The sequence below is a fragment of the Limanda limanda genome, chromosome 13 (assembly GCF_963576545.1).
Source record: "Limanda limanda chromosome 13, fLimLim1.1, whole genome shotgun sequence".
In the NCBI taxonomy this organism is placed as follows: domain Eukaryota; kingdom Metazoa; phylum Chordata; class Actinopteri; order Pleuronectiformes; family Pleuronectidae; genus Limanda; species Limanda limanda.
Window position 1 is genome coordinate 19,779,974 of NC_083648.1, and position 114,311 is coordinate 19,894,284.

The 114,311-nt window shown below is 41.0% G+C and overlaps 3 protein-coding genes across 4 annotated transcripts; all 3 read right to left on the reverse strand.

The window, feature by feature from the left end:
* Positions 1-27,355: 27,355 nt before the first annotated feature.
* Positions 27,356-34,347, reverse strand: LOC133018163 (annexin A13-like). Of its 2 annotated transcripts, XM_061084480.1 has the most exons (12): positions 34,255-34,347; positions 33,495-33,570; positions 32,630-32,724; positions 32,372-32,542; positions 31,715-31,748; positions 31,133-31,212; positions 30,564-30,632; positions 29,198-29,299; positions 29,028-29,103; positions 28,818-28,930; positions 28,266-28,404; positions 27,356-28,120 (listed from the first exon to the last, which is right to left on the reverse strand). In XM_061084480.1, exons 1-11 carry the CDS (start codon positions 34,267-34,269, stop codon positions 28,285-28,287), a joined length of 951 nt encoding a protein of 316 aa, XP_060940463.1. In that variant the 5' UTR covers positions 34,270-34,347; the 3' UTR covers positions 27,356-28,120; positions 28,266-28,284. The 2 variants fall into 2 exon arrangements, with proteins under 2 accessions (XP_060940463.1, XP_060940462.1); XM_061084479.1 differs by having other exon boundaries at positions 27,356-28,404.
* Positions 34,348-39,422: 5,075 nt separating this feature from the next.
* Positions 39,423-104,125, reverse strand: gpr158b (G protein-coupled receptor 158b). Its single transcript, XM_061083654.1, has 13 exons — positions 103,275-104,125; positions 95,129-95,234; positions 75,109-75,211; positions 71,026-71,237; positions 69,660-69,728; positions 57,539-57,648; positions 55,687-55,925; positions 50,655-50,793; positions 45,948-46,053; positions 43,158-43,304; positions 42,626-42,869; positions 41,531-42,087; positions 39,423-40,394 (listed from the first exon to the last, which is right to left on the reverse strand). The coding sequence occupies exons 1-13, from the start codon at positions 104,123-104,125 to the stop codon at positions 39,423-39,425; spliced, it is 3,855 nt and encodes a 1,284-aa protein (XP_060939637.1).
* Positions 104,126-110,257: 6,132 nt separating this feature from the next.
* LOC133018047 (UDP-glucuronosyltransferase 2A2-like) lies at positions 110,258-111,815 on the reverse strand. Its single transcript, XM_061084330.1, is given in 2 exon segments — positions 110,258-110,810; positions 110,812-111,815. Coding segments are annotated over 2 exon segments (1,557 nt in total).
* Between the last annotated feature and the right edge of the window lie 2,496 nt (positions 111,816-114,311).

A 114,311-nucleotide genomic window follows, 5' to 3' on the forward strand; every position in this document is an offset into this window, starting at 1 on the left:
CACAGCCGCTCTACATGGAAATGTAACGGAGGGTTTCAGTGTCCTTATTTTGTTCCAGAAGGTGAACATACTGATCCCCAATCACTTCTACACTGAATGTAGATGACTCAGCAGCAATGGACTACAGCTATAATCAGTCTGCTACTAATGTTCTCATGTCCAGAGTCTGTACTTCACGTGAATGACGCCTGTTATCGGCGGTAAAGGAACGAAAAGCGAATCCTGAGGGCTTAAAAACAGTGCTGATGTGATGACCTGTTTTCTTTTCTTTTCTTCTGCTTTTGCAAAATAAGATTCCTGCTCTTACAAAGTGATTGTCGGTGCAAGTAAAACTCGCTGTCAAATATCATCAAAGCTAACGCTCCTCTCAGAATACTGTACATGTTTCTAACAGCTGAACATAATCATGTGTACTTAATGAGCCTTGGACATGAACTTGTCTTCTGAAATGGATTCCGAGGAAACCTTTTCAGGTTTCTGCACACGAGAAAAGACGACAGCTCAAATCCACAGTATTTCATTGAGCCTCCGTGCATGAAAGTATCTTAACGTCATTACAGTGAGTGATCTGCCACTACATCCCATCGTTGATTGTATTCTTTCCATCATGAGGTCAATTTGTTTGTGAGGAAAACAACATTTTTCTACTTACTGTCTTTCTAGCTTTGCATTCAACTTGTTCTTATGTCTGAGACTGCTGAGGGAGGTCCGTTAGCAGTTTGTATGTAAAGGATTTATTTATACTTTTTTCATAGAGATTTCATGAGACAACCACTGATGTGCAGAACTTTGTAATGTTTACCACTTAACGTCTTGCATTTCAGGGCATCACAGGTCAAGGCGCCTTTCTTTGATATGTGTTTTCTTATGATCAAAAGTGTGTGTGTGTGTGTGGGGGGGGAGGAGGGGGGGGATCCACAAGTTCAATGTTCATGGGAACATAATTCAATATTTGTCTTCTCAGTTTGTACATAGAATGTGTTCATCGAAATTTATGTACAGTCTTTTTGTAATAAACAGCTCATTGAAACAATGGACACAACCGCTATTGTTGTTTCTTTAAAGCTGTAGTAAAATATGCAATTAACTGTCATGTATGTTAATATATTTGTCCAAAACAAAACACAAATAAAAGTTGTTATAGATTTGGAAGCAAATAACTTTATAAACTTATTTTTTTTGCATCAGGCGTGTTAGAACTTATACCTCAAGTCTCATTCTCACACTACTTAGAAGCCATGGGTGAAATGCTGGATAAGGTGTGTGAATTGAATATGGAAATTGTTTTCACTGGAGATATAAATATTGACTGGCTATCGTCCAACTGTTCCTTAAAGAACCAACTGGCCACCATAACTGATGCATGCTCTCTGAAACAAGTGGTTACACAACCAACACGACTAAGCACAAACAACAAGGGCATCAACACAGCATCTTGTATTGATCACATTTATCTGAGTGCAGATGACTTGTATACCAAGGCTGTATCAGTCCCAATAGGATGTAGTGACCACAATATTGTAGTGGTAGCTAGGAAAATTAAGGTTCCCAAAGCCAGACCTAGGGTTATCTATAAGAGGTCCTACAGAGGTTTTTCTGAGGAAGCCTTCCTGGAAGAGGTCAGAAATATATGTTGGTCTAAGGTCTACAATTCAAAAGAACCAGATGAAGCACTTGATCTTTTTATTGCGAAATTTTTACCAGTCATTGATAAACATGCACCTGTTAGAAAAGTGACAGTGAGGACTTGTAGGGCGCCATGGGTTGATGTGGAACAAAAAAACTATATGTCTCAGCGTAATAAGGCCAAGGAAAAGGCACAGAATAGTGGTTGTACTAAGGACAGAGAAAACTACTGTAAACTGAGAAATCAAGTTACAAAACTCAATCAAAGGAAAAAGAAACAATATTATGCGCTGCAATTAATCAGGACAAAGAATGACCCCAAAAAGCTTTGGAGTGTGCTTAATGGTATAATGGGAAGAAACACCTCTCCACAACCTACATTCATTGAAAGTGGGGGTACCTTTATCACAAAACCCAAAGAAATTGCAGATCACTTGAATAATTTTTTCAGAAGCAAGGTAAATACATTAAGGAAAGAATCATCACAGAGGGTTGACAACAGTTCAACCATTATCAACATCCAAGACTATATGAAGGACAAACTTTGCCAGTTTGAGTTTAGTGAACTAACAGCGGAAACAGTGACTCGGCTGGTGAAAGTGGCATGTGGTGACAAACAACCAGGGATGGATGGGATAGATGGTAAACTGATTGGAATAGCTGTAGATTATGTTGCACAGCCAATCTGTCATATACTAAACACCAGTCTGAAACTATCAATCTTTCCTCAAGCCTGGAAAGAAGCTAAAATTATTCCCCTGCCCAAAGATAAGAAAACATCATTTAGTGGCCCGAATTGTCGTCCAATAAGCCTGTTACCAGCACTGAGTAAGATTCTGGAGAAGGCTGTATTTGATCAAATACAGGAATACTTCTCAGTAAATAATCTGTTAACAAAGTACCAGCATGCTTACAGAAAGGGACGCTCCACATGCACAGCACTGACGCAAATGTCAGATGACTGGTACAGAGATCTAGACAACAAAATGCTATGTGGAGCAGTCCTTCTGGATTTTACAGCAGCATTTGATCTCCTTGAACATAACCTTCTACTGGAAAAACTGGTGTGCTATGGCTTTAAACCATCTGCAGCTACCTGGATGGGAAGTTATCTATTAAATAGATCTCAGAGAGTTTTCTTTAATGGAAGTCACTCGGACAGTGTGCTGGTGGAAAGTGGAATTCCACAGGGAAGCTGTATAGGCCCACTAATGTACTCTATCTTCACTAATGATCTACCTCAAGTTTTAAGAAGTGCAAATCTAAGTATGTACGCAGACGACACTACTGTATATGCATCAGCAAAAACAGCAGAAGAACTGACACTCATCCTAAACAGGGAGCTAAGTTACATTGGAAAGTGGGTCCTTCAAAACAAGATGGTTCTCAACTTAACTAAAACAAAAAGTATCATCTTCGGGTCAAATCATTCACTTAGAGCAGAGCCAGAGCTTAAACTGTGCATAGATGGAACATCCATCAATCAAGTAAAGGTATCCAAGCTACTGGGAGTCACCCTAGATAACAAACTGTCCTGGTCAAAGCATATTGACACTATTGTCAATAAAATGGGCAAAGCACTGGCTGTAGTCAGACGATGCAGAAACCATCTGACACCTGATCTAAGAACACTGGTAGTAAGATCCCTCGTTCTGTCACAGCTGGATTATTGCCAAATAGTATGGGCAAATGCCACCATGAAAGACCTGAATAGATTACAGCTAGTACAGAACAAGGCTGCACGCTTTGCTCTACAGTGTCCTTACAGAACCAGCATACAGAGCATGCATGCCAGTCTCCAGTGGCTAAAAGTTGAAGACAGGATGGCTGCTGCACTTCTCTTATCAACATGGCGCCTCTTGCAGTCTAAAACACCAGCAGATCAGTATAGGCAACTAAATAAAAATTTAGCCTCTCATAACTATGGCACTAGACGAGCAATAGAGGGAAGGTTTTCTCTCTCCAGAGCTAATACAAATTTTCTTAAACGTACTGTGGGTTACAGAGCCATGAAGTCATGGAACCTACTACCAACAGAAATTATAAACGTGACACGTAAATGTATGTTCAAAAAGCAAATAATGAAACGCTTGGGTACAACATACTTGTGACACTAGATGGTGCTGGACTGTACATAAATGTGTAGGACTCCATTACATGGTTTGAAGTTTTCACTTCTATGGAATTACCTATCAGTATTTTATATCATGACAAAGGTAAAACTGCATAACCACTAACTTATTTTTGATATTTGTAACATATAATTGTATGATCATTATTCAATGTATTTTAACTTTTGATATTTGTAATTTAACGTATGTTTTAAATATTTGATATAGGTATTGTAATGTATGTTTTAAATGTTTGATATCTGTATGTATGTCTTCTATGTGGACCCCACTAAAAGTAGCTCTGTCTTAGGGTAGAGCTAATGGGGATCCTTCTAAATAAACAAATAAACAAAAATTCTTTCACACTCTCCCTGCCTCTTCTCATCACATGACTGTTGATTGTTTACAGTAATCCAATCAGATTGTACCATGATCTCAAACAGCCAATCATGTTTTCTTCCATGTTTGAAATAATGAAATCGGTGACATTTTTTGCAGTTTTGACTTCTGTTTCCTTAAGATGATTTCATACTCAGAGGAGACACGACACACTTTTTAGTGTCCTTTATACCAAAAAAAGAATAAGCCTGAAATTGATAATCTGGGACAGGTCACTTAGTTTGTAATGTAGGACTCTTGAATTAGGCGGATTTCAGTCACATGATGTCCATGTTAAACAGTAATATAAATCCTGTTGACTGTTTTGTGAGAAAAGGGAAATAAACCCACTTAGTACATTACCCAATGTCCCAAATTACCTGATTTCACCCTATTTGGAAGCAGTTAGCGACTGAAAAACCTAATTCCCCTAATCCTCTGTTATAACAACTTCTTATATACAGCCTTCTCCATGACATGTCTGCTCTATAAGCTGCCGCAGACACCTACAAACAATCCACATGAATGTCAATCAGAATGTAGAAACCTTTAAAGGTCCCAGTAGATTTTGCAGAGTCGATGCTGTCTTCACTGCAGCCTGGTATTTCCCATACAGAACAGTTCCATACTGAACTAGGACACAAAGAATGCAGCTGTTACACTTTGTCGGTGATGCATTTGAATTGTCTGTTATTAGGGCCCGAGCACAGACATCAAAGGTGTCTGGTGAGACCCTATTGAAATTGTAAGGATTATTATTATTATTATTATTATTATTATTATTATTATTATTATTATTATTATTATTATTATTATTATTATTATTATTATTATTATTATTATTATTATTATTATTATTCAGGCAAATGAATTGGCTTTTTGAGGGCTTTAACATGCTCAACTTCTTACCAAAATTTGCAGAAAGTTAGAAAGTGGTGAAAATTGTCGCAAAATGGCTCAACGGTGCCCCCCGAGACAGCCCGAGACCCCCGGAAGGTGTTCCCATTGACCGATCTTCACAAAAATCGATACACAGGTGTATTTGACTATGTTGTCACTATGCTCTGTAGCCATGTGAGCAGAAGCTGAACTGCAATTACATTTAAATAACTTAGTTCACTGCTGACAGTACAGACATGTGGGTTAATGACTGAGTGTGAAATCAGACCTTGGCTTTTCTGATGAAGTTGACTCACAGCAACAGTGTGTCTTCAAGGTCACAACACAGAAACTTGATGTAAGGAGACTCTTCCTGGATGCAGGGATGCTGGGTAAATGGTACATGCAGGGGTTAGGGTTATACTGCAGGGACATTGAAGTGATTTAGTCAATGCACTTGCATAAAAGCAAAGGAATCATGAGAGATTTTAAAAAGGATCAATCCAAACCACTGCAAAAGATGTATTCTGCTATTGTCAACGTTTCTGACCTTATATGAAGCTCCAGAAACATTGCTTCGAACATTTCCCATGATGCAAAGTCTAATTTAAGTCCCAGCCTTCAAACTCCATAATATTTTTTAACAGGCTTCTTATAGAGCTCCACAGTGTGGTTACAGAAATATAAATCATTCATTTTGTGAATAATGATCTCGATTATCAGCCTTAATATTTTAACCATCCAAGGTAGACTTACCACAAACACTACAAAAACTGTGAACTCAATTAAATGCTCCTGTAGCAGCCTCATGTCAGTCTCATATCTTGTTCACTCTTTATAAGGATTTTCTGAACATCAAAGGAGAAAATGAATTCAAAAAATGTACTTTATAAAAGTGGGTCATCACTGTCACGCTCTCCTGTAAGTGTATTGTCAAAATGATATGACCCTGATTGGTGTACTAAAACATCATTATGGTTATATTCACAGATTGATGAGGTCATTCAGAGCTACTTTGCACATCAAACACATGTGTCCAGGAGCTGGGTAGTCCTCCCCCCCTCACAGCTAAACCAAACATGTGTAAAACTGACTTCCCCTTTAAATACAGATGCTGAATCTCTGCCTTTAGTTTATGTGAACAAACGAGCCAGCAGGGGGCGCACTGTACCAAACTGTAACTGCACCCCAAGAAGCATTGATAACACTGGTTTCACTGTTAAAACACTCACTGCAAATTTGGCGTCCTCTAGATTCATTCAGGTTAATAGACAAAAACAAATCTCTGATGTGTCTGTCGTTTTGTAAGAAAATAAATCTTTGCACTTCTCGAAAAGGTGACTATTTATTTGTACTCTCCAGGATTCTCACAGCTAAGGAGCACTTTTAATTCACATAACTCACCTCCTGACAACAGGACTTATTACTGTTCGTGGCAATTTCAGCTAACAGTTGTTTCTCCTGACAACTTCATCTTTATTTAACATGTGCGCGCAGTGTCACGAATATTTGCTGAATGTCACACTCTTACACAGAAAACCACCATACAAGTAAAGATAATGTCATTTAACAATGCAGATGAGTATTAGTTTTGTTAATTTGCTATATAACCTGCATTAACATTTCAAAACATAGATACTACAGATTAAATGCAGTACAAACCCTGAGGACCCCAACATACAAGCCTGCATGTCCTTCAAATGATGGATACACGTACACAGGTTTGTGTAGCGATCCATATTAGGACTTCCCTTCTTCGTGGACACTCTTACCAAAACCTTAACTATGATACATTTGATCAATTCTAACATTACATTCACATCTAACCAATAACCTGAACCACATTCTCAGAAATTACATTTAGCCTCGCTTTGGACTACTGGTCCTGACAAGGTCTATGTTTACAATGGAAAAGGTCAGAGAAGGGCATCACACACACACACACACACAAACACACACCCACACACACACACACACACACACATGAAACACAGACACACATTCTCAAGCGGTGGAGAAACTTTGATTCCATCAGTTGAGATCACATTTAGCGTGAAGCAGAAGTTGGCAGGAGCCAACTTCTGTGGTGGTGTCGACGTCGTGGTGACCTTTTAAAAACAAAGGCGTGATGACATGAAGCCTGGAACAGAGCAGAACACCGTAACCTGATGTTATCAAACTGTGACAGAATCAAATGTGGAACATATAGTACGTCGCTGAGAACTTGTTTGGAACAACCATAATTGCTGTCATACGCTCATACAGTAATAAGTCTCAGGTTATTCTGCACATGTGTTGTCCACATATCGGCATCACAGCTAAATCAAAACGTTTGTGCATATATGTAATGTATACGGGCCATAGCCCTCTTCCCCGAGATCCTAAAATGATACGGGTGTAGTTTTGATAATGGAATGATTTTATGCCTTTCAATTATCAAGCCATTTCTTTTCAAGAGCGAGGCAGCTCGTCCGCTATTTTTGTCCTGAGGCTTTGTTTTTAGCATGTTGTCTGGAGAAGTTAATTTCTCTCGGGCTCCTTGTTTGGGAGGTTCTAAACATGAAGATACTTAAAAGACAAAAGTCAAAGAAAGGCCATTTGTCTTCATTTAATTTTCAAAGAAAGTCCATTGATCAAGCTCCGTAGGGTTAGGGTTAGGGGAGTTTGTTTTTCTCTCTAAAGCATCTTGACATTCCTTCCATTTTTTATTTTAAGCAGAGGCACATTGTGTTCACACATTCAACAGCACTCACAACAATGCTGGTGTTCACTGGAGAATACAGACTGAAGATTCCAGGAAACAGAAGTGACTCAAGGAGGATGAGTGCGGTTCTCTCTTTGTTTAATTTCCTGGTTGATGACCGCAGCTCCGTTAGTCAGATTTCTTCATGTATGGCACTAAGTTACATGTGGGTGGATGTCAGGATGCTATAACACAAACTCAGCTAAGAGGTTTTTTTTTCTTTCTGATTTTAGGTATTTCTCTTTTCCCGGCCTAATGAACTACCCTCTCCAGATCCCCTGCAGCGTCATGTCCTTGGCCTCAGATGATTCCCGCAACTCCCTCATGTTTGCGATTTGCACATCTGCCTTGCACTACTCCCCCCTCCCTCCATCCATTTCTCCTGCTCTGATGGTTTTTCTTTTTTGAGATTTTCTGCTTTGTCGCAGCGACAGCATGACATGTTTCTCTTTAACAGAGGGGAGGCCTCAATTCACACTGTCCATCTTCATTTCTGCAGTTCTCCCTCTTGCATTAAACATCATAGGGTTTGCAGAAATACAACACTAACCAGGTTTTCCACTAGATGCTGATATAATCTGTGTGAAAACCTGATACTTTATGCTCATTTTATTTTTTTGAAATTGCTGTGTGCTCTACTGACTTCCATTCTAGTTACAGGAGGCTTTGCCACTTCCATCCAGCTTTTGGAGAAGGAGGATGTTTTCCGGATTTCTAGAGGTTGGCTCGACCGTCTGGCACCAGAAAAAAACAGTCACTCCCCAACTTCAAATAGAAATCTTATCTCTTAAAAGACAGCGCATCTTCCCCTGCATGGTTCCTACATCACTCATTCTCAGAGCAAAAACTCTCTGCTGGTCTTGCTCTACATGTTTTGGATGAGAGCCTCATCATGTGAAGGAGAAGTCACCACTCAGGCCTTCGAGGCCGTTGGAGAAGTTGCTCTCTGACTGGAGGAGAAAAACTCCAATGTAATGACATGTAATGTTTTGAAATACATTTCAGACTGACATAATGCAGGTGTATATCACATATGCTGCAACTTTTAAAGATAGTCAGCATGAGATCATGGAAAGAGTTAAGTATCTACTTAAAATATCAAAGGAACAATCTAAAACACCAACTGCAGTGGGCCTTCACAGAATAATCTCGTTTCAATAGAAGGGCAAAAGGCCACATGACAGGATAGTTCAAAAGTTTAGTTTATTATTTCATATAAAACTTTACAGAAATGGAGTGGAGGTGATCTTATTCTAAAAAGGTAAAAGGAACAGTAAATATCCTACTTGGAGAGGAGAGGAGAGGAAGAACAGTCTGAGGTTGAAGGTCAGCTCCACTGTAGTTGGTTGCTTCTTATTCACTGAGTCTTTTGAACGTTTCTTGATGGTGACCACTGAGCCATCGACACCAAATAGGCTGGCAACACACTTCAGCCATTGAAGCCCAACTTGTTCTTCAGACAGCAACTTCTGGAGTGACCTCGTTCAGCACAGAGAGAAACACACAGGAGAACGAGAGCAGTGTTTGCTGCATGTGGCTCAAGTGGAGCAGAGGAGACACACTCAGACACACCTGCAATCACTCAACACCTGAAACACCGCCATTGGCTCACAGCAAATGTGAAATCCCCCCATGAACAGACACACACTGTTTAACCCTGGTAGAGGCATGCACCATTCGAATGTGGAAATGTCTATAAGATAAAGAATTAAAAATCTATTCTGGGTTGTCACTGCCCAGCTAAGGGACAAGGTAGAGGGCAAACTCCTCCCACCATGCTCATGCAGGGAGAGGCCCCTCCTCTTGAAAGAGTGGTTCTGCCACAGCCCCCAGAAATTAAACCACGTTAGTTTACTTTTAAAACAGGCATTCCACAATGAACTATTCATTTTTTGTAGCCAAACATATTAAAATGTTATCCATCCTCTCATCACTGCCTGAAACTAACAAAATAAGAAAACACTGGTTGTCCACCCCTATGTCCACAGCTCTGGTACCAAAGGAAGCATAGTTAATACTGAAAGGAGACAATCCAGAGTATATAGTGGCTGTAAACAGAGGTTAAAAAAAAACAATAAGACAATACATAAAACAAGTGTTACCCCCAGAAGCCCATGAATTTGATCCGAGCATATAGCTGTACCAGCTCTACCCACTTCCACTGCCACAAGTCTGAAAGACTTCACTTAGATAACCAACAAAACCTGGAGAAGAGAAAACCCATTTTGGTTGAACACCTTCAACCAAAATGCACAATGGCATAACACCAACCATGTGTTTTACAGAAGCCCAAATGGGAAAAACTTAACAGCTTTTGATTTTTTATAATAACTGAAGGCTACCACAGGTTATCTCTTATGTTTGGAAGGGGAGGGTGAGGAGACGGGGTACTCAGCTGCAACATGCAACTTCACCAATAGATGTCACTCAATTCTACACACTGAACCTATAAAGAATTTCAATGCCATGATGGAAAAATTATTTATATCTTAATATCTTAATCATTAACCCAAGACTCCACTGGCTCAGTCATAGTCTGTAAACGAGCTGGGCTCACAGCCATCCTGTAGATGAAATGATGCCTGCAGGCCATGTACTTGAAACCCTGATGAAAGCCGCTGAAAACTGGCGCTGCTGCTCAGATGACACCTGCAAGCTCCTGAGGTCATCAACATAAAAACACTGGTCCGTGTCTTCTGGATCCAAGACAGCGAACAGACCCAGTCGAGACAATAAGAAGAATTACATTTAATCCTTTTGTTTCTCAGAATCTCAGAGGATCACAGCGTTAATCAGATGCTTTTCTCTCCAGCTTCGGTAACAGTCTGTGGAGTGGTGTTTGTCACTGTGATGGCTTTCCAAGAGGACGCATGCCAAAGTGACATATAGAGTATTTTTCTTCTGGTATGTCTGATGTAATGTTCCCGGTTGATCCCGTTCGTAGGGCTGCGCTCGTTCAGATTACATGGAGAGATTTGAAATGGACAATGCTGATCTGTGCCTCAGGCCGAGTTTGCATCCGTTTGAGATGTGTAATGTTTTGCTTTCTGAGCTGCAGTTATATGATGAGCAGCTTATGTGTGCTTTCAGTATAGCTCACAGTCTGATCCAGATGTGGTGACTTCACATTTAAGTGTCGCTTGGCATATTTCTGTCTGATGCTCAGTTTCAAAACAAAGACTGCCATGGGTAACCAGATAATGTCCGGATTAGCGAGGTAAACATTAAGTGATTGGTCTGATTCGTTTTTTTGTAAAAGCTCCAAACTTCAAAAGCACTGAGGGGAACGTTGAGATTCTCATCTGGTCACGTTTTTAAGAAAGAATGCGTCTGATGATGTTTGACATCACATTTACAGATTAAAGTCACTGATCCATGTTATCCAATCCATGTTTAGGTGTGGCTCTAGTGAAGGCAGTGCTGGTCCGTCCACATACTGTCCTCCATACTAACACACATGAAAAAATATTGCCGATGTTTAAATGGTCAAATAATAGCTTGTCTCCTTTACGTATGTAAGCAGAAAGACTTTAACTGCAGAACAGCTGTTAGTAAACACAACAAAGATGGAGTTCCCTTATGTTTGTCACAGAGAGTCATCATCAACGAAGAATCCTAATGACTTTGGTGATCCCCTGAATTTTTGTTTGGCACCAGAAGCTCAACAGTTTGGGTTTTGCCTAAAATAAAAAATAGAAAATATATCGACATCATCTTCCTATTCAGGTTAAATTGCTGGATAAATTCATTTTCCTCTGACTTTTCATTGCAGGTTCATCAGGTAAACAATGTATTTTATCCGGTTCACATTTAACTAGAAACATTCCCATCATCCTTAGCTGCACTGTCTTTTGTACTAATTACCAAATGTCACCATGTTAACTGGTAAATGTGCCTCCTTCTACATCTTTTGCACGGTGGCCATGCATGTTGACATAAGCATTTAGCACACAGCACAGTTAGCATGTTGTTGTTGTTTTTAAAGAAAGAAACATGAGCCGACTCACATATTCTACTGCTGACAATAACTTATTTAATTTGTCATTGCAGCTTCCTTTATCTTCATCAGACATTTTCCGATCTACAAATGCTTGATACATTTTCCATTATGTTAAAAACTGTGTCTTCTAATCAGTGTTGTAAATATTGTTTTTTTTTGTTGATTCGTTCAGTTCCCTGAGCATCTGTTGCACTTCTGTTCGTCCTGGGAGAGGGATCCCTCACATGTGGCTCTCTCTGAGGATGCATTTTTTCCCACTGTTAATAGGTTTTTTTCCTCACTCTAGTTGAGGGTTAACAGCAGAGGATGTCACACCTTGTTAAGCCCTATGAGAAAAAATTTGATTTGTGAATAAGGGCTATAGAATAAACTGTGATTGATTGAAATCCAACTCACCTGAGTGAGAAATACATTTTCCTGAGAAGTTCACTGAACATATATGTCCTCCATCTGAGAATAGTAAAACAACAGATTTAGATTTCTGCAACGATTCAGGGAATGAAGAAAATGTAAAGAGACAAACACAGCAGGGGTATCAGGAAACAAAGCTATTAGATAATCTTAGTTCTGTTTAAATGGAGTTCAGTTTTAGTTTATACCATTTAAAGTAATTTCCAGAGCAGCTCATCACGCAGCAAGTGATAATAAACTGCACTGACGGCTCGACATAACAATCAGCAGTCCTTTGGTACGGAGACACAAGCCCTCTTGGACTCATGCGTGCACGTACACAGCAGCATGCAGTGTCTGTCATAGCTGTAAATAAAACACAGAATTCAAAGGTTCAGCCAAAGAACAAGAAATGTGTTCTGTGTTTTTTCGAAAAATGTTCAAAGTTGCAAACCCCCTGGAAAACAATGTCATAGCCACGATTGTGTGACATGTTCAAATGGCTTCCACGTGGCTCTGGCTGTGAAGTCAAACGACTTGTTTTTATTGCCCTCCAGCAAACCTCATCTGCAATCAACTGATTCAAGTGGTCATCTGGGATCTGCTCTGGATTTTGGGGTCCCTGTTTTATCACACAGCACGTCCAATCTACCACGCAGACACTTTTTCACATGAGCTGCAGTAAAAAGGGACTTATTGGTAAATCCTTGTACTTTGCTGACAGTCCCCACTCGAGATGATGGAGCGCAGAGTTAAGTCTCCTCAAAATATCATAAAACTACTCAGTATAAATGTGTTTGTTAAGAACTGGTGATGATGGGTTTTATTTTTGAATTCTATAGTTTTATCACTGCATATACGCACAAGAAAACTTACCCCAGCTAACAGTCTTTGGATGAGTGATTAATAAATGATTTCAAAAAAAGACTGAAGCCCAAACATTTTCATCGAGCGTAATTTTGCATCTGGGTTTGTCCATATGGAGACGGCATCTCGCCAGCTCTATGGTCCAAAATACATGGTGCATGTGGAGCAGCTTAAAAAAGCCAAGTGAAGAATGAGCTCTCGGTTTCTTGCCAACTCTTTGAGTCTGCTGCTTTGTGCAGTTATCAATTACAACTCTGCACATCTATATTCAGCGTGCATGGAAACTGGGAACAGTATATCCAAACACAGGAAACAATAAAAGGAGGTGTTATTTTAAGTTGTTTTTTTTCTGTGATTTGCTACTTGTTTGACTGCATGTTATTTGATCTCTTCATATTTGAAGTTGCACTTTTTTTGTGGTATGAGAGGCAGTGTAGTGTTTATAAAACCACGGACATGGTGGAGAAGTCCTGGGACATGAAGAATACCTGGGGACACGCATATATGACTGTAGACACAACACACTACAAAACCACTGAGACACAATCAGCCACTGACATGTAAATCAATCAGTGTATATTTGCAGTTTTCTGATCTGTACACATAAACACACAAACATTTCCATGTACAATATGTTTTGTATTTACACTGTACAACCATCCCCAGCTAAACTGTTGATTCTTTGCCCGTCACGCATGCTGTGTCTCTTTGTGCACCAACAACTTCTCGTCTCTGCTGTTCATTTTTTTTCATGAAATCACATTTTGTATTGTGCTCTCTTTGATTCTTCTCTGTAGGCAATTAAGTTTTTCTATTGGTATGGTGCGAAGCTGAATGCTGTAAATCTTTAACCATGTTCCACTTCACATATTGAGTTTTTATTTTTGTCTTCTGCTCAGTGGATGATAGGAGAAACCCTGTGACCTTAAATACAAATTAATCTCTTTGAGGCGTCAAATCAAGATCGAAACAGAACACTGATGTTTTATATGGTTTTAAAGTCCCACTCCAGCAGCTTATTACACCCAAAAAAATCGGTCAAAATGAACTATTCAAAAGGTTTATCATGGCCTCACAATGTAACCCTCCATCATCTGTCCTCAGTTCGTGACTGGGATCTCTGAATATGCTATTTGGCCCCACCCACAGAACACGATTGGTTTTATTTGATTTGTGACATCACAAACACTGGCTCTTTGACAGCACAGTCACACATAGGCAAATGTGAAGTTAATATCACAGGTCAAAGTTCACCCAAGTTCAACTCTACACGAAGCCACGCTGCAAAGTGTTTTATTTGCCTCCTCACTAATGGCATTCCTGCTTATTTATGAATAAGCAACAAAAGACTGCTGCTCTTCTGGATATATAATGACTTATCATCTGAGATACTCTGTATTAATATCTCAGAGATGAAACACACAGTCAGTGTTAATATCTGAAGAGTACAGCAAGCATCCATTTGAATATATTTGTCTATAAACTGAAATACTTTATACGGTAAAACTGCAGTTGGAGGTACAGTCACTCATACATGGTGTTAGAAATATTCATATAAGTACAGTGTCTAGGTTTCATTGCTCTGCACCACTTCTTCTTCAACCACGCTCAGCCTACTGTGAAAACACACAAACGGTAAGAGGCCTGCCTCTGCTGTGCTGTCCGGCCTCATTCTGTGTTTATACTGAACAGTAAACAGGGCATCCATTAAACTGTAATGAGCTAAGGGGGGAGCAGTGAAGAGGATGGTAAAGGTCCAACTATTGTTCCCTTATGAAAGTGAAATTTGTGGATCCAGAACGTGAACGTTACCTCTGCGGCCTCTCAGACCTTCTGCCTCCCACATGTGAAAGTCAATCCTGACTTCTGTTGCTCGTATTTAAAGAAAGTCGTACACATCTACTCTCAATAGCGAATCTATTCTCAATAGTAATCACTGGAACTTGTCAGTGATACTTTATTTCCGAGCATGTTCTGATCAGGGCACGCATTACAAAACAACATTTGTTTATGGATTTCCATGCTCTCATCAGGCATGTCAGAGCGGTGCTGCCGTCTCCCACTGTGGTCTCACACATCAACAGGACGAGGGACATTGAGGGGGGGGGAGGGGGGGGGCGTCCAGGCGGGCGGACGAGCCGGAGCCCGAGCACATATAAAGTAATTTAATGAGACTTAAATGCATGAAAGGCACCAGAGAGCATTGGCTGCTGACAGTAAACCAACATGCTTTCTCTTTTCTTGTGGTCGAGAGCTTCTTGCTGTTTTCTAATTAGTTGCACGACAGTCCACTGGCGGCTGCGAGAGGACATGTGTTTGTCCTAAACAAAGCTGACGTGACGGCTCAAGTATTTAACTCTTTAACGGGCTGAACAGAGAAATGCATCTTTCATTTATTCAATACACAGTTGCAGCAATTGCTCTTAAATCACAATTTTTTTTACTTTTTTAGTCTGTAACTACTGTGCCTGAACTGCCTCTGCAGATAGTAACTGAACTTCCTGTGGAATCTGGAACTACATCTAACTGTATCTCTTGTTAACCAGAGGTTTTTTTTAAATTTTCTAGTTATGCTACGTTCATGTGGTTCTCTGCTGCAGCCACCGTCCACAATGCACTTCACACAGCCCTGCTCCTCATGGTGCCGTCACACAGGTGTCTTCACTTATCTTCAGCACTTGTGTGCACGAACGCAACATAACTGATTTACATTAGGTTCCTACTCGTCCTCTTAGTTCAGTTGCGAGTAGGCTGAGAGCTGTTCATTCTTTCTGTGTCATTTTCAGACTCAACTTCAACCCTTAACTTTTAAAAAGTCTATCACTGAGAACAAGAAAGTGATACACAACTTTCAGGTCTTTACATTGTCTGTCAGAATGGATTTAAATAAACATCTCTATTGTTGTTTACCAAGCACTATATGGCCAGATACATCTCTGATCTGCTACTACTTTATAAACAGTCCTGACCTCTGAAATCATCTGGGACACGTCTCTGCACTGATCCCAGAGTCAAAACAAAACATTGCGGAGAAGCATTTAGTTTTCATGCACAGCCTGGGCCTACAGTATCTGGAAAAAAAATCCCAAAAAAATGTTGTTATTAAATTTGCAGCAATGCATTCATAAGTTGCACTCCACTCTAACCGCACTCACCCCCCCCCCCCCGTACAATCCTGTATAATTCAATTGTATCAGATTTTTATCTTCCATTTTGTCAGTTGCTTTGGTCCTAAGTGTACAAACAATCCAAGCCACAGTGGATCAGTGAGGAAAAAGTGTCTCAGAACTCAGTTCAACAGTCCTGACAAGAGAACCACAGCTTCACAAGTGGAGGAAATCAAATATAGGGTTAGACAGGGTTATATATTTGTCTTTCTGTCTGTCTGTAATAATTAATAAATAGTTAAATAATTCTGAAGTAGCTCCACTGCACTAGTCTTGTCTAATAAGTAGAGCATTTAATTGTCATGTTGTTGAAAGGCACAGATACTGCAGCTGGCTGGAGTCCCCACTGCCTCAAAACAAACAGTTGGCTTCAGGTAATGGAGCATATGGAGCGAGTGAGTAAATAACAGAGTGTGTGGGAAAAGAAGGAAGGTATAATGTGTATTCTTCATGTGATAAACTTCATGGTGGCCGAGAAGCAAAGTCTCAACAACAGACAGGAGAAGTTCACAAAGTTAGGGTTGAAATAAGATACACATAATAGTCCTTTGTTGCAGCAGACATTTAATGGAAAGCTAATTCATGATTTGAAATATGACATTATTTCATTTTTGCTATTGTTCGCCATTACTATTCAAAATGTCTACTGTCAAAAAATTAGCAAATAAGTAACAATGGTTATTCTACTATTAACCTTCTTTAACTTTCAGTGCTGTATGTTTTTTTTCAGAGATGAACCAACAGCATGTAAATCAAAAGTGTTTGTACATGGCTGTGGTGAGGTCAACACACTCAGACACATGTTGTGGCTTTGCCCTGATGTCAGAGGGCTCGAGATGGATGTGACTGATTACCTGTCAGGACTCCAGCCACATGAGTTTACTTCAAGCACAACAGCATGTGAAGCAAAAGCAAACTCAGACTAATCCAGGACGCAGACAAAGGACTGTTGTACTGCAAACATATGCGTTTACATACAGTGCTCGCACACACACACTCAGTGAGAGAGAGAGAGAGGGAGAGAGAAGGAGGGAGAGAGAGAGAGAGAGAGAGAGAGAGAGAGAGAGAGAGAGAGAGAGAGAGAGAGAGAGAGAGAGGGAGAGAAATAAAAACAAACCTAAAATATACCTCACTTTGACCTTAACCTAACCCTTTTCCTCTAATAAACCTAACCTTAACTTAACACAACCTTAAGATGTACGGTTATCATTCACATTATGGGAATTTGATTTTTGTCTGTGTAAACAGATTTAAGTCATACGTGTAGAAAATGCATTCGAAAAGCAACAATAAGAATTCAGTGGGGACAGAGATTTCCTTTGTAACAACAGTGGTAAGTAAATAGAATATATATTTGTAAAAAAACGTATAAAATATGTTCAAAAAAACATAATTAAATCAATGTGGTCGAAGCTACTGATGATAACCATCACTATGCAAAGTAGAGATTGACATTGATGGCTCCATGAAGTCCTGACTTTAGACTTTGTGCCTCTGGACTGTTCGTCTTACTTTCTAAGCACACAGTTAATAACAGTAACTACACGTGTGTGCATGTGTGTGTACATCGCTGGTTCAGCCTTTCAACTGTTGCTTGAGAAAATCCCAAATTTGCCAATCAACCACTCGGACTGTTTGTAAGCGTTTCTGAGTGATTTATAACAAACTACTGCCAGAGGCCGGATGATTTATGCTGCATATATTTAGTGTGTGTGAGGTAGAGTTTGCCATGAGAAGGGGGGGGGGGGGGGGGGGGGGGGGGCAAACATTGTAAATGCTTCTAATGTGGGGTGCAGCTTTAATTAGAGCCATGTGGGATCAGAGAGGGGAAATGAGAGTGGTAATAAACTGTTAAAAAGTTTACGTTTTTACAGGGGAAGGCAATTTTGGCTCCATCTTTACGAATATTACAGAGTTTGTGTTTTAAGAGTCCTATACCACTGTAATTCAGAACTACTGAGGGGCCCAAGCTTTGATGCCATTTAAAGACGAGATTTCGATTCTGCAGAACTTGATAAAAAGCCTAAGGGCTGATCCTGTCAACCAAATGGATGGCAAAAGAAAAGAAAGTTGGAAATAAAGCGACCTTTACCCCTTTAAACTAAACCTCTAGAATTCCATTTTGACATGTGGAGCAAGTCATGCGTTTGTGTGTGACCTGTTGGAGTGTGAGAATGAAAATAACGGTAAAGGTCCAAATATCCATCACGAGCGCAACTTCAGTAGGAATGGAGTGACTGCACAGAGTGGTATGTCCGGCCGGGAAAGCTACGGGTTAATTTAAGACTAGGAGGAAAACCTGTTGCCAATTAGGAACAGTGAGCGCCATATGTGGGCTATAGACGGAGCTATCTCCAGAAGGGGCAAAGGGGGCAGAAACCACGGAGCGCGCAATGGAGACAAGCTGAACGTCTGTGCATCCACTTCTTCAGGTTCACAGATTCACGCGTATGGACAAATCGTTTGAGGATATTATTTATCTTGAAGAGATGATCCAACAAAGTCTACAGGGCTGATGCGCAACAGTGCCATCATCTACTCTGTTTCCAGTATTACCTCTCGGCATCGCATCATGGCACGTATCTCGACCATATTTGTACTCTTTGTCACGGCCGTGGTGGGCCCAGGGAGTGTGGCTGAGATCTGCAGAGGCGCGCACTGCTTCCCGGGGCAGGACTGGAGCAGACCGTGCGTCGGAGCGCACTGCCAGGGGCGCGCGGAGGCTTCTGCGCCCCGACGGCAGTTCCATCACTCTGCGCAATCCACACCAAGACAAGTCTACCCGAGTCTCCAGCGGGACGCGCATTTCAGCCACCACCAGGCCCAGAGCGCGCCCCTGGCCCCGTACATCATCCACCCGCAGCAGGGAGGCTTTGCGCAGCAGACGGGCACGGATGGCACCCGGAGGACGAACCCGAGGACCGTCACAGCCGAGGTGTTCCACCCTGGCTGCGCCGGCGGGTCCTGTCCCACCAGTGGCTCCCATCGTCAAACCAGCGACGACAGCACAACGCGGGAGTGCAAAGGGATCGGATGTAAGCTGCCGCTCCGGATGCGCCAGAAACCCAGGGCTTGCGCCGGAGAGGGATGCAGTTCCTTCGGGGGAGACGACGGGAGAGGAGGCTCCTCTCCGGTTCATGTGACGGACAGAGCTGCACAGTATCTGGATGAGCTTCCAGACCTTGGGTCGGAGCGTGGAGCGTGGATACAGCTGTCATGCGACATGAAACCAGGTCAGAGTCATTCCCCACAAAATACAAAGAGAGACGCTCTTCTTATTCAAAGCACAGCATTTACTGTGAGGACTTTATAATCAGTTGAAATGCTATGTAACAGTTTTCTTTCTTTGCTGAAGGAGCGAACGAGGTTCCCTCAGAGGACGCTCTTGTGCTGCAGCTGCAGTTGTCGAAGAGCCAGGATAAGCTGGTTGAGGCTCTCAGGGGCCAGCAGGACGAGGTCAGGGAGCTGCAGAGGCTCATGAGTGAGCAGCAGGGGGCGCTGGTCAGCCAGCAGAGAGAGATACTGGATCAACAGAGGAGGATGTACGAGCAGATGGAACAAGTAAGGCTGTTCTGACTGATGACCAGAGAGATGTTCATTTTGATGTTTGTGGTTTCCTTGTTGGACGGTGGTGAGAGAAACAAGTTTAATTGAGACAAATGCAAAACAGTATTATGTCAGATGAAACACATACTTCCCTGTGGAGTTAGTGAATGTTCTGTGCTATGATGAAGTTGAAATGAGAACACAAGGAGCATTGGCTACTTTAGTTTGTACATTCCTGGGTTACGGATTCTATTCGTCCATTTTCAATTCTCTACTTCCAGGTGAAAGCCCAGTACAACATATTGATGGACGGCATCAAACAAACGTCTTTCCAGAACCTGCAAGAGGACTTGGACAATCCCACGGAGACGTTGAATGGGCCGGCTGGAGCCCACCAAGCACAGCAGGCTCTCTCTTTTCATAAGGTGGACATGGAGGCCAGCGTGATGGAGGTGAGCTGCACGTTGAAGCAGGGGAAAAAACAATAACAATCGATAGAGCTAAATATGATACTTGACTTAAAAACACAGTGTTTACACTCAATCTACATACAGATATACTGCAAATGCAGATAACATTTTCTGACCTGTTTAATCACAGTTTAACTAAATCTAATCCAATTTATTGTAAACTCTGTCTCATCTTGCGTATACTGTATGGATGCTACCAGTAAATCAGATCTAAATGTAACATTTGGTTAACTTCGACTTAACCTTTATTTATATGATGTACGGACATGACTGTTGATGTTCAGTGTATCTCTGATCATCACATGGACGTGAACACATGTTTGATGCCATCAGGTTGGTCGTTCTACGTTGGGCTGTGGCAGATGCGGCCCTGAGGAGTACTGCGGGTTCAGCAGCGGTCAGCCTCGCTGTGAGAGGTGCACCATCTGTCCTGCCGGCTTCTTCCTGGTCGCTCAGTGTTCAGTCCACGCAGACAGAATCTGTCAGGTTAGCACTATACAGTCTTTTCGAGGGCCAGAAAACCAAAACAAAGAGCTGAAAGACGCTGTAGTCTCATAGACCTAACAAAACTCTGCTTTTCAAGTGACTCCTTTCATACTCAATAAATACATAATTTATTAATCATTACAGGACAGAGACGAATGCCTTGAAATATCCAACCTGTGTGGAGATCAACAGAAGTGTCTCAACACACCAGGTAACTGTAAAATACCAAAGCCACGGCCACTTGTTGATGATTCATAAGAGGTAATGCTAAACATTGGAGGAAGCTTTAACCAACATGTCGTTTTTCTCTGCTGTTGAATCACCAGGTGGATTCAGGTGCCATGGCATGACAGAGCGAGAAGCCAACTCCGGAATGTGTGGCCACGGCTACTTCTTCAACTCGGACATGGATGAATGTCAAGCCTGTAACGAGTGTGATGGCGAACCTGTAACAACACCCTGTACCTTCGTCACAGACGCAACCTGCACTGGTCCCGCCGTCAGTGACAGTGCCCTCTCCATGTCCTGGAACGGAGAGGTGAGCCTGCAGGGGCCGAAGGGCCGCATCCTGGCTCATGCCCTCCACGGTGTGCAGCTCCACATTCAAGGACGAGGTGACGCAGGTCTGGTGTCAGCGGAGGACGGGCGTCTGGTGCTCAGGCAGCACGGTCTGGTCTGGCTGGATGAGAATCTCTCTGTGAGCCACGGCTGCCGCAGCTTCATTCAGGTGTGCTTGCGTTTGAATAACACTGATGGCTCTGAGAGTAAGGACCTCAGTGGCATCAGGCTGGAGCAGCGGGACACCAGGTCACTGCAAAGCGTAAGCATCAGTGGGGTAGCAGAGGTCGCCCCGGGTCACATCATCTCCCTCTTCCTCCGGAGTGCCAGCGAGCACTGCAACCAGAGCCGAGAGGGTTTGCAGCTCTACGACTCCTCAGCCGCTCCACTCAGCCTCCTGTGGCTCTCCCACGACACCGGGGCAGTTGCTATGACAGCACGGGCAGTGGTGGCCGCACACTATCACACAAACTATCGCCCAGTCTTCCGCACTTCCTCCACATCCGATGCCTATGTCGTGGGGCTGACACATGACGGCCGCGGGATCCGTTTTACTGAAGGTGGCACAGTGCGATTTGTCTTCCAGCAGGCTTTGTACTCCATGGGTCAGGCCTGTGTGAGCGAAGGCTTCCAGCTGTTGGCGTACCTCAGCCGTAATGGAACCGGTTCAGAGCTGTGCCGTACCTTCAAACCAGGTGTCCACTACCGGGATACGTCTATATCTATGTCTGGAGCGGCCATTGTCGGTCCCGGGGACACACTGGGCTTTGAGATCCTCTCTCCCGCTCAGTGTAACGTCCGTTTCTTTGGCGACGAGACGGGCATCAGCACCCTCAGTTTGGTTTGGATCCCTGCGGCCATTTCCTCCTCTCTGTCTGCCTCTGTGGCTCAAACCGGCCTTCCCTCTGGAGCTGTCCGAAACAAGCCGCTGTTCTTCCGTCAGACCAGTGCTCAGGTGTCCCAGATGGGGCTGCTAGGGAAGGGTTCCACAGAACAGAAACGAGATTTTGTCTTCAGGGAAAGCGGCACGGCCAGCATAGCTCTGGATCTCAAACTCATTCACTCCTGCAACTTGGTTAAAGTAACTCTGCTCAGGCGAAGTGTTCCGGAGGGGTCAGGAGGAGGCAGGGAGGCCGAGGCAGCACGGCCTGTCACTCTGGCCCAGCAGGTGGAGGGCCAGATGGCAGAGGGAAGCCAGTGGGCCGGTGTGAGCCTGCGGGCGTCCTTCCAGGTCTATAACGGCACAGCGGTGTTCTTCACTCTGGACTGTGTGCGTGGACGGGTCAACCAGATCAGTCACCAGACAGGAAGTGGAGTATCAGTCCTTTGGGTGAAAGCATGATGAAAGAAAGACAACGCTCTGCTGTGTTGTTTATGTTATATGATTTCTGTCTAATACAGTTATTTGTTTTCTTGCTAAGAGTAAGAGAAGATTGACACCACTCCTATTTCCCTCTATAAATACAAAGCTACAAGGAACAGGCAGTTACATTACATTACATGTCATTTTGCTGATGCTTACTTTTATCGAAGGCGACTTCCAATCTTCCAGGTTAGGCTAACTGATGATTAATGATCCACTCATTGTTCTAAGCTAAGTTAAGATAAGCTAAGCTAATTGTCTGCTTAAAGGACAATTTAAGTTACATATACTTATCTAACTTTGCAAACTCTTCATAAGAGTATTCCCCAAACTTCGTACTCCTCCATGAGCTTTATTAATTTGTAGTAGTAGACAGCAGCTAAATTGACAGTTTTTTTAAAATAGGTGTTTAAAAAACTCCATTGCAGACGTTTATTTAAAAAATGTTGCATTAGGCATAATTCTTTGTATATATATAACGTGAGCATAGTACTGTGTAATGATCTCTACAGAGGTATAAATAATGGCTTTAAGCACAAATATCATGTAGGACACAGCTCTGGAACCTCTCATGCAGCTCCCGGATATTTTTTTCATGTTCAGGAATTCCACGTGTTGTATTGTCTGTCTTTTATTTATGTAATTCAGTTAGCCTGTTGACGCCAGAGGACCTTCAGATCCTTGTCACTGTGACTGCCACATTTTGTGCTGTCACCAATAGTGGTCGGCTGGTGCTGGTTTCAGTCAGGACTGTTCTTTAAGTGCATGTGTTTCATGTTAGCTGCCATTTTCTGATGTGAATATCCACTGCATGCCTTGTTTAATGACCTCTCTCTGCATATTATGGACTTAAAGAGAGTCATGTGTATCATTGAGGCCATTGCTGACATTAAACTGTCCTGCAGAGACAACAGGATATTTCAGCTATTAATACATTAGGGTATAGTTACTGTTTACTGGCGGGATTCATTTAAACTGCAACAAAGTGTATATTTTATGTTTTAGAGTGAAGCCAATAAAAATGCATTTGTTTTACCATTTTTTTTATTAATTTTTTACTGTATCTGAGGACTCATAATCAATGTGGTCAGTTAAATCCCAACTTCTTACAAATAAATAGAACTGCTCAGTAACAAAACAAACCAATAATTATTTTACTACTATCAGGGTTTTTACCTTCTAGAGCTTTCCTGGGTCTGGTTGTAGTTTATTGCTTGGCGCCTATTGTTAGTAACAGTAATAACTGTTTGAGATTGCTGTTGAAGTGACATTCCTGAGATACTTGAGTGTCTTTAATATTTTTTATGAGTCTTCGGTCACGAAAACACATGCTTTCAACTACGGATTTGCCTTCACATACCGGCTGCCTTGAGTGTCTTTTGTCCATTTGGAGTGTTCGTTGTGCACATCCTCAGAAATCAGTACCATCCGAGATGTAATATGCTGAAGACCAGAAGGGGCAGTGTAGAGGCAGTATGGAGAGATTACAGAGTAGACAGAGGTGTGTCAGCAGCGTGGACTGTAAATAAAGATGGACAACATGTGCCCACTCGCTCCCACTATTCAGAAATGAAGCAAAAATATTAAATATGAATCCCACCATCTTGTGCATTAGGAGTCTGAGCACTATAGCGATTGGGTGATGTGGTGTGGTGTGTTAGTGGTGTGTTAGCGAAGTCCTGCTGATACACAAGTTAGTCTCAGCTGTCAATCATATCTTTATAACTTTTTAGAAAGTTAATGTTTTTATAGCATCAAATAACTCCTGGAGTTACGCTATGTTTATATTGTAGTTTTAGTTTTTTCTATGGTTTGAGCCCCCTGGAGCGCGCTCCAGAGGAATCCCACAGTAATGTATATATAGGAAACGTTACATTTCCCACACCATGGGATGTCTAGGCAAGCCCGTAGTTTAAAAGTGAGTATATGTACAACCCCAGGTAGCTAAGCAACTGCTATTATCACGTTTTAATATCATTCACCAGCACTAGCCTTTAAAATAGTTATAGGACGAAGCTAGTACTCACATGTGTGTTTTTGTAGTGGCAGCCATTAACATGTTTCAACTGAAAGTCTGAGGAAACTGGTAATCTTGTGTGCAATAATCCTTTAATGAGCTTTTCCCTACATGCGTCACTCAGATGTGGATCCTCAACTGATGTTTGCTCTTGGCAGAAGCTGCCAGGTGTTTCCCATTACATGGAAAAGAACAGAGGTCCTTTATCATGAATTTAAACAGTCAAAATTATATTAGCTGGGTAGTTAACCTCCTGATGGCCTTCCTACGCACTTCCACCACAAACCCTCTCATTCTGAGTGCTGGCACAAGATCAAAAAGCAAACTGCGAGTTTCGGCATATGTTCTATGAAAACCAGTAGACCAGCTAATGTTATTATTTCAGCCTTTGAAGTCATGACCTCCAGGTTAGTGTGTGCGATATATTATTAAATAAATCCTGATTTTTAGCAGATAAGTGCCATTAATATGCAGGTTCGTGTCCTGAAGGCGCTTGCATGGAGTGTCAGGGATCGAAAGAGTGCCGACATGACAGTTTCCCACTCCAGTCAACTAACTCCCTCAAGTTCAGACCGTTGCTATGAATAAAGAACTTGCAGCAGAATTTATGTCTTAAGCCTTAATCTTCTGTACGATCTGTATCAAAAACTAGACAGAACTACACAGAAGACCAAAGACGAAACCCTACCTGACTTGACAGGAGAGAACAGAGAGAAATCTTATCTTGAGACAAACTGAAACCACCTCCAGGTTGACGGCTGTGTGGCTGGATGAGTTATGGTGGATGATAAATGCTTGAGGAAAAGGTCCAAGCCCCACAGTGTAGAAAGAGGAGCTCCATCTGTCTGGCCCACCACATCTACATGTGGGTAATAGAGTACAGATGGATGGGTAGACAAGCACACTGGATGGATATGCCGAGTTGGTATGTATGAGTGTTTGTATGTATGGAGACGTGTATGTATGGAGACCTTTGATTAGAGACATCATCTTGTGGCTTTCAGAATTTCATTAAGTATTCACTGTCAATTTCCACAGCCTCTAAAGTAAAACAGAAGCAGGGTCCAGGCCCCCCCCTGGCCCGGGCCCTGGATCCACACGTGAAATAACCGAAATTGAATGCAGTAAAAATTTAAAAAAAAACTCCTGTGCTGTCTTTTAAATGAGGAATGACCATTTAATTCACAAGTCAGTGAAGTCATGTTGATTTGGGGACCCAGCAACACTTTTCAGTGAGGGAGGAGGGTTAGAAAAGGGGAAAGGTTATAGGTAGTCTGAATTCTTTGGGAGGGCAGGGAGTGTTTTCTTTTCCAAAAGCTACAATATGTTCAGACAAATGTTTCTCAGATGTGTCTCTCACGCCTCACATGTGTGTGTTCAAACACTGAATGAAGCCTGAACATCCACCTTTGTCTTATATAGTTCACCGATAAGCCACAACATTAAAACAGGTAGGTTAACTGGTTGAAAAATACTAATACTACTAATACTAAAATCATAGTAGAGTGCAAACCTCTGCTAAGGCCCAACAGTGGACTAGAGAAATCACATTCAAATTCACTAGATCTGGATTTGTATTTGGATGTGAACCAAATTTAACACACTTGTAATCTTTACAGTAATCTAAATATATATATATACAATACAGCCCCCTAAACAATGTCTTATTTATTAGATTAAAATCCATGAATTATTATTCACTGAGAATCAACAGAAATTAAAAAAAACGCTCTGTTTCATAACATATTAAAGAAAGTGAAAAACAAGTTCCTTGATTTGCTTCCTGCACCAGATCTAGACCAAAATAGCATTGGTTCTTGCCTGACCCATACCACATCCTCCATCAAGTTTCATGGTAATCCATCCAGGAGTTTTTACGTAACATAACGTCCTTGTCAGAGGTATTTGAAGCACTAAAATACGTTTTAAATAACACTTTGAATGGTGCGGGGTAGTATCTTTCAAAACAGGCCACAGATGTACACTGATCATCCACAGGACTTAAAAAAATCATCATGTTGCAGCTTATAGGTGTATTAACAGGCATGACAGAGAGGCAGACATGTTGCCAGAGTCTGAGTGGATCGTGAGGTGGATGGTGAGCTGGGCTACACATGGTGCACAGACTGCATATACAGGTAGCAGGAATGTGCAGGAGGCCATTGGCCTTGTTCATGGAGCCGGGCTACCTCTCAGTCAGCGCCGCAGAAAGAGAGAAAGATGTAGATGGAGGATGGAGAGGAAGAAAGGAAGGAGAGTAGGGAGCTAGAAGGAAAGTGAGAAAGTGTCTGCTTGAGCATCTGGAAGCAGTTCTCACTTGTTTTGAACTTTTCTTTCCCTCTGTCTGTCTTCAAGTCACCCAGAGGCATCGCTCGCTTTCTGTGCGCAGTAGAAAGTTCAAAATGTTTTGAGGCAGATTTAATAACCAATTTCTGAGTTTTAAGTCACAAGATATGATATATCTATATATACAATTTTACTGTAGCCGACCTTTGATTTCACTATGACTCTGATCAAATACCGTTTTTCCCCCCTAAAAGGCAGCAAACAATATTACAGGTGGTTCAACACTGCCCCCTACAAGAAATAAAGAGAACACAGTAACATATGGTAAAGCTTAAATGTATTATCACTACACACATATTTTCTTGCCATTAAAACAGGTTAATAATTGATACCTTCTCATACGTCAATGAATTAATTTATTAATATGATAACACAACAGTATATCATAGTCTTTTTATATTACAGCAAATTACATTTATTCAGATAGACTACATGGATACAGACAGCGCGAGTACTGTGAGAAACTTAAAGGGTTAATTCATATCTTGTTGAATAATTTTAAAGCACAATGAGTTTACTGGTATTTGACAGAAACTTATAGTGAATTTAATGACAACAGGAAAAAGCCAACAATTTAATAATGAGTATAATTGTGAGAAGAAGGCAGTTTGTGAGCTGTGATAAAAACTAAGACTACAAATGGTTAAAACCCCACAAAGCCTTTGGGGATGTGACTACAAAATACTCACTATATATTTAAAGCATTCAGGCTTCGGGTAACGTCCTCATGTATTATCGTCTTGTGTTTTCAGATGTCAGAGATGAAATTTGATAATTCGGCACTTGAGTGTTGAGTGTTGCAGCAGAAAGGAAATTGCATGACTATAAAAGGCATCTTTGAGGCAAATAGAAGTGAAGTGGACAATAAGGATGGCAGAGATGGGTAAAGTTACAAATATAAATTAAGAGGCAGCAGCACCGGCCTCTATGTTTGGTGCTTTGGCGCTGACATACAAAGAGCGTAAAGCTGCTAAATTTGAATAAATGACTTCGATTTTAATAAATACAATTATGTGATTTCGGCTGCACAAGTTATATATAAATTACACAAACATTCATTGCACTTCTCTTGTATACTGGATTATATCAGTAAGGAATTTCACAGAGTGTGTCCAACACTGTATGATATGATGATGAGTTGGTTTTGGGCCCATGCTGCCAAGACAGCTGACTCTAAGAGTGAAGAGAGAGAAGAAAACAGCCGTGAGATGATAGATAGAAAGAAAGATTTCCACAAAGTGATTGAGTGAATCAAGTGGAAGAAAGATGAGTGAGGAGAAAAGTGGAAGTAGACACAGAGGTTAAACAAGGCCTGTACGGGGGTCGGTGAGAGGAGTCTAGTGCAGGATCTCAATGAGGAGGCGTTTGAAGTCTCCACCACACTCGGAATCCAGGGCGTCTTTCAGGGTCTCGTCATACTTCTCCAGGTACATGTCCTTTACTGTCTCCAGGTCGATCTGTGGGTTAACAACACAACACTGCTGTCACCACAAACACCCTGTCTTCGTCCATTTATGTCTTTAGACTGGATTCTTTATGGTCCACCATTACTTTCAGTTTCAGAGCACATATTCTTTTAAAATGAATGGCAGGAAACAATAAATCATAACATAAACTGTCAACATTTAAGCAACTGTTGACTGATAAAACTCCCTCAACATGTTTTCCATTCCCTATCTGCCCATGTTTAGTAACATAAACTAGAAGATTCAGTTTTTTGGAACTCCATCAGTGGGACACGTACAATCTGTGACTACCAGCTAGTTTACTTTCATGCTGTAACATTCATTAATCATTTGGAAACCTCATGAATACTGAGCAGTTCCTCAGTTCGATTAGACATTCAGCGACACAGCAGTACAACACTTGCCTCAGAACGGCCGACAATGAGGCGAATGAGCGTGTCCTCATCAGTGCCGAGTCCCTTCATGGCAGCATTAAGGCGTCGGGCAAAATACAGCTGTGGGTTCTTGGCGCACCTCACTGTCAACCACACACACACACACACAGAGGCAGATTGTGTTACGACAAGAATTAATAACTGGTTTTGCTATGGCTTGTGATTCAGTCCAAAACATACCCAATGTGATGTAGCATTCCTTGAGGGTCCCTGTGGCCTCGGATTCAATGGTGTCCAAAATGTCTGTCCCCGAAAGCTGAAACAATGAAAATATATCCCATTAAAAACATTATAAAAAAATTAAAAGATAGTGCAAAAGCAGCCTTTTCTTGATAGAGGTCAATACTCACAGACTCATAGAACTTAAAGGTGGCCTGAAGCTGAATGTAGTTCCTGTGTGTCAGGATGAAGGTAAAAGTAGACTCGTCTGTGCCAAACCTTCCTTCTCCAGCCTGTCATGAACACAAACAGGAATATGAATGAATGTATATATATATATATATGTGTGTTCTTAATGTTAGATGTGTCACTTAAATTGAAATCATTACCAGTTAAACCTATAATAATTTAACTTCCTCGATAAGCTAAGGGGCATGAAGAATTATTCGTTAAATGAATAATTCACTCATTATTATTAAAATTTGTTCATACGTTTAGTCATTATTCCAGTCAGTAATAATACGATGCCAAAGCACAGTGAGTAGTTATCACAGCAAAACTAACAAGTACACTATAGAACCTAACTAATGACTTCAAAGTCGTGTTAGCACCCCCTTGAGGCTGGAGCTACAAACAGTGTTTCTTTGAGCTAAATTGATTGATTTAATTTATTCAGTTATTATCCCACACTGTACATCAAGTATAAACACCATAGACAATAAATGTTTAAAACTATAAAAAATATTCAAATTAAGCTTCCCCCCAGATATACAAAAAAAAAATCATTCACCTATGTTTCCCTCGAAAATTGTTTTGAAAATCACTCTTTTAAATATTAAAAGAGCAAAGAAAAAAAGATACACATTTTTAAATTCATAACGGTCTTGAAGTTCGGAAGTCAAATTTAATCCTGCAAGTGTTCAACACTCCAGTTCAGAAGCTGGTGGTAATGCACCTAAAAGTTTTTTTTGGCCAACCACCATAAAAGAACGCCTGTAGACATTTTTCAGTGAAGCCATTTTGACAGAGGTAAACACAGGTGTCAGTGATGACAGTAATCAGGGTTCCATGTGATTAGTAACACCTGTGTTTAGTTCATCTCAAAATGGCTGCTGTGAAAAACCTCTCCAGCTATTAAACATTCTGTTAAAGTTCTTCAAGAGGCAGGTGGGCTGATCAGAAAAAACACTTATAACTGTTGCGGATGAAAATATTTGTTAATCACGTCAGTTTAACAGAGTGAATGATCCACTTAGAGAGAAGCACATCATGAAGTATTATCTCTGCACGTATTTTTATATTAGTCCTGCCCTACATTTCCACAGAGCGTTCACAGCCCTGTGCAGTAATATAAGCCACATTACTACAAGAACAAGCTTGGATTCATTCACGCCTCCACAAGAGATTTACAAGAGATTTACAAGTCACCCTGGGCTCACAGGCTCTGACATTTAAATCCAGGATCGCATTACCTTGCCAACGCCGATGTGATTTAAAAAGGCAAACGGTGAACCAGGGCTTTAATTTGTCAGCACAGATTGAATGTGGGAACTTTACCTCGATCAGAGATGTGGCGTCCTGTTCGGCTAAATCCTCGTCCACCTCATAGCCTTCATCCCTGCTCGCCTGCGCATACAAACAGGGGCATGGAGAAGATGGGGAGACATTGGGAGGGAGGGAGGAAGAGCATGGAGGGGCACGTGGAGAGAATGTGAAGAAAAACCTTCAGTGAGTGAAGTCAAGGTCAAAGAGATGGATTACAAAAATAATGGCAGGCATTAAATGGGATCACAATCATCTGCTCCACATTAATGGGAAGTATTCGAAGGTCGTTAAAGCGGCAGCTCTTTGGATAGACGTCGCTGTACAACATGAGTCACGCTGTGTTTGTCTTCTCTTCCAGCAGGAAGGAAAAGAGAGGGGAAGCAGAGGAGGGTGGGAGCGCTGGATAGCACATTGGCCAAAAGAACGCCAAACAATGATGTGATGTGTATTGAATGTCCCAGTGGGCGAATCCCAGCATGAAAACCACGAGAAGTACTGAAGAGCTACAACTGTTCTCTTATAACAAGCCATAGAAATGCTATGAGTATGTTTGTTGTTTAAATTAAAAAGGAGCTGCTTACCTGCAGCAGTGACATCAACAGGTTCCTCACATCTCCACTGGTATCATCCTCGATGTCTGCCTCCAGGTCCCGCTCTTGCACTGTGAAGTACCACCAGAAATACGGTTAAAGTCATTTGTAACGATTTGTACCAAGTGAATATTATTTGTGGCCAGAATAGGAAAACACAAACTCAAAGTTTGAATCTTAAACAATTGATAGGTCAAGCTAAACATTATATATACCATGTTCTGTATTTGTTCATCAGATAGGCCGCACAGAATATACAGTACACTGAATGTTCGAAAACGACATTAAAATATAAAAAAATGGTCAGATTTTAGGCGGACTATCCTACTCTACAAAATGATTCCAGATTTTTTTTTTATTGATTAATTCAGTAAACCTTTTTTGCTTTGCAGTTAAAACATCTTGCCACAAGGGAGTGCTGCAGCCTTTCAGCAGTATTTCCAAAAGGGATACGCCCAAACATAAAACAAAAATTGTCCAAGTTCCATGGATTCCATGACCACAGTTTCCAATGTGAGAGGAACAACTAAATAATACTCATTACAGCATGCGTCAGTGTGGATTATGACTCACCCTGGGCATACGCCTCCTTGTAGCTCACAATGTCCTGTGGGGAAAAGGAAGATGAGATCAGCTCCTCGCAGTAAAGTTACTTATATTTTTGATTTTAGAAATGGATCACGTGACCATGTGTAGTTTGAGAACGTTCAGCTTGCAGTAACAAATCCACAGAGAATTCTAACACCTTTTTGCTCAATGTCTGGTTTCGAGGGCCAAATATTGTCGTTTTTGTTCAGTCTCACTGATCTTATCTATTATCTTCATTTTCTGTAATTAAACCTCTTATAATCAACTGTGACAGACAAAGCTGGTGAAAATACTGAAGCAGCTCAGGGTCTAAATGCTGCTTCTCCTCCTTTATGCTGCCCCTGAGCAGCCAGTAAAACATTAATGCAGGATTAACATCTGTTTAACATCAGAAACATGAACAAAAGTGTATTAAAAGACGTGCGAGAGGGGAAGTCATCACACAGGAATGAAAACAGGCTCTATAATAAGGAAGTGGTGTATCTGATATTTGCACGTCCCTCAGCTGGTGGAGGCAACAGAAGAGAGACCACCTGAGTGGGAGGCCTTTGGGTGTGTTGGGGGCTCGGATGAGTTTATCACAGTTAAACTGATGAAAATAGCAACACATTGTTTAGCCAACAGTACCACATACTGACAAACCTCATTGGTGGCCGTGCACAGGATCTCTACCAGCACATCTTCATCCGTACCCGCCCCCTTCATGGCCCTCCTCAGCTCCCTGGCGAAGTAAATGTGAGGAGGCTCCAACATGGCGACGATGGCCTTCTCAAGACTGCCTGTCAGCTCCTTCTTCAGCACCTCCTCCAGCTCCTGAGCCAACACACAGGTGGACACTAAGACAACAGGCCGCACGCTGCCACATGTGCAGGGAGGAGAGAGAGAGAGGTAGCTACTTACGTCATCATACTTTTCAAAGTAGGCCTGTTTGATCTCCACACGCTGAGCTGCAGAGCGATAGGCCAGGATTTGGATGATGGCTTCTTCATCAGTGCCTGGAGAGGAGACACCATGAGGGTGGACATCAGAATCATTCAAACACAATAAGAATGCTCAACTATTATATTAATATCACACTAGTACCAGACACCTAAAGAGCATTCTACAAATCCTGTGACTAAACCTACACAGGACTTTTATTAAATTGGATGACAAGATTGGCAGAAATATATTTGATTACATTTTTATTTTATGTATTGATTTTTTTAAAAGCCTACATTTACAATAAAACATCATCCATTATCTATTCCACTTATTCTCTTTAGAATTGACCACCTATATGGTCAATTTAGACTCTTCAGTTACCCAAACCTGAATCTACATGGTCTTTGGACTGAGGGGGGAAGCCCACACAGACACGGGGAGAACTCCACACAGAAAGAACCCGGCCGTACCGGGATTCAAACCAAGATTCAAACCTGGGGAATGTTCTTGATGTGAGGGGACAGTGCTAACCATCGCCCAACAATAAAACCACTTGATGGAGAATGAGCGTGTTACAGGCAAAAATATGATAAAGCCTTAACCTTTAAATCTGGAGGATAACTCAGTCTGTGAGCTGCTCCGGAGAATCAAGATTTATCAGTGAGATGCTTCTTTATTAAGAAAATATAAACGACTGCATTAATTGTCACCACTTATTGTGATCAGGGGGCAACTGGTTGCCTTTAAGAGAAATAGAAAAAGAGGAGAAAGATGATGTGACTGAAGAAAAACGGCGTTTTTCACAACGACTGACGGAGGAATGAGTCGAACATGCACCTACCTAAACCTTTACAAGCTTGTCTGATCGCCTTGATATCAGCTGTGACATCAAAGTCCTCAAAGGGGACGATGGTGGGCTGGGGGAATAAAAAGGGAAAGAAACATTCATATAATGTGACCAAATATGTATAATTCAAAGCAGCAAAATCTAAAATACTCTAATAGTGCAGAATAAAAGTGTTTGCTACTGGGGACTGGAAGGGTTTTTGTTTATATATTATCCTGTATAGGAAAAGGGTGCAGCCTGAGTGTCTGCTGAGTCATGGGGCAGCAGCAGCAGCAGCAGCAGCAGCAGCACCAGCCTCCTCCTCCTCTCCTCACCCACCCTACATTTAACACAATGCGGCCTTATTGATCAGCACTTCTGTGAAATTCCTCTCTGTTGTTGCTGCTGCTGCTGCCTCATCGGCCTGACATGAGGGATCCCTCCCTCAGCTCCAGTTAACTGCGCCACTTCTGTTCCCTGTACAAACAGATCAAATAGACCCTGTACAAACAGACCTCACACAATGACTCTGCAGGATGTATGTACAGTGTTAGTTTACACTGGGTGTGTGGTGGATGTGGACTTTCAGTGACATTGCCCCTGTTGATTATGACATTTCTGATGTTGCATGAAAACTTACAGCACTGTTACAGTACGTGATAAGGAAACGCACCCACCCCACCCATGCAAAACAATTATACTCATTCAGAGGGAAATGTTGTTTGACCAGTAGAAGTTTGAATAAACAAATAAATAAACGACAAAGTTTCCTCACCTGAACGTTGCCCATGATGCTGCAGACTTCGGAGTTGTGAGGTGAGACAGATGAGCGCTGAGTGTTGAGTGTTTGGATGCCGTGCCGTGCCGTGCTGTGACTGCAGCTAATGTGTGCCTCTCGTGCTACGACTCAGCCTTGTCCGGTGCTGCAGCGATGACGTCACTGCTCCCCATTCCCCGAGCAGGATGGAGCAGGGAGCTGGAGGAGGCGGGGCTGCATAGCTGTCATCACTTTTTTAAGGATACATGTGACCAGGGGTTTAATCAAGCACTGAGCTTGATTGGTTTACAACTTGATTAGATTACAATTTTAAGGTACTTCTAATCTATGTTAGTAGTTTAATTTACATACTATTCTACTCTGCTACTTTTTGATTGTGTTACTTTCTAATTACTTAGATTACTAATACAAATTTGCCTGGAGAACGAGCAGCTCATTAAATGTAAAGCTTTGCAGTAGAACAGTAGATTCTAAAATAAGCTTGACCTCTATGAGCTGAAAAAATTAAATGCTGCTTACTACCTGAGTGCACCTTTCTACAAATACTTGTATCCTTCACCCAAATGGAATAATCAAAAGGGAGCCTGGAGTTACAAGATATTTTTAAAATGTAGTTTTAATTTGTATTTTTGTTTTAGTAGAATTACCTCAGTATTCCTCCACCAGTTATACTCCTTGTGCCTTGGGGACACAGACAGAGACAGGATGAGCTTGAATACAAAGTACATATAGTTACAAAATTAAATGGAGTAATATAAAAAGTGTTTGATATATCACACTGACCTGGTAAAGTAGATGTATAAATAAGATTATCTAGTAAAGTACCTATACATTATACTTAAACACAAGTATTGGAGCTACATTCCATGACTGTTAGATAAAAAAATACCATTCAGAGTATGAATTGTTTTGGTTTACCAGTGGTGGGAAGTAACGAAGTAGAAATACTTTGTTACTTTACTTCAGTAGATTTTTCACATATCTGTACTTCACTTGAGTATTTATTTTCCTGACGACTTGTCCTTATACTTGCTACATTTGAGCACAAATTTCTGTACTTTCTACTTCTTACATTCTCAAAACTGGCTCGTTACTTAAGCAGCGGAGGTTGGCGGAACGTGCACCTTTACGCACGGCGCACCTCTCTCTCGCTCTCTCGCTCCTGCAGGAGCTCAGTTCAGTCTTTATTATTAGGGCCAGAGCACTGACAGGCACTGACAGACGTGAGACCCTATTGAAATTGTAAGGATTATTATTCAGGCAAATGAATTGGCTTTTTGAGGGCTTTTATTAGGTGACTTTACTAGATTTTTTTGAAGGTATTCCTTTTTCGATTCACATTTGTTTTCCCTTTCCTTCTTCGTGTCAACATCTGCACATAAATACATAACTCGAAGCAGCAAGTGGTTAACTTGTTTTAAAGAAAATATTAGAAGTAATTGGTTTAAACAAAAACTGTTGGCAAATAGACAATCATTGGTTGGCCGTGTCTACTTAGTCTTACACGTCCACGTAAACAAAACAAACAGATTTAAAACAAGTCAAGATGGAAAAACAAACAACACAACCAATTATATAAACAAACGCAAAAACAACTTTCAGCCAACCCAACCAAAAACTAACACTGTGTCGTGGACTACAGCATATTCACACACACAATTCAGGTTTTTTAACGGACCTTGCCAAATGGAACCCTGGGTAATCAGGCCCAGTTTTCCACTCACTATAATGCCAATATAATTTTTGCAAAGATATTATATATCTATATATTGCCAATTCCAATCCTTAGTCGCCCTTTGTGCTGACTCAACACAACTTAGAAGCTGTTGAGTCTTTATATATGTATTGTACAAACTGGCTAATGTGTACAACTTCAAGCAGGGTTGTGTCTTCACTTTGCCGTCCCTACAGGCAAGAGACCCTACAGGTGTATTGTCACCCTGCTGGAAACAAATGCAAACACAACCTCAGGCCCATTCAGTGAAGATAGTCTAATGATAAATAAACAGGCTTACATGTAGATGCGTGGACAAGCTGGCGGGCAGGTAACCAGGCAGTTACAAAATACAGCTAATAGACACAGAAGGTTAGTGTTGAAGTGCCGTCAAGCAAGACACTGATAATTTTTAAACTTCAAAATAAAGTCACCAAAATACTGTAACCCAATTTGCACCTTAAGATATTCAATTGGATGTATTTTGGAGATGTAATTTAGCATTCAAAAAAACATTGGTCTTCAATCATTAATTTCCTTGTTCAGTCTGAAATTTGGCAGCAAAACCAAACTGTGTCCAGTGTTTTTTTCTCTCCTGTACTAGCACTGTTTAGGCTGTTAACAAAAGAGAAACTATCTTGTTTTGTGTGCCTACTTTCCCTTTGCTGAGTTATCATAAGGGGCATTGTGTATCACTCCTGCTACTGATGAAAGGTCCATGTTTAGTGATATTTACAGACTTTTTTAGTGGTTATACTTTGGTCTATTAGTGTTCTTAAGTAGACTCAAGAGGCACTTGTTTATTCTGTTGTGTTGATTCTTTGTTGTCTCTAGAAGTTCAGATGCACTTATCCAATACTATTTTAACCTCAGCATCTCGGGTTCAAAATTTGTAAAATTATACATTATATATATAGTGTTGTTATAATTTTTCAATCAGTTGAAATAAATCCTGAAGAGAACAATTTGGGGTTGTTTTGTGTCTCTATAGGCCTACTATAAAAAGCACTTAGCATTTTTGATTTCGGTACTTGTACTTTTACTTTTGATTCCTAAGTACATTTCAACACAAGATACTTTTGATACTTAAGTACATTTAATATGAGCGACTCTAAGACTTTTACTCAAGTCATTTTCTGACGGGTGACTTGACTTTCACCGGAGTCACTTTCAAGTAAGATATATGTACTTTTACTCAAGTATGGCTTTGAAGTACTTTATACCCCACTGTGGTTTACACATTTATCCAGTTTTATACTCGAGGACATTTTTCAGGAATTTAACCACAGTAATGATTCTTCTCCTCCACTTGGCTGCAGTGTTGTGCAAGTTGCTTTGACATCAAATACCTGTAACTAGGATTAACAGTGTGAGACACATTTGAGGTTGTAAAATGAGATAATCTCTTATATCCTCTGATGGGTTGTGATGAGTTAATATTTGTGATGGTGTATGATTTTATGTATATAAATGTTGTAGCAGTGCACCGTGTTTCCATTCAGATATATGATCAATATATGCAAATTATTAGTGTAACACTTATCTTCACGATCCAGAAGCAAACTGAGAGTCGAGTCAGTATCGTTTGGATTTTATAGAAATATTTATTTCAGAGTTGAGAACAGGGTATTTACTGTATGTACATGCAGCACATTACGAATGTACAGTATAAATACTCCCATGTGGGTGCTACAACAGTTTGTAACGTTACCGAGTAACACTTTAAATACAGTATAACAAGCATGAAGTACACTAAGTGGGCAAGTTGCAATATTTCCTTTCAAACATCCTTAAAACCGTCTTATGGAAAAACAGCTTGTGAGAGTTTCATCGGTGGGTCATGTTTATTTATCGAGCGTTTCACATGGTGGATGCTGTTTCTGGATGCTTGATGAGAGACAGCAAAACACGTCTCAGTCTAACTCGGGAAACTCTTTCTGAAAAACACTTGATAGATATATGACGACATCTGACACCTATATTTGAAATTATCCTCTGTGCTCCATGTGCAGTGGTTCTTTTATGCCTTCTGGTGAATCTTAGTGTATCATGGCCCAATGTATTTTCACTGTCATGCACAGACTATACCATAAAGACACAGAGCTGATTACTGTGTGTGACTGTGTTGCATCACAGGTGTCAGTGGTGGGTGGCTGATCACAGAACAGAAAGGCTGACTCCTGTTGTTCTTGTCGTTACTTGTGTTGAAATTGTAAATTTGTCATTTTTCTGTCTGCGAGAAGGTGGCAAAAACATAATCTTTGGTCATGCATAGTCGTGGTTTTGGATACGTAAATAGATTTGGAGGCAGGTGCATTCAAGTAAATGTAAAATGGGAAACTAAGCGACAGAAAATGATGCATTATTCACATCATCCACCACTGTAGTCAGGGTTGTGTTTGGTCCTTGAAAGACTCCATCTTCTCTATGTGTGTATTCTACAGCCTGTAATGCAAGAGTGGGTTTCTTTTCCCCTTTTTAAGATGGGACATTCAGGGAAGAAATACAGAGCGGTAAACAGTAAATAAACAGAAGGGAGCGCCTCATAGATATTTCAGTACTACTCAACTGTATTTGAAAGCCATTTGAGATACGCGTGTACATTATTGATAGCAATGCACATCATTTCAGAAGCATCAGAGTGAGACAAATACCATAACACCAAAAGTTCTGCTGTCGTTTCTGAGAACAAGTTAACCAATAAACATTCAGTTATTTGGATGCTTGATAGTTTGCCACATGCGATGGCTTTTGTTAGAAAAATACATAATTTATATTGAGAGTGTTTATCGAAACACACAGCCGTCTTCCTTGAGCTGCACTGCGATCCAACGTTTCTCTAATCAAACAGATCATCGTCGTGTCATGAATTATGGATTTGGCCTTAAGGTAAAGCATCAGATCTCTGTCTGGGGCTTTGGTCCAGCGTCTCTAAACATACAGTCTTTTTCTCCGGTCTGATGGTTTTCCTCATCAGCAGCTGATGGATGAAGCCTCCGCTGGTTTACCACGTAAAGTAGAGTATCGTCAGCGTAGTGGCAAACAAAAAGCTCAGTAGGTGAAGCATTGACTTTGTTTGTGTACAAAATATTGTCTGATCTGCTTATAAATATGATTGATTTTAAATGTCACCTCCATGAAGTGTGATAAAAACATACACACAATTTAGTGACAAATGGGCAAGCAAAAGTGCAGACTAAACATTCCTTTAAAGTGACTTTGAAGTTGCATTCTCTGTGATTTAACAATTGGAGCAAACTGTTGTGTTTGGATTGCATCATTGCACAGCAGGAGGGATGTTCTTTTCCTCGCAGGATCTTTTACACTAAGGTGACTCAGAAAAAAAACTTTCATATTAAATGCAATGTTGGATCTTTGTCATTCATTTTCTTTGCTTTGTCGTGTGTTGTCAGTCTGTGAGTAAAAAAAATTACAATCGGCGCTCCAGTCATCATGCCCTCTCCCCTGAGTCTTGCCCCTCAAAGTCCCACGGGCAAACATCAGCCCTTTGGGCTCCGCTGATGACTTCAGGTTTGTAACTAGAGCTCTCCTTCTTCCTCTCTGGTGAGGGTTTAGTTTTCTGAGCAAAGCTGGTGTTCCTGGACTCGCTCTCCTGGGAGAAAACCTCCGCCCTCCTGGCCTCAATCATCTCTGGGTCTCTGGTGGAGCTCCTTCGCCGCTCAGACACCGGCCCGCTGCACTCAGACGACTGGCTGACCCGTCTCCTCTCTGATGGCGGCTTGCTGGAGGAGCTCCGCCTTTCTCTGCTTTTCTCCCTCCCCTTCTCTGCCTTGTGGTTGGACGAGCAGGAGCCTTTCCGCTTCTTCTTGTGCGTCGTGGGGCTGTTGCAGGTCTTCTCCTGTTTAGGGGACGGCGGGCTGTTGTAATCCCAAGGGCAGATCTCTACCATCAGCGAGGGAGGCTGTAAAAGGCTTCCTGTGGACTTGGAGTGGTCTGAGTGGAGGCCCTTGTGTTTCCCATCTGTGGGGGTGACGCTTTTCTTCCGCCTGATCCTGTCTGGGGAGATGGAATCTGAATCTCCTCCCAGCATGGGCTGGTCATCAAAGTCCCAGGGGCACACATCCAGTTTGAGGGGCAGAGGTGACCTGGGTGGCCTAGCATTCCGCATTTCCCTTCCTTCTTCTTTTTCTCGTCCTTTATCTTTGGAGCGACGTCTGTTGGAAGGCGACTGCCCTGCTTTCTGCCTTTGCTGGGACCGGCTACCTTTAGAGATTCCAGAGCTGCTGCTGCTGCCCCTCCGGCGCGTTTCTCCGGTGGTTTCTCCGGGAGCGATAGAAACATGCTTCTGTGTTTTTCCTTCAGAGGGCGTCTCTGCTTCCTCCATTTCCCATGGACAGACCTCGGACACGTCATAAAGGTTCTTCCCAATCTCAGAGCAAATGGACGGCTGGCTGCCGCTCACCTGTTACAAACAGGTAAAAGACAGTTATTCATCATGAAATAACCTAAACTGTCATTGTATGTGTTATTTAAACAGTAATTTTCATGATCAAATATCCTAATAAGGATCATTTAAAGCAAGGGTTGGTAATCCTGATAGCAAGAGTAGGCGACACATTGAAAAAATGCTATCAGGACATACCAGCCCCTCCCACTCGTCAAAGCTACGCCCTCAAAACATGTGACTGTGCACTGCCTGAAAACGGCTTTTTTTATTGATGCTGTCTGGATGTTAAGCTAATTCCAACAAGTGTTTCAAAAACGAATTACCAACCCCTTAACTGTTCACTCATATAATACAATAAAATGTCTGACATATTCAAATATCTCAATATGACGTGTTAAAAACTGGTTTTGCCTTTCCAACACAGCCCAAAAGGTGTTAAGAATACAGAACTTCAAGTACTGGTTCATTTAGCAGCTTTAATTTGATCTTTCATGGTCGTCATGTTCCTACGACATCATCAGTAGATCTGATGACTACATCCGTGTGAGAGGGTCACTTGTCATAATGAGCCCATTGATATACTGTAGAGTAGTTTGCCTACGACTGACGGTACATTTTATAAACAAATGCTAACACTGCAATGCTTGAAATAAACAAACCATTCCATTTCAACTCAAAGGGTGATAATATATAGATGTCGTGTTTACAGCTTGTTTAGTGGACAAAAAGTCCACTATTGCAGGTTTAAAGACAGGTCAGACATTCTCCAGCCACATAAAGGAGCCCCACTGGGATACTTGTGGTGGTTTATCCCCGTCTAAAGTCTGGGCAGGGCTCTTATTATCCACTCCTCGTTTTCACTGGTCCAGAGAGACAAACAAAACAAACAACCTTCACCTCCATTTATCCTCCTCCACACAAATAAGATATTCTGATCTTTGTTAGAGACTCTTCATCCACTGAGATGCAATCCAAAGATAAGATTGAGTTACTATTTTTTAGGTGGAGAAAGTATTTCCTGCTCAGAAGGTGTGTGTCGTATGATCCCAACACAAAAAACCCAGAAATCAGATTTAAGTTGGAAAAAACAGCACTAGAGTAGATATAGTTAATATGCGTCTATCAATTTGTATCATATTTGTAAAAATCACCTGTTGTTTCATGATGCCCATCTTCATGGGGGACTTGGAGTACTCCACCGACTGGCTGATGATCATTTTGGGATAATGCTCAGGCGTCTCGTCCACCTCAGAGAGCATGCTGCCTTCTTGTCCTTTCAGGCCCTTCTTACTGGCGTCCTCCACACTCTGCGTCTTATTGTTGAGCCCCGGCATCTTCTCCTTGGCGCTGGCGATCACGCTCAGAGACTTCTGCATGATGGAGGTGCGCAGGTGGACGGGTTTCTTCTCGTGCGTCAAGTTGTGAGCGCTGGCTGACTTCCAGAACAGTGGCACAGACTCGGTGGACTCGGCCGGTTCCAGTCTCGGTGGGGTCAGGGCGGGTTCCAGCTGCTTCTTGGCGTGTCTGCGCCCAATGAGGGAGCCCAGAAGGGATCCCTCCCCGCCACCTCCGACAGGAGTCATTTTGTCTCCTGCTGTGGAGCCAGTTTGGCTTCCAGTTTCTTCATCCTGGTCACAAACGTGATCATAGCTGAGAGATTTCTTCAAGCCCATGACTTTGTTCTTCAGGGAGTCCTCCCGAGCTTTTCCTGAGGGAAGAATAATCACCAGACGTGTATGAAGTGGGAAGTATTACCACCATGTAAATTAATAAATGTATGTATTTAGGTGTTAGCCATTCAATCGATGGAGCCCAAACTGAAAAATCGTCTTAAACAATTATGGATGCAACATTGTAAAGACATTGATGTCCCCCAGTGAAAAAATCCTCATGATATGATTGCCTAAATTTCTTCTAGTGCCACCAATGGTCAAATATTCACACAAACACTTATGGTATAAATCTCCATATCTACATATACAAATCACATATTGTCACAAAACTTCCCTTTCATGAACAAGGTTCTCTAAGTTGGTTTCTTAATAATTTTGAAACTTAAATATTAAAAATGCCTTAAAGCAGCGAAATTCAGAAAATGGAAAAACTATTTTTTAAATATTTTAAGGTGATTTTTTAACATGTAGACCATTAAAAACCCATCTAACCCATCTGAAAAATGAATTCCGGTACCTACTATCAAACTCAGTAATTCAGCCTCAATTTAACAGGTGGAACGAGAGACGTACCGTGATGACTCGGTTCAAACGGGTTCCTCTTCAAGGTGCTGCGGTTGCTGCCGTGCTCGCTGCCGTCCTCGCGGCTACACTGGCGGTGCATGTGCATGGTCTCTGGGATCTCTGTGATCCGTTTCATCAGCGAACGGCCCAGGCCTTTCTTGGAGCTGCGTTTCTTCTGGAGATGTGGGTTGTTTGCAAGCATCTTCTTGCATTTGTAGACCTCCAGCTGAGCATAGAGCTTCCTCAACTCATCCTGGAAAAGGAAGGAAACTATAAATACTGGGCAGCTACTGAGTAATTAGTTTACTACTGCAAAACTGTTTGATTCAAACATTTGATGGTCAAATTTTTTAGCTTTTTTATCAAATCATGTAACAGCTTAAAAAAGAAAATCATTGCTATTCATAAATCATTCTGCCATTATGAGGAACCTGTGGCATCAAGAATCCACTTACAAAACATTTTGTGGCTTTTTTTCCTTTAATCATTAAATACAAATTCAGACTAAACCACAGTTTATATCTTCTAAAAGCTACTTCACCCGTATATCCTCCGGGTCCAGACTGTGCTCGCTCCAGGCCGAGGTGATGCTGTTGTTCAGGTAAGAGCCAGATCTTCCCATGTCCAGCTCCTCCTCATACGCCTCTGTGGCAATATCATCCCTGGCCTGAGTCCCTTTGGTCAGGAACTGAGACGAATGGAGAGCAAGGTTAGAGGGAGGCATCACTGACACTGCATGGAGACTCATGAAAGTAGGTAGCCTCTGATTCTATTTACTGAACTGAAGGAATGAATATGTCGGCCACAGGGCCATGTAAGGTGGACAGGGGATGACCAGCATTAATCTACTGAACCTTTATGGCATAAAAAAGTCACTTGGCTCTCCGCAGTCGACTCTGATAAACTTAAACTAATAGTATTTTTAACGTTATGAGATTTTGACTGCAGAGCATGAAAATGCACATGATAGGAGATCAATTTCATACGTACAGTAATTGCTTATTGCGCTCAATAAACACCACTACATCGATTTTGACTCCAATTTAATGTAATAATTTCACTAAATTAGGATGATCTCTATTAATCCACATGATTTATGTGATTGACTACAAGTGAATGTGCAAAACTAATAGGATTAACTCAGTGAAATGAAAGTTTTTCTGCTTAGTTACACTGCTAAATTTATGCAACATCCCAAGCTTTGTATAACAAATTCTAATTTATGTTTGCAGGCACTAATCTCCTCCTCACTTGGACTCCCATGTGCAGAGAGGAAAGGTGAGATGAGGTTTTATTATTACAACAACGCAGCACATTAAGGAGAAAGGCTGATCCTTAAAAAGCAGTTTGGTTTTGACTGTCCGTGGCCAAACTGTTTAGCTTTGCTGGAATAACAAACGTAGGAGCACAGAGAGCTGCAGGAACAGACGCTGTGTGAGATTTGCATCTGCCTATTATGCTTAATTATCCCAGCACACTCAACTGACTTGCACTTGTGAGGTGCCTAATTAAGAAAGAATGAAAGAACAGAGAGCTCTGATGGTGTATTGCGTTGCTCGCGCAGCAGGAGAATTTAATGTTTTCCATCAGACTTAGAGACTGCACATGAAGACACCCGCGGGAGTGCTCAGCTAAATTAAAATAACCACTAACGCAGTTTGAATGAGTTTAAGCTAATGGTAGCAAATGGTAGCTGTAAGTCTGTGTGTGTTCCACACTGCTAATATTGAATGAAGTTAAGATGATGAATGAACTGTTATGCAAGCTACTATAGCAGTAGTGGCCATTATGGAAATCTCTCTGTGCTGAAAATAACTTCTACTACAAAGGCAGGACTTTCAAATAAAAACTCTTACAGGAAAGAAAAGTAAGTTTTCTACATGGATTTTGTTTCTGCTACACTTCTGTATTAGCTGCTCTTCTATTGACTAGTTATTGTAGATACCTAAACATCATAGCTGGAGCTAAATTCTGAGCAAACAATGACACATTTGGAGCATGAAAGTATCATTTGAGAGACTAAAATATGTTACTCATTGAATGTGTTGACAGTTTTAATATTATATTACAGGCAATAACAACCTCTGTCAGTCACTTTTCCTCCTTTGCCTGCTCTAAAACCCACCTCTCTGTGCTCTGACTGATAGACTCTCCCACACACTGAGCCTATGGATGATGCCAAGAATGCAAATGAGATTCTAAAATGCAAATGAATGTATTGAGCACAAAATAGATTTTTGTTTTCAAACATTAACACAACATTAATTTATGCAGTTGTAAACAATATGCTATTGATGACCTGGAATTCAGGCTCTAATATACTACATAAACACATGAGGTAATTTATCAATTTGATGTTTTTTAAACAAGGAATTTGGTGGAGCCTTCAGCAACAGCATGGTGCATAGTACATCATGTAGTAGATGTATTTGAGAAAAAATATATCAACATTATGATGGGATATACTAGAAAAAGTCCTGCAATCAAAATCCTAATTAAACAAGGAACATACCAATAAAATTAAGCCTCGGCCAACATACATTTTTTTCAAGACTCAAATGCGGTCATTGTGACATTTGACAACTAAAATCTGATCAATTGACATTTGAGCCCAAGTGAAAACTGGTCCAAATCTCATTTAAAAAATCCCTAAAGGCAGACTTGAGAGATCATGTCCAAGAAGAGAAAAATACGTTTTTTTAAGATCCGTGACCTTGACCTTTGACCACCATTGAATCTGTGAGTTTGAAGAAATTCCACAGAGCATTGTTGACACATCACACAAGATAAAGTAAACAAAAAGCTAGATATTTGAGCCTTTCTTTGCTGCTTAGTAAAAAATGTATTAATATGAACAGTTTACATAAATGTATAACAAGTTTACAAGATAAATCTCTTATGCTGCTCATGGAGACCTGACACATGACAAGAGCACTGCAACACATTCGATTTATATAGAGCTCAAAAGTACTAAAGGCTGGAAACCACCAGTTTATGCTCATATCATTATCTTGTTCTTATGAAAAATCGTCATCTGTAAAGTAGCCGTCAGATAAATGTAATGGGGCAGAAGTAACAGAAAAATGCAAATACTCCAATTTGTAATTTAAACTTAAATGATCCCTTTACCAATATTATGTAATCAAAATATTATTTTTACAAACTCATACATTACATTTGAGCACACATATAACTAGAGTTTGAGGCCATTCATTAATTTAAGTCTTTAGCATATGGCAGAGTCATGAAATTTGCTTCAGTTAATAACTCACAATCCAGTAAAGTAATAACTGACATGGTTTGTGAGCTCCAGGGAGAATCTGTTTGTTACCTTTGGAATGAGCAGCAGACCCAGAGTCACAGTCACAGTCAGATGAGTGTGAGCAAAGAACAGCATGAGCATCCAGTCAGGGTGTAGTCCTGGCACCAAAGAGAACCTGCAGGAAGAACACAAACATGCAGGAGAGACTCTGTTCATTCACCAGCACTTTTTCAAAGGCATATTTGAAGTATATTTGAAAGCCAGTTGAACCGAGTACTTGTCTGTGAAATACGCTTATTCTCAAGTACACACACAGACATAAAAGCAGCTTTTATTGAACCTCTGGACGAGAACGGAATGAAATGTTCCATAAACCCTGAGGTAATCTCGACTCCAGTGTAAACAGAGGTGTTAAAGCAAAACTGTTTGAAAAGAATAAAAGTAGCATTTATTTGCCTCCTTTTGAGAGGTTCTGAAAAATGTGTTCGACTACATTTGGTTTTGTGCAGTTATTTTCTGCTCAGCCATTATTCGTTTTGAATGCTTCATATTTTTTTCAGGTTTTTGCTTGCTGAGGTTAGCATTTAGCATAGGTTTCATAATACAGCCTCAGAGAACAGCTGGCATGACGTAGACTCTTAAGTCTCATTTTCTATTATTCTCTAGTGTTCCTCTGCGTCATTGATATAAACTGTAAACGAGTCAGGTGACCCAGCTGACGTTGAACAAGCCTCAGCTTCTGGCCGAGCTACGTTCCACAGATCCACTCTTGATCCAGAGCCACCTGGAGGCTTACTCAGCAGCATCCATGTTGTTATAGTTTGTGGATGGCTTTCCTCCTCCTCCACCTCTCTTCCTCAGCCTGTTATGCAGAGTTCAGTGTCAGCCCTGCAGCTCCCTTCCTCCAGTTAAGCACTTTGCCATGTCTATAGCAGTCACTGACAGGATTTAACAGCCTCCCCACACAGTCCTCCCATGGCATGGTCAGCTCCAGCATGACAGCATTCTTCACTGTCTGATAACAGAATGATGTCACGTCTGTCAAGTCTGAGGGCGATAATGCTGAGCAAACTTGAGTTGCCTTCCCATATCCACTGTCAGCCGCCAGTCCTGTACTGTGATAAACCCTGATGTGGCTGGAGGGGTTGCTCTCGGCTTGGCTCTGGTGAAGCTGGTGGTCTGCTTTAAGGAGTATGACGTCCTGCAGCTGGTGACGGTGCTACACATCAGCTCTGTGATGGTTTTGAACACCTGGTTGTTCTGCCAGGGATATCAGCATTTGCCCAGAGCCTTTGAACAGCACACAGAGATAATTTCCTCTGCAGAGGATCCTTCTCTATTAAAGGTTAGGGTTGGTAAGTTGTTTCTGAAACACTTTTGTACAATTTGTTGAAATCCTCTTCACGTCGTAATACATATCACTTAATAAAGTTGTCTGAAAAAAAGCCATCGTGGCCATGACAGGACTGTAATAAACAAGACCGATCATTTCATTTGGACGGAATTAAATGTTTGGGTAGTGTACCTGTCTATCACTAACCGACCTGCCTTACTGCACAAATCCTGCGTTCTCACTGTTCATAACCGGAGTCTTCAGCCAGATAGGCACACACTGCCGAAGCAGAGACGATAGCCAATGGTTTGTGAGCAAGTCACGGAAAAGTCGGCTTCCAGCAGTAGTTGGGAAGTGCACGTCCATATAGCTTTGAAGAAAGGGCCGATGGCAGGGGGTGAGATCATGGGGTGCATATTTCAAAGTGTAGCTCGCTCTTGCTAGCTTTTCCAGAATTACGAACCCTGGCTTTAAATCCATCCTTTTAAAAGCAATCCACAAAGGGGCAAGCTCACCGGGCTTTAGGGAATCGGAGCTGTCACTCTGATTGGTTTATTGTATGTCTGCCCAAAGCACAACCATAATTAAGAGACAAGGTAAAACTCTTCTGACTGTGCCTGGTGTAGCAATGTTTTGTCCTGCCATTAAAGAAAATGTGTATTTTGAAGAGAACCTAAAGTGCTTTGGACCATGCCCTTCCATCATTAAAATAGGAGCCCTATATGTTTTCAGCTTCATTGTACATCTGTTCCCAGCAGGTTTCACCATCTCAAATGATACTATAATGTATTCCCGTGTCTTCTGGCTTGATAGCTCGACAAATGTATCCTGTTGCTCAGATTTCCCGTAACGCTTGTCTACTTCCCTAACATCTCAACAGGTGTGGCCGGGAATAAACATGTCAGGTCTCTTGGATGTAATGGCATGCAGGGAAATGGACCGCTACCCAAGACAATGAAAGTGTAATATGGATAGAGTAACCTAATAGACTCAGACTTGATTGGCAAAGAGCATCGCAGACGATTCCCTATACGCCACATGCAGACTTTATGTGGAATGTAGGTTGATGTAATTTTATAAATCCTTGCTGCCTTTAACTGTCTGCCCTTCCTAATGACTTTAAAATGGATTTTACAGCCTCTTACTACTTTTTTTTAAGTCGCAATGCGCAAACTTGCAGCCTATTTTTGTGGTTTTGTTAATCCCTCCAGCCTGATCATGGTTTGAGATTTTCACATCAATTAGATGTTGAGTTATTTTATAAAAGTTTATTGAACAGAGGAGGGATATTGTTTTCTGTCCCCATCAGCAAAACAGCAGCTCAAACATTTTTCGCTCAAACAAGTCTCTATTTCTGACACCACTGCCTCAATCCAGACGGGTGTCTATGTCAAAGCTCACAGCAGTGATGTTGGTTGCTTGTGGTTTGTGTTTAACATTTCATGCCATAATTACTCTTATCGCCGGTGCATTAAAGCAGAGTTGATATTGTATTCATGAGCACCAGAGCCGCTAATTGCACCTCGTATTAGTGGAACATGTTAAAAAAATACACAAAAACCTTAATCGGCTCTAATGAATGGTTGTATTTCAGCACCAATTTTTCGCAGCCAGTCAAAGCCACACATAATGACATATGAAGCAATGCAAGCTATACTTATTGTGGATATTCTGTAAAGTGTGTGCAAATACATCTCTGCCAGGACCAAGACTTCTTGATGAGACTGGGACGAGAGATAGCGTGAGTTTCCCCTTCATTCATCAAAGTTCCACCAAGGTGACTCAGAGATCGTTGGCCCTTTACTCCCAATAATCAAATTCACATTCATATTTTATATTAGACATCTAAAAGCATAGTGTGTGTGTATGTGTGTGTGTGTGTGTGTATGTGTGTGTGTGCTACACAAACACAAGTCCAACGTTATCTTTGGACTGCAGCAGGAGACTGCTGTCAGCTCACCAAGAAAAAAAGAAACACTCTACTGTTTTTATTCCCCAGAAAGCAAAGAACAGCTTGATTTATAACAGTTTCACAGCACTGACAAAGGTGTACCCACTGGACTTTTCAGTTTCTTAACAGATTAAAAGTATGTCTCTTTTTTTTTTTTGTTCCACTGAGCACAATGGACTGCTGCCTAAATGAAAGAATATTCAATCAGGAGCAGGTTTATCGGAGGAAGTGTGACAAATGGAATTGCTTTGCCCGGGGCTCCAGCAGGCGCTTTGTGATCACCTGACCAGTCCCACTGTAACTAGACTGAGAAAATGTTCTGTGGTTTAAGAGTCATGATAAAATTTGACTATGACTATTTGCTGTATTTTTGTCTTTTACACTGATATTCCAATAAGTTTAAACAGACACATTAATAACAACTGTGTTAAATACAGTGTAGACTAAAAGGAGGCACACAAGATTTCACTTTCAACAATGGCGGAACTTTTGAGGAGGGATTTGGTAAAATAAAATTCAGGCTACTTCACCTGGGCACAGTATTGGATGCTTGATAACCATTGCCAACATAAAGGACTCGTGGAAGTATGTGGGCAACGACGGTTACATTGTTTGAAATGGACGTATCTCTTTATGAACGGAAAGGCATAGGTGAGACTTTAAATGAATAATAGAGTGATTCAAAAAAATTGAGAGCTGCCTGGAAACACAAAAAACATTCTTCAAACCACCTTCACGAGTAAATGGAGTCCAATATTCAATCTATTTTTAGTTGGTCTCAATTAACTCCTGAGGGACAAATTTGGCTCTTTAGCGGGTAAATAACTCTATGAAAGCCTTTGGTTTCTCTGACTTCGTTTTAGTTCTGTTTTTTTTCCAGAAAATAAATGATAGTTACTAAAATTAAAAGAATGTTATGATAACCTAAAAGTTGACTAATTGAGCACAATTCCGTAACTAGAGCAGTTGCATTAAAGCTCAATAAGAGACAGACAGACAGTTACACAGAACTGAGAGTTTATTTTGGTCTCTGGCACAGGAGATCTATGTTGTGCATCTGGGAAGACATTTTTTATTCACCTCCTTTCAACTGGCTTACCCTGCACTCAGCTGACACTGTTCGTTTCCCTGATGAAGGGGGCGGATGTTGCCTCTGCCTTTCATCTGACACGATCAACACTTGTAATGCCCAAGCTAACAGGGAAATATAATCATGATTAAACAGCAGCTTGTACTGCAAGAAGGGGTAAAGCCCACTATTCGTGCCACTTCCACCACTGTCAGAGACATTCATCAAGTCATAGTGTGATGCCTCATCGTTCCACAGTCTTGGGTCTGATTCATGTCCCTCTATACAACTTACTCTTTTCTTTTTCTCTCTCTCTCAGTGATCTCGTAAGAAGACAGACTGCACTTCTGGCCACAAATTGCTTTCTCTCACTCACTGTTCGTGCCCAATCATGCCTGTTTCCACTCTGTTTTCATTATTCACCTGATGATGTGGAAGATGGCCGATATGAGGAGCTCATTGTAGATGGCCACAGCCATGTAACGTGGTTCGTGGAAAGCCGAGGGCACGGTGCGCACAGCGTAGCAGAGGTACACGCCCCACAGCAGGAACAGGAACTCCGCTGGGAAACAAACAGAACAAACAACAATAAGATAGCAGAGATGGTTAGAGGAAATACTGTATGTGATTTAAAGTTGTGATTGTCTTTATCTTAAAGAGTGTTTTTCCCCAATAAAAAATTGTGACGTGCATAAAATACCTCCTGTGTAGCTAGCATTTGTGTCTTGACCTTAGTATTTAAAGATTAATGGGGCAGTGGTTTTAAAGGAGACATATTATGCCCGTTTTATCACAGTTGATATGGTTCCTTGGGGTCTTAATGACATGTCTGTAACATATTTTGGTCAAAATACCACAAGGATCATTTAAAACAGCACCCTTTTTACCCTGTCTAAAACAGCCCTCCTCAGATTGACCTGTTTTGAGTTAATTTTCTTAATATGTGCCCTTTAAGGGAGTTAGAGGTTATCCATTTCTCCATCCAAAAACAGTCGGTAAGCAAAGGTTTTAGTTTACTGTAGAGACACCTAGCAACCAACCACACTGTAATAAAGACACGTTGGAATTTTTACTCCTCAGAATTTTGAGGGATTACACAAACAAAAGGCAAGATGTTACATTGTTAGCATACAAATGTTTAAACCTCTGGACACATCTAATATAACTGACTCATTTTTCCAGTGTCTATGCTAGGCTAGGCTAATCACCTCCTGGACAGACTTGAAAGTGGTACCAATCACCCTTGGAAAAATAAATCCTAGTACTGATTTATAGTCGTTTTAACTGGACAACTCTGCTACTGGAATTCACTGCACATTAAACCTGCTTTGGCACCAGACGCTGACAGTGCTGACTGCAATAATGAAGTTTCAAATTTAGCAGTTCCTAACTTAGCGAGATTCCCCCGTGTTTGAAGTGTTTCCTCCAAACGAGGCATCTGCTTCCTCGACAGCTTGTTGACTCATCCCTCCTATCGTCTGATCTCACCAAGGTCACACAGCCCGACTACAATTCACAGAGAATCCGTATATTAAAAAGCGCAGGCGTCTCTACAGTTAATTATCAAGATATTTCAGAATGTTCAGCACAGTGTGTGTGCACAGACGACTCATTATCACCTACAATGTCAGTGTAATGAAAGTCTACAGAATATCATTTTCTAAAATCAATAGTAATTATTTTGGATGTGATGAAGATGATTCATTTCAGCATTTTAGAGGCATGAAAATATGTTTTAGAGGCGTGTAATACATTTTGTACTTTCTGCTCTCTGGTGTAGAACAAATAGATGATGCTTTTACTGCTAGTGCAGTGCCCGTTATAAACATGTCTGTTTGGAATGTGGAGTGTTAAGCTCTTGAGCTACTTCAGAATTATTCTTTGTCATTAGTGAGTCCTCCTCAAAATGTTCTACAATATACTGTTTCTTTTTATTGTTCGTGTGCTGGACATTGTGTGCAGAGCTTTTTTATAAATGGTCGGTGCAGAGTGAAGTTGAAAACTGTGTTCATCCTACCTGGTCTATTCACAATTGGATTTTATAGTCAATGTTTTTCGTAAAATGAAACTAAAGTTGCTGTATTTACTGTTCATATGTGGTTACTATATATGTGTTTGAATTATTTACTTATAATTGTTGTTTCACAGGTCTGTTAAGTTGCCGACTAAATCTTCAGACCCAAGTTCACTGCCCCCCCGCCCCACTGACTGCTACAGAATACAACATTTTATATTATATTTAGAATATATAAAATGTATTGTGTGTCCAAATCATAACAAACTCAACACTGCACTTCCCCGGCCATTAACATTACAGTCTGAAGCCGATAAGACAGGGGGTTTGCAGGATATGCGTTCCACAGACAGACATTCGTTTGTGGAATTTGTAAGTGAATCTGCTATATATGAAAATGAGAACTGCAAAGTCAAAGGTTTTCTCCTGGTACCATGTACACAAACTTGTTGTTTTGTTTCCAGACCGCAAACAGCACTAAGAACTGTGCCAAGAACTGCTTTGGCAGACAAGACCATAAAGTCTTTACAGTGATTACAGACATTAATATTTATGAATAGGCCCAGTCTATAAATCATCACTAATTACATGCTACTTAGCCTCTGAATGGGAGGCACGCGAGCTGTGTGCAAGAAGGAAAGCATAACAATCCCACTAATGAAGATGAATTGTTGATTCATATGAATTGTTCATTGCTGACATTATCAATGCTGTGTCGCATCAGTTTCAGGACAAAATAGGATGATTTATTCATTTTTTTATCAGACGTGTTGTCTTGTTGGTACCAAGACAAAACAAGCATAAACAGCAATTAGATTAATTATCGCAAACATGTCATACGCCGTCTTTTGCTGGGTGCTTCCTGCCCTTCCTAGACAAAAGGGTGTCCTCAGTGGCTGTCAGAGCTACTATCTGGACTAGAGTGCACACACACAAATGCACGCTGATGCACACAAACACTCAGATGCAGGAAACAGACAGAGGGACTGCTGCATGCTTCGTTTTTCATTCCATTTAAAGGCCGTGTCTCTGAAGATGTTTCTGTTCCTCTTTCCCGTCTCCAGAGTGTCCTTACTTGTCCTTCCATCAGCAGCTAACGTTCCTGCTCTTCCTCGGCTGCTGGAAAACTCGCCTTGCATCAATGCCCACATCCCTACAAGCTTTATACTTCACAGACTCCTCTCGTCTTTTCCCCTGCCACTCTCGCTCTCTGTCTGTCTATCAGCTTTCAGTGGCAGACCAAGCATTTCTCAGGGATCCATCCGTTTCCTCTTTCCAAACTGGATTAGTGTCCCCTGCTGTCAGACTGGGTCCAGTGAGGTGCCCATCACTGCCTCCTGCTTCAAGAATCTGTCATTAGGAAGTGACTCACACACAAGGCCGTCTGGTCTGGGTCTAGAGACACTTGAACGATACTTCCTCCAACTTCTAGAGAATCAACCCACTCTTTATACATGTTGTAACGACTATGTGTGGGAATGACATACTCTGGGAATCAAACTAGGGACTCACATCTCAATGCATATATTCCCAAGTGGTATGTGTCCTAATCACATCAGGCCATCTTGATAATGATGTGATTCACCAGATTTCAGGACAACAATCGCGTCTTTCTGTCCCATCTACAAACTGATCGTCAATTTACAAGAACCTGCTGGAACCATAATATCTGTCAACAAAAACAGCATCATCACCAACTTTAAGCACATTTGGTAATTGTTGATTCCACTCTTCATGTGCAATTTAGGCCACATAAATATTATGCAGCTGTACATAGCAGGACACCCATGTGTTCTCAGCTCTCTCATAGTGAGGCTCAAATATGACCTATAGGGCATTGTGTAAACAGATCATTTGGCCTGAAAGTTGAAAAATTGAAGTGCGCTTAAATCACGTGTAAAAAGAAACCTTTATTCATGTGGATGAATTGTTTTGATGCTTAAAATGGGTTTACAAAAGTCCTACGTTCATAAAATATATGGAAATTGTGAATTTGAAATAACTGTGAAAAATGAAATAATACTGTTTGAGTAAAACTGTTATGTCACTCTACTTCCGCTACACGTTAGACAGATTGAGATAAATGGGGCCCTGAATAATGATGTCATTGTAACATATCAAGAGGCATGGGATATGAGCACATGGAAAATTATCATCATAACAATTGCCTCATCGAAATTTGCAGTACTTTTGCTGTACTTGTGTGGTATGTATTCACATTCTGTCCTTGGTCCAGTGAAAACAGTGTTTCTAAGGTGATGGGTAGGTCGTTTGAAATTTCCTGAGTGTTGATTGGTTGGTATCACACAAGGCAGACAAACCTATGTCATATGTCATGTTGCTTTAGGTGCACATAAGCAGGTTAAGCTCGAAATTAGGATTGATTTAAGATACTAGGATATAATCTGATGCGGTTCTTTTCAAGGTCAAGGTTTCATAGCAAATAATAAAAACCTGTCAGTGTCAAATCACAAACAAGTTTCAGCCCCATATCCACCCCAGTCATTTGTGCAGAGTTCCTAAGATGCTATAATTAGGCTACAGGTCAAAATTGGAAAAGGCTGAAGGGACAACTCAATAAAAGAGTCTGGTTGATTTACAGTTTATGTGTGGCTAAGCACTTATTCTCAACAGCAACTACAGGACAGTTAAACACTAAAAATATTTCAGGGATGCATTTTATTTCCCTTCAGTTCCAATAACAAATCCTATAAATGTGGTGAATAGACTGTGACCATACTGTTTGCTTCCATATGTTTTATGATGTTCTGTACATTTCAGCATTTTATTGAGCAATATATTATGGCCTATGGTTAATAGGTGGCCGGCTCATCCTCTGGAACATCCTTGGGGCCTTCCCTGTGGTAAAGGCCTGTATAAATAAATGAGAGTTTTAAGGATACGCTCTGCCCTCTGCAGATATTCTGCTCTCATGCTGGTGGCAGCCCAGGGTCCAAAAAGAGCCAGGGACACTCCATCTCTTTTATTAGAGTCTTCCTCGCTAACATGTGTTAGTATTCTTTAAAGTGTTTGTGCAGGAAACATCTAATCAAAAATTGGACAAATGAAAGTAGTTGCAACTGTATCCATTAAACCTCAAATTCAGTTCAGAGCATCTAGAACACGTAATAAACATAAGACTAAATGTCAAAATCCAAAATTAAAATAGCCTAAACAAGTTGATATCAAGTTTATAGTACCACAAGCATTTACAGCCCAAACATTCCACCACTATTCTTCGTTTTTCCCCCCTCACCCTGACCACAAGTCAAAAAGTTTCCAAGTCAAATTTAATCTTAATCCTCCCCAAGGCAGCGTATACCCGAGCTATAAGCCCAAAAGCTTCTTACAGTTAAGTGGCACCAACATTTCCTCACTCTGGATGATTTCTTGTCCTGTACACGTCAACAGCGGCCACGTGCAAACACAACCCACACTCACCCACAGCCATCATGTAGTCCCATCGGTCCACCAGGCACATGCTGAACTGGAGTCCCTCAGGGGTGAGGCCTGCGGCGATCAGGGCCTGACTCAGCTCGGGGTTCTGGCACACGGCCGAGGTCCAGGCCACCAGGAACCACAGCACCACCAGGAGAATCACCGCCAGCAGCCGCACCACACGCCAGCTGGTCATGTAGGGTGTCCTCTGGGCTGTGCGGGACAGGAACACCTTTAATACCCTTGGAGAAGGTGAGAGAAGACGGCAACAGCAGCATGAACACGAGAGACCGCTGCAGGAAAATCATGATGAGCAGCACAGGTTAATAAGAGAAGCTCTGTCCGACACTGACACCTCATTAACATGCCCACTTGAATTAAAAGCAGCAGGGAGAGAAGATGATGATATTTTAATTAATTCGTGTTTGTAGAGTATGTTCAGCTTAATTCATGCTAATATATCTTCTCTTTGGCTGCAGGGTGAAATAGAGTAACACCAGAGCAACACAGGGCAACACATGGACTTGAACTCCTTGGTATATTTCTCGTGGGTGTCAGTTTGTAGTTTTTTTCTCAGCATGGACACGGCTGATTATTGACTTAACCCTGAAGTGCACGCAGAACAGTTTATCTATAGGTTGCACAGTTGTGGTTACGACTGCACGCACACATGACAACATGACGTAAAAGGGAATTTAAAATGCAACACTTCAGCCAGAACAGTTGCAATAGCCAGTGGCAGGTCGAGGATTTTTCTAAATCAAAGGCCATAAAAGGGCCACAACTTACACAGAGGGGCCAATTAAATCTCCAAAATTAATTTAGTAAGGTTCACATTTAGTTGAATCCTTATTTACGGTTAGCTCTATAGCTTTGAGCCTCACATCCTTAAAAAAATATTTTGATAATTGTTCCTTGTTCAAGCACATTGTGTTTTCCAAAGAATACAAATTCTTAACAAATTGTCAGATTCATTGTTAGTATTGCTAGGAAGTGACTAGTTGTTTTTTAAAGACCACTGACACAAGTAAGGCACCAATCAGATTTCACTTTGGGCCAGTGCCCCCCTTGCCTGGCCCTTGGATCCGCCCATGGCAGTAACTCAAGATGATCTGATGCTAGAGAAGTATAAATGTTTTGGGAGAAAGATTCATGTACTCTAGACAGAAAAGCAGTCAGATCTCTGTTTCCTCTGCTCAGCTGCCTTCCCTCTACCAGACATGACTAATATCGTATCTCTCATATATTCAGTGGGACCATGCTGTAAGAGCTTGGCCCTGGGGCACACTTCACGCCCTGCAAGCTAGAGAAAAATATCAGCTAATTCGTAATTCTGCCCAGAGAACTCTTTGGTGGGCCTTTGACCCCCTTCTCCAATCTCAGCAACACCTGCTCAGAGCTGGAAGTGTGTGTGTGTGTGTGTGTGTGTGTGTGTGTGTGTGTGTGTGTGTGTGTGTGTGTGTGTGTGTGTGTGTGTGTGTGTGTGTGTGTGTGTGTGTGTGTGTGTTTTGTCTGAATAAGTACTTCAGGAGGCAGACACAGATAGACTGGACCTGATGTGAAATTCAAATGTGCTTATTGGCAAAACTGCATGCATGAGTGTCTGCACACGGGGGTTTGCGGTCTGAGAGGGAGCTGAATTATTGAGAGGAGAGAAGAGGAGAGGAGAAGAGGAAAGTAGCGGCAAGGGAAGGAAATAGGAGGAGAGAAGAAAAGGAAACAATAGAAGCATATGAGACAGAGGATTGGAGATATAAGAAAAATAATTGAGGAGAGAAAGGAGAAAGGGAAAGGGTCCATATTTAGTTCTCTATTTTAGAGAGAAGAAGAATTCGTGTGGGGGTGTTTCCAGTACCTGTACAGTTTGAGGATGATGGTGCCGTACATGATGGCGAAACCCAGGAGGCGGACCCACCTCAGGAGGACACATCGAAACACACTGGGGTGGAAGTACAGGATCATCACCTGCAGCAAGGCACAGCAGCGTCAGTCTTCACATACACACACACACACATACACACACACTGGGACACACTTATCATAATATAATATCATTATTTGTCTTGTAAGCTTTAAATCACACGCATCCCCTCCCCGTCATATTCCTCATGGTCACACAAAAGGAATCACAAATGAAAATGGAGTGAGTCTGCAGCGTGTGAGAACCAGAGCTGGGAGCAGGTTTTAACACGTGCACATCTCCCACCTCCACCACCCCCGCTGACATCTCTGAACTGTATGTTGTTCATAAGTCAGCTACCGGCACACTAAACATACAAGAGTTTGAAGGGTTTGTTCCCATTGTTAATGAAATTGAATTAAAAGACAGATTCTATCCCTTTTATCTCTATTCATCTCTAACCTAAATCTCTTTCATTTAGTTTGAAATTATTTTTTAACAGCACCTTGAGTCTGCCTCTGTGTATGAAATGTGTTCTATGAATAGAAGTGCCTTGCCTTGCCTAGTGAGAATATGTGTGACTTGTGTTGATTTGTGTTTAATTCATGCATTGACATAAACAAGTGTTTCTCTGCACATGTATGTGTACTTGTCTTTTCTGACTCTCTGCCTGATTTGAAGGGAAGTGGGGAAATTGCCCTTGTTTGGAAAAATGTCAGCCTTTCATTTTCTGCTTGGTGTGAGGATTATTTGAACGTATTACTGGTGAAGACGAGGCTGCGACAGAGACGACGCTCACATATCAAGCTGTAAAGATCAGAGTTTCTATTTTGAAATGTGTTTCATTGCATGGGTGTGCAGGACGCCATCCGTCAAATCTTCAGTGACCTGAGAGAAGCTCAAGACTTTTCACTATGGCTGTTTCACTCAGCTTGTGGATACCCGTTCTCCACACTGTTTAAAGATGCTGTATTACTGTCTGTTAGGGCCGGTCGATAAAACCATAGAGATAATTATCGCGAAATAACTTCTCCTCGATAGAAATATAAGACTTGGTTGATAGAACGTCAATAGAACTCATTCCATCCATGTTTTGACAGACAACCCAAACAGCAAAAGAGAATGAGAATGATAGAATAGAGAGAATGAGAGAATAGCACCACATCAGGTTAGGTTGACGCACACAGCAGAGCGTAGGAGTAGCAGCCGGCAGCAGCACAAAGGTAATATTTGAGCTCCTGCAGCCTTGCAAACCAGTACATCAGGAGTGGAAGCGAGATTAAAGAAAAAAAAACATTCACGAAAACTCGTGTTCCATTGCTACAGAAAGGACACGCCAACAGACACATCCCAAGGCTCAAAGGACGAGGGCATCGTGGAAAATAAGGTTCAGAGGAATTCGTTATAGTGTGAAGATATTTTGGCTATTTCAAGTCTGACAAGAAGCCGTGTAGCGTGCACTGCCAATTGTGTCGAAAGCATGTTCCCACATAGACAGGTAATACTACTTCACTCTTTTACCATCTGAAGCAGAAATGACAGAAATAGTGATTTGATTTATATCGTGATATATATCGATATTGACTGAGGTGAAATAAATTATCATGATCATGATTGATTATGATGAAGATTTTTTTTCCATATCGCCCAGCCTTACAATCTGCATTAATTCAAAACACACAGGAGCCACTCAGGTTTTCCCTCTGATGAATACAGCCTGTTGAAAGGCTCATTTAAGCTACATGATTGCTGAACCCAGAGGTCACCTGATGAATAATGATGATTTTTGAGTATCACAATAGAGATAATGAATAATGCAAGAGGTCCAATTGTCATTATCAGAACTGTTATTAAAAATATGCAGATAAAAAAGATGAATGTCTTTCACGGGAGGTGGTCATTTGTCTGTCACTGCCTTTAACGAGTCACTGTCTGGACTATTTGATTGATTTGGCCACTTGCACGGATCTTGCACATTTGAAAATTACGGAAAATTACAGAAACCACTTTTGAGAAAAACGTAATTGACGTGTACTTTGACCTTTTTGCTTGGCCCATTTCTCATCCACTAACATGGAGGAGGTGGAATTTATGACCTATACTGCAAACAGCCACGAGGGAGCGATCAAGGCACTTTAGCTTCACTTTCGGGAAGATGTCATCCATCTTTATATAGAGTCTATGCTGTAAACACATATTTGAATTATCATCAACCTTATAAAGCAGATATGGCTCATTTACACAGATAAACAGATACACAGAGCAACACTAGCATTCGGTCAGAGATGTGTTTGGGTCAAAAAGTCCTTCTATCTTAACAGCCACACCGATTTGTCCTTCACCCTCAGAAACAGGTGATTATATCGCAATTAATGCGCTGTATGCACAAAGAGTCAGATTAAGGAAAAAGTTGAGGTTTGGGTTAAATGGTGTCTTGGTGAAGAATATAGGACATCTTCATCATGCAATATAAAAGTTGTGATAACCTCCAAAGACCCCATTTTGTTAAAAAAATAAAAATATGAATTGAGAATTAGGCGTCAGTGGCTTGAGTTAGACCAGTCACTTTCCAAAATAAATTTTTTTAGTATCAAATATCCTCTCTGAGTCACTTTGATCGAACAAACTCAGACTGCTGAAATCGCATATTAACTTCAGCTGAACTTTAGAAATAATTTTTTTCCACAGAGTGATGACAGTGGATTTTTTTCTCCCAAATCATGTCCACTTAAATATGAATCTCTTTGCAGCCAGTGTGGACAGGAGGAATAATTACAGCCACCATTAATTATTTTAATATAAATGTGGCTCTGTAAGTTTATTACGTGTATTAAGAGTCTATCAGAGGGTGATGAAATGAAGGTTGCTCAAACAAACTAAAACAAGCATAATGCTAAAATATAATTCAAAGAAACGGTATAGAATAGTTTATATAATACATTATATATTATATAGTATATAGATTTCATATCACATGTACTCTGTACCTGAGAGTATCTACCTGAGTGTTACAGTGTGTATATACAGTATAAATATATATAACTATAATTGTAGGATTGCTACACCTACACTATATGTTTTCACATATACAGTCTATGGTTTTCACCCTTTTCTTTTATATAGTCTCTGTATGTGTCAACCAAGTGATACACTGCTGTCCAGAGAGTAGCTAACACCTTGTTAATGTGTACTAGTCCAGGATCAAACTCTCCTCGACCTGTGTAACATTCATGATTAATCAGTAAATCTCTGAAGTGTCAACTTGATTCTTATCCATACTACACTGTATATCACACTGACTAATGTCCAGCTGTGGGAGTTAGTGAGGTAGTTACAGATGTAGTAGAAGCGTCTCCCTGAGGAGCGCAGACCGTGATTTATCCCCCCTCTTACGATGTCTTGGCATTCAAGAGACAGCGTAATTAATCGTACCAAACAACAGCACCTGTAACCTCTTTTCCAACAGAAAACGAAGCTGAGCGTCAAAGTCAGCAACACAACCAGCCAGACCTGAGGCTGCAAGAGTCTGGGAGATGTGTTCAAAGAAAAGTGCAATTTAGGTTTAAAAAAGAACAATTCACTCTGTGTTAAGAGAACGGTACAAAGACAGAATGATCAAATTACAGGGGAAAAAAACTGAAACCATCTTCTACGGTGAATCAGGACGTTACCAGTAAAATAGTTTCAAGATGGCATGAGTGTAGATAATAAAAAAATATCACAGGAACCTAACCAGTGAACTAACTTACAACCTTTACGTGCTTTAAATCATCTTTCTTCAATGTTTGTGCTGACAATGCAGTGCCTGTTGTAAACCTGCCTGTTTGTCCTGTGTTAAACAGTATCTTGTGCAGACAGTGAAGTTAGAAGACTTTGTGTTCATCCTACATGGTTTAACTTCAATAAAGATTTTATAAACATGCTTTCATAAAATGAAACAGAAATTGCTTTATTACTCTTCACATGAACTTGAATTGTATTTTTCATAAACTGCATGTTGGCTATTGCAGAGGTCTTTTAAGCAACCAAAACAATCCTCAAACCCAAGTTCAAAACTGTCAAAATAAAAGCTCTGTAATTCACCTCAATATAGAGCATTATAGCAACAAAACAAATGCCTTGCTTTTACTTTGAAAACAATTTGCCATAGAGAAAGTGATGCTGTGAATGTTGTTGCCATGATGGAGATCAACACCAGTGACTCTGGTGAGGGTGTCACCACGATTTGCTGAAGAAGACAAGAATCGAAATATCTAAATGATCTGGCAGGACAGATATTATTGGTTGAAGGCTGCAAGCTGTTGACCACATCTGTGGTTTACTGAGAATGTAGATGAAAACATGTTCAACTTGGTCCAGAGACTGGCAGCACGCCATCCCACTCCCACTGACTGCTAAAGAGCACCGCCTGTCTATTTAATCTTTATTAATAATTAATGCATTTTGTGTCCAAATTGCACCTATTATCAACAATACACATTTCAAGTGTGTAGCAAATAAGTTCAATGATTTGCGAGACGTGTTCAACACTAAGACAGACAGACAGACAGACAGACAGACAGACAGACAGACAGACAGACAGACAGACAGACAGACAGACAGACAGACAGACAGACAGACAGACAGACAGACAGACAGACAGACAGACAGACAGACAGACAGACAGACAGACAGACAGACAGACAGACAGACAGACAGACAGACAGACAGACAGACAGACAGACAGACAGACAGACAGACAGACAGACAGACAGACAGACAGACAGACAGACAGACAGACAGACAGACAGACAGACAGACAGACAGACAGACAGACAGACAGACAGACAGACAGACAGACAGACAGACAGACAGACAGACAGACAGACAGACAGACAGACATCTGTGGAATTAGTACAAACATAATCTAATACGGCCTTAAAGTTGACCAGATGTGTTTCACCTTTTCAGTCTGGACATGTCTGGGGGCAACTTTAAACCTTTGTAACGTTGTTATTTTTCCAGCCTTCAATCCGTCCTCTCTTCGTTCACTTCACCTGATTAACAACATGACACGCATTTGTCAGAGCACAGCAGCAGCATCACTTTCCCTCCATCCACAATCCCCATCAAAACCTTGCAGTACCAAAACCTGTCATTGGTATGCTGGTCATAAGAGAACGCGCAGGGAGTCCATTTTATACCCAAGAACAGGAATTATAGCAATTACTTTTTAATGCTCCACCACTGGCTCTGAGTCGCTGGGCCAGCTCAGGATCTGATAAATCAGTTGCTATATGGAAGACAGACAGGTATATCATTTTATGGCCCCATTTTAAAAAGAATTTGGAGCCAAAAGTGAATCCCTCCATATTTTCAACAGACACATATTCAACATTACAGAAATAGTTTGGCAGACAGTGTTAATATTACTCAGTCACTCCTCAAAAAATCTTCAAAAGTTGTTAGATATTTCACTGAAATAGGGAGAGGGTTGCTACTTTCATTTCCACTTCTCACCCAAAACACCCGTTTTTGCATTGAGTAACTTTGGTGATCAGGAACGATCTCCTTTGAGAAGAAGTGTGTACCTGACTGATATTGTCAATTGTTAGAATCAGGCCCAGCAAGAGTATTATCGAACTGCAGAACAGTTAAAAAGACTTAGAATTCATTATAAACCATTTACTTGTATCATATTCAGCGAGGAAACAATTCTAAACAGAGTTTGGTGCATTTGTTACGGTGGCACCTCTTCTATGTGTAGCTGCAGAGGGCGCTGTTGCTCAGTAAGAGTTACATGGTGTTGCTTTAATAACAATACATTTACTGAAACACTGACTGTTTGTTGTATTATCATTGACATTTGCTGCGGCTTCTGAATTTTGGTTGTTGCCTTGAGACCTGTGCCAACAACTGAGCTCACAGACTGGACTCGGATGATTCAGACTATAAATAAAAAGTACTGGTAAAGAAAGTGAATAAAAGCATTTCCCAACATATGTCACTGCAGGAGAACAAGCTACAAACTACAAAACAATGAAAATGTGTTGTTAAGTTGATACGAAGGAGGAGACATGGGGCTAAATTTGTGTTTCAGGCCACTTGACTAATGCAAATCCAATATTCACTTGATTTCAGCTCTTCTTGTCTGCTGATGGAAAATTCCAGCTCAAAAGTTCCACTATGTGCACCAGGCTGTCGTTTCCATTGTGTGTCTTTGTGGGTTTGTTACTACAACCAGCTTCTTTAACAATGAATAGTTGATTATAGGTATAGAACTACTGATTTGTGCAGCTTTAACCTTTATATTTATTGTTGTTGTTATGTTTGTGAGGGTGACTTGTGGTCTTTCTGCGTGGGTATTATCCAGGTACTCTGACTGCTGGACTGGGGTTAGGTCAATTTGAGACTCTAAATTAACTATAGGTGTGACTGTGAGAGTGAATGGTGGTTTGTCTCTATATGTTGGCACTGTGATATATGCCCGCCTCTTTCCCAGTGTCAGCTGGGAGTGGCTCCAGCTTCCCAAGAAGCATTAAGGATACGTTATGGATGGATGTTCTGTTTTTTGTCGTTCTTAACTGACTTTCAGAAAAAAAAGGAGAATGGTTGGATCCTGAGCTAACTGCAACAAAATTCTTCCGTTTAACAAAATGTTCAATGTTTTGTGCAATACTATACACTCTGCAGCTCAGAGTATTAAATGAAATGAGACCGTAGATCACAGATGGAGAGAGACAAGAGAGAGACAAAGGACCAACCAGGCGTAGACAATTCACCAGACACTTGTTTTTGTCCTTTCAAACAATCCCTGTTCCAGTGTCTCTCCTCCTTTTGTCCTCTCTCCTCTCATGTCTCACCCCCATGCTATCCCGCGGTTAGGATTAGCATCCTCCCTGGCTTCTTCCTTCATCTCTTTGCCCCCTGAGCGAGCAGCCAGCCTTCCAGCTCTCTGGTCTTTACATGACAGACCAAAAATAACACATCACCTCAGCAAATGTAAAGAGGTATAAGTAGGCCACGCTGTTTCTTACATCGGCAGACACGAACGCAGAAATGCACATGCACGCAATCGTGGGAAAATGCGAAGCTTCAAATCCACTCAAGCGCACTCATAATCCATCCTCCATTTTGCCTGTGTACACACATAGCAACATATACCCAGAGACGGGCCGACACAAACAGCGTCACACCCTCTCCGCAGTGCTACCCATGTGGACTATTAAGTCACAGGGGACGGCACAATAAGAAAAGCTACATGTTTATAACGCTCAGAGTAGAAGGTAGCCCTCCTGGTTCGCATCCAACCTCCCAACGCCGCCTCCATCAATTAATCAGCGGATGTATTTTTAAAACAAGTTGTGCTAGAACTTGATGGAGTGTTTAAAAATGCATTGGGCACCAGAGAAGAGCAGCTGCAGCGAGCTCACAGTGGCTGAGGAGGGTTCGTGGTGGCAGCAGAAAGGAAACGGCAGAAACAAACGTTAGGACTGCAGGAGAGGAGACAGACACAAAGAGAGGGTGCTAATGAGAGGACAACATGGTGAAAGGAAGGGGCAGGAGGAAGGTGGAGACAGACAGCAAAGGTGCTGAGAAATGCTCTCGAGAAAAAGTGCTGAGAAACAGCTCAGCAAAGGGAAAAGAGACACATGAGTGTATTCAAGTGTGTGTGTGAGCAGAGGACAGTGGCAGGATATTTGTGGGGAGCTATTTTTGGTACTTGAGTTCTACTCAGGGTGAATGAGGGAGAGAGTGGGTGGACAGATGCAACATCAAACTTATTTTGAGCGTCACAGCAGAAATACACAAGATGTGTTCACATAAAGGGAAGCCTACAGGACCTGGAGATCTATAGAATGAACAGTGAACACCTACTTTTAGAACAGCTAAATTTCCCATTCAGTTTATCAATTGAGGTTTCATAAATTCATTTAAAAAGAAAAAAAGTGTATTAAGCCTGGAACCAGAGCAACCAGCTACAAGGTAAATCGTGAGCACTAAACATTTGATTTGAAGAAAAATAGTAATGTCAAACGGATGTGGGCACTTCAGGCAATGATGCAGCCCTTCTGGCCTTCGTGTGGCCTGGACTAAATGGATATGAGCCTAAAGTGGCCCACTTGTCAAATAGCAAATGTCCTAGAGCAAATGTGGGCCTTTTGTGGCAAACATGCAGTTCTCTTGGCAAGGTGTAATCTGGATGTGAACCTAAAGTGGCCCGTGTGGTAAATGGTGAATATGGCCCATATAGCACAAAACTAATTTGGGCCATCTCTGGCACCTTTGCTTGCCAACCGGTATTTCTTTGGCTTAGATCTGGTAAACGGGAGCACATATCAATCATTCCACATGGTATGTGGGCCGGATGACAGTGTGGCGGTTATTTTAGGAGAGAAGGAACTACGCAGCCCATAAACCATTGCAAATGATTAATTTCCAACGACTTCCAGCTTGTTGTATTGATTTTCAGCTTCTCTGAATTTCTTTTCATCATCTCTAAAAATAGCAGCACGTTAGAATGGAAAGTTTTGGCAGCTCTGTAGTAAATGTAATGTCACTAGACACAATCCGATCGTAGCTGACATGATTTTCGTGGTTGAGATACATTATTTTTTTATAAAATTAGATCAAAATACGAGCGAGATCCACCAATTACAGCTGTCGCTATTTTACCAGAGGATTGTGGGTAGGGTAGTTCCTCTTCTTGATTTGCGAATAGAACACATTTTGACGTTGTATGTACTTGTGGCTTCTACAGGATCGAGCTTATAGCATTGTTTCACAGTCTCGTAACTTGTGGTAAGTCTAACTCGGATGCTTACGATATTATGGATGATCATCAAAATCTCTATTCAGAAAATAAATGGGTTTTTGCACTTTCGGAACCACGCTGTTGAGCTCTATTCCTGCTGCAACCAAACTACCAGGATTTTTATTCTAGTGCAAATGTCCCTCTTAAGGGAACAATACATTTAAAAAGAAGAACAAAACCTTTGTTCTAAGAGTCAGACGAAGGCTCTGACACTTTTTTTTCTTCTGTCTCACCATGGCTAACGTCCAGCCATCAGACTCTGAGTTGTGTGAGGGGAGCAGTGGCCCACTGTTGGCAGCCTCTGTGAGTATTTGAAGGGAGTGAATTCCCCCGGTTACATCAGATCTTCCTGCTACACGACACTCAGGTTTCTTCCATCTGTGTCCCTGCTAAAGATGGTCTCTCTGACGTCGCACTCCAGGTGCACTGTGGGCTTTGTGCACAAGTGCAAGCACACACGTATATTGTGCTGGCATCCGCCCACATGGACCCACTCGCAAGTATGAGACAACACAAAGGCTGGCAGAGGGACACACACACACACACACACACACACACACACACACACACACACACACACACACACACACACACACACACACACACACACACACACACACACACACTAAAAGACAAACTCGTACTGTAAATCCGTCCAATTTTCACTTTTTATCCCAAAAATTATCAGAAGTACACCATTACCACTACATCGAGCTACAACTGAGAAAGCTGTAGGCAGGGTTTGATGTTTTATTTACATCATATATTTTTCTGTGATCAGCAAAGACAACGAACCAACCGTGTTACATTTAACATCTAAAGAGTTTAAACAAGGCAGACAACATAGGATGTTTGTGTTAGTGTCACAGTACCGTTAGATAAACAGAGCAAACAACTGCAAATAATTTAGGAGACATCTCTAAAATGAATTATGAGAACGGTGGGATGGTCAAATCATGGAATTACAGGGAAATGTCAAAAAATTTGAATTATTATAAAACAGTTATTAACACATATGCAGATATCTGGTAGAAATTTTAACTTTTCAGTATTGACTAATTATTATTAACTTAACATTTGGCTGAACATGTGATTAATTCTGAAATTCATGTGCTCAAATGAACATTTACTTAAACATACAATATGTAACTTTGGCCGCTACAGGTCTCTTAATCAAAACAATAATACAAGATCAAGTTTGATGATGTTATGAAGCAACGTGGGATCATGGGGGTTGTTTTTTTCTGCACTGAGTGACCAATACATAGAGTAGAGGGAAAAAAACCTTATTGGCTAACTGGCTAGCAGATGTTTCCCTTAAACATATGTCCGTTTTGCGAAATTTCTCTAGTTTTGTTACAAAGTCTACATGAATAAGGAAGATAAGGTCAAATGGACTAAGAGTGGAGTGAGCATAACTTAAGGCCAATTTATGCCTCTCCGTTTTTTCTATTACGGACAGATAAGACCGCCCCCAATCCGTCGTGAAACGTCCTCTCCGAGGGCTTCGGACAGCTTTTCGTACACGTCTGATTTTTCTAACTATCCGTCTTCATGTTGGAGACCCGATGGACCGCTCTTGGCTGTGATTGGTCCGCGAACGACATCATTTCCGTATGACGTCATTTCCGTATTTCCGGACCTCAAACTTCCTGTTTACATGTAGCAACAAACACGAACACAACTATGATTCTACGATTAATGTGACGTGTGTGTAAAGCCAGCGGAGTTGTCCGGCTGACGGTGGCTCGTTAGAGCACTGAGGGCATGTGTGCACGGTCACATACGGTTATAACGAGCTTTCAAAACGGCGCTAGCAGGCTAGGCTAGCGGGCTAGGCTAGCCACCATGCTAACTGCGGTGGTAACAGTGCAAGAACCCGCCGTCACGACTTTAATTCCACTTCTATCATGACACAGTTTCTATAATACCGTCAGGTTAGAAGCAAACACTGAATAGTAGTAGTTAGTGTCGGGGGTCCCTGCTGACTGTGTGTGGAAGCTGGGGGGAGCTAGGTCCGTGTAGCTTCTAGCTACATGTAGCCTCAAGCAGATTCAAGCTGTGGAATCAGCAACACAGTTCGGAAACAAGACCGGGGAACCGCTGCGCTAAGAAACGATTACATCAGCATTTTGACCCGCTGGGTGTCAAAATGTTATTTGGTACACTGTACCAAATAATGATACAGGAAATAGATTGAAGTGGTTGTGGTGAATGGACGCACATTCCTCATATTCCTTTCATCTTGTTGTGGCTTGGATGAAATTACATTCCGAATGGAAAATAATCAAGGAAAACGCTCACTGCGAGGACAGCGGGACACTCCAATTCGCTCTATATGGACAACATACATATATAATTATATATATAACTCAACTATATAGCTGAAATCTTTTTTTCCTAATGTGTCAGACTCATATTAACTCAGCCGGGGAGAGCGAGGATCATTAATACTTCTGCTGTGACACCCCAGAAATAAGAAAATGTCAGTTAAGATTCCAAAATGTTCTCAATATTAAATGTGAATGTAAATGTGTGGCTATAACCTGAGGTGTGTTGGTTTGGGGGGTAACATTCGAGGAATGAAGTCTGCAGTGAAACAAGGACTGTGTAGATCCGATAGTGATAGAACGCAAATTCTAAGGCGGTTAGGGAGTTTGGAGATAATGGATCAGATGGAGCTTGGACTGAAAGACTAAAGCAGGAAGACTGACCTCCTGCAGGAGGCCCCCAACTGGCCCATCTATCTATAGTTAAAAAACATGAAAGTGAAAACATTTTGCACCAGAGAGGCGACTCATGTTGTATGTTTGTGATCATGTCTCACTTTTTGCACAACGTGTTGATGATGACCATAGAGTGGTGGAAGGGGAGCACAGGAAAGTGAGCATGTCTCAAATACTAGAATAGTTCTGGAGTGTCATAAATATTTTGTTATGTATAACGCAAATTTTTAGTACTTTTAGCCTTTATTATGGTTTAATGAAATTCATAAGCTTTTAGCTTAGGTTTTACATATTTAACAGATGTGCAGATTTGAAGAGAAGGACACATTAAGATTGAATTCCACTGTTGGCACTGGTAGACACTTTCTATTGAGTTCAAAAGTGATGTCCAAGATGCAGAGTCAGTGCAATGGAAAAGAGACAGAATCTTGTGTGAGGAAGAGTAATGATGCAATGATCTCTTATACTAAGAAGAAGAGATAATGTGAACAATTAAAAACTTGAAGAACAAGACAGCCTGAGTGAAAGGATACGTAACATCACAAAAGAGACTTACTGGGAAGTAGAGCTGTAACGCCCCAAACAAGATGGCTTCCAGCAGGACGAGACCAGATGTGCGGATGCTCTGTCGATGGGGAAAGAGCAAGAACAAACAATCAATGAATTAATGAATCAATCAGACAGTGACAGGCAGACGTTTTTTATTCATGGCCTGTAATACAACACATGACACATATAATAATATAATAATATATATAATAATATATGCAAATTCATGCCTCTTTCAAAACCAAACAAACATAAAGAGGAGTTTATAATACAGTATATTTTTATAATGCTTCACCCCAAACATATAAGAGAGAGACAACAGCAGATTTCTGCATTGGGTTTAATTAGCTGCATTTCCTCCAAGAAGATGTTTTTTTTTGTCTCTTATGTAGATTCAAAATGCTCCGGGGACATTTCTTGTGAACAGAGAAAATGTGGGAGATTCTGTGGCAACAGCACAAACGTATATAAATAGCACACAGGGAACGATTCAAGTCAACTTTGCCTGAGGACTGGTTGTAATTATCATACACCGCAAGGATCTCATTTCTATTTCACTTTATTCTATTAGCTTGATCGGTGTTATGCAAGAACGCTGTTATAACGTGTGGCGAAGATTCAAGGAGGGTTCAGGTGTGGTAGTAATTGAATTATCTTAAGATATATAAATAAAGATATCCTATGTAAAATGCATGCAGCACAGAGTCTTCTTTATCTAAGTTATTATCTAAGTATATATTTCTATTTCCTGTCGAGCCAGTGTCTACAGCCATCTACTGCCTCCATCTCTAATAATGTTTGGTGGATTTTGGATTCTCTATAAGGACTCGTGGAAATGTGAGCTTAGAAAAGTCCTTTTGCATTCCATTCATAAGTGGGACACATTCTGTTGAGACACTGACATTTCCAGCTACTGCTAGCTGTGCAATTCAAAGATCTCTCTGGGGGTTTGCTGCTGCGCTTCCATCAAGAGGGAGACTCTTGAGAGACAGGTTTAAAAAATAAATAAAACTGTAGTTAAACCTGAAGAATCAAAGTCTGAGGTTTTGTGACTTTTTACTTCTTGGTGCTCCAAAAAATACTGGATCCTTCAACTCGCACAATAAGACTAGATATTGGTTTCTTCTAACATGGGATATAAATATATTAGTAAAAACAAGTGGAGTTTATTTTGGGAAAGAGTGGGTTTGATGTAGAGCCCCCCAGGTTCTTTGAAATGCTCCTGTTACCAGGCTGAGGCTCGGCATAAGCTCGGATGACATCACTACACTTGGCAAGAAGCACTGCAGAGCCACAGACAAGATTGTTCTTACTACTCCTCCACTTCAATGTCCAACGCTCCCCCCCTGACAGTGAGCCCTGACCCTCCTCACCTTCTTCCTCCTGAAGTGGTAGACCACCACCATGCACGCCAGGGCCAGCACCATGCACAGACCCTGGAAGGCGGCCACAGCGAGCCGCAGAGCCCCGTCCTCCAGCACCAGGCAGGGCGTGTCATCCCGGCAGTAGGGGCAACCCTTGCGGCACGGCAGGCACTTGTTGGACACATCCGAGGTCTCATCTCTGTGAGAGCCCAGCTCCTTGCCTGAGGACGTGGGAGCACTTGATGAGGATGATGATCAGATATGTAACCGATGGTCAGATGACAGAAATCCAACTCACGACTTTGTATCTCATCACAAGGCAGAACACAGAAGTGATTTACTTTTGTGTTTTCAAGGATTGTCGCTGAAATTAATTTGTTTTTAACTGTCACACACTGACTGCTTTACAACTGCTCAGTTAATCAAACTGAAGTGGTAAAAATCATCAAACCAATAAATCCCAAAGCCTTGAGTGATAATTAAGAAAATACAGACTTTAATTAAGCAGATGAGGGAATAATGAGGGAAAGGCGGATAAATCTGTGACACTGCTCACTTTATCACTACAGTCTGTGTAGGTTTTATATCGGCATAGGACTTATTTTCCTCCAACATCACTTTAAAGTGTTTGCTTGTAGGGTGTCTGGGTGTGTTTCTTCCTACAGAAGATTTAAGCAACTAAATGGAAAGAAACAGAAAAGTCCAGTGTCTTCATTCTACACATTAACCTCGGCTATCAGTGTAGAAGGCAACATGGATTTCAGGCATCGCTGACCCTGTTGTCTTTCCTTTCATGTGTTGTTCAGCTAAATTCTGCATTTTACAATGATACAATAGATTCGTAGGAGAAGAACTGTTACTCAGGCAATCTGCAACAATTACCGTGTACACTGGACATGTGTAGATGAGCAGTCACGTAATATGCGTTTTAAGGCGTGTTTGTCTGAGCAGAACCAAAATGATTGTGTGGACAGAGATCGTTTTCGTTTGAAAGTGGCAGTTTCAAACGAAAACGGTGGTATGCTGAATAAGGAATTGGATTGCATGGATCTTGGACATGTATCTTGGACATCTGTGTAAATTGTGGCCCCTTTACTGCCCCTGATTTAGAACAATCTGAGATCCGGCACTGATTCTACAATGTGTCCAGTGTGGTTGTATTTAGAATCATTCTGGATCTAACTCTTCTATTTCCAGCACACACACACTGTGCAGCGCCTCTGGAACATATTGCTTGATAAATATCAGTCGACTTCACAGAGCATGAAAACACTGTGTTAAAGTGCCTCAGTAGAGGATTATTGCAAGAGAATACAGGACGTGTTGGGGTTAATGGGTAAATAAGTCAAATATGAATAGAGTGCTACATTTACACACATGGTTATGAATGTATCAAGCAATCAGGCTGATGTAAGAACTCACAGTGTTTTTATCTTTTTTCCAACAAAACAACTTGTGAGTCCCCCCGCACTGTCTTTTGTCTTTTTGCTCTAAATCCCTGTGAATTCAGAGGAGGAATATTATACAGATCATTGTTTATCTGGTCTGTTTATCTTCTCTAGTCATGCATTCAACTCACAATCACAGTGTGAGTTCAATTGGTGTCAGGTTGTTGTGAGCTATCTGTGTGATTATAGGTGGGTCAAAAGAGGTCTGCTACAGACAGTATCTGCCCATCTATCTATCTATCCATCTATCCATCTATCTATCTATCTATCTATCTATCTATCTATCTATCTATCTATCTATCTATCTATCTATCTATCTATCTATCTATCTATCTATCTATCTATCTATCTATCTATCTATCTATCTATCTATCTATCTATCTATCTATCTATCTATCTATCTATCTATCTATCTATCTATCTATCTATCTATCTATCTATCTATCTATCTATCTATCTATCTATCTATCTATCTATCTATCTATCTATCTATCTATCTATCTATCTATCTATCTATCTATCTATCTATCTATCTATCTATCTATCTATCAATCTATCCATCTATCCATCTATTCATCTATACATCTATCTATCTATCTATCTATCTATCTATCTATCTATCTATCTATCTATCTATCTATCTATCTATCTATCTATCTATCTATCTATCTATCTATCTATCTATCTATCTATCTATCTATCTATCTATCTATCTATCTATCTATCTATCTATCTATCTATCTATCTATCTATCTATCTATCTATCTATCTATCTATCTATCTATCTATCTATCTATCTATCTGTCTCCATCTATCTATAAGTCTGTCATTGAGACATTCAAATGAAATGTCGTGTTTCATAAGGATATGACTCCATATTTCCAAATAATCAATTTATTATTGCATGTTGTATTTTTTTTTTCTCCATCTTCTCTCCCCTTTGATATCTGTCCCTTGGCCTGTTGCTAGGGAACAATAGAAACTGTCTCCAGTCTGGTCTGTTTTTTAGGGGGGGGGATGCATGAGGAATAAGAGACTGGCTCGACTGCTACGGCGACCCAATCTGAGCTGCAGTGGTTTTTAATAATGGGGTCTGCACGGGGTTTGGAAGATGAGCCTCTTCACAGACTGAGCCATTTCACTACAGGCCTCATCACGCTGCATTACAATAAAGCTCCAGCTTAGCATATCATCCCCCCGAGGTGCAGTATTGTTGGAGTCAGGGATGAAAACAAGCACAGTTGCCTGATTATCTCCCTCATCAGGGCCAGGATTTCTGCCTGAGGACACTGGAGCGCTTTCAGTGACGGTGTCAGGACACACAGTCAAATCCAAAGCAGCAGCAGGCAGGTAACGCCATGGGTACAAGGTCAATTGACAAGGGTGAAAGGAAGAAAATCAATGGGGAAAAAAGGTCCAAAGCAAAGTTGTGTTTACAAGTGTAGATGTTGATTCAAGTTATAATTCATTAAAACCGTCTTACCTGAAGAAAAATAAGAGCTAATGGAAATATATGAGTGAGCCAGATAACATCAATCAGCTGCTCATTGAACCCGTCATCAGGCAGATCTTGTCTTTGCCAAAGTGAAAAACAAAAGTGAAGTGAATTGATTGGATGTCAACATATGTTTTCTCTTCTCCTACATAAGCTGGAATCATTAACCTGCCCCTCTATCAGGTTTACTACTCTGCCAACAGTAGTTTACCCCCTTGAAAACGAGATGCTACATCTCAAGGGCTTTTATCCTCTTATCAAATTTGAAAAAACTGTTCTAAGTTTGTATGACAGAGTTTTAGGGCCACTTTTCACATTTCATATCAGATGGGCAATAGCAGAAGATAGGGTTCTCCTTGCTGCTTTTCCACTTGAAGTTTTTTTCTCACAATATTAAGATTTCTGTTCCTAATTAAATTAACACTTTATTTTTGTAAAATTACGTAATTCTTCTCATTTGCGACTTTATTCTCCAATTTATACTTTTTTGTGGGGGGGTTGGTGTCTCAGGAGAAAGAGCGGGTAGTCCACTAATCAGAGAGTTGGTGGTCTGATACCTGTCTCAAGATTCTGAAAGCCAAATGGCCCCTGATGGCTCTGCTGGCAGTGATGAGAGCTGCACATATGTCTTGTGTGAATGACTGAATGGCAAAACTGTACTGGTAAGAACTTTTAGTGCATCATTGAGTGGATATTTTTAAAATTCAACATGGCCCTTACACTCTGTACTTTTGAATATCTAATGTGTGAATAAACCTATTCTGGTTTATTCTACCAATAAGAATGTAACCCTGGCATCTCGCACAATGTCAGCTGTGATTGACCGAAAGATAAGTGGTATAGATAATGGATGGATGGATGGATTTAACATATCTGTGATCCAGATGCCACCAGTAGCTCCCACTCGAGCTCTGGATAGAACCACAGTAGATATTTCCAAACTGAGAAATCCTGTGACAGCAGCTTTAGTTTTCCATGACCTCATAAGCCCCGGTACGCCTGCTCAAAGACATGACAAGAATTTCTAACAAAATGTGTGGCTGCACTTTTAACTGAAAAAAAAGAAGAGAATTGTGTTTGAAAGATTCAAACTTTTCATCCAAGCACTCGCTGCAAGATTTCTATGTCACACAGGGATTAGTAACCTACTTTTAAAGCCATTGAGGGCCACTCTGCGTGGGTGGTAGAATCCTCTCCTGCACTGGCACTTGTACTTGTCCAAAACGAATCCATGGCCACCGATGGGCATGCACTGGGAGACAGAAAGACAGAGACAGACAAGTGTTTGGTTATTTACCTATTTTGGTAAACTACAAGTAGATCACAGTTGCGTGGAGGCAATAGTGAGAAGCTGTGGAGAAAATGACGTGAACGTTAAACAACCGCATGGAGGAGGATGATCAACCAACTCGGTGACTCAGCCAACGCAGCTCCCTGCTTCTTCAATCCAACAGCAGGTGGGAGTGAAATTGAAAATACAGTTTTAAATATTACAGGGCACGGCGACAACAACATCAGACAGAAATAACATCAGATGGTTAGCTGTTGTTTTACACAGCAACACATTCGAAATGATTATTTAATTTAGCCAGACAACAGCAGACCAAGTGATACTATTGTAGAAAGAATCTCAGACATACATTTAGAATGGATATGATCATTTAATCGATTTTTTTATCAATATAGATTAATAAGCAACAACCTTGACAAGAGTTAATTCAGTTAAAGAAGGATGGGGAACAATTTTTCCAAGTAAGGGCCGTTTTTATTATATAAATATACCGACAAACACAAAAAATGTACTCCCCATCTTCCCCATGTCCCAAGCCACAGGAAATTATTTTCTAGTCGATAACTGATGTTATTATTAACAAAGTGCTTACTACTAGAGCAGTCCTCCATGCATCAAGGCTCAATTACAATCTCTAACCTTCTGTTAGTTTTGTCCCTTCTTCAACAGGTCCGTAAATCTTAGGTACAACGCATGCCCAAATTTAGTCAGAGGCCCTATGGGTGACGTCATTTTATCTCAAGGTTTGTGGTAAACATCTCCCCTGTGAGAGTCATTGTCTTGCAGAGGCAAGGCAGACTTTCACAATTGGCGTCTGATGTCTCTGGGTATGCCATGCTGCCTGTCCTGACTGCAAATCTTCTGTGTAATAAACATATTATACAAACAAGAACGAGGTCCGCTGAGATTCCTTCATCATCATCAACTTCAACAACAACATTGACATCTTGGCTGCATTGAATATACCATACTGACTAACATAAACATAAGAAACGTGATCAAAAGAAAATGGCGGGCACAATAGTTACAATAAAGGAACGGTGAAGTGGTCGTTGGGATTTCCCCGTTTGTGGCTCACGGCGCTATCCTGGTTCCTTATATTCCAAACAAGCAGCAGTCAATCAGCAGCAGGATCTGATGTAGTCATCCAATCACCTCACCATCCAGGCACAGACCAGTTTGCATGCGCACACACATCTACATACGTCATGCCAACATCCAGGCCACTGGAGAAGGAACATTCATCCATATGCAATATAACCGCAGTCATAACAAAGGGGCCATACCAAATTATTGAACACCTACATATTATCTCACTGGACAGAATTTAAAGTGGAGGAGCTGCTGTGATGAAAGTAAAACGTCAGACTAGTCTGACAACTTAGTATCATCATCATTACCATACATCACGCTATCCCTTCTCGTGTGAAGGCTGGAACTGCTTCTCTTTAGCGATGCCAGGTTCGTCATTGCGAGCACGTCCCCGCGGACTGAGCGTTTCTCTCGGAGTGTGGCCCACTCCACATCCACTTCTTCTTCACTTCAGAGTCCCTATGATGTGTTTTAGTGATGAAACATAACAGCAGGTTTCCTCATCCTGACCTTACAGCCAGAAGGGACCACACAGGCTGTAAGGTAGCATATGGTAGTTTGTACTATTATGTGTGTTATTTTCTTTTATCAAAAGTAAAAATTGGATGATGCCATGACATGTCTTTGCATTTCACAGCTGCTTTACAGTATTTAAGAACAGTCTCACAAGTGGTACACGGCCCAGAGGTTCCCCACCTAGAAGGTTACTATTAAAAATAGTCCTCTTAGTTATGTTCTCATTTGGAACAGAAATATGCTTCCAGACAAATGTGAATGGAGAAATGTGAACCAAAGCCCTACAGCAGTACAGATATTCTCGTCTTTCGTACCAATCAGGGAAGGCCAAAGTCAGGGGTGGGAGCTCACAGCTGTCAATCAATGAGTGAAAAAACTCTTCTCACACCGAGGCCTGAAGCAGGTTAAAGCTTCTGTAAAATGTTGCTACAGCTAAATCACAGGTGAGCGATCACCAGAGTCCTGCATCAGCTAAACATAGCAAGGATGCAGGAGAAGAAGGGTTGTCAAAGTAACATGTAGATTATTAGATTTTTTATGATTTTCTTTATTAAGACACATTTGTGTTTCACAGGGGCGTCGTTAGGCCTGTTTTAGGGGGGCTTCAGCCCCCCTAAAATGTTCTTCAGCCCCCCCAAATAATTATTGGGATTTTTTTTAAAATTTTTAAATTTTTTTTTTTTTTTTAAATTTTACTATTGTTTTACACGTTATTTATAACTCTAACATGCTACATATGTGAGTGCGTTTCTGGTTTGTATGTTTTCTCCCCCTTCAAATTACAATCCAATAGCCTCTCATCATACTTAACAATAAAAGACCGGGCACTAGGACCTTGGGGAGTCTGCATCGCTGCTGCGCTGGCTTTCTCACTCTGCCAAGTAACGTCTCTCATCAAGACAGCAGGATTACAGCCAAGGAGTTTAGCTCATAGTAAATGATGCACGGAGTGAAATTGTAGGTACAGGTTGTTACAGAATGTGGCTATCTGTAGTTGTTAACGATTGTTACCTGCTTAAATTTAGGTTTACTTGAGGCAAATGAAAGGGAATATTGTAATGAGCTATGTTAACACTAAACTAGCTAGCGTCGGCTGCACTGGCTGCGGAAAACAATGGGGCAGAAAAGGCTTCACAGTCTTGCAGCCATGTCAATAGAAAGTGACATACTAGGTGGACTGAGTCACAACAGACTGATAGACCGATTTGCCACACTTAAAAACAGAAGGCATTCTTTGACGCTTCCTCCCACTAAATATAGTCATTAATCTGTGCTTCCAAAGTATGACTATGGCCATGGAAACATGATTACATTTACTAAAATGTCCTGAGCATTGGATTCTATTTTTGAAATAATTTGAATGTATTTTTGTGTATTGTGTATCTTATTCCCTTCTGCTCATAATACAACAAATAAACAACTCAGAAGTTGACACTGGCAGGTCCATTCTCCATCCATTGTGTGTGGTCCCTTTAAGAATTAGGATTTGGGAGGGACGCGGATATGAAAACTAGTATATCTTTTTTTCCTTTACAAGCAGGAAAATTATTTCTCTCTATTTGAGAAAAGTTCATATTTGTGTTGTCAAATTTCACAATGACCCTGAAATTCTGTCTCTTCTGTTATCTTATATTAAATGACTGCAAGCAAAGATACAGAGAAAAATCACAGTCTTTCTGATTGAACCAATCTATGAACTGTCTGAAACAATGGATATCCGCAGCCCCAAATGAGCCCAAAAACAGGCCTAACGTCCATTCAGCATCCTTAGGGGCTAAGCCCCCCCTTTCTTTCAATCCTAGAAACGCCCCTGCTGTTTCAGGTGAAGGGGTAGGTGGAAGGAGAGGAGGAAGAGCTGACTGAAATATTGTGGCTTAAAGTATGTTTTTAAGCAAATGTGACAAAGTCAATGGTTCCCAGTTATAAATTTGAAAGATTTGTTTTTTATTATAGTAAATAAAATATCTCAACAGTTCATCTTACACAGAAAAAAAAAACAGTTGGACCAATAGGAAATAATTACTTCAATTGGTGAGACGAATTGATTAAGTTTGTTAAATTCAAAGTTATCTGATGTGATCACAATTCAAAATTTAATTTGGGAAAACTTAATTAAATTGAGTGTCACGCTTTAAAAGTTATTGAAGTTTATTTTGACTGTTAAGGCTTCAAAATAACCAATTCATCATGGAAAAATTATTTTGTTTAATAAATAAAGAATACATTTATTGGGTAGCAGTAATAAAGATAGCAAAAAATGTCCTTCAAAAATACAACTCAATTAGAATAGAATAGCAATTTGAATGATATTAACATTGGAGTTTCCATATATTTGTATTTTGAAGGAACTCACTTATTCATGGCACCTCACACTGGGATTAGTACAGCTAATTAATAGAGAACCAGTATAACATGTATAATTCAAAAGACACATAGGCTGCACTGTGCTCTTCATCTTTTACTGAATCAAAATATTATCCATGGTCCCAGCAGTTAAAACAGATCACAAACTGAATAAAACACAGTTCCTATGTGTTTTCCCGGCCGTCTGATGATTACACGCCTTCTCAGTGCCACTGCAGTGTTTGGTCTCAGTTAATGAACTTGTTTCTATCATGTTATTGAGCCTCCTATACGCTGTCTACATGCTCCTCTGCAGCGTGAGGCAGCAGACGCCCCAGTTATAACAAGCCTGGTGTCGGGGGAAATCACAGGGCTTTGCCAAGTAACAGGGAAACTAATTAATATCTAAATTAAGAATTAAGGGTTGTTTGCAGAATTTAAGTGCGTCTGAATAAATCCAGCCCGCATCTATAACTGTGGAAGCGACGTGGGCTTACAGACCATCTGGAGTGAAAACACACTGAATGACACACACACAGGCGCCCGTATGGACACACTCATGTGAACAGAAAATAGACTAAAATACAGCTGTAATAAATTTGACATGAATGCATAAATAGTGCATTATATTGCATGCTTACAGTAAAAACATTATATATCCTCTGGGACGGCTGCTGAGGAGAACATCACAGCCATATTTATTCTTCATGAATCAGTGATTTCTGATATTTTGAATAAAATTAATCAGAATACAATCCATGTTTTGGAAACCAGCCCATATTCATCGAAAGATTCTTGTTTTGCTTCCTATTAAGAGTTCATTGAGAAAAGCCGATACGACTCTCATGACTGTGTTTGGCAAAAGAGCAAGGTGATAGCTTAGCTTGGCACAAAGAGCAGCAACGTGGAAACAGATTAGTGAAGCCAAATAATCTTGATAGCCCCCTGGTGGCTGGTAGCTGACTTGGACACATCAACAAAAAAAATCTCCATGATGGCTTATGTCATTTTAATAAGTTCTTATCACATTGATGTATGTTCAAGTGTTCATGCTTCTGATAAATTGGGTTTAATTAGTAATTGATGATATTGACTTGAATTTGAGACTGAAATTGAGCGCTTATATTATAGGTTATTTAGATTACGCAACATGAACAGGATGGATTACCAAAAACATGGTGAAAGGATACAGTTTTGGTGAGGAAAGAACCCCTGCACATAAATGAGTGGATTTAGGATTTTTTTTTCACTTTCTCTACTTTGTTTCCCACCGAACTCGTTCAATCAATGGCAGTTGCGGGGGTGCATACGCACATTCACAAATGACGCTCTGACGCACAACAGATTCTAAATAACAGGTTCACTGACTACAGAGTGAAAGACAAGTTCTCGCATGAGAGAGAGAAATGTCTTCCACGCCAAGCATGACTACGTCTAAAACAATGAGGTCTAACTGCTGGGATGGCAAAAAATGTACGGATGGTAGCACGAGCAAGCACACTGCTGCAATGTAAAGGAGCAGAACGCCAAGTTAGAGATCCCTTGTGTTATTATGAGAAGTGTAAAATATGTTTTGTGTTCACAGTAGAATATAGCAGACCGCCACAAACTAGGTAATTAATGGGAAACACTTCTTTGACATGGGGACCTATAGTTAGAGCTATGTGCTCTCAGAGTGACCTCCTACTTTTGTATATAAGTGGAGATGTGTCATGGATCTTTATATATAGTCCATGGTTCAAGACTAACTGCACTGCTGATCCTCTGTCAAACAAACATGTCTTGTTAATTTTACATTTCTTTTTGTGGAGGGATTATAACAGTGAAATACAGTGTTTTAATTACTAAGCTCTCTTATGTTTGCGTAAAGGTAAACTAGAACCAGTAGGTAATTAACTTAACCGAGTCCCAGATTTTAATTAAAATTAATGGTTTGTATTACCCTTTGTCCTACCACAGCGCTGCACTGATGGGCAGTGGGTGAAAATGTTGAATTGTTGGTTTTGGAAAGTGCTACAATTCTAAACTGGAATGGAGTGGAGGCTTAACGGCATTGTCAAAGTATTCCTTTAAATGTAGAATGAGATTGCTTTTTATAAATGGTTTTACTTGCTGCAATGGAAAAAAACGTATGCAATCTCATCTTGACCACGAAATGACCTCGCCTCATTGTGTCTGTCTGATCTCCGCTTCTGCCATATGAAGGTTTTATTTTGCAATTAATTTGCTGCAGAGCAGGCTTAGATATGAACTTTATTCCAGCTTAAAGCAGATAATGATTGTGAACAAGAAGCATATAAATCCAATAAACAGTAAAATATTACTGAGTCAGATATGGGTCCTCTCCTGTCATTTTGGATAGTTATTCTCTTTCTGTCTTAATATCTTCTTCTAAATTGGCAGAATAGCGGAAGCTACAGCTGCCGAGTTCTGCACAGAGTTGATTTTCAAAGCTGACAAACGGCCCCGTAATCTCTTGACTGAGAAGCAGCAGCCGGAGGGGTGGGCTGCCGAGGGTAGAAATGTCTTCACTGAAGTGCAAATGGCTGAAAGAATAAACAGATACACTAAATAATTACCTCAGTTTTGCACCAGTAAAAAAAGGAGCAGGACTGGGAGTTATTAAAACATGCTTCCACTTTTCGGGAAAAGAGAATGTGAGCATAAGACCTTTGAGACTTCATGTCTTTTTCCTTTATGAGGAATTGATTGACTGAGGTTTGCAGGTACTACTCTGAAATGTGATCTGTGTCAGGTGGGGATCCTTAAATCTATTTTGGGTTTACCCATGAAAGAAAATCAACAACCAAAGACCAGGATCAACAATACAAGCATCAGCTGAATCCAATGATAATGGCCTTTACCTGAATAAATATCATCAGTGACCTTCAGGATTTTTTGTCCCTAATAAGGTTTTACATTGAGCAACACTGGACAGTCTTTTTGCAAGAAATTTATTCTGTGAACCATAAAGAACCCCAGAGAGAGAGGCTTTGAGGGATTTGGTTCATTTGCATGACTACTACAGGACCTGAAACAAACCACACTGGCCAGCAGCTACATCTGATCAAATGAGATTCCATCATTTCTTACTTTATTATTTTTATCCCATGAATTCCAGATAAATCTTTAAAAAGGATGTTAGTCAGTAAAACAAGATTAACACCTCGTTTCCACACAGTTTTGTGCCACGTAAAGGCCGATTTATACTCGGCTTTTTACGGACGGACACGCACGCGAGCGACGCGACACGCCCCTCGCGTACTTGCGGGGGGCGTGTTGCGGCTTAAGTGCGTCCGTCAATTTTTCTGACTATACGACAAAGCGACGCGAGCCTCACGCGGCCCGCAAGGCTTGTGATTGGTCTGCTTACTACATCCCGTCCGGAGTCGCATTTCCGGTTTCAAACCCGGAAACTGCGGAAGCCACGGAAGATTTAGAAGAACGAATATGGACCAAATAGAAGAGCACTTGGCAGAAAAGATCCGAAACCATGTCCACTAGTATAACCCGTCACTAACCGGCGGATTTGTCCGCCAGAAAAAGGCTCTGAGGAGCCGCTGTGGCGATGTCAATAAACGTGTGCCACACACGAAGAAGAGCCGACTTCAACAACAAACATTACTCCGCCTAGTGGTCTGGCGGTGAATTGCGTTGCAATACTCGCAACTCTGGGGGAACTATAAACCAAAACGAGTCCGTAGAAGCTGCGTGCGTGCGTGCGTGCGTGCGTGCGTGCGTGCGTGCGTGCGTGCGTGCGTGCGTGCGTGCGTGCGTGCGTGCGTGCGTGCGTGCGTAAAAAACGACTATAAATCGGCCTTAAGTGTCATTCATTTTATCACCGTTTTTTTCACCACCCAGTTCCACGACTACAAATCTGTGAATGTGTCTCATTAGTTGTGTCTCGATCTGTTCATACCTGTGAAATGAAAGTCAACGAAACACAGAGGCACTGGTTTGAACTAAATCTTCCTCTTTTTAATTTTTTACTTCTTTGTAAAACAAAAAGGAACTTGGGGCTTGGCCAGAATGTATTTGTCTCTACTGGAGGAGCAGGTGGCGAGCAGAGAACTCAGCCTCCCTCGGGCCTCCCGTTACAGTTAGAGTCCAACTTTGAAACTTTCAACAACCACTGAGAAGATGAGGGATCGGATGGGAAGGGAAGGGATGGATGGATGAAGGGATGGATGGATGGATGAATGGACTGGCAGATAATAGCGACCAAATATTGCAACTAAAAAACCACCAGACCACAACCAATCAGCTGCAGCATTTGTTATGAACTTCTTTTTTGCTTACTCTAAAAAGGAGCAGAGACTCATTATGATAAGACAAGGAGAAAACATGATGCTTATTTTTTGGACTCCGTGAATCTAAATTGTTGTCTCTATTAAAGCTGCCTTGTGTTATCACACCCACAAGCACTTACTTTGTTCCCCAGGGCGTTTCAAAGCACCACAAAGAAGTGAGTAGAATAAACACCTGAGTGTGTTGCTTTGAATATTTAAGGGGAGATATCGTTTTTTGGAGAGGGGAAAGAAAATATAACACCTTTCACAAATAAAGCAGTTTTTTCCACTGGTGTAAACACAAACAGCCACCTACATCTCGCTTTGTTTCTGCAATGGAAATAGAAACAATTGGCATTCACTCACAGGTAAAATGACTCTGCAGTAGACACATGATTTTAATTGGCTCCAATTAGCATTGATGACAACAGAGCACCCAGATGAATGCATTCATTTCTTCTTCTCTTATTCAGCAGTCTGGATGCTGCCTCTGCACCTTTGCGTATGTAACGTTATGACACGCACTGAACTTCTGGCGTTGGCTCGTAAATAGCCATTGTACGTTTTGTGCGCCTAATGTTACATCTTGGGAACAATAGGCAACAGCAACAGAAGATGTCTCTGTATCATGCAAGCTGTTACACTGGGAAAGACAGCAAGGTAGGAGACCTCTTTCGTTGTCGGTGCGTTCCTGACATCGAACATGGGGGGGAAAAAAACGGAAACGGGCAAACTCCTTAAAGTGCAGATGGAAAAGGAGTCAATCACGTTTTTACATGTTTACCCACGTTTACAAAACCCACCAATACCGGCTTATTTTGATGTTTTTTTTACAACCTAGGTACATCAACTAAGCTCACACATCTCTCTGACCAAGGTCAAGTGCAGATTGCAGGAAACATGTATGTCACACAGGAGATCGACATGAGCCATCAAAACTGGATTAATATGTCCCCCAGCACCTCTGAACTACCTTAGCAACTCTGCTCCATATGTCATCAATCACCACCGCTGCTTTTTACAACAACACTCACGAGGCATGGCCCCATGAAAGAAATATGAAACGGCCGTTTGACTTGTCTCCGTTTGATGGATCACCTTCATCACACCGCAGACTGAAAGTGAGAACATATTTTATAATTGCACCTTGCTCTGAATGCCGACTGGGGACATTTAATTCCACTTGGCTAACAGGGTTCAAGGTTGCCTTGTCAATCATGGATAGTCTTATCTTTAAAGAAGGGCACCCTGGGGAGGGGGTGTTTTATTACAGAGCTGAGACCTGATCCTTGCATATATTTTAGATGGCCTGGAATATGAAACAACTCTGTTGATCATTTTGTGTTGAATAACTGGTTACAGCAGTGCTCTTATGATATTAACATAATTATAATTTTACAACTTGAGTAGAAGAAGAAACATCAATCTGAACAATTGTAATTTGTATCCCTTTAGCCTTAAAAACATTTTGTTTAGTCTTACCCCATAGCTGATCACTATATGTGTCGTAGTAAAGTTTGCTACCATTCCAGCATAATTTTTCTAGCGATAATTGAAACCTAGGTGAGAACTACATTTGCTGGATTTATGGCAGTACAAAATATGAGTCTCAAGGTCGACAAACTGTGTTTCAATCTAACATTACATCAGATTTGTGTCTCCATCTCCTCTCACCATGAATGAAGCCAAAATATTCTGGATACAAACCCTGCCATCTTGCGCCAAGGATTTGGGGAGTCTGGGTAGTGTTCATGGATGAAGCAGCAGCATCGAGGTCCTGCCAATCACCGGTCACTCTCAGCTGTCAACATTATTATAGCATTGAATAAGCAACTTATAACTAAATCTAATTGCTAACTCAAACCAATATTACTAGGAAATTGAAAATGTATAACTGCCTCACATGTCAGAATTTGAGAAAATGTTTGGTCCATGTCTCATCAACTAACATAGAGGAGCTGGACTGCGTGTGCAACAGGTGCTCAAATGTTAATAATGCGGGGGGGAAATGGATTAAAGCAGATTATTTTTTGATTGAGGAGGAGAAAAGCCATTAAAAGGAGATTTGGGGTTGATGGATACTGCAACAGAGGAAACAGTATATGGTAAATTTGTGTGTATTTGCCACGATTGTCAGCCTTTAACTCAACACTTTTTTCATTCACAAATTGACATTGTCTTAAGCTTCAACTGCCTGAACTGACATGACTTAAGGAAGTGTATCAGATATTCACACTCAGACTAACAGCAGGAGTACCACCTGGGACCAGACATTGATGTGTAAAATCTGTGAAGCATCCCTTTAAACTTCACAAATCCCAGTAAAACAACACAGCAAGGCAATTAAACCTAAACTGTTCATCTGCCCAGCGTTCACACAATCACAGCACAACCTCCAGCAGAAAACCAGGTAACAATATCACATAACGCCATCACACAGTACTTCACAAACACATGAAAACAATTTCTCCACAGAAATGCCTTCAACCTAAAATCGAATTATCTGTAACTTTCAAATGGAGGCCCCTCATGTTTGGACTGCAGCCTGTGGTACCTGTTTTCCCACCGTGTAATTTGATGAAAAGCTGGGAACACGACACAGAGATAGGAGTTGGCAAAGAGAGGAAAAGAGGCAGAGACAGAGAGAGAGCACTCTGCATCCCTCAGAGATCTATAAATACACTGAAAGCATTAAACCTCTAAAAGCATTACAATCACTCGGTCTCTTGGGTGGGGAATCTGCCTGCTGCTGTTTCACAAGACAACCAGCCGCTAACAGTAGATGTCTGCGGAGTCGATACCTGGGACTTGAGCCTATTTGGAATTTCACCATCAATTTGTGAGGCAAAAAGCGGAGAGGTATAGCCGGTCATCGATTGGGGAACTGCCGCGGGAACAGTGACGTGACCAGAGAGGGTGTCACCACTAGGGGCGGAGCTGAGTGCTGCCGTTAGTCCCCGTGCATCTTTAAAGGACTTTAGCGTAAGGAACAGAGGTGATTAAATTGTAGAGTCGGAAATTCATACCTAATAATTTTACCATTGGGATTGGCTGTGCAGCCTCAGGAAATGTGTCAAAAGTGAAATGAAAGTCTCACTTGGCATTTTAAAACTGGAACCCCTCAGTTTGCCCACACAGACATCTGGGTGGGTGGGCCGCAGCTCCCTACGTGGACTCACGGGAGGCCTCCCTCAATTAAGATCCAACTGCCGCTGCCGACTTGACAGGCTCTTACATTTTGCCGTGGCAGCTACTGAGCTGCAGGCAACAGATTAGAGAGTGAATGGTGTTTCTCTGTGGAGGATGAGTCCTCCCAGACGACTGTCCCTCTCCTGTGTCACTACTCATCCCTCCCTCCCTCTCTTCCTCCCTCCCTCCCTCCCAAGCTCGTCCTCCTCTCCATCGTATACGCATCCGTGTCCTTCCACTCTCCTTCCACTCTACATGCTATCATGCATGTTTCATGAGCCTAATTACAGCTCAAAGAAATATGCTGGACTTGCCAGAATATACTGCAGAGGAATGCTACCTACAGTTTTCTTTACAAATATCGCTTTTCTTGGTAATATGTGCAGTAGTATGTGAATCACAGTGTAAAGCACTTTCCAGAAAGCAGACTTTATAGGGACCCTATTCATATGAGATATTTAAAGATTTGTGTTGCCATTTAGTAGTAACTCATAACTCTGGGTCTTGCATGAGACAAGTTTAATAAAGTTGTCAAAATCAAAACTATGTTTTAGTTCTTGGTCCGATTCAAGCTCCAAAACGACATTAATACGCCCCTGATCAAAGATCAACACCAAAATTGAATGGCTTCTTTCCTGACCCACATCGCATCCTTCCACCAAGTTTTATGGTAATCCGTCGGGTAGTGTTTGTGTAATCCTGCTGACTCCTAACACAGACGAAAACATTACCTCCTTGACGGAGATAATAAATGGTGTTAACAGCCTTATCAACGAGGACAGTGAGACACAGAGGAACAGAGGGACGATTTGGGGGAAGCTAAGAGTGTGTGTTCTGCACTCTGCAACATTTGGAAGTCTCAGCAGTACAGCTTTAAACTAAGATCCATCTACAGCCACGTCAAGTCTGTCCTGTTGTGTGGTTAATCCTGACAGGAAACCAAAGCTGATATGAACAGGACTGAGGCATCCGACAACGGATCCATGCATCGTCCGGCCATAAGGAGACCAACTCATTGAAATTACACATAAAAAACTAAGATAATAACATCATCAGCAATAAAAGGGGGTGGGGGGATAGATCACATCCTAAAGGTTGCAATGACATGGATTTCTCAAAGTAAAAGAAAACATGGAATGCGAATTACCGCAAAACAATATATTAGCTTAGTTGCGTTGAACGGGCCCATTAGGAGATAAACCTTGGAGTTACAGCGTCGGCTTTGATGTTATGGTCAGGCTATTGGACATGCCTGTGAATTCATGTTCTGTTATCTTCCTCCCTGCAAAGAAAGGTGATTATAGAGATGAATATACAGAAAGCCTCCCGGCAAAAAAGCTTGTTTCATTTAAGTGACACTTTATTTACCTTGATTTGAACTTGGTGTGACACGTGGGTTCCAATACAAACAGTAATGGTTCCTTTGATGTAAAAAAAAGAAAACACATGTACTCAAACACACATATGCATCGCCAACTGGTGTGCAGATGCTCTGAGTCTTAAGGCACTTCAGCCCGGCGCTCGCTGTAGAACTTCAAATTCCCCTGAGGAGAGATAGAGAGCCTCTGGCAGAACAAAACAGAAACTGGAGAGTGAAACTGAAGAAGACAGGTTATTTTCTGTCTCCGCTGCTCCTCAAGTCACCTTTTTTACCTGCTCAAGATAAGACAGCTATACCCAATCTAGTGAGTTTCTGCTTTCCAGACAAATTCGGTTTGACACAGAAAGTCCAGAAACCATGATATTCCTTCTGGTCAGACTGTGAGCACTCTACATAGTGTCTTATTCAGCTGGGAATTTGACTATTTCTACTGAATTTAGACGTTTGAAGCCTAAATCCTCTTCTTCCACCACAATGTGCCAGAGACGATAAGGACAACAAAAGACACAGTAAAGAAATATATATTTACATTTGTCCCTTTTCCCCCCACACAGCGATTTTTCCTGCAGCAGACCAGAGGCGGGCAATGTGTGTCCAGGTAATTAATTTTTCAGAGGAGAGGAACTGTAAAATAGCTGCCACGCTGCAGGCAGAAATAAGGACATTGCTGCCTTTCCTGAGTCAGACGGTGCTGTCCGTGTCTTCGTAAAGGTGAATCTAAAAATCACCTGCAACGAGCACAAGCGTGGACACCAATTTGTGCAGTGAGAGATGCTGCTGCAGAAAAGAAAGCAGCAGAAGAAGGTGACAAGTTTTTCTCATTAATGACTTGGCCACTTCATATGATGATTTAATGTGTTGGCAGAAAACAGGGTATGACACGTTGACAGATGGTGGGATCATTTCTGGATTGTCTTTCCTCTGAGGTGATAGGGATAGTTACCTGAAAAATAAAAAATTCACTCATTATCTACTCACCACTGTGCCGATGGAGGGGGGGGGGTACAGTGTATGAGTCCACAAAACACTTTTGGAGTTTCAGGGGTAAACAGTGTTGCAGCCAAATCCAATACAATTGAAGTAAATGGAGACCACTTCTTCAGATGTAAAGAACAACTGAAAAAAAGCTAAAATGCCTCCATACTGCTCCTGTTGTGTCCGTAAACTCTGACATTCATATTCGACTCAAAACATCGTAATTTACACTGTGTTTTTAGTCTGTTGTCCTTCGTCTAGTTACTGCTGCAGTAACTGTAGCTATTGTGAGCTCTCACCATCATGATACCTGAGTTCTGGCCAAACTCACAAGTTCTCCTGAGAACTGCAGCGGTAGATAATGAGTGAATTTTCCTTTTTGGTTGCGCTATCCCTTTAATTGTCTCCCAAAAATATTACCAGAAGGTAAGAAAATATATTTGGGAGGGTGTGAATAGCCATGGTAACAGAGAGTGTGGAAAAGAGCCGGATAAAAGAGAAGAGGATGTGTGGCTGATTGAGGAGAGGGAGCGAGAGGAGAGACAGAGGGGGTAACCCTACTTGGCTGTCACAGCAGTTTACACTCATTAGCCGAGCTGTGCCTTTGAAGCCCTTTATCTCCAGCGGCACGTTTCAAAGGACGGAGAAAAAACACACATGCATACATGCATATGCAAACATACCTCACATTCGCATTACTGTCTACTTACATTTGATAAAGCACAAACATAGAGAAAATAGTAAATCCTACTTAGATGCATCTACTAACAAATCACCCACACTAATCACTCTCAAATCCTTGTCTAATTATATAAGCACTGGCTCCTTATGTAAGATACTTTCCCTACGACTGAGTATCCATAATGCATGAAGTCTTGTATTTGGTTCATGGTGACACATTCCGCCTTCCTCCACAGCCTTGCTGTTTCTGGGCAGAGCAGAAGAAAGAAAAAGACGAGGAAGAAGCAGAAGAAGAGAGAGCAAGAAGAAGCTCTATCTGAGCAGAACAATGCTCAACTGTCAACAGCAAAATTCAACCCACAGCTTATAAATAAAGAGCTACATAAGAGTTTTGTCCTCACTAAAACCAGCTAACTTGTCCAATTTTTTTTACAGTGCACTTAAAGGTTCTATGGTAAAGTGTGAAGCAGTTTATATGAAATAACTACTTTTTTTTGCCCATGCATGTCAACAGATTGTAGCACAACTTAAAAATGAGACCACTCCCAACTTTCTCAGTTGCATGAAGATTCATTTCCATTTTTGGACCAATTTTTGAAAATCCAATAATGTAGATTTTTGCTACAAGTCTTAATGCAGCAGCTGACATTTCTGAGCTCTCACTAAAATCAAGACAAACAGCGATTACTAAAGCTGGGTAATTAATGCTAACAAATCGTTTAAATGAACTCACCAAGATTAGATTAGTTCAACATCACCCGCCAATATTATGCAAGCTAACAAGCTGAGAATTATGTTGTGCTTTATGAATCCTATTTCAAACAAGAAGGATGTTACTGTTCAGAGAGCACATCCTCATCCTCATATCTCACTGTGTTACCAAAAGTGAAAAGATAATAATTCCTGGATCTGCCAGTTTACCAGGATTCGCTTCAAAGTAAATGGACAAAATGTTCTCAACGTTATGGAACTGTTAGTGTCTGAGATGTGTCTCGCTGGAAAATTGCCTTTGGAAAGCAATGCTTGGAGGCAGGGCGTAGAGAGGTCCCAAACTGTTTACTCCATCAGCATTGGCCCTGTAGGGTCCAAGACGTTTGAAAATGGATGGCGAGAGGATTTAACCATAAAACTCAGGATCTTGATTGACTAATTTGCAATGTTGTCATTGTGCCGGCACATAATTCAGCGTTTGGAGCTCAGGTTGTAATGCTCCCTGTGCACTCTGCAGAACACACCATGCTCCGTCACATTACTACAGCCAGTCTTGTTATGATCTCTTTCTCTCTCAGACAGAGCCTCAGGGTGTGTTTGTACTCGATGGGAAAAGCAATAAGCCTTACAGTGACTTTCCACAGCCCATTTACCAAAAATTGTATTTCGTGAGATTCAGAAATAAGCTGGTTTTTAATGTGGATATTGGAACAAAAAAATGTTCTACTTGATCTTGTTCTACAAGTTAAAACATTTATATATTTATATTTTCAATTAAGTCTTATTTAAATGGAAAACCATGTGTAGTGTATAGACAGATCAAATATTTTTTCCTGGAAGGATTTTTAGACATTGAATTGAAAAAGAAATCGGAGGTATTGCCAGAAATAATAAAAAGGATAATGGGCTGGCTGAACACCAGTGATAAGCAGCAAGCTGGGAAGAGAAATTCAACGAGTGATGTGCTTTTAAAATTTTATACAGCAATGTTATATATGCTTAAAAAGATAATATACTTCAGACTACTTTATAATTTTTACTCAAAGGTGCTTGCATTTCCATATATTTGAACCTCGTTTTTAGTAGGCTACCATTTAAGCCATGCTTTAAAGCTGCTGTTTATTGATATAATTTGTTGTGGATTCACTTTCCTTTATAAGATTACAACTACTCTTTGTCATCTAGTGTGAAACACTGGGTTTCTGTCCTCTATTTGTATGACAGTGATTTTACAAATACTCGAAACACCTTCAGCGACATGCCCTTATACTGTATACTTACTCAATGTTTTGATGTGATTTTCATGGATGTTAGCCAGATATCAGTCTGTTTGTCCATCAGCAGACAGAGCCCATCAACCATCCTCTCACAACAACTTAGCCTCGGGGGGCAAATGGTCAATATTCATAGGCTTTCAGTGCAGAAGGCAGTTATCCTCATGTTTCTCCACACAAACACACACTTTTTGGGGGGGTTTCAGGGCCACACAAAAACTTTGCTAATATGCATATAACTGCAAAAAAACTGATAACCAATGCATTTCGATCAAGGTGTTCAGCCTCTTTGGCTCTCCACACACACTGTTAACCTGCAGGCAACCAAAGCATGCTCATTCGTGATTGGCCAAACTAGAAACGGAGACCAAAAGACTTCCAGCAACAAAATCCTGTCCAAATCCAAATCAGCACTTTGAGGTTAGCATTTCTGTCTTGTGTGTAGCTTTATAAAGCATAAACTAAAACATGGCACCGCTGCATCCAAACAAGAGCATGTAACCTTGATTATTTTGAAATACAATAAAGGTCTACGTTAACACTGCAGGCGGCCTCTTCAAATCGACAATGTCATTATGAATTAATCTATAGTAGGACAAGATTAATGACACTGCTACAGATTCATACAGTTCCATGGTCAATTCTTGTTCCCTCTAGCAAAACATTTGTAGTGAATCTATACAAGGAATCACTGAATATCACTTGGACAAATATGGTTCTAGTCCAAGTTAATTTACAGCAGGCGAACATTTTAACAGTAAAAGAAATAACCTTAATCTGTGTAGACACAGATCACCCACCATAGACATTTCAAAGCCACCACTTATTCTATTTGCAGCTGTCATGATAAATGAGAGATAACGGACACCATTCATTTACTAATACAGATCTGAACCACAGGACAGGACTGTGGCACCAGATGTTTTTTACCAGACAGAAGATGCTCATGGAAATAGGACAAAACAGAAGAAGCAACACAACAGATCAAAACGAACACGGAAACCTCCCGTGTCTCTTTCTGATGTTGCCATCATGACCCACCAGGAGGAGGGAGGAAGTGGGGGGGGCACACAGACAAAGAGCATAGTCAATTATTCACCACATCTTGCTGCAATCCATTATACTGCATTTATTATACATCATATGGCCAGCGACATGCCATGCAAGCCTGAGCAGCTCCTCTCATCTGCTGGAGTCAGAGACGCCTCCTGCAATACATCCCATAAAACCAACGCAGTGGCACTGACATGGGCGGCATGAGCACACAGGCAAGCCCATACACTGATGGAGGCGGGCAAACACACACACACACACACACAAGTGCAGAACTATCGCCTTGCTCTCTGTCTCTTCCTCTTCCTGTAAAGGGACAAGAACATGATGTGTGGCGGCTGCTGGTTCCATCACAGTGGTCGCAGAGGTAACGAGAATTATCGCCTTGCGGGTCTATTCCTCATGTAACCAGTCACATTGCAGGAAATATGGTCACAACCTCCCCTTGAGTTGATGGCGAGAAAAGTGCTGAACATTATGATGTCCCAAGGAATTTGACCATCACCCTTTGGGTATAAAATGTCACCACTTCATTATTTTGTCCCATTAATCATAATTAGCATATTAATTAAAAAGTTATGGCCAAACACATGTTTTGTGAGGTCACAGGGACCATTGACCAGTTGAGATCAGTTCACCCTTGAGTCCACGTGGACATTTGTGCCAGATGTAATGAATCCCCCCAGGCGTTCCTGAGATATTGTGTTCCTGAGAAAGGAATGAACGTCAGGTCCAAGTGAACTACACGTCTGACCTTTGATTGAAGTGGACGTTCCACAACCTTAACCATGTTTTTTATGACTGTAACCATGGCGACAGTCCTTACGGCACTTATTTTAACCCAAGCCACAACCTTTTAATACTGAGACCATTCCATAAACTTAACCACATGTTCAGTATTCATTATCCGTAAAAATGAAGGGCTGGTACATCAGTACCCTCTGCATGTTAAAAAGAATAAAAAAGATGGAAGAGGTCCCGGGCGCCTGCTGCAGCACGGGCATTAACCATCTGGGTGCTGTGGTGTGACTGTGTGTAAAAAACATACTTGGACCACATCAAATTGTTTGAGACCTATGTGGTTCTTTAGGTTCAGTGTTCACACCAACCGTGTTTGGTCGGGACCTTCAGCCTGTTCATTTTAGTCAGAATCCAAATTACAGGTGTGTAAGGTGCCTTCGAAACATGGTCCGGACCAACGGACACAAATTTTGTCTAACCATAAGAGGTTGCCTCTGTGCGGATCAAACCAAACAATTTTGGTGTGCAGAGTGGCGACTGTCTGACCAATTAAGGAAATTTGAGACAGCATTAAACAATAGAAGAAGTAAAACAAACAGGATTGGCTCTTCACCTCCGATGTTAGAAGGTTTTAACGGTTTGAGAACAATAACTTTGTTGGTATTAATACCATAACCATATTACAGTGGCAACAGAAAGGATTGAACAGAACCGATTCATTTATTGTCTTCTTTTAAACAGAAACGGCTTTTTTTCTACGCACTCAAAACTGAACAGATATCAACGTTAGACTCACAAACCAATCAATGTCAAGTATAGAGGCAACCCACGTAAGCCGTGACAAAACAAAGTCATAAGTGACACCAACACTAACCGGATCAACCAACATAACAATTTAACAATTTCTGAATTTCATTAATAAAGTATCCATCTATCTATCTATCTATCTATCTATCTATCTATCTATCTATCTATCTATCTATCTATCTATCTATCTATCTATCTATCTATCTATCTATCTATCTATCTATCTATCTATCTATCTATCTATCTATCTATCTATCTATCTATCTATCTATCTATCTATCTATCTATCTATCTATCTATCTATCTATCTATCTATCTATCTATCTATCTATCTATCTATCTATCTATCTATCTATCTATCTATCTATCTATCTATCTATCTATCTATCTATCTATCTATCTATCTATCTATCTATCTATCTATCTATCTCTCTATCTATCTATCTATCTATCTATCTATCTATCTATCTATCTATCTATCTATCTATCTATCTATCTATCTATCTATCAAAGGCATGAACCTTGGTTTGGACTTTCAGGTATAGAAAAGTTCTTAGAGTGAGTGAGCATCTCCAAGACACTTTAATTAAGAATATTACAGAAAACAGTGATTATATCCAACAGTTAAGCCCCTAAGACACTACTGTTGGATATTATCACAATCTTAATTGCAGGGCTTTAAAGTCCTATCTACTTAATAGGAACTGAAAGATCTATTGCTGAACAAATTTTTGAATGGAACAGAAACACAGAAAGAGATTAATTTCCTTTGCAATACATCCAATTGACAGAAACTTCCAGTTATTACTAATTGTGAAACACTCACTTCCATACTGGTGAGATTACAGCGGTGAGTTCCAGCAAACCAGCCACTGTTGGAGCACTGGTCAATGTCCACGTCCTGCAGGTTCACGTCCACACGAACGACACCTCTGCGCCAGGGAAAGAAGAAGGGAGGAAAGGGGGGTAAAGAACAGAGAAAGAAGAGGAGGAAGGGACAGAGGACGGAAGTGGAGGGAAACATTTAAATTATGTAGAGATTGAATGAATTTGGGGTAGATGCAGAACCAGTAGATTGTGGAAACAATAAGAACGGGGAAAAAAGAAAGAAATTACATTAATGGGAATGTAAAGAGAGGTGAAACAGAAGAGAAAGGTGAGAAGTGAGAAAATGAGGGAATGTAATTTTGTAGGTGTGAAAAAAAGAAAGAGGGGAAAAGAAATTGCAGGGTTAAGCAAATCAGAGTGAGGTAGAGGATGAAAGAGGAGGAAGAGGCAGAGGAGGGCAGAGTGAAAGAGAGGAAAATTAAAACGAACAGGAAGAGTGACGCTCAGGGGGAAGTGAGGTCAAGGGTGGACGGAATGAAAAGGGAGTGTGGTAATGGACAGAAATTGATGAAATAGATTGAAAGAAATCCAGAATGATGGAGGTGAGTAATGAAGGCAGGGAGGGAGATAAAGGGAAAGAAAGATGAGACAGAGAAGAGGTTGAAATATTCAAAAAATACTTTAGAAACAAGGTTATACTATTTTAGAAATGCTATATAGTATAGTGTAGTATAGTATTTATTTGGTTTGGAAAAAGATGCAACACAATATGGAGTCACATAAATTTTCCAAGCCAACATAGAGTAAACTGTTTGTGTTTACATTTTATCTGCATTCTCTTCATTCCTAGAACTGTGGGCCCCAGTAATTCAAATGTAATCTGAATTGATTTCTCCTGTCAGATCGGATTAAGCCTTGAAACTGGGAACAGTGTTTGGATCTGGATTAAATCAACATCATGTTGTATGCAGACAATTTCCCCTCCGCAAAGCTTGTTTTGTGTTTTTCTGCATTAGATTTTTTTTCTGTCAGTTTGCAGGATTATGCAGAAATGACTGGACAGACTTTCCCGAAAACTTGTTGGAGGGATGCGTCATGGAAGAACCCATAAACGTTTCTTTAACATTGCGGGATTGGGTGTTCCGCAAACTTTGAGTTGATTTCTCAGAAATTAATTCATGGAACTTCTTTTACAAAGACAGACATGTTTAGGGACGGATATTAAAGAGTGTGTGCAATTTGGTGCAGATCCAAATAAAAATCCAGATCCAGGCGGAGATATTGTCAGAATTATGTGTTACTTTGTTTAATGAATTTCATATTGTTTGCTGTAAAGCTCTTTGTTACTTGAATTGAAAAGTGCTATACAAAATAAGATATTATTATTATTAAGTTATTATTCTCTGATTCAGTTGCGAATCTAGGATTTTTATGTATATGCCTATATTTAAGTCATTCCTTGTTGACTTTATAGCTTTGAGCAACGGCACACATCGACTACATTTTTAATATAGTTCAAGCACATTTGTTATTCAAAAAATCTTAGCCAATTGTCATATTTATTGTTGGTACTGTTGTTTCTTTTACTTTAGGGGCCAATCACATCTCAGCTGTGGCCATGGCCCCCCCGTCCCTGACCCTGCCCATGGATCAGTCTCTGGTTTCTAGTTTGTATTTGGTGTAACTGTGACGTAATGGAGTATATAAAGTAGATATTAGGCCACACGTTAAGTCTTTCAGTCCAGATGGAAGATCATTCTCTCAATCTGTCAATATCAAACATAAATAGCATACAAAAAAACCCAATCATCACGGATGAATCAGAGCCTCATTCTGGGAGAGAACAGATGACAATCTTAAGGCTCAGATGCTTCCGATAAGTCATCACAGAGAGGGTCATTGCGTTCGGTAAAGCGATGTCGTGAAGGACGATACAGGCAAGTGTTGTGCTTCACACACGCTGTGGTTCCACTGGCGGGTAGTAAAGGCGAGCGAAGCACCTCTTCAGAACTTAATTTAAGGGCTCAATTGCACATCTTGTTTTGCAGAGAGCGGCGCTGAAGCGTGCCTGCTCAGGTTTGTTCGCTGCAGCAAAAGGTCAGATGGGAGGTCTGACCGTTTCATTGTGCTGCTTTCTGTCTCTGCAAATAAACACACTTAAAGTAGCCTCATGCTGGCGATTCTATCTTTACACAGGCAATAGCCTATATTGTGATATGTGGTTCCATCTATGGTCCTGATTAGCCTGGTAATCTGGAGAAGTGTCAATCTAAATCCGATCCAATGTTGCTTTGAAAAACTGGCTTCGTTTAAACATGATCGTGATGATTCTACTACCTTAGCCATGGGTATATCAGTTATATTAGTTATAGGTATTATTATAAGAAATTATTATAAGCCAACTTGTCCATAGACTTATATTAGACCTGGATCCTTCCCTAAGGATCATTAACCCGGCCGTTTTCGTGACTAAACCAAGCAAGAGCTTTACTGTAACTTTGTGAGATAGGGCTGGATCTTAATGACAAATACTGTGAGTGTCATTCTTGTTGGATTGTCTTTTTTTCATGCGATTTATAGGAATAGCAAAGATATTGATTTAATTTACACGGTATATGTATATGCTCTACTGTCACAGGGATCACATTGCATCTCACCTTTTCACATATACATACAGTATATATATAAATTCTTGTAGACCCAAACATCTCTGCAGGAAGAGGAAGTGGTGCAATTTGTCCTGTGCAGCAGTGAGGCCTTACAGATAGATCTAAGCTGGTAAATAAATCGTGTGAAATACTGCTCAGGGATGTGACTGCAATACTACATTGAAGGAAAACAGTCTGGGACTTGAACTATTATGGCTTAATTCAAACTGCAGATGTAACCCAGTCTAGTGATATCTGTGCTGTGATTTATTTGATGGAAAGGGCCATGAAGGTCTTTGGAGGCGATTTGTGTTTAATCTGACAAAAGGAGCCAGACAACAAAACCCTCCAGTAAATTTTTTACATATGGGGAGCCCCTGAGAAAAACAATAGAGAGACTAGAAGTAAAGTGGGAGACATATTCTTATAAGTAGGTGAGGAGGAAAGGGCTGCAGAAACTTTTTTTTAAACATTCCACATATTTATAGAGGCCTATACGTGTTGAGTAAGTGTATTTATGAAAACAAATATGAAAAATAGATATTGTACTGACACATTTAGCTGCTGTATAATCTGCATTCTTAACTGTGTTTTACACAAAGTATTGAAATGTGTCAGTATTTAGTCATCTATGATTAACCCTGTCCTGCCGTTGTCCTCCACCACGGAACCAGCCGCACATTCACGCATTCTCTCTCCCTGTTTCTCTCTTTCATTATGGTTTTGTTTTTTGCGAATGATCCTGACACACATTATCTCCATCTGCCTGCTGGGAAGTGGAACAAGCAACGACTAGGGAGGCTTTGGTCACCATCACTTCTCAAGCACAGAACAGAAAATAGAGGGAGGAGACGCGTTACTACCTCTGAGTGTGTTTGTGTGTGTGTGTGTGTGTGTGTGTGTGTGTGTGTGTGTGTGTGTGTGTGTGTGTGTGTGTGTGTGTGTGTGTGTGTGTGTTTGCAGGTCAAGACTTGGTCGTGAAACAAAACATTAGAAATACCAGAGAGATGTGATCAATGTCAGATCTTAGAACCATGTGTGGACCCACGCAAGGTAACACAACATACGCATGTTTGAGGATCACAGACATGGATAGACATCCAGTGATATTTTTAGGTCACTGTTATTGTTGATTATAAGTAAGCTTGTGTTATAAATAAAGCCGTTTTCATTATAAATTGTCAAAACGGAATGAAAAACTGAAATATTTATTCTTCTATGGTCATTTTAAGAGTTTCACATTTATTTTTTCTTTCTTGCCTTGCTCTTAGGCACAAGGTTTAAGTTGAGCATAAGGCTGTTCAATATGACAGTGTATTTACCACGTGACAAAACAGACCTTCATTTATTATGTTCCGACGATATAGTGTGACATTATCATCACTTCATATTATTGCTATATCATTTATTCCGTTGTTCCACAAATGACAATATCTTTGTTTATCATTTGGATGGCGCTTTGTGTTCCCTCCACGCGGATCACATGGAGGCGGGAGAGCAACAAGAAGGCAAAACAAAGAGGAGACAGGACTCGAGTCAGCGAAGACAAGACAAGGAGCTTTAACTTAAACATGGTATTGTGTGTTATCTCAGTATGAAATGACCTTAATAAGCTGATATGAGATTCCAGGTCGGATTAATCCTCCCTACATCTGAAAGAAGAAAAGATTCATGAAGATTCTGATTAAATTAAAATTATTAATGTTGCAATAAAGATGTCAGCTTTCGAGTTCAGAAATATACTTTACTATCTCGTAATTTTTTGTAAGTTCATATAAAACCCATGCATTGTACATATGTCTCATAGTGCTGACATTTTTATGAGAATTCTTAATGTATTCGTTTTATTTTTTATTACAGGTTTTTTTCATCTATATTTCTTTTTCTGATAGAGATATGATTCCAGCCTTGAGGGAATTTCTTCATATTCGGTACTAATATTATATTGGACTCACAAAATAACTTATTAGATGTTGCTGTGACATCACTGAGCCCATTTTTTGTCTTGTGAACGATATCTAAAGAACGCCCCGAGAGAATTTCTTCAAATTTCATACAGTCATTCATTTGGATTTAAAGATGAAGTGCATCAGATTGGTTAAAGGTTGATGTCACTGTGACCACACAAAATCCTTTATTGTTTTGTGAACATGTCATCTTAAAGAACGTCTTGAGAATATTGACACAAATGTTCCTTTAGACTCATGGATTGACTGAACAGATTTGGATGATCAAGGGTCAAGGTCACGGTGGCCTCACAAAAATCATTTTGAACATGATATTTCAATTGTGATTATACGGAATTATAAATTTTGACCAGTTGTCACTTGGACTCAGAGATGACCTGATTAAATATCAGTGTTCAAAGGTCACGGTGACCTCATACACTTTACTGGTTATGGAGGCATACAACTGCAGCACAGTTTTTCTATTTGTATATTACTTTATACTGAACAAGACAACCATGTAAGCTTTTCTTTCACTTTTAATATCTACACAACTAAACTGTCTTGCATGAGCTTTCCCTGGTCTTGACAATATGCTTTAGCTGGTTTCTACAGCTGAGGCTGTAGGCTGGTGAGGGCTCAGTCTTCAGAGTGATGGTGTCATTAGATTTTTTCTGATGTCTCAACATTATTGTGGTTCTTATTGACAGGGTAGTTACAGCATCACTGGATAAACACAGTGTGCCCCAAGGTTTTCTCCCTCCTTAACTCATCACTCTGCTTCACATCTGCAACTATCATTCAAATTTGAAGGCCATTGCTTTTCATATGCTCCTCTAAATCCGGCCTGGAAGGACAGCGAGAAAAGAAAGAGATAAGACGAGGAAGAGGATGCCTTTCGGTGGAAGGAGGAGAAAATGGTGGAACTGAATCCATCATCTACACTCGCTTACGTTTTTCTTTCATAAACCGACCAACTTTCTATTTTTAGAAATGTCCTAACAGGCGTGAGACATAATAACCCGCCCAAAAGTTGCAGACAACGTCTCTTATTTCAGAAAGTGGAGTTGGGAGGAAAGCAGCATGCATCTGTTTGTGAAGCTGCAGCCGACCTTTATACCCAATTAGAGTGTTAATCCTTCTTAAAGGCGCGCTGGTCGTAAATAACCACTTTATTATGTTCCCCTTTACTCACCTGTGGCTCCCTCTTCTAACAAACGAGGGACAAAGACAGAAATTACTATTTGATGTAAGAAAAGCTAAAAAAAATCAAATAATATCAAGTCAAAGTCTAACTGCATGTTGAAATGGTTTTCTATATTTTTTTATCACTGTGCAGTAGGTCACGGAGACCTGAGTCTGGAGGAAAAAAATGTGTGGACTGAAACTGCTTTGGATGTTGGAAGCTTATAACTGCAGGCTGGTAATTCTAGTTGAATTAATGATTCAGTCAACAAAAACTTGTTTTCCATTGCAGCATACTAGAATTTACTTTTAGTTTTCTGGATTCCTCTCCTCTTTCTTGTAATTTCAAATGTGTGAAAAAAAACCTTCAGTCTGTCCCTTATAAAAATTAAATGACAGTTTACAAGTCCTTTGACACTCACTCAAAACCCTCTTGGCTCAGTTTGACTATAGTCGACTAATTAATGACTGAATTGATTCACTGGATTCATTAAACGACACCTGCATGACACATCAGATGACTGGCAACAAAGCAGAGCTGCCAACTCTCACATCTGATTAAACATCTTCATCACAGCATGTTGATAGTTAGATAGGCTACTAGATGTTTCGAGATGAACAGAACACCACTGACAGATTGCTACAGCGATGTATAGCAGACAGTTAACTCTTGTGCTGTTGCAGCAAATGGGACGTAAGCTAAAAGTGAAGATAAAGATTATAAACGGATAAATCTGTGGTATCTCTGCAGGAATCTTCGTTATGCGAACATAAAAATGCCATCAGTGTCCCTGGAGCAGGTGGCGACGCAGCATTTTGCTCAGGGACACGTCAGTAGCATGGATTCTTGCCAACATAGGCTCATGGCGCTTGCACGACTGCTGCCTACAAACCACGGAGCAATATATGCGTCCGATCCTCCAAAATAAAATGTCACTCAAATTTAGTTTGTCCTATTTGTGCACTCGTTGAAGTTAAGGTAGTAAATCTGATTTTTGCGGAAGAATTTTGGTCAAAACATTTAGTGATTATGAAGCACAAATCTCTGTTTTTCTATCCTGTTCTGAATATTGACTAGTGGAGTTATCTTGAACTTCACATCTTGTGTGATACGTCTTCACTTAGATTGATGTGAGAGTCAAGTGTGCATGAAATTCAGAGAGGCCATATATTGCGGTTGTGGATCTTTCATTGTTTATTCATGATTAAATTGATCTTTTCCAGACACTCTTGGACTGGAGCCTTGAAATACGAGATCTTTGAGGGTTTTTATGCACCTACACCCACACACTCACACACACTCACACACACACACACACACACACACACACACCCTGAACACAAAAGCCAGCTCGTGTCAATCCCTTCCCCAGCAAACCCTGTGTAAAGCCTGCAGTGTTCATTAGGCTGCAGGATACAACAGCAGCAGAGACACACAGCTGTGCTTTGACAGGTGAGCATATGAAATGAAGCGTCTACCTGTGTATGTGAAGCAGCTTTTACACCATCTGTTTCCTGCATCAAGGCCTCACTTCAGCAGGATCCATATTTACATAAAATCAGACAGTGCATTATTGTCAATCAATATGAGGTACTTCTATTTAATAGCTGTGGCTTAGAGCTGGCTGCTGTAATCACTGTAGTGGGATGAATTGAAGGATGGACTTTATCGCCCTTTGGAAAGTTTTTGAGTATATAAACTCAAAAAGTACTCGTTCTGCTTTGTTTGATGCCAATATAATAGCGTCAAAATAACAGGTAAGTAAAAATGAATTGCAACCTATGTTATTGACTTATATGTGCATTTATGTTTCAATGGTCTTGCAAGATTGTGTAAATGTTGCCCTTTTGAGTCGAATTTGAATGTCGAAACTTACAGAGACTTGGATGACACCACATGAACAGTATGGAGACATGTTATGTATTATTTAAATTGTATTGGATTTTGCTGCAACGCTGTTCACCCCTGAAACTCCAAAAGTGTTTTGTGGACCTTTTTTTTTAGGATACAGATACACATGAATGCTTTTTTTTGAGTAATTTAACATTCAAAACCATTAAGCATTTGTATAAACTGATTTAAAAAAGTCTATAATTACCTGTTGTAATAATTTTAGGGATTACACATTTTATTTTATGGCTACAATTTTAGTTCAGGCTTAACTGCATTCACACTTAATTTAAATAAATAATAAATAAATGTATGTGAAATTACTTTTTTTATGTGATTTTACAGTGTGTAGAGCACCCTATTAATGTAATAAATATATTAAATCATATTTTTGCATTTTGAAAAGAAAACGAATCCAAACATCTTCCCCGCCTCCTCTTCATTTCTCTCTGTTGCAAACCCACACTTTCTCACCTGAACTCCGGAGCAGAGTTGTTCTTCAGTCCATAGAAGCCAGCAGACAGGGTCAGGAGCCAGTAGGGCACAAACGCCCCGTGTTCACACTCGAGATACGGTGCCGACCACTTGATCTGGTTCTTGTCCAGAAGGTAACTTCCACTCTCTTTGACTCTTCTGTGCGAATGCGGTCTCCTGCCGTCCCTGAACTCGTTAAACCAGTCGGACTCCTGGCTCCTGCTCCTCATCTGCCGGTGCGCAGAGCTGGACAGGTCCCGCAGCACCACCTCTTTCTCGGTCCTCGTCGCCTGCAGGAACAAGTGGGGGCCCGGCGTCGGAGCGTCGGTGTGGAAGGTCACCACCGCCCTGTGGATTTTGGGGTCCCCCTCGAGGATGCTCTGCACCAGTGCGTGGTACCAGTGGATGTCCCTGCGCAGGGTTTGCTCCCGGGACCTGTTGGCCTGCAGGATCGCGTTCAGGAAGTTGGTGGCGTGCGCCACGGTGTCCAGGATGCTGTGCAGGGAGTAGTGCGAGGCGACGTGCAGGCCGCCCCGCAGGCTGCTCAGCTCGTACCTCCGAGAGCAGTTCACCTGTCTCAGCGCCGAGGGGTCGCCTGTGTGCAGGAAAGCGGTCACCACCCGCGGCAGGTCCTCCTCGATCTTGTGCGCCACCACCGTGCGCTCGGTGGATGGCACTGGGTAGAAGGTCGGGTGGTGGGGCGGCTCCCTGTTGATGTTTTGCGTGCTGAAGACCGGTGGATTCTTCTCGTCCTTTTCGTTGTCAGACCACTCCACATAACCGAAGTTTGATCCCAGAGCAAGCCCTGTGTGCAGGAGCAGCGGGGCCACCAGGAGCAGGAGGGCCACCATGGCGCGTTCTTTACGGGCAGAGAGAAGACAGCGCGGACACTTGGAAAAGTGTGGATCATAACCAAAGACACTCTCAGGTGTTCCGCTGGTTCACGGCATGAGACACTTAGAGACGGACACACAAGAGGATGCCCTGGATTTCATACCCATCATCAGGCTAAACACGATGATTGATACCCACTTCTCGTCCAGCGCATCTTCAGAAACAACCACACTTTCTCTCTCCTCTGCTGCGTGGCACAACACCACCATCTAGTCCGAGCAGCTGCACGGAGATCCAGCGGTGCGTTAACTCACGGACTCCTCAGCCGTTCATTTAGACGCAGCGCCGTTGGAGCCGAGTGTCTCCGTCTTCAAATCCATGTGAGAAGAGTAGGATGACGAGGAACGAAGCAAATTGCCCCCGAAGTTCCGTCCCACCCAATAAAACCGTAATAGGCTACTTGAAGTGTCGCCCACCAGCGTGTGTGGTTGTTTCTCACTGCCAGTCTGCCGGAGGTGGGCGGAGCGTGGGAAACGACTAGAGCTGTCCGGTGCTGAAAGTAGCGCCCGTAGGAAGAAGAGACGCGAAGGGGGTGGGTGGTGATGATGAAGATGAAGATGGAGGAGCGTGTTTGTCAGACCGAATCATAAGGAAAGCTGGGGGTAACTATAATGGAGACACACATTTGAACACTTGCTGCATGTTGTATTAAAAACCTTACTGTCTTCACTATAACATTAATAATTGTCTGAGACAATCATAATAATTATTATGTCTCATTTGTTTAGCACTTCTCAAAGTAACAAAGTGCTTCATAAATAAAAAGAAGCAGACGTAAAAATACATAAAACAAAAAACATAAAACCAAAGGAATTAATTCAAGAATTAAAACACTAACTGAGTGATAGAATTTTAAGCAAGACCACTATTTAAGCATTGTTACAGACAAGCAGAGATGTAAACATACTTTCTATTAAAATATAGATACAGTTACATAGTCATAATAGGCAAATATGTTCAATAAAAGTATAATAATATTGGTTGTGTGTTTGTGTGTGTGTATGTGTGTGCGTGCATACGTCCATCTAGGACATTCTGACATGTCATGACTCTGACATTCCCCCTACACCACAGATCAGGAGTCAGCCCCAGACTGTAAATGGTCGTTGCTGTGTGCAGCTCGCCCGGGGTGACTCGCAGGCCGTTGCCATGGCAGTGGAAGGTGATGACCACAGAGATCTGCCCGCTGCTCACTGCAGCCAGTGTTGAGGAAGGTATTACCTGGCCCTTCAGCATCTAGAGCTAAAACTGTGGTATCCACACCTCCCACACAAATCTGCCCTGTGTAATGATGCAGAGGTCAGACACTCAAAGACGGATGGATAACCAGTAAGAAGACAGATACCGCTGACAAGTAAGTACCAGTAAATGACATAAATGATTATCAACACATATTTTGTACATTGATATAAATAACCAAGCAACCTAAAGGCTCCACCAGAGAAGATGCATGGTGGAGATGTTGAATCAGGAAAAGAGTTAAAGGGGAGCATGGATGGAAATGAGACGAGACACTGTATGAAGTAACTTCTCCTAACCCCCCCCCCCCTCCCTCTATTTCATCTTATTTTACAAGCTGCACTGCCTCCCCTGGCCTGATGAATATTTGATAGTTATTTGCTGCTTCATCTGCATGCTTTACAACTTCGGTCTGTACGACTGCAACAGTGATCGAGGCTGCTGCACCAGCCGTTCCTTCACCCACGCTCTCTGTTCTCCCCAAGGTTCCTTCAGATTACCCCAGAAAGCAGGGGGAAGGAAAAAAACAGTCTTATGCCCTAACACACACATGCAGGAGGGACCAGGGCTCAAATAAGGTTTTACCTAAGAAAAGTTTACATTGTTATGCTTTCAAATGTGTCTTTCGAAAGAAAATCTATTGTCAAATTAACAAGTGTGGTATCTTTTTGTCCTCAATCTCAGGAGTTGGTTGACAGGAAGATAATTTTGATTAGTTATTTGATGTCATAAAAACGGGATGATACCTAACGATTGACAGCTGAGACTAACAGCTTGCATCGGCAGGACCTTGACACTACAGGTCCATCCCCAGATCACCGTTGTTCAGACTCTGGCTCCAAATGACGTATTTGGCACAAGATCAGCCATGAGGCATGACATGTACTCTCTCTGATCAAGCAAAGCTCTGAAATGACACAACCCTTACTGAACGCATCTGTGAGTGTGTGTGGATATTTGTGAGAGCACATGTATGCAGGTGAATAATTCTGTGCCTTTCTCAAGGTGAGACACGTCAACCTCACGTGAATCATACCCTCTGATGTCTGAAAGCTCCAACTGAACGCTCACAAAAACACATAGCTAGTGTTGTCTGACCGAAAAGCACTCCCACACTAACCCTGGAGATTCATGCTGAGGGATGTGTGCATTTGCACACACAAGCGTCGAGCGCACACACATACACACTAAGCAAGCGTGAACAGACAGATATGAAATCCACTTGTCAGCAGAGAGAAGAGAAGAGAACCACCAGCAAATGAAGGGGTAACGAAGAACTATAGTCTGTCTATAAAATTACACATACACATGCTCATTCACACACGCCCATGTTTGTACTTTACTATCTTTGTGCGGACACTCATCGACATAGTTCATTCCCCAGCCCCTTACCCTAAACTTAACCATCCAAACTAAATTCCTAATGAGCACTGTGAGGGGCACTGGTGCTCAGAGTGCTCGTTAGGTATTTAGAGCACTGCTTTTTTTTACTAAACCCTGCCAGTGCCTCTGGTATCAAGTCCATTTATATTATTTTGCACTATTAATCTGATTTTTAATAATTGCAGTCCTGGCTTAGTGTTTCATCGTTTTATTTCTAAACATCACAGTCATTGTGTGTGTGAATTTATTTTATTTTCTGTTACTTTTACGTTTTTTAATTGTTTTTGCTTTATTCTACCTATTTTACACCTCTACAGCGTAACCTAACCTCTTGGGAGCGGGCATTAGTGTGCGTGAAATCAGTGTTCATGCTGCACAAGGTCCTACACACAGGCACACACACGCACGCACGCTATTTATATATATATTTAAATAGAATGATTGGTGGTTGCTGCCCTCTAACGGTTATAACCAGATTATTTCAATGTTTCTGTTGCATTTGCAGTAAACACATGGAATAATGGACTGCTGGTCTTGTCATCGGGTTTGTTTCTGGGTTTGTTACTAGTCTTTTTATTTTTTTATTTTGGGTTTGTTACTGGGTTTGTAATGATCTCTCTCAATCAAGCAGCAACATCACGGGCTGAGCGATGAAGCCTATGCGGAAGTGCAAAAAGCTGCAGTTCACTGAGTGGCCACTTGAGGCTGGCTCCGAGAAGGAGTCAATTCCCATTGTCTCCCATGTTAAAAAGCCCGTGTTTAGAGCAGAATTAAACCTGTTTACAGTCTGGTTCAAAAAAAGGGTTTAGACTCAATCACTCAGGTCCTTCTTCATGATCCCTGTATGAGCAGGGAATCTTTTTCTAACTCGCTCGTTTAGATAATATAGAGGTTTGAAATGGTGCATAATTGTCACTTGATGGACATGTGACGTCCCCGTTAGCTCCAGCTGTTAGCCTGTTGCCTGCTCGGCTTCACCTGAGCTAACAGGTCACTGGAGCATAGGCTATGCATCAGAAGCACTAAACGGGACCTGGTTCTGTCGAGAAGTTTTCACTCATAAATTTGGATGCATTTTTACGGTTTGTTGTTCGGCTGCTTGTCCTTGTGGAGGAGTCAGGTAAGTAAAAAAATAGCTGTATTTTAATCTGAGATCAGCTCCACTGTCACACAGTGTCCAGTCCACCATCCTCCCTGTGGGTTCCTGTGGATGTGACACAGCATCATCAGTGTATCTGCTCTGCCGCTGCTCTGTCCTTTGACACAGTGTCTGGAGACACTCTCACGCTCCTCTACCTCCTCCACTCTTTTATTCTGTCAGATATTCTGAACGCAAACACAATCAGCAGATGAAACATGCAAACTCCACACTAATGACTCCATCTGAGGCGGGATTCAAACCAGAAACCTTCTTGCTGTTATGCGGACAGTGGCAACCACCGTGCAGCCCCAAAATCTTGCTTACAACGACCGATTGTGTTTATTCACATGAAGAATCTGTTAATTGAAATGACACAACACCACCAGAATATATAAACTCTCTATATCAGGGGTCTTCAATGTTTTTCAGGCCAAGGACCCCCAAACTGGTGGAGAGATGGAGCAGGACCCCATACTATATAATGTATAAAATTGTGTTTTATATTGAATTGGGCCTAGTGCCATGTATAGCTACCCTGTTATTGTGCATTCAATACTAAACTTTTCAAATATTACACAGTTTCATATATTCATGTTTTTAAATTAAACAGTTGCAAGGTACAGAGTGGCCATGCCACTGCCTTTTATAATCATAAGTCTTGCATACAACACTGAGCTGCTACAATAATTCACAGATTCATGTTTTTATTTCAAACATACATGTAGAAGAGACAGTGAATCCTCAAGCCATCTGTGGATGGCACACATACTCCCACATTAGTGAGATGTCGGACCTTGATTGGTAGCACACAACTTATTAACCAAAGATTTCGCGACCCCCCTGCAGTACCTCCACGGACCCCCTAGGGGTCGCAGACCCCCTGTTGAAGAACTGTGGCTTAGATCATGTAAGAACTTAAGTCCTCAATATGTTGCAACACCGGGAAAAAAATTTATCCATTGTGGTGGAAATTGGTCAATAAACGCGTATCTAAGACAAGCTGTCTTTGTAAGTGTAATTGCAAAGCTTTCTGCAGAAAGGATCACACAGGCAGGGTGAATCCTGAGTGAGATGCAAAAGTCAAGTCTCTGTGCGTATTTAGCAAACCTGACCACAAACAAGTGGTGGGTGAATGTTTTGTTCTGCGTCTGGAACTTATGTTCTGTATTGGTGTGATATGAAGGCTGCAACCGTTCTGTGTCCCAGAGGAAAACGTTTGATGTGTGATTAGGCCGTTTGTCAGTCAGCTGGGTTCCTAGAACAGGGGGGGTCAAAGGCAGTTTAACCACAAGATCAATTTCTGCCAAATATGTACAAACCATGCTACATGCATAAAGTTCATGTCGGGCTGTACCTTAGATGGAAGCGTCTGCTGTAAGCACAAACTGAGTTGTTAGTGAGTACATTTTCATTACACCATTTAAAAATGTAAAATCTAACAAAACTGTGCCACAGCGAGAGCAAAAAAAAGGGTTTACACATGCAGAGGTACATTCCTTTATTCCACTTAAAGAGGACCAACAGTTTATAGAGGTACAAAGCAGATGAGTAAGCAGTTTGAAATTTAAACAGGGTTTTATTTATTTCCGGCTAAAGCAGCAATGACACTGTACAGTATGTTCCTCCCTCTACCAAGGGTTAAAGTTCTCTTTGTGTTGAACTGAGGTTACAGATATCAAGGGCTTTCGTATTCAAATTAAATTAGCATGTCAAACCATGAATCATTTTTTTTTAAATAATGCACTTGCTAGTCTCTAAAAAAACACACATCAAGCTTATAAAATGTTTTTATGCACGGAGTACTAAGTACGTGAAATAACAATATTGTAAGAATATAGTGAGATGACTTTATTCATCATTCAACATACAGGATGTGTTTCCTCTTGTGAATATATTAATTATCAAGCACTGAATTATTTCGATTTGTTGTTCAACTAGAATCAAACCACCCCAATGATTTTTTCACAAGGCCAAAAAAGCGCATCATCAGCACAAGTTCAAGTCACAGTAGCATCACATCTACAGTGTGGTAGGAAAACCACTGCAGTCTGAAAATCTGCAGAAATAAACTGCTGATTGGTAATGTGCTCTCTTTTGTTTACAGGCAAAAATAAATGTTAACATTATAACATACAATTTAAGTCAAACAGACTTCACTTAACAAGTTGATGGTCAAAACTCATTTTATTTTATTTTGTCCACAGACAATGATTAATGTGATGAAATGTACAGTTAACCCAAAGGACAGTCCAACACGAAACACCTGCTCTTTCAGTGTTCAACTGATCATTCAAACTAACTGTAACCTCTGATAAATCCTTCCTTGTTAGTCAGATTTGAGTTTTCTTTTGATACACAATCTGAAGCATGACCATAAGATTCCAGCAAATAATAACAAAATAACTAGTGCAACTGTTATCAAGAACAATATGACATCTACAGAGTGGTAGGAGTACCAGGGCAGTCTGTAAGACTCCGTTCTCAGGTGAGCTGCACCTTTGTGTCTCATGACAAACTCTATCCAGAAGAGGGCATTGTCCAGTGGTTTCATTGGCTGATCTCTGTGCAGCCTGGAGAGTCTCTGCATGTTCAGCCTGTAGGAGGGCTCAGTCAAGACTTCCTGTATTGCTTCTAGGAAGTTGTTGTCTTTGTCCACTGTGGCTAATGTAAGAATCTTAGCTCCTCCTCTCGCTTTCAGACGGAGCAGGTTGTCTTTCTGGTCAAAGAACACAGGTAGACCCACAACTGGGACTCCATGGTAAATAGCCTCTTGAACTCCGTTTGTTCCCCCGTGAGCAACAAATAGTTTAATCTTTGGATGTCCCAGGAGGTCATTCTGTGGCATCCAGTCGACAAGTAAAGTGTTGTTGCCCAGAGTCACCTTTATGCTTCCAGATGACTTTCTGAGGTAATTTAGCAAAAGCTGCAGCAATCTTGTTGGTCATGTCGGCAGGAAGTTCACTCACAATATTCCCCAGAGACATGATGATGACTCCATGTTCTCCAGAGCTCTGTACAAAATCCTCTAGGTGTTGAGGCAAAGGTTTTGCAGGTTTACAGTGAAACCCTCCCATGTAGACAACATTAGGCATAGTTGGACGTGGAAAATCAAACACTAAGTCAGATCTCATCAACCAAATATCTGCATTAAGCACCAACTGCTTAAATTCATTTTCAGGCCCAAGATATTTGTCACATATCTTCTGGTATATCTTAACTAAAAAGTGGTAATGTGTTTGAAGGAAAAGATATGAAATCATATTTTTAACTCTTTGAAAAAAGGTCATTTTATCAATATTGTCAGATCCTGTAATAGGAACATAGGATACGGGAGATGGAGCAAGAGCAAGATGACCATCTAGATTTAGCACCCAGCGAACATTAAAAACCAGAGGAAGGTTCAGATATTTGGCCAAAATAACTCCAGCTCCCCAATTAGGGTCAATGAGTACCAGGTCAAACTTGCTGCCCTCAAGGTTTCTCATCAACTCTCGGTCATCTAGCAGTGTTGATGCAAATTCCCCCACAACTTTGTGAAATTCAAATACGCTGCCTATCATTTCTACAAACGTTATCAAGGGTTGTGCATCCAACTCAAATTGTATTATCGTAGTAAGAGATTTGTGTAGTGCTCCTGATCCAAGCACCCTCTCCACTGGTACTGTGACAGTGTTGTAAAAGGAGGAGTTGTTTGGGATGTACAAGGTTTTGCTTGAATGCACAACAGTGATATTGTGTCCTCTTGAATGCAGGGCTTGAAGTAGAACATTCATGTTTAACCAATGGCTGCCTTCGCTGGGTAACACCAAGATGTTTCCAGCTTGACAGACTCCGGAAATTAGGATGAGCAGGAGCAAAGCCCTGCAGCAAGCGATCATCCTCATCTAAAATAAAAACAATGTAAAGTTAGTTAACCAAGGTTAAAAATATATCACTGCAAAAGAAATAAAGTCTGATCATTTCAAAGTTTGTTAAGACAAATACTTATAATAGAGTTGCAATCCATCCATGACCAACCATTATTGTTATTTCTTCCATCTATCACATACCATTATCTATTCTGTCCTTTAGGGTCACAGACGGGTGCCTGAGCCAATCCCAGCTGATATGGGGTAGCAGGTGGGGTACACCTTGGACAGGTCTCCAGCGTATCACAGGGCCAACATACAGAGCCAAGCAACGAGTCTCCCCATGGTCAATTGATAGTCACTGATTAACCTAATCACCAATGTGATTGGACTGTGGGATGAAGCCGGAGCACCTGGAGAAAACCCACACATGCAAACACTTCACAGAAAAACTCCTGTCCACCTAGAATCCAAACTAGGGACCTGCGTGCTATGAGGCAACAGTGCTAACCACTGGACCCCTGTGCTGCACTGTTATTTCTCACTTTTGTTATTTCTTTTCAAATCAAATCAAGTTTATTTATGAAGCACATTTTAAAAAACATCCAGGGTTGACCAAAGTTCTGTACAATAGTCCAGTCCAGCTGCTGCATTCTGGATGAGCTGCAGAGGTCGGTTGGCACCAGCAGGTAGACCTGCCAGGAGGGAGTTGCAATAGTCTTGTCCAAATCCAGAGGAGATCAGTGCAGTAGTGACAACCTTTAAATAATTTAAGGAGAGTGGTCTGGGGGAGTCTGTCTCTGCCTGTCTCTCTAAAGCAGCAATGACACTGTACAGCAGGGGTCTTTAACGTTTTTCCAAGGACCCCCAAACAGTCTCATCAATGTACACTCAGCACCCCATCTTGACAGAAAAAAACAGAAATGTAGAAGTGGACAGCCATTTTCAGGTCTCTCCAGAGATGCTCAATTGGGTTTTCTAACAAACCAACAAACAGGTGAAAACATCACCTCCTTGCTGCAGGTAAATTAACAGAATCACCTATTTGACTTAATGGAAACAACCAGCAGAAAAATTAATGTCAAATGTACAGTATGAATCTATAAAGAGCATTAAATTAAATATTTTACGATATTTAATAGAAAACTGACCCAGGAATGTTTTATACAAACGTAGATGAAGATTCTGCGTCTGTCCAGTTTGTGGATTGTTGCTAAAATAATTTCTGAAACAATGACGTAAATCTGTGTGTGTATGTTTTGACCACCAGCTCAGAACAACCACAAGGGAGAGACTCTAACAGGCCTCTGGGAACAGCAGCATGCTGGGAAATAATTGATGATGGGATTAATCACAGTGGAGAAAAGTGACAGCTGGAGAAAGTGTCTGAGAGATGATGTCCTGAAGAAAGTGAACATGTTGGGCTTGTGTGTTGAACAGTTTGTGTTATTTTGTCAAGACATTTGTATCAACATGATGATTTCACTGAGTTTATTTTCAAGCCCATCTCAGGTATTTCTGACTTCAGGATAAAAAATGTTGGACAGTGTCAGTTCCTGTCATTCTTTACTTGACAGGCTCAAGTTGGCACTGTATGGAGAGATTATTATTTAGGGCCCGAGCACAGACATCAAAGGTGTCTGGTGAGACCCTATTGAAATTGTAAGGATTATTATTATTATTATTATTATTATTATTATTATTATTATTATTATTATTCAGGCAAATGAATTGGCTTTTTGAGGGCTTTAACATGCTCAACTTCTTACCAAAATTTGCAGAAAGTTAGAAAGTGGTGAAAATTTACGTATTCTGAAGGAATTTTCAATGGGCGTCGCAAAATGGCTCAACGGTGCCCCCCGAGACAGCCTGAGACCCCCGGAAGGTGTTCCCATTGACCTATCTTCACAAAAATCGGTGCAATTGGAAAAACACAACAGGAAGCCTGCTATATTGCATTTAGTGGCCATTTTGGCCATATTCCACATTTTTTCTTTGATACACTTGTACCAGGGTTTTCATCGGATCAACGTCAAATTGAGATGAGTGTCATCACGACAAGATGGAGATAAAAACTGACTGACGGATTTTTTTTTAATCACACAGTGTGACCGTGGCGTGGCGTCAAAGTTTGATTACACGCCATTAAAACATGATGTTCTGTAACGCGGACATACATGGACCTTGAATCCTTTAATTTCAGTCTTCCTAGATCAAAGGAAACTTTATGTCTTGCAAAGGTTACCTCTCTCTCTCTCTCTCAGAACTGGTTATTTTTGTTTTTTCAGACAAAAAGCATGCAACGCTTCAAAATGGATGTGCTCGGGCCCACCCAGTGCTGCTTTGCAGCCCTAAAAATGTTATATTTTCATATATTTTAGCATATTTATTTATTATTTTTATTATTATTTTCAGGCAAAACGCATGCAACGCTTCATTTGCGATTCACAATAATCACATTCACTTCGTATTTTCTTATTATTAGGGCCCGAGCACCGAATGGTGAGAGGCCCTATTGAAATTGTAAGGATT

Coding starts and splice junctions, on each gene's coding strand:
- LOC133018163 (XM_061084480.1), bottom strand. Junction 32,543..32,629: donor ACTTTGAAAAGTATGATGAC/GTAAGTAGCTAC, acceptor GTGTTGGCTCAG/GAGCTGGAGGAGGTGCTGAA. Junction 31,749..32,371: donor TGTGCACGGCCACCAATGAG/GTTTGTCAGTAT, acceptor TTTTCCCCACAG/GACATTGTGAGCTACAAGGA.
- gpr158b (XM_061083654.1), bottom strand. CDS start 104,125: ATGGTGGCCCTCCTGCTCCTGGTGGCCCCGCTGCTCCTGCACACAGGG. Junction 69,729..71,025: donor ACCACTTCAGGAGGAAGAAG/GTGAGGAGGGTC, acceptor CCCCATCGACAG/AGCATCCGCACATCTGGTCT. Junction 42,870..43,157: donor TGGACCCGGAGGATATACGG/GTGAAGTAGCTT, acceptor TTCCTTTTCCAG/GATGAGTTGAGGAAGCTCTA.